Source organism: Oreochromis niloticus, linkage group LG22 (assembly GCF_001858045.2).
Source record: "Oreochromis niloticus isolate F11D_XX linkage group LG22, O_niloticus_UMD_NMBU, whole genome shotgun sequence".
NCBI classification, from domain to species: Eukaryota; Metazoa; Chordata; class Actinopteri; order Cichliformes; family Cichlidae; genus Oreochromis; species Oreochromis niloticus.
This window is the reverse complement of record NC_031985.2, coordinates 38,987,446-39,131,624: the sequence shown is the minus strand read 5'-3', so window position 1 is coordinate 39,131,624 and position 144,179 is coordinate 38,987,446. Positions and strand designations below refer to the sequence as shown.

The window sequence follows — 144,179 nt, the reverse complement described above, 5'->3', positions numbered from 1 at the left end:
ACTCTACTGTGACTATAAGCAGTGTAGCTGATCATTTAATAAGGAAGAGTAAAGTCTGACAGCCTCAAGGGAACATGCATACAGCAGCTGATGTTTTTAGCTTCAGCACAACCAACAAGGAGAAAACTGGAGAACTTACCCGCTTCATTGTCAGAATTACGTATAGGCACTACTTTCAAATCCTATTTTTTCTCCACAAGAAATCCTTATTTTATAACCTACTTATGAGAACTACTCAGTTTGGTAGTCACAATTCATCCATGGGTCAAAACCCGTTCACACAGCTATATTTAGTTACATTTGCACTTAATCTACTGCTAATTTAATTGAACCTGCATGAAGCAGGAAAGTAATTTTCCACTCATGTATCGTGTCTAAGCACGATTCCAGTACATGAAATTATACCTTTGAGCTTCAAACTGATACAGAGTGAAACTAAACCAATTTGGGATTCAGCATCTTGCCTTAGGATACTTTTGCCTGTGGACTGTAGAGTCGGGTCTCAATGTAATGACCTTCCAATTGATAGACAATGCACTTTATCACCTGAGCCACAACAGCTATTGGTATGCCTGTCTGTGTGCAGAGTCTGTCAAGACTGTAGTCTGGTGACTATGTAAGACAGAGTCAGGATAGTCTTTACAGGTCTGCAGTTGGGATCAAAATAAACGTTTGAAGATGGTTGTGGTTGGATCCACAGATGGGGAAGGGCTGGAAATTCAACTTTTAGAATTGTTTTTATAAAATCTCACACAGTATAGTGTTATCTGGTGCATATACAGTTTATATAATTTGTCCACGCTGGAGAAATCATATCTCTCGGCTGGCCTGGGAACCCCTTGGTGTTCAAGCTGGAGGAGGTGGCCGGGGAGGGGGAGGTCAGGGCTTCTCTGTTTAGGCTGCTGCCCCCGCGACCCGGTCCCGGTCCCAGATAAGTGGAATAAGACGGATGGATGGATGAGTTGTGCGGTCCAAGAAGAGCAGTTTTGTGGCGAATGTGCCAACAAAATGACTTCTAGTTACATGAATACTAGAAGTAATCAAGAGTTGGAATACTTTATATTTCCTTTTACATGGTTTGTGTTTACTTCATGTATCATGTGCTATGAAGTTTTGTACTTCAGGAACACTGCGCTCTGATGACTGATTGTGTGCCCGTGTTCATTTTGTTCGTCTGATAAAAACAGAGTAACTCAGGTCCAGTCCCGAAACATTTCTTGATGCACACATCAGAAACTTTTTTATGAAAGAGTGCAAAAATGAACTAATGTCAAACTGCCACAGAAAAATGTATCAATGCAGCCTCACAGAGGTTACAACAGAAACTTGGCCAATAACAAGCACTATACGCTGCTCCAAAAATTTAAGCAACACCTTGAAAACAGTCAGCCTTGGCACCAGATGCCAAGGCTGACAGAGTTGGAACCAAATGCAAGACTTGGAAACAGAAGAGATAAACTAAAAGATGGCTTTATTAAACTAAAACAAAGTACAAGATTATGAGTCAAAAACAAGGAAACCAAATTTTTCTGGCCTCCTCTGGCAACACTGTCCTATATTGGCAATAATTCTAACATGAGCACAAGAGAGAAAGAGAGAGGAAGACACCCCACAATGAGCAAAAACATTAACTTAGTATTTATTCCTGCTTAAAACTGCTTATTATGGATTTAAAAACCTTGTTTGGTTTTCATATGTACTATTTTCAACAATATCAACTTTAATAGCAGGAAATTAACTAGACATAGACAATTAACTAGACAATTCTTTTCCTTCTCTCTTTTTTGCCACATTTTTCAAGTAACCCTTTGTTTGACATCAGCATAATAAAACTGGAGATTCTGTTTTTTAGTGGCCCCTATATGAAAAACATTCTGGACGGGTCACTGAAGACACCCCGAAAAAAAGTGATGCCGCATTTTGCTGAAATATGTTTCGAGCAACTCACAATGGTAGTTTGTATGTTGGGGTATGCTCATAATGAGATAGTCAAGTCTCAGTTTCTTCCATGTTCATGGTTACAGTTTCTTGTGTTCACCCAGTTTAGGTTATAGTTTAGTTTTCACCTTTGCCATTTACGATCGTGGCTCAAAAGTTGGCAGTTCGCCTTGTAATCGGAAGGTTGCTGGTTCGAGCCCCGGCTTGGACAGTCTCGGTCATTGTGTCCCTGGGCAAGACACTTCACCCGTTGCCTACTGGTGGTGGCCAGAGGGCCCAGTGGCACCAGTGTTCGGCAGCCTCCCTCTGTCAGTGTGCCCCAGGGTGGCTGTGGCTACATGTAGCTTGCCAACACCTGTGTGTGAATTTGTGGATGACTGGATGTGTAAAGCGCTTTGGGGTCCTTAGGGACTAGTAAAGCGCTATACAAATACAGGCCATTTACTTTTGTATTTTTGCTCGATCCAGGTGATTTTCTTTCCCTCCCTCTCTTTCTTTCTCCCTTTCCTTTCCCCCAGTCATGTCTGTCCCGTATGTAACAATTGAAAATAAAATAAAATAAACAATAAAAACAAAGATCAATCAAATGGACCAATACGACAAGGCCGGGATGGTCCACTTGGTATAGTAAATCCGTTGGGCATCTTTCTGGCCTTCAGACAATAATTCTGATGGCAAAAGAACCAAACGGCACAGGTGGCCAAAAAAAAAAAAAAGAATCTAAGAAACTCCCACCCAACTCTATTATCCAACTTAGAACATAAGTATACATAATGTTTTTCATGTCTCCCGCTTTGAGGTGTTTCTAATTTTGTAATTTTGAGATTTTTAGGAATGGGTTTTTGCAATTGTACAGTATTTATCAATTATGTGCACTATCCTTGTCAAAAATGGCTCCAAGATTGCGCACATTGTTACTGTAATGCCTTCCAGAGTAGTTATCTGGTTAAACACCATGTTTCTAAGACTTTTAGGGCAGGAGATTAGAGCCTATCCAGTTCTTTTTGTCTTTCAGAGATTCTTGCAGTTTAACTAAGTAGTATGTGTCACCTGGCTTCATAGACAGATAAAGCCTGGAATCATTGACATAGCAAGGAAAATGTATGCTATCCCATCTAATAATACTGTCTTGGAGAACGCTGTATAATATCAGTAGAACTGATCCTAGCATGGAACTCTGTGATTAACCTTAGTGTGTGAAGACGATTCCCCAAAAACATGAACCAACTGGAGTCTATTAGACAAATATAATTCAAACCACTGTAGCACAGTACCTATAATTAAAAAAACTTCACTAATGTTGCTTCAGTACTAAATTCTGAATCCCGACTGAAACTCCTCTGCAGGTGATCAGTTGGATGTTTTATAATTTCTCTTTTAGGAAGTCAGCTGGGTCAGGTGATGGCTTTTTAAGGTTTCATTACTGCCACCTTAAAGGCCCGTGGTATTTAGCCCACTAATAGAAACAGATCGATCACATTTAATATCAAAACATGAATTAATGGCAGGACTTTTTTTGAGTACTCTTCCAGGGATGTGGTTTAATAGAGATGGTGATGATTTAGAGGAAGTTATTGAACTTAACTCAGAAAGATCAACTGGAGACTGAAAGATTGATTACTTTGTAGATGGTACGTCATTACTTTGATGATGGTATCAAATGTCGTCTAAAAAAATGCTTCAATGTTTTCCTCAACAATTTCTTAACCTGCTGGTAGCACTAAGAGACTCAGGAAATAGCACTACCAATAGGATCTATCCTCTGGGAAAAATTACTTCTTGCAACATTTTTATGGCATTCTCCACAACATTTGTCAACCAAACACAGTTCAACCTTCACACTGGACTTAAAGTAAGCACAAGGCTCCCCTGACAGGGTATTTCAAGTTAAATGCACATTACTGTTTGCTCTGTACAAGACAATAGGTTATAAACATTGACTGTGAGGGCTGATTGTGAGTGTTTAAAGATGTGTACCGCTGGCCAGAGGTGCAGAAGAGAGACCCATTAGAAATGAGAATGCAATAAAGTGAGCTCATTTACTCCTAACAACCTAAGTACATTCAGCAATGGGTCCCCTGCTGGAAATCTGGGTCGATAGAGGAGCAGTAATTACACTTCTAAGTGTCTTAATGTGACTGCCTAAATTGTTTACTTTTCTGTCTCCCAAACACTGGCTGATGGATCATTTTCATTTCCAATTTGTGAGGGCATGTGTGTATCTGCTTGTCACCATATGCATGTGTATTAGTGTATTTTCTGTGTCACAATGCAATCTAATCTGTCTAAGACAATTTTCTCATTTAGCCCTACAGCAAAGGCTTTCTTACAAAATTGTTAATGTTTTAATCTGTTTTTAGTTTAGTTTTGTGTATTTTAATGGTGATGCAAAACACAATTAATTTTTCATTTACTACATTTTGTGCTATTGCACTGAGATTAGTCACATAAGCAAATTTCTCTGATTTTCCAAAACCTCATCCACTGTGCTATAAGAAAAGGTTTTAGATATTGTTTTGACAGGTCCATATTTACTTGACTCATGTCTCATGATAGCTGTTATTTTAGCTATCATGACAGCAACATTTCAAACTGTGATAGAACCAATCCTTATTGTGGAAATTGATCTATTACGGTCAACAATTGGTTCTTTAACAGTTTTATAAAGTTATTTTTATAAAATAAAGGGATATAGTGCTATAGTATAGAAATAAACTGTATTCATTCTCTTGGCATTGATCACCTCTGGATGTTATTTAAAAACATTTAAAAGATGTTCAAAAAGAAGGAAGCTATCATTTAAGAAAAAATATCAATAAATGTACTAATTCGTCCATCAAAACCCATAGCACTGTGTTTTCAGCTCTTCCAAGGGGATTCCAAGAAATTCACAGAAAAAAGTGCTGTGTCCAGTATGTTATGTGTCTGCAGTTTTCTTAAAGTTGTGACTAATAAAAAACCCCCAACATATTCCCTCTTTTTCTTATGTCACCGCAACATATTTATTTGCTGTGTGCATACACATGGAAATGTCGATAGACCTAAATTCTTTTTAATGGCCAGTAAATAAATCATTACATTTTATTTTTTTAATAGACACGTTGACTCTCTCTCTTTGTCTCATTCTTTGAGCCAGTTTGTTACAACCAAGATAGTGATAGAAAGAACACTCAAGATTCACTAAATAGTGGTTACAAATCAAATGTTTATGAAAATCTGTTTCATTTGCTGTGGTTTCTTTGGAGTTCCCATGGCACTAGTTTCTTCTTATGTGTACACCTCTTAAGAATTGTCAGGTCTTGTGTGTGGAGGCGTGGAAGAGATGACCCAAACGCTGGACTCACGGTGCAGAAATGATGAGGGTTTATTGGGAGCAGGTGAACGAACAAAGCAGGAACGGTAGGAGTGACTGGCTGACTGAATAACTGAGAACTAACGGGAACAACAACATAACATCAATGACACGACCAAGACCAGGAGAGAACTGAGGACTTAAATATGCTGGCTGAATAATGACTGATAGGTGACAGGTGAGTGAACAGCTGAACATAAAGAACTACTGATAAATGGGAAGAGGGCTGAACATAATGAACACAGACCAAGGTTAACACAATAAAACAGGAAGTGGAACCGGCAGTAGAGAAACGGTGAACGTGAACTGAAAATACTGGGTCAACCACCCAGAAACCCTGACAGTACCCCCCCCCCCCCCCCCCCCCCCCTTCAAAGGCCGGCACCCGACAGCCAAAAGAAAGAAAACCAGAACAGGGCGGGCGGAGGGGCCCAGGACGGAGGGACGGAGTCCAAAACAAAGACAGTTCCGGTGGGCGGCCACGTGGCCAGTGGCTGAGCTGGAACAGATCTGGTGGGCGGCCACGTGGCCAGTGGCTGAGCTGGAACAGTTCCGGTGGGCGGCCGCGAGGAAGACGGCGGCGGCCACTGAGCCGGTCCGGTGGGCGGCCGCGAGGAAGACGGCGGCGGCCACTGAGCCGGTCCGGTGGGCGGCCGCGAGGAAGACGGCGGCGGCCACTGAGAAGGTCCGGTGGGCGGCCGCGAGGAAGACGGCGGCGGCCACTGAGAAGGTCCGGTGGGCGGCCGCGAGGAAGGCGGTGGCCACTGAGAAGGTCCGGTGGGCGGCTGCGAGGAAGACGGCGGCGGTGTCCAGAACGGCATGGCAGCCGCAGGACCAGGCAAGGCTAACGCAGAGGCAGAAGCTGGACTGCGCGAAGCCGAGGCCGGACCAGGCGAAGCAGAAGCCAAGGCCGAGGCTGGACCAGGCGACGGCATGGAAGCCGGCGGTGACGGAGCAACAGCTTCGGAGGCTGGGCCAGTAGGCGCGGAGGCCTCTGGCTGGAGACAGGCTGGGCCAGTAGGCGCGGAGGCCTCTGGCTGGAGACAGGCTGGGCCAGCAGGCGCGGAAGCCTCTGGCTGGAGACAGGCTGGGCCAGCGGGTGCGGAAACCCCTGGCTGAGGAGCGGCCGGGCCAGCGGGTGTGGAAACCCCTGGCTGAGGAGCGGCCGGGCCAGCGGGTGCGGAAACCCTGGCTGAGGAGCGGGAGAGCTCACAGCTGGCTCTGGATGCTGTGGCTTCGGGTCCGGGAACTGAAATGGATGGTGAATGAGTGACTGGACTACAGAAGACTGGACTACAGAAGGTGAGAGAACGGGTGACTGAACTACAGGGTGCTGGATGACAGACTGAACTGACTGGACTGGCTGGAGGACGGGCGACTGGATGACAGGAGACTGAGCTATAGGGGCCTGAGGAACAGGAGGAGACTGAACTACGGGGGCCTGGAGGACAGGAGCAGACTGAACTACGGGGGCCTGGAGGACAGGAGCAGACTGGACTACGGGGGCCTGGAGGACAGGAGCAGACTGGACTACGGGGGCCTGGAGGACAGGAGCAGACTGGACTACAGGTGACTGGACAGGAACAGACTGGGGAGCAGGCGAGTGAACTGACTGAACTGGAAGCTGAACAGCAGGCAAGTGAACTGACTGAAGTGGAGGCTGAACAGCAGGCAAGTGAACTGACTGGAGTGGAGATGCTAAGGGACGAACAGAGGGGGGTGTGGCTGACACCGGAGCTGAGGCAAGTGTGGCTAATGGCTGAGCTACAGACTGAGCTAGTGACGGAGATAAAGCTACAGCCTGGGCTAGTAAAGCTGGTGCCTGAGCAGGAGAAACCTCAGCTAGCCTAACCAGGGATAGCGCAAGGGCGTGAAAGGCTGGATCAGGAGGTGGATGAAGTGGTGGACTGACGGGCGGAGAGGCTAACTCTTCTGAGCCCTTGGGGAGGTCAGGCTGAGTTCTGGCTGCCCTCAGCCTGGGCGCTGGGACAGGCACGGGAGGTGGCTGGACACCAGTCACCCCCACCCGAGAAACAGGAGCGGGTGTGGAGGTAGACTGGGTCGCAGCTGCCCTCCTCCTGGTAGCTGGCACTGGTATGGGTGTAGGCTGGGCCCTAGTCATCTGAGGAGGTGAAACGGCTGAAGAGGAAGGCCGAATCTGGGCCACCGTGCTGGTAGGAAATGGCTGAGTGATGGGTGTGGAAATAGTGACTGGGTGTGTGATGCTGGCGGGTTTATCAGGGATTGTTCTGGTCTTTCTGCCACCACTATTTACAGTCTTTGGGGATGCAGAGCAGAAAAAATCTTCCCAGTCCACAGAATCCTCCAGGAGGGAAACATCCCATGAATCAGAGATGGGTTTATTAATGGTTTTAAGTGGAGGATCAAATGAGGAGGGTGGAAAACAGTCACTGGAGCTCACCAGCGGGAGTTGCTGAAAACAGTCCATTTTAGGGTGGCGTGTGCGCCGCTTTCTCCGTGAAGAGGAAGCGGCCGGGGTAAACAACGAAGCCTCTGGCGCGGTAGCCTCTGTTGAGCCGAGGTGGGAGGCGTAGCCGCTGTGCCATGGCGAGATTCGGCGAATGAGGCGGCGGGTGTGTGAGCGAGGAGCAGAGAGGCGAGAGAAGAAGTGGCCGCAGCGCGGCGTGAAACATCCACTCTCCGCGGCGAATGATCCGGTGCAGGTGAGGCAGCAGGTGGGGGAACACGGCGTCTCTGAGGCCCGCCCAAAGCCAGGCGAGTTCCCTCGAAGATGTGCTCTCGCTCTGCGAAGAGCTGCTGTTTCTCCTTGAGCTTCTCCGTCCAACTGGAGAGCGCTGCCTCCTGCCGCTCAAAAAGGTCCGAGTCCGCTGGGTCAAAAGCGGGTCGTGTCATTCTGTCAGGTCTTGTGTGTGGAGGCGTGGAAGAGATGACCCAAATGCTGGACTCACGGTGCAGAAATGATGAGGGTTTATTGGGAGCAGGTGAACGAACAAAGCAGGAACGGTAGGAGTGACTGGCTGACTGAATAACTGAGAACTAACGGGAACAACAACATAACATCAATGACACGACCAAGACCAGGAGAGAACTGAGGACTTAAATATGCTGGCTGAATAATGACTGATAGGTGACAGGTGAGTGAACAGCTGAACATAAAGAACTACTGATAAATGGGAAGAGGGCTGAACATAATGAACACAGACCAAGGTTAACACAATAAAACAGGAAGTGGAACCGGCAGTAGAGAAACGGTGAACGTGAACTGAAAATACTGGGTCAACCACCCAGAAACCCTAACAAGAATAAATCCTGTAGACTTCAATCATAATTGAGAGCTCATGACACAACTAATTATTAGAATGTAGATTAATCAATATCTCTACAGTAAAATATCATAGTACCCTATTCACTGTTTATTTATACATATATACACACATACATACACGCCTTTGGAACAGCAGTCGTAAGTTTTATTCCCAACCATCTGTATCCAGTCAGGGTCCTAGGCTAGATCACCCCCATGCTAACCGAGCCTACCTCAGACATGAGCGAGAGACATAAATATGTCGGATTAACAAGGTCCACGTCAGGTGTTGAGGAACCAGGACACCCTGATGAGAAGTGGACCCCTGGAACAAGAAGGCATCGGTGGGCAAGCTATGAAAATAGGGCACTCTTGGAATACTACTACGCAAGTAACCCCCGCGGAAAGAGGTTACATGAATAGGATGTGGGACCTATGGAATCTTCAACACCCAACATCCACATTGACGGCGAAACAACTAGTAGCTCAGTGTTCCAACATTCGAAAGAAGGAACTATTCTCACAGCAAGAGATTGATGAGGTACAACACACACGCTACAGCAAGGGGGAGCCAGGACGACAGGTCGGGGAGGGGGTTATCATCACTCCCACCCGAGATTGGGTACCAAGCCCCAAGTGCAATGGAAGAAGGATCGTTGAGTGCGAGAGAAACTGACCTGAAAGATAGGATCGTGGCGAAGCTTGAAACCTGGATCCTCTGTAACCTGTTACCACGACATGAAGTACCCTCAGAAGATCTACTAGATTATGTGAATGTAGATGATGTGAATTCAGCACTATGTGTAACCCAGAGTAAAATCTGTTTTACTAGATTTTAGTAATTTCCTGCACATTTCCTGCAGTTGAACACATCACAAATACATGACTCCAACCACATGACTATGCTCAGCCAATCAGATGGCATGTAAGTCATAGTAAGCCTGTCCCGGCTTCCTCCCGTCAGATGCGTGGAGGCAAGCCAGGTGACAGAGCTGTTGCAGGTTTGTATTGGTAAATACTTGCTTTTCCCATTTTAATGCGTTTTTTTTTTTCTATCAGAAGGCAACATTGCAGACATAGAGGCACCAATCATGGCAGCACAGGAACAAGCTCTGAGTACAAGATCCGTAGAGGCTGGGGTCTATCACACCAGACAAGACCCCAGGTGCAGGCTATGTGAAGATGCTCATGAGACAATCCAGCACATCAGCACATGCAGCAGGGTGCAAGATGTTAGCAGGCAGGGCATACATGGAACGCCATAACCAAGTGGCCGGCATAGTGTACAGGAACATCTGTGCCGAGTATAACCTGGAAGTCCCGAGGTCAAAATGGGAGATGCCCCCAAGGGTGGTGGAGAATGACCGAGCTAAGATCCTGTGGGACTTCCAGATACACACGGACAAAATGGTGGTGGCTAACCAACCGGACATAGTGGTGGTAGACAAACAGAAGCCGTAGTGATAGATGTAGTGAATCCCAATGACAGCAACATCAGGAAGAAGGAACACATGAAGTTCGAGAAACACCAAGGGCTCAGAGAAGAGCTCGAGAAAATGTGGAAGGTGAAGGTAACGGTGGTCCCCGTGGTAATTGGAGCAGTAGGTGCGGTGACTCCCAAGCTAGGCGAGTGGCTCCAGTGGATCCCAGGAACAACATCGGAGATCTCTGTCCAGAAGAGCGCAGTCCTGGGAACAGCTAAAATGCTGCGCAGGACCCTCAAGCTCCCAGGCCTCTGGTAGAGGACCTGAGCTTGAAGGATAGACCACCCGCAGGGGCGAGCAGGGATTTTTTTTATATATATATAAATAAAATGAATAAATTAATAAATGAAATTAATAATTAAATATAGAAAAACATTAAAGTTAGTCCTTTGAAATGGAGCTTGTGAATAGCTAATCGAATAACAATAAATAAAGTGGACATGTGGCATTGCTAACACAATATTCCTGTTTCTACTTTTAAAAATACAGCTTTGCAGAACTGTTTCTGTTGCATCTTAATGTTAATGTATAAATTATCAGAGGTCACGGCCTGGCTGCATGCTAACTTAAGTTAAATTAAGTTAAGCTAACCAAATGTAACTTAAATACTTGTACCTAAAAAATAAAAAGGTAATAACATGCCAAGGCTGTTATTTTTTTATACTATGTTTAAAAAATTACTATTATTCTTTTTTGACATTTTGTTCTTACAAATCTTACAAAATAGAACATTAAAATACTTTTGGTGGCTAAAGTTGTCAAACAACATGTTAAATTTCAAATTGCAGCTTGCTACATTTTATGTATACCGTGGCATTGGAGAATTTAACTAATGACCAGTTTTTGATGTGAATTAAATTTATTCCAACAGTTATCTCAACATCCAAGACCAGGTTTCCTGTTTCAGGCCTTCTCAGTCTGCCGTTGGTAGTATTCCTGCTGACCAGGAATACTCCAGCTCCCCTGGAGATTTTCTAACCCAGAAGTCTAATAATGATTTCATTAACACTGGTTTTAAATTTGCCCTTTTAGACCCACAGACATGCAGACTTTACAGTCAACATTATTTGCCTCATGTATGCATGGTCACAATATCTCCAAACCGTTGTACAGAACCAACAAAACCATAGTTTTGATATCCCTGGTTATTTCACAGCCAAATCAAATTTCTCCTTAATGCGTCACCTCAGCCCTCACCTCCTTAACTCCGCTGTAGTCTTCACAGTCCTGGCTGTAATGAACAGTTTTAGAGGCAGAAGTCTTGCAGACAGGGAAGCTGCCTATCATTCAGGCAGTCTTCTCTGTGGCTTGGGAGGAGATTACTGAGCATTCAGACAGCTTCACACAGTGAGCCACAGCCTGTCTGATCAGTGAAGCACTCTCCTATCTTCCCACCTTATACCCCTGGGGCAATGATTTCACAGGGATTAGCACACAAAGTCGCCTAATCTCTCCCTCCTCTTTCTCTTTCTACTGATAACCATCTCAGATATGAATGCATACACATACTGGCAATCACATTCCTTTATGTACAAACACATTAAATGGAACAAAAACGAGAACGTAATAACCAACAAATTGCAAAAAAGTAACTCCAGAAGACAACTTACCAGCAAATATCTTTAAATAAAACAGATCTCAAAAGTAGAGTCTTAAAAGAATAGTATACACAAATCTGGAAAGTACTTCTAACAGACTCATTAAAATCTGTTGTACATTTGTTTTTGACAGACATTTTAGTACAGCACCAAAAGCACAGGTGTAAATGATATGATGAAAGTTTTCCATGCACCTTCCTTTGTTTTGGGGTCCAGTTATTGTGCATACAAACTACCATAACTTAACATAAAGACATCTCAATGGAAAAGAACCATCATCAATGCTACCGTGGGTTTTTTCTGCAGGGATATGCTGTAGATAACCATGTCATTTGTTTGGTTGGCTTTGGCTCAGTTGACTTTTAAACTGTATCCAACTACTGAGACAGTGAAAACACTGATTACTGCATCTTAGTGAGTACTATAAATTAGTACATTTTGGTTCAAGGGGTGTCTCTCCCATCTCTGTGTTGGGGATTCTTCTGACTAGTACCAAATGGCAGAACACAGACAGCTAATTCAATCAGAAACCCTGAGGGCCACCCAGCATTGCTAACTACATCATGGTTAAGCATCTTGAGCTTGTCAGAATTATAGAAAATGACAAGTGAACTTGACATGAACCAGAGAGTCAGAGTGGAATACTTGTATTGGCATTTCTTAATCTACGAACGGCACAGGGCAGTGCTGGAAAAATCAATAGTTTTCAGTCACTGTTGGTTTTTTTCTATGTGCCTGAATAAAAGAACTCACAAGCATCAAGGTACAGTAAGAAAATAGCATAGGCTCATTCAAGTCATGAGACACAAAGGAAAGATATTCAATGTTGTACAAATAATTTAGTATATTTATTATTTATCCCACATTTTAGGAACCCTTGTAGTTGTTCAGACAAAGAAAGGAAGCTGTGTTTATAAAACTCTTCAGAATCATATGAGTTTTTTTTTTTTTCACATATATTTCATGCCTTGTGATTTGAGACCCCAACACAAAGTCCAAAACAAAAGTCAAAACTAAATCCACTAAACACAGGGGCAGGAATAAACGGGATGATAAGAGATGCTCAGACAAAGAACAAAGACAAGGGCAGTCCTATATATCAAAACACACCTGAGGGCGAATGTGACACAGATGGGGAAAGCAAGGTAGAGGTGAATCCAATCAATGACACAGTAGGAGGAAGTAAAACTGAATACAACAGACAAGAGAGAAACGACTATCTAAGTAAAAGCAGACATCAATAAAATAACTGAAACAAGAATACAATAGAATAGAAGACGGGATAGAATGCTGACAGGTACTAAACAAATATCAGAAAAAAACAAGAAAGAAGTAAACTAATTGCTAGAGAAACAAATGGTAACATTTCTATGACTAATAAAGCAAGAACTTACTACGAATATAGTATAAACTGATCCAAAGGAAAATCTAAAACACAAGACTCCAATAATGGAACAATAATACAACACAGGGGAGGAATAATAACAAATGGAGCTAAATAATAAAAGACTTAAAAGTAACAAGAACCAAACTTAAACAAGAACAATACACAAGAAAAGGCAGTAGAAACTCTACAAAACTCAAAAACCCTCAATCCAGCAAACCACAGCAGAGAAGAGGGGCCTGAAAACTGAAGGCTCTGCCTCCCATTCTACTTTTAAATACTCTAGGAACAACAAGTAGGCCTGCAGTGTGAGAGCGAAGTGCTCTAATAGGGTGATATGGTACTACAAGGTCATTAAGATAAGATGGGGCCTGATTATTTAAGACCTTGTATGTGAGGAGCAGGATTTTGAATTCTGGATTTAACAGGAAGCCAATGAAGGGAAGCCAAAACAGGAGAAATCTGCTCTCTCTTTCTAGTCCCTGTCAGGACTCTTGCTGCAGCATTTTGAATTAGCTGAAGGCTTTTCAGGGAGTTTTTAGGACATCCTGATAATAATGAATTACAGTAGTCCAGCCTGGAAGTAATGAATGCATGAACTAGTTTTTCAGCGTCACTCTGAGACAGGATATTTCTAATTTTAGAGATGTTGCACAAATGGAAGAAAGCAGTCTTACATGTTTGTTTAATATGTGCGTTGAAGGACATGTCCTGGTCAAACATGACTCCAAGGTTCCTCACAGCATTACTGGAGGCCAAGGTAATGCCATCCAGAGTAAGAATCTGCTTAGATACCATATTTATTATATATATATATATGTATGTATATGTGTGTGTATATATATATATATGTAAGCGTATATGTGGAAATATGTGTGTGTACGTATGTACGCATGCATACATATATGTATGTGCGTGTATGTATGCATGGGTGTATCCGTATGTTTGCAGGTGTATGTATAACTTGTACATATCTTTCTTGTGTAAATGTAAATTTGTCTGTATTATTGTGTAAATACTTACGCTATTGTGTACTCCACACACATGGAGAGATGCCAAACTGCCTTTCATTGTTTTTGTAACAATGACAATAAAGAGCTATTCTATTCTATTCTATTTCTAAGATTTTCAGGGCCGAGTACAATAACCTCAGTTTGATCTGAATTAAGAAGCAGAAAGTTAGCGGCCATCCAGGTCTTTATGTCTTTAAAACATTCCTGCAGTTTAACTAATTGGTGTGTGTTACCTGGCTTCATGGATAGATAGAGCTGGGTGTCATCTGCATAGCAGTGAAAATTTATGCTATGTCTTCTAATGATACTGCCTAAGGGAAGCATGTATAATGTAAACAGAATTGGTCCTAGCACTGAACCCTGTGGAACACCATAATTAACCTCAGTGTGTGAAGAGGACTCTCCATTTACATGTACAAATTAGAGTCCATTAGATAGACTATAGAAATGCCTGAACAACCTCATGTTCATTTTTTCAAAAATGATCTCACCTTCTTGAAATGGCATCAGTTACATGTGTTACATCTTCCAAATACACCCTTTTACACAGTTTTAGACATCTAAAAACTGTGACTCAGATGGACTCCTTTAAATACAAGCAAACTTACATCTCATCAGCTGCTATCACACATCTCATTCGCATTTATTGGAGTCCATACATCATAACGAAGGTGCTGAGAGGGGCAGATTACTCCAATAAGTCTTGCACAGCAGGAATCGCCCCAAGGACAATAATTAAAAAGGGCCTTCCTGGTCAATGGACTAGAAGCTTGCCCAAATGGTGCCTGACATCTAATCACCCCCGCTTTAACATTGAAACTTTCCTCTGCTGTGCTCATTTTTTTCTCTCTAGTTTGCTGCTTTCTAAAAATTCTTCTTCTTTACAGTTTTTTTCACCTGTCCTTACTTTTTTTGGCTCACCATGACATTGTGATTTTAGTTGTTTTAAAGTTTCTATGCATTAAATACAGAGTGAAGATAAAAATGTAAAGATTTTTAATAAGATCAGGAAATTAAAATGGCTTAAAACAATAAAACATCTGAATGACAGGATCTTTGCAACAAGGCAGGTGACTGTAGCTTGTGCCAAAAAGCAATGCACATTGTCTGCTAGGGATTTCTCATTCATGAGTATACAAAGAGCACTGGGTCAGAGCTGTCATCTAACTTTATTGATGGGAAGAATACATAACCAAAGGGACTTAATACCTCTGCTATAGAAAATTGCTTGATGGCAAAAACTATTTCTGCACAATTGTCTGAGATTCTTTATAAAAGTTACAATTGTAAAAATCTATCAATATTCTTTCTTTGCATTCATTTCCTTAGCTTCATTTGGTGTAATCTCATTATTATAATCAGTCTATAAGTTTGTCTTGTTACCTCAATGCCAAATATCCAGTGGTTGTTAATCAGTTGTCAGAGCTCTGCAGTTTTGCCACTGTTCTGCAGAACCCAGGAGGATGTAGCTTAGCGGCTTTCAAAGCCTGCACAACAAACAGAAACAGCAAACCCATCTTACTCTATTAATGAACAGTTTCCACACACACCCCCCCCACACACACACCCTGTCTGTCTATGGGTTGCATTTGCTGGTGGAGGCCAGGACCAGCAACCAAGTCGCTTATATGTGATGGCCAAAGTTCTGATAATGCTGTGTGTTAAGCCAAACCACTGCACTAACAACAACAACTGATCCAGTAGTTGCATGTGTCAAGAATTCACACTCTAATGCAGGGGTCATTTTACAACTCATCACTTTGATCTTAAAGGGGTCGGACCAGTGAAACTCCCCTTTCTTTTTCTTTTCTTTCCCCTTTCACACTGACCAGAGGCTAGGCAAGGTCCAACAGAGGCGGGTACACCGTAAAGACAGCGACTCAGTGTGTAGGCCACAGCATGTCAGATAACTGTAGAAACAACAGGGTTCAGAGCATTTGAGCGAATGTGTCATTGTGCCAAGGAGCATTGTATGGTAACATTCACAAACTTTATATTCTCAAACAGATTCTCAGACTCGATAAGTCTGATGATATCATGGGAATAGTGAACAAAACTCTAATTTCAACGACCCATGTTGTTAGTTTTCTTAATTGCTTCTCCAGCTTAGGCTTGCAGTGTGGCTGGAGCTCGTCCTACTTAAAATAGAGGGCGAGGTAGGATAACACCTGAGTTAGGCAACATATCTATTACTGTGAAAACTCAGAGAGCTGAACAACCATTCATACTTACATTCACACCTACCACCACCGGTAAACCATAATATCTGGAATCAGTATGTATGTCTGTGGATAACCTACGCCTGCCACCCAAACTCCACACAAAAAGGCCTCGGCTGATCAGAATAGTCTAGCCCAGAACTCTCTTGCTGTGTGGCAACTGTACACAAATGTGGCACTTTACCCGTGTTACAAAGCAACCCTATCCACATCTTACCTGCAAATTAAAAATAGTTTTCCATCATCTCTGTATGTATTTCAGAGTCAAGCCTCATCTTGTGGTGCATCCCTAGCCCATTTAGCACAGTAAAGCACATTGGCTCTCTGTGAATGACAGTGTACATTCATCCAACTTATCTCTGAGTGCAGACCTGGGCTCTGTGCCTCATGTTTTTGTAGGTTCATACAGACAACTCATGGATACATGCTAAATGGCTTCACACATTAATTTCCCCACCCCTTTCTTGAGTCTAGATGAACTGAAAGGAAACAAAGTGCTTGCTTTTCTGGAAGGATTACGGTAAACATAAGTGTAGTAAAACTCCCTAAAGAAGTGAGTAAAATTTAGCACATGAAAGTCCACAGTGGCCAGTGTTTGACTCCTGAATCTCCAGCCCCACCTCACAATTCCTGCACCCTCCCTTTCTTTGTTCTGATGAAATATATTCCTAGTGATAGATTCAGAGCCCCTCCTCCACTCCCTTAACATCCACCACCCAAAAAGAAGCAAGCCTGAATTCTGCTGGCCTCGTCAAACAATGAGATGCTCTCTAGCTGCTTTGTGCTGTAGTTCTCTACATTCAAATAGATCTCTGAGAACTGCTTTTTCATTGTCTCATCTTCAATGGGTAATAAATAAGCGCTCAGACAGCAAGACGAGCTGCTACAGGCCAAGAATAACAATGCCATTGTTAAATAAGGCCAGCTTTCAATCAAAGTCCATTCAAAGAATAGTTGAGGATCTGTAAGAGTGCATGTTGTGTCATTTAATGAACATGCAAAAAGGAGCCATTTCCTTGATTTATCGACGACCGCCATGAAGACTACGCAGGCAGACAAGGCTATATCTTGTGCATTTGGATATTTATGTCTGACAAAACACCAGAGTCACTGAGAAAGCAGAATTGGGCTGGATTTTTTTGTTTGTGTTTTGGTGTAATTTTCAAAACTAAATCTGGGTTCAGTCTCACTTCTTTCGAGTTATCAAGCAGATTCGCTCGGCCCTGAGATGCAAACATGAAGTATGAAAAACCTTTGGTCTGCCAACAGGAAGTGCAAAGCACACAGGCGATATTCAGTGCAACAAAGCTCACAGGTTGCTTATTACTGTTACTGACTTACTTACTGTTTTATTTATTTATTTGTTTGTTTGTTTGTTTGTTTGTTTTTGGTGGTGGTGGTGTGTGTGTGTGTGTGTGTGTGTGTGTGTGTGTGTGTGTGTGTGTGTGTGTGAGAGAGAGAGTTTCAGTGTTACACAGAAGTGTAACTGAACTACATGATGCCCAACCAGATGCATATAATGAACTGAGGATCAACACTGTGGACAGACAGTAGCCACAAAACCAAGGGCACTACTCTCAACTCGCTGACAAAGAGCTATTAGAGAGGTTGCTTGTAGATGTGAGCAAGGTTCTACTCAGCATCTCCACTTAATGTATCTCTGAAATCAATGAGCTCAGATGTGCCACAAACAACACTCCTGGAAACATTTGGGGAGAAAGATCAAGAATGATTACAGACTTAACTGAGGCTCTAGAAATTGCAAAACAAGGTCTTTCAGCTCTGATTACTAAGCTGAAGAAATACACCAGTGAAGCTGAGCCCAAGAGAATAAACGGCCTGTTCTCCAAAGATCCATCCAGGGTGTTCCCTGAAGCTACAAGGGGACAATAATACGAGGACAGACCCACTCAGAGCTAAGACTCAACAATACTGGAAGAAGTGTCCCATGACCACATGCACAGTCAACATCACAAGCTAGAGAGAAACATGACCTGCCATGATCCATCCTGAAGAAGTTAACAACACTCCATGAATACTTGACAGCACAAAAAACTGGGCTGGAAATAGGTACTCATCTGGACTGGCTAAAACAGTACAGAACAAGCCTGACCATGAAGGATCCCAACAAGAGTATGACACCATTAAATCACTGGCCAATGACCTGCCCCTCAACAAATATAAAGCTCCTCTCAGGTATCATGGCAACAAAGATGAGTAGCGGCATTAATCAAAACATGAATGCAGATGAGACGGGCGTTGGAAATAATACCAGAGGTGTAATAACACTAAAATACCATCTCCTGGTTGACAGAGCAGTATACACAGAGTCAAACACCAACATGAGCACCATCAGGATTGACTTCATGAAATCCCACAACTCAGTGCCCCTAACATGGATGTTGGAGTTATTAAAAACATTCATCTATATCTCAGTGGGACTGTGGAAGACAACACTGGTGGCCAACTTTAAGACTGCTGCACAAGTTACCATAAAGTGCAGCATATACGAAGGTGATGCATTGTCCCCACTGGTGTTCTACACAGGACTCAACCCACTAAGCCAGGTCACTGCAAAGCACAGGTATGAAAGCGTATTCATGAGTGAAATGATCATCTGCCACATCCTGTACATGAATGACATCAAACTGCATGCCAGGAGTGAGCTGGCACTCATTTACCTCACTGGGATCTACATTGAATACATTAAGATGTCAGTCAAACTGGATAAGTGTGGCTTAATGGTTGAAGATAGGGAAAGCATTTTCATTTGTAGGGGCCTTACAAGCAACAGAAAGAGGGAGTATGATCATTAAAGAGTGTGAGAGCCATAATCCAAGAGGAAACATCACGAGATGAGTGTGTTGGGCACCTAAAAACAGATGGTGGTGAGGAACAGGACCTAGCCATGAGTCTACCACACCTGACAGACCCAAGTGGCAGTCGGTGTAAAGGTGTTGTCCTGCACATAGCTGCAGGATGTAAGAAGCTGGAACTGTATACACCGAGAAATGGTGTGGATAGTGTACAGGAAGATCTGTGTTGTATATGGACTACAAGTCCACAAGTCTCAATGGAATTGAGGTTGTTGAGAATGACACGGCTAAGATCCTGTGGGACTTTAGTTTAAGTCAGAGACATAGTAGTGACTGACAAGGGGCAAAAGAGCGCAGCTGTAATAATGTGGGAAACCAAGCAGCCCACAGCCACAGCCTGATAAAACAGAGAAGTACCAGAGTGAAGAAACAGCTACCCACATAGCAAAATTGGTATGGTCCGGATCTGGCCCAGACAATGTGCTTACACATGGGCCACATACCGCGAAGAATGACGGCCCTTTGGTGGCCCAGACCTGGTTTGCCAGAGGTGGCCCACACATGGGCCAGCACAAGGCCAGTTGCAGACACACTGCTGGCCCTGTGCTGGCCCAGAACAGTTTCAGCTCTGGCCCCAGATGTCAGCCTAATGTGTACCTTAATCAAGCCATGTAATAACAACATGTGCCAGAACATAATAGTGCAAAAGTAACATGCCGAAACTCTGTTCAGATTCTTATATAACACTTTTCAATTTCCTAGATTACTGAAGGTGCTCTACACAACATGCCACATTCACACACTCTCTCTAAACTGAGTGCTTCCTAACTACATTCATACACAGTCTTGATAAGCAGACTGGAGGAGCCAGGGATCGAACCACTAAACTTCTGATCAGTAGGTGACCTGCTCTACCGCCTGAGCTACAGTCAGCCAGTGGTAAACATGAGTAAACCCTCACTAGGTTTTGGATAAAGTGTACACTCACAAACCTGTCAAACCTGCATTTGAAACATTGGCTACCATAGCAGTATAGTATTGCAACATGTTGAACACAACAACTGACTAAAAACGTAGTCTATGAATTGGCAATTTAGGGGGCATCCCTTCAAAAGAACCACAGAAAACCAGGTTAAATGTTAATGTAATAAGATATTAACACAGGCGTCAGCACTGGCCTTCAGATAATCCAATCTGTATAACTCTTTTAATTTAGTTAAATACCCGTGTGACTATAAACTTCTTTTGTTGTTATTTCTTCTTTTTGTCTCTCTAATGGATAAACATGGACACACACACACATACATACAACTCAGGTGTTTACTTGGCCACTGGAATTCCCAGAAGGTATATGATTTATGCAGTAGCACTAAATTTCCTTTGTGAATCCTATGGTGGAAGTGGAAGCAGACAGGGCCAACCAGATGGCTGACTCACAACAGTTTGTGTTTGAGTGTGTCCCCTGGGGATGCTGTGACAGCAATCAATTGTGTGGATCTACAAATGACACTCAACAGCAGTGGCCATTACCTTAATGTTTGTTCCTTTTGATTTTTTAAAACAGAAGGAATTCAGACGTGTTCAGACACAAAGTATCAGCATCAGATAGGCCTACATGTAGTCTTTTTTTCTTTGTCGTGAGTCTTTAGTCTCTTTCACAAACTAAAGGAAGCTCAATGAAGAGACACAATTTGTTCTCTTTTTAATGACATTTTTAAAAAAGAAAATATGGACACTTACATATTTCATGAGAAGACTTTGTCCTGCTTCAGTCAGTAAGGTGAGACAATAGAAATATACTGATATACTTTTTGTGTAAAATCTCGCAAAGCCTTTTTTCAATGCTTTTAATGTTGTTGTTTTAATATTGTCTGTAGTTAGGTAGGTATGAGTGTGCAAATTGCTGTGAGTTTTTTAAATACTCTGATATAGTCATAATGGCTGATTTTTCTAACTATACCTTTATGCTATATTTTGGACAAAGGGAAAACAATTCTTCGGATGGGGAAAATGTAAATAGAATTTAATGTATGTAAGTTAGAGTGATTATTTCCGTTATTATATATAATATTTATTTTTATTATTATTTAATAATTGTTTATTAAATGTAGTTATTTAAAAACGGCGTTCTATGATAGCCTGGAATTAGAATTAGGGCTAAGTTTAGGGTGGATAACAACTTACACCTCAGAGGGTAGGTAATACATTGTAGTTTACATTTAATGAATTAAAAAGAAAGGAACATAAAGATATCCTGGTATCCCCTGGTATCCCCTCAGCTTGCTGTCTGTATGTTGGGGTTTCTCCCAGTGGACAAGAGGGTTTATTCCCTCTTGGGTCGGGGAACGGGTCCTGACCGTGGTCTGCGCTTATGCGCCGAGTTGCGGTTCAGAGTACCCAGCCTTCTTGGAGTCATTGGGTGAGGTACTGGATGCTGCGCCGCCTTGGGACTCTGTTGTCCTACTGGGATACGACATTGAGACCTGGAGGGGCGCGATTGGGAGGAACGGCCTCCCAGATCTGAACTCGAGCGGTGTTTTGTTATTGGACTTCTGTGCAAACCACAGTTTGGCCATAGCAAACGCCATGCTCGAACATAAGAGTGTCCATAAGTGAACATGGCGCCAGGACACTCTAGGCCACAGGTCGATGATCCATTTTGTATCACCAGACGTAAGGCCATATGCTCTGGACACTTGGGTAAAGAGAGGGGCTGAGCTGTCAACTGATCACCACCTGGTGGTGAGTTGGATCAGGAGGCGGGAGAGGATGCTGGACAGACCTGGCGCACCTAAACCTACAGTGAGGATGTGCTGGGAACGCCTAGCAGAGGCCCCAGTCCGCAAGATCTTCAACGCACACCCCCAGCAGAGCTTCAACAGCATTCCGAGGGAGACTGAGGACACTGAATCCCAATGGACCATGTTCAGCACCTCCATTGCCGTTGCTTCACTGAGCTGCGGCCACAAGGTGGTTGGTGCCTGTTGTGGTGGTAACCACCAAGCTGTAGACTTGCGACTTCGGAGGCAGCTGAATGGTAGCGACAGGACAAGTGGAACGCGGCAGTGACTGAAGCAACAACTCAGGTGTGGGAGGAGTTCAGAGAGGCCATGGAAAAAGACTTTCGGACTGCCTCAAAGAGGTTCTGGCAAACCGTCAGGTGACTTAGGAGAGGAAAGCGGTGCTCTACCTGCACTATGTATAGTGCGGGTAGAGCACTGCTGACTTCAACTGAGAAAATTGTCAGGTGGAAGGAATACTTCGAGGACCTCCTTAATCCCACTGGCACGTCTTCTGTGGAGGAAGCAGAGTCTGGGGACGGGGATGACCTGCCAATCTCTGGGGGTGAGGTCACTGAGGCAGTTAAACAAGTCCTTGGTTGTAGAGCCCCTCGGGTGAATGAGATCCGCCCTGAGTTCCTGAAGGCTCTGGATGTTGTAGGGCCGTCTTGGTTGGCACGCCTCTACAATGTTGCGTGGAGATCAGGGGCAGTACCCCTGGATTGGCAGACCGGGATGGTGGTTCCCATCTTTAAGAAAGGGGACCGGAGGGTGTGTTCCAACTACAGGGGAATCACACTCCTCAGCCTCCCTGGGAAGGTCTATGCCAGCGTGCTGGAGAGGAGAGTCCGTCCGTTAGTCGAACCTCGGATACAGGAGGAACAATGTGGTTTTTGTCCTGGTTGTGGAACACTGGATCAGCTCTTCATCCTCTCAAGGATACTTGAGGGTGCATGGGAGTTTATCCAACCAGTCTACATGTGTTTTGTGGGCTTGGAGAAGGCATTCAACTGTGTCTCTCGGGGTGTCCTGTGGGGGGTGCTCTGGGAGTATGGGGTGTCTGGCCCATTGCAATAAGTTGGACTCATTCCTGGTGGGTGATGGGCTCTGCTAGGGCTGCCCTTTGTCACAGATTCTGTTCATAATTTTTATGGACAGAATTTCTAGGCGTAGCCAAGTGGTGGAAGGCTTTCACCTGGGTGGTCTCAGAGTCTCATCTCTGTTTTTCGTGGATGATGGGGTTCTGTTGGCTTCATTGGGTGATGACCTCCAGTTCGCCTTGGACTGGTTCGCATCTCCAAATCTGAGGCCATGGTCCTCAGCCGGAAAAGGGTGGAGTGCTCACTTCAGGTCAGGGACGAGTTCTTGCCCCAAGTGGAAGACTTTAAGTATCTCAGGGTCTTGTTCACGAGTGACGGGAGAAGGGAGCAGGAGCTTGCCAGACGGATTGGTGCTGCAGCTGCAATGATGCCGATGCTGTACCTGTCCATCGTGGTGAAGAGAGAGCTGAGCATAAAAGCGAAGCTCTCAATTTACCAGTTGATCTACATACCTACCCTCACCTATGGTCACAAGCTGTGGGTAGTGACCGAAAGATACAAGCTTGCGGATACTTGCGGATAAAAGCAGCGGAAATGGGCTTCCTCCAAAGGGTGGCTGGCCTCTCCCTTAGAGATAGGGTGAGAAGTTCAGCCATCTGAGAGGGGCTCAGAGTAGAGCCACTACTCCTTCACATCAAAAGGAGCCAGTTGAGGTGGTAGAGGCATCTGACAAGGATGCCTCCTGGGCACATCCTGGGTGAAGTATTCCGGGCATGTCCCACCGGGAGGAGGCCCCGGGGCAGACCCAGGACACGCTGGAGAGATTAAATCTCTCGGCTGGCTTTGGAACGCCTTGGTGTTCCCTCGGACAAGCTGGAGGAGGTGGCTGGGGAGAGGGAGGTCTGGGCTTCTTTGCTTAGGCTGCTGCCCCTGCTACCCGGCCCCGGATAAGCAGAAGAACATGGATGGATCAATGGATGGAGGAAAATATATCAAAGAATATGTCAAAAAGTAAAAAAAACAAAAAAAAAACACATCAAACAACCCAAAGAACCAAGAGGCAGGGATGAAGTAACTCAGCGTCTGTTCCCCGGGCCGGCCAGGATGCGAGCTGCAGAGACAGAGAAGCACTGGGACCAGCCGGCTCTCCAGTGGTGGAGACAGAACAACTGTGGGAGCTTGACAGGGGGCTGCTGCTCACTTAGGAGACAGAACTCCCCAGGATGGAGAAGAGGAAGACAGCGGTAGAGTCCAACAAGGAACCATCCAGGAGACAAGTGCCAACCTTTGGTGGCACGGGTAGCCTTGGCAGGAAAAGCAGAACACCTCCGGTGGCTTAGCTAGGGGCTGATATCGCCGAGTGACTCGAGAGGCCCCTGTGGTTCAGGTTCATAGCAAAAATAAATAAATTTTAGCAAGTCGTTTAACTTCATGGACACAGGTATTCATTGCAACTCATCCAATTCAATTCAGCGACCAGTGCGCATAGAAGTCAGTGGCCATGCACACAAAAAAGGCCATTGCTTGCTCTGAACTACTGACTTTTGAGTGTTTGGAGGTGGAGCCCAAAGTAAGAGGGGTCCTGATATAATTCATGACTTTCATGGACAGTTCAGCTTGTGTTAAACTTGGTTACACCATGGTAGCAACTTAGGGGCTGTTTTAAACCACATTTGTTAGAATTTTGGAAAATAAAGTTTTCCGAATGACCTAGCAAAAGTAATAATAATAATCATTATTATTATTCCTTGTGTAGCAGTGGAAATATTGACAACTGTCACTGGATTACTTTAATGATGATGAAACCTTTAAAACCGGAACAGTCAAAGACGAGTTCTGCAGCCTGTGCACTGCTGTTCCATTAATCTGTTGCATAATATTACATACCTTTTATGATTTAAAAAAAATCCTGATAATGAAGAGCATACATAGAGCAGATAAAATCTCAAATAGATAAGGGAGGGGTGGGTGATGCAGTTTGTTTTTGAAGAAAGCATTTGACACATTTAATCAAAATTGTTCTTATCTCAAAACTCTTCAAATTGTCTTTATATCTCTCTGACAGGTCACAGTGCGTTAAGGTAAAGAATGTGTTGTCTGATAGTGTTAGGTATTCTGTGGGTGTTCCTCAAAGTTCTGTGTTAGGCCCCCTGTTTAGCCACTACACCAATGACCTTCCACAAATTTTGTCATGGCATTGATATCCAGATGATACACATCTAAAAACTACAGAGCTTGCAGCAAAGAAATTAACAACTGGAATGGGAAGGATGATGGAGTGGCTTGACCAGTCATGTCTTACTCTTAATATAAGTAAGACGAAAGGTATGATTTTCTCAAAAACCAAACAGTCTTTTAGAGCAGATAGTTTTATGAAGGGTAAGAAGATTGAAATGGCATGGTTCTTGTTTCAAATCTGAGTTTTAACTATCATATAAAGAAAATGATCAAAACTATTAAATATAATTTGATAAATTGCAGGGGCATTAGAGACTGGATCTCAGTCGATACTGCTAAGACCTTCAGGTAAGCAATGATTCTTTCCTATATGTCATATTACATAACATGTCAGGGACAAGCGGGGAAACCACTGGACTCTCTATATAAACAAAGTCTGTGTAATATCACCACTGTAAGATTCTGACGATGCATCATTTAATGGATTTTGAAAATTTTAAATTATTATCTCATTTATGATTGGTGTTTAAGATTTTAAATGGTCTTCCTCCACTGCTTCATGTTATTGTACCTTACCTTTTCCTTGCTCCTTTTGGGCAATCAGCATTCTCCATGAAAGCGTCAACTCAATGGAGTGCCCTGCCTGAAACAATGCTTATGTTGCTGCTATGTTGTAGTTTGTAGTTTAACACAGTAACCTGAACTCTACACCAAAGTGACAAATCACATTAGGACCCCTCTTCCTTTGGACTGTTTCCTCCAAACAGTCAAAAGCCAGTTGATTCGAGTGAGCAGGATTCAGCTGCAAGTGCCGAGAGCTACCCATGAGTACGCAAAACTGTAGCAGCGCAGGCAAAGCAGTCAGTCTCGCGTGCATGATGGCTTTTTTGTGCACATGGCTACTATGTTCTACATGTGTATGTTAAATTTATGGGAAGAATTTAATTGCACAAGTGATAATGAATACCTGCACCCGTGAAATGAAGTTGTTTGCTAGGATTATATTTTTTCTCATGCCTGACTATTGACAGCAAAATAATTCTATACAGACGTCATGGAACCCATGGACTCGGGACTCTCAGGTCTCAGGCGCAGACAGAGAGGAACCCAGGGACACAAAAGCTGGGGCTACTCAACTGACCAGGTGGAGATCTGGAGATGGGGATTGCAGCGGCTCCAGATTGCAATCCCCATCTGCAGCGGCTCCAGTTTGGGGACCCACAGGATTGTTGGAACCCCTTTGATTGCGAAGACCCTCAGCTTCCAGTGGATGGACCCACACATGGTACTTAGCTATACTGACCCTGGGCACAGGGGCAGGGGCAGGCTAGGCACTGGCTACCCTGACTCCGAGAATTAGGTGTAGGGTTAAATTGGACACTATCCACCCTCACGCTGTGAACAGGCTCAGAGGAAACACTAGAGGAAGAGGCAATTTTACTCACAGTTACTGCCAACTCCTGAGGTTGCTGACAGAGGAGCTGTCTCTGGCCAATTAGAGGAGCGCTGACATTCAAGGGTTGAACTTTGCACGTCCTTCTTTCCTCATGTAAGTCTAGACCTGACATAGAGTGAGCAGAACTTGCAGTCAGCCTTTTACTGACGGGCCAGAGAGGTTGACCTATGACAATCTGGGAAAAGGCAGCACTGAGCCTGGAGAGCTGATTGGAAACTGCCTCGAGGATAAGAGGCTGGACAGCAAGGTATACGTCTTTGTCCAAGATCCAATAGGGTGGATGAAAGCTAAGATGATGCATGTCTCAGGCATATTATTCTGCTTCCACCACTGAGGCCCACGCTTCCTCAAAAAGGAAGCAGGTTCCTGATGGCAAAGAGATGGACAGGGAGTCACTGGCAGACAGGGCTTGAGTGCAGAGGAACAGAGGCTGAATATTGACTGGAGAGGGGCTGACAGATTAACGGCAGGAGACAACAGGCAAAGTGAGATGCAGCGATGCAAAATCCAAGGCAGTATCTGTTGGAGGACTGAGGGTGGAAATGACTTTTAGGCAGATTGGAAAAAATCCTACAAGCCTGGGCTTTTCAAAGACTACCCATCTGATCCTCCATCTGCTGTTTGATGCGCTTCAACTGCTCCTCCAAGAAGAAGTCTGAGGAGTCTGTGTGTGGTCGTGTCATTCTGTCATATTTAAGGAACAGCTAGGACCCCAATGCAGGCTCATAGGTAGACTTCAAACCTAAAACAAACTTTTATTCAAGGTGAATAATAATCCAAGAAAGAAAGCAATAATTCTAGGGAAGACGTGTAACTAAGCAATACTAAACAAGGACCACCAAACAGGTGAACAGAAACTATAATAACAGGGACCATAGAAACAGGATGACGTGACAAAGATTATGGGAGACACACGAGGTAATTACGGAGAACAGACATTCCTGGAACACAGATGTATGAGACTGGGGAGAGTAAAACTAAACACAAAACACACGGGGCAAGCATTACCAATAAATCCACTGCTTTATCATTCAGCAACAATGTGGATTTCACAACTCTTTTGTGCCTAGACCTCTCAATCTAAATGTGTCTTAAAGTGTATTAAAAGCACTTTTCAATCCACAGCCAAAAGCTGTTTTAAAAATTGAAGCATATTTTATTAAGTAACAAAATTCTCCATATTATGTCACAGTGATCCATCGATCATAGAATTTTATAAACTAATGATTCTACCAGCCAAGTAATACAAGTTAAGGTAGGTAAGTGTAGCTTATCTATGTAGTATGAAACTTGAGCTATATGGTTCAAGGCAGGAATGACAGGAAGAACCAAACCAGCTGTGTAATCTTATTTCATACTAGCTGGTTACTCGTTTCACATAGAAAACCTTATAGCATGTATAAGTGGCGAATCAGGAGAACTCACCAACAGGCGATGGTGTGCTGCCACTGCTGGATAGGTGCTGAATCTGAAGTCTCTGAGTTAATTGCGGTGGCACCTGAGGCAGGGGGCTGATGACTGATGGGATAAGAAAAGAGTAGATCCCAGGTGTGTAGTGCTTCATCTGGGCCAGTGGGGAACTGCTGCGAGCCGGGGCACGGCTGGCTGTCTTCATCACAGTGATGGTCAAATGACGTGCTGAGCACTGAATGGTCAGAGGTTTGGAGAAAATGGGAGACCATCGTATGAGCTCCTGGTTGCAGTTAATGTATGTGGAGCAGGTGTGGTACCACCTTTGCACTCGGAAGATGCATGGTGGTGGAGTTTAGTGTCATCCAGGTTGACTCAGAGACTAACCCTGTAAGACAGACACATATGAACAAGGTGTGGAGCTGTCCAGTCTGTATTTCTCTGTTAATCATTTCCTGTGTCCTTGGTGAATGACTCCTACAGGTATAAATGAATCAAGATCTTACTGGTGTCATGGTTATCTTGAGGGGTTTTAGTCTTTAATTCTGGTTAGTTTTCTATTCTGGGTTTTTGTTATCCTGAGAATTGGTTTGGTTTGTGTTTACTTCTTTGTTTCAGTTTAGCATAGCTTCCCCAGTGTTCTTTTGTTTCTTGTTAAGTCTTCGTCTCTGTCCCATGTTTGTTACTTCCTGTTTTATTTTGGTACTCCTTTGCCACTTGTACTTTGTTTTGAATTCTATTATCTTCTTGTCTTGTTCCCTAGATTCTATTCACCGGAGTCTCATTTCCCCCAGCTGTGTTTACATCCCCTAATTGCCCTCTTGTATGTATTTAGTGGTGTCTTTCCCTCACTCCTTGTCACAGTGTTTGTTTTCACTTCTTGTGCCTTCCCTGCCTGTATTTCTGCATTTTTTTGGGCTATGTTATTTGGAGTCTTAATTTTTCCATCAGTTTAAAAAAAAGTGAGTTTTCAGTAGTGATGGGCAAAGCGAGGTTTTGTGAAACACTGAAATATTCAAAGCATTTTTGCTGAATTTGTATTGAGACTTTGAACCCCATCTCCACAAAGACACCAGTTAGCTAATTTGGTTATTCCCACATTTTGACAATACTAATCTGAAACAAAGTCAGAGACACGACCTGCATAATTCCAAACAGAGGTATGCATTTTCTTATAAAGGCATAAAGCTTAAACCTTACACCTTTTTTTAGTGGTAATACTACACACTGGATCAGGTGACCCTGAATCCTCCCTTAGTTATGCAGTGTAGGCTGTTGGGGGATTCCCATCATGCATCGAGTATTTCTTGTTCAGTCACCTTTCTCACTCACTATGTGTTAATAGACCTCTCTGCATTGAATCATGCTTCTTATTAATCTCTGTCTCTCTTCCCAGCATGTCTTTATCCTGTCTTCCTTCTCTCACCCCATCCCGCAGCAGATGGCCCCGCCCCTCCCTGAGCCTGGTTCTGCTGGAGGTTTCTTCCTGTTAAAAGGGAGTTTTTCCTTCCCACTGTTGCCAAAGTGCTTGCTCATAGGGGGTCATATGATTGTTGGGTTTTTCTCTGTATGTATTATTGTAGAGTCTACCTTATAATAGCTGTATAAATAAAATTGAATTGAATTGAATTGAATTGAATTGAACTGAATTGAATTGAAAAGTGCAGGATCTACCAAGGAGATGATCTGTCCCCACTGCTGTTCTGCATAGACCTGAACCCCCTCAGAGAGATTATTCACTAGACTTCTAGGCTACGGATACTGACTAAAGAATGGAGCAATTGTCAGCCACCTCCTGTACATGGATGACATCAAGATGTATGCCAGGAGTAAATGAAACATCAATTCACTGATCCACACCACCAGGATATACACCAATGACATTGTAATGTGATTGGTGTATAGGAGAAGTGTAGTCAGATGTTAACAAAAGAGTAGGTAGTCAGACCTGAGGGGATCAAGCTACCGGAAGGCAGCATTGCAGACACTGAGAACAGCTACAAGTACCTGGGACTGCCACAGGCAAATGGGAACCACGAAGAAGCCACTAGGAAAGCTGCAACCACCAAGTACCTGCAGATCAACACCTACACCCATGATCAAGCCGTCAGACTCCAACACTGAGTGACTGGACTGACACACACACACACACACACACACACACACATACCTTCACACACGTCACCACCTCAAGCACTTAAGTCTGTTAAGTCGCCGTCTGTTTTATTTTGGTACTCCTTTGAAGTACCCCTCATGTCTGTTTGAAACTAAAAAAGGTCATTTTAACTTGTGCAGCTAGCTTGAAAACCCAAAAATTACACAACAAATGGAAATCTGTTGAGTATATTGTGTGCTCACAATCAGCTGTCTTAGGGTGTGGTGAGTTCATTGAACGACTTCTGCACACAGAGAAAATGCCTCTCTTGCTTGTCTGCTTCTTTGTCTCTGCAATCAAAGACAGATATTTGTGCACTTTTATAACTGTGGCTATTGTTCTCTTAGTGTACTGTGTGTGTATCATTATAAATATGCATAGCATGTTTTTTCGTTTGTTTGTTTGAAATGGCAAAGTAACCTGACCTGAATGCCTTCCTATCAAAATGTCTGCCTGTCCAGTTCATATGAACTGCCACTGACCCCTGTAGGTTAGGGTGACTATGAAGTCAGTTGATGCTGCAAATTCTGTTTAAAGTAGACAAAAGCTGGAGAATAGAGTTAAAGCTGAACCTTTATGTCTGGTAAATTTTTATCCTTGAAAACATGCAACTTTTTCATTGCCAGTGTCAGAGATTTGTAAATACCAACATAGTATGTAGTGTTTCTCAAACTACAAACACATCGAACTACAAATAGAGGCCAAACCCCACTTGGATATAGAGCAGCTGTGTGTAGAGCAAACTGTTAGAAGTTTGTTTTACATGTGATCCAAATTTTCTATAAAAAGGTGTAAATGCCTATTAAAGAGTGATTGAAATGGAGAGGAATATGCTAGCTCACTCTCGATAGTCAGTTGTGTGAATTGGACAGATAAACATAGGCTTTGGTGATGGTGGAGATGTGGCGGTATCCATAACCATAAGAAATGTTCTTTCATATCTTGCACCATTGGAAAAACTTATTAGGACAAATGAAAACAATAAGAAATTGCTCTTCTTCTTCCCAGTGTTTCGAGGTGACTGACCAGCACTCTGATCCTTAGAGGGTGACTGGGCAGATAATGGTCATGTAGATCTTTGCCTTGAGATGGTCTAAAATCCGACAGTCGCACAGGACACCCGTTACTTGATGCAACTTCGTCCAGGTGGCATTGACCCGTGCCTGCATGTCAGGGAGGATATCCGCATCACTACTGATCATCAATCCCAGGTACTTGAATTCATTGGTCTTCTTTAGGTCTTCTTCATCAATTGATGATGGTGCTGGCTTCCATGTACTCGGTCTTCCTGGTGTTGAGTCTTATGCCGTAATCAGCCAGGCGTGTCTTCTATTGCTGCATATGGTGGCGCAGGTCTCTCCTATATAGGTTTGCTAGGAAGACATTGTCGGCGTAGAGGAGTGACCATGGGTCACTCGGCAATCATAGTGTCCATGCAAAGGATGAACAGGAGGGGCGAAGGGGCAAAACCCTGGTGTACACCCTGATCGTGAGACTCCCTCGGGACATCTGACGGCACTGGTGACATTCATATAGAGTAGCTTGACCCAGTCAACGTAGGCTTTCGGGACTCCATGGGATCGTAGGGCGTGCCATATGAGTCCATATGGCACTCTGTTGAAGGCCTTCTCTAGGTCTACGAATGCCATATGGACCGGTTGGTTCTTCTCTTGGTGCTTCTCTTCAAGCAGCCTCACAGCATGAGTGGCATCAGGGATTCCAAATCCCTTCACGAACCTGCACTGCTTTGGCGTGACAGTGACAATCTGCTGTAGATGAGCGCCTAGGATCTGTACAAATATCTTCATGGTATGGCATAGAAGAGGGCTAAGGCGGTAGTTGGCCCAGTTAATGGCATCGCCATTGGCTTTCCAAATGGGTACCATGATGCTATTGGTCCAGGCTTCTGGCACTTTTCCACCCATGATAATACGATTGTGATACCTTGCTGGCCAAGGAGTTTCCAGGCTCCAGCTGGGATATCTTTGGGGCCAGGTACTTTTCCATTTTTCATCTTCTTCATGGCGTCTTTGACCTCTGCTGTCGTGATTGGCAGGACTGGGCCATGAATGGGGGTGACGCTGTGGATTGGCAGGTGGGGGAAAAAATTAAAATAAGATTGCCAAAAATATTGCACCTACATACTACACTTTTTGGAGAAACAAAAAAGTCACAAAATACCATCACTGTATATGGAAGAATCTGCAGCACATGTAAATTATGTCACCGCTGGTGCTGTTCAGATGGGAGCACCTCATTAGCTGTATCTGTATGTGTGTAAATATTATTTTATTTTCAGCACTTTTTATTTTCAACACTTTTCTAAGCTTACTGCAGTAAGCTTAGAAAAGTGCTGTACAAATACAATTCCAAATGTCATTCTTATATTTAAGGAAAAAGGAATAAAGGACTTAGGACTTAAGGAATAAGTGACTTAGTAAAGTGTTGAACTACCTCGTGCCACTGCTGCTTTAGTCCACCTTGGAAGTGATTGAAGTCAAAAGATACATACATTCGTCTTTCAGATGATGATGGTGGAGAGCACTGTCAGAAACATCTATCCAAAATTTACCATAGCTGTTCACTTGAGTTAACATTTCATGATTGTGAAGGCCATATGACTGACATCACATTTAAAACTTCAGTAGGGTCATTTCATCTCTAATCAACATGGACCTGTCATGATTCTGGGTCACTTTGAGTTTTTGTGATTTCTTTGTGTTGTAATGTTTTAGTTTCCTATTATTTAGTAATGAATTTAATTCATCTATGTTTTGTTATAATTCTGTTTCCATGTCAATGTGTCACTCTCTGTTTCACTATCCAAGGATGTCATGTCCATATCCTTTTCCCCTTTTTCGTTCTACTCATACATTCATGTCTCCCCTATCAGTCTTGCACATCATGTGTGTTCTCTCTTGCTGACTCTTTCTTTCTCGCTCTGCACCCAAACATGTCATTGTTTTCATCACCCATTTCTACTTTCACGTTCCCATATCTGTTTTTCCCCCAGTCCCAGTGTCAACTCCGTGTGCCTTAGTCTTTGTGTTTCCTGTTTTATTTTGATAGTCTTGCGTCCTGGGTTCAGAGTGTTCAGTTTTGCGTCCTCCTGTGTCGTTGTGTTTATTCGTACCAGCTGTGTTACCTCGTCACCCTCTTGTGTATTTATGGTGTGAGTTGTCATTCGTTCTTGGTTGGGCCATCTGTTAACCTTCCCTGTACCTCCCTATCTCAGCACATCCAGGTATTAGTTTATTTAGTTCTTCCCAGTTTATGGTAAATGGACTGATTTTTATATAGCACTTTTCTACTCTTAGTAGTACTTTCTACTAGTACTCAAAGCGCTCTATACAACATGCCACATTCACACCCATTCTCACAAGCACTTTCTCTATATTTAGTGCTTTCTAACTACATTCAGACACATTCATACTCCGATGGATGCATCGGAGAGCAATTTGGGGTTAGTATCTTGCCCAAAGATACTTGGCATGCAGACTGGAGGAGCCAGGGATCGAACCACCAACCTTCCGATCAGTAGGTGACCTGCTCTACCTCCTGAGCTACAGCCACCCACAGTACGACCTACAGTTTAGGGTTTACACTAGTTCTCTTCTAGTTGTTTCCCTCGTTTGGTTTATGTTTGTGATCAGCCATAATAAAGGCTCGCTTTTGTCAAGTTCAGTCCTGCCTTCGTTGTCAGCATTTGGGTCCTCACTTAAGAACCATGCGACATGCCGCCAGTGAACGTGACAGGACCTTCTGCTGGGTTCCAAGTGGTTCCAACATTGAACATGTAGAATGAGCACTGTGAAATTTTAGCATTATGTATCAAATGTTTTTCAAGATAGGTCTTGTTTTTCACAAATTATTTTAATTTTATTTTTTTCTTGATTTGTCATTTCAGAGATATTAATACATAGTATTGGCTATTTAAATTATATAAAACAAATCCAGCATTCCTCCTAGGTCCCATATTTGAGCACACACTAATTGCAAAAGACAACTATTGACAATTTCTAAATGATATCCCAATACTGCAAAATAAATCATTGATTTCTTTTAAACATGAAATTCTTACAAATGAATAAAATGGTATTTTCATTCAAATTGTGTACTAGTCTGTGCAAGTTGTACAACAAAAATATAAGTAGACTATTCTACCCAAATAGAACACAATTATGGACCTTTCAGATTTTATGGTAATTAAAACTGAGAAAGTAACTTTGTTTAAAAAAAAACCCTCAAAATCTCAAATCATCAAATTTTTAGAATGTTTTCATGTAAACATCTTTGATTTCCATTATAATTTTATGCTCAAAACTGTCTTTTGCACTCACATATGGGACTTTACAAGACAGCTTGAAGTTGTTGGGTTTTTTTTTTTAAATTTTAAATAACCAGTGCTCAGACATTTTTAATGTATCTGAAATAAATGGCCTTCAAAGGGTCAAAATTATATATACTGACAAGAATGTGACATATTAACCTAATAATGAATATATATTAATACATATTATTACATATTAAACTACCACCAAAAGCTTTTGGTACTAGGTCCAATAGCATTAAAAGCAGATATAACAGAAGTAGTGTGGAGCCATTCTTCGAGTTTGGGCGTTGGCTTTAATACTCTTATTAAGGGATCATGTCTAATATATGTGGCACAGATATTCCAATACACTATCCCAGCTACTTGGCTGTGTCTTCAGTGCATTTTACCCCAACTTGCATCTTACATCCTACTCGATTGTGCAACTCTTCTCAACTGTGATAGACTCCTGCCTCTATTTATCTGGTGCTTAGGATGTGTTCTTGTGCTGCTATGACTCTTTAGGCCAGCATTTTCTAGCAACTGGTAGGATTTCTTGTTGTTAACCACTTCCTCTAAAGTTTCTTACAGTTCCTCTTCCTGTTTAATCCGGTTTTATTTATATAGCACCAAATCACAACAGCTGTTGCCTCAGTGTAGTTAAACAGTAAGGTAAACACCCTACAATAACAGAAAAAATCCGGAACAAGCAAATGACACTCTATCAGCAAGTGCTTGGTGACAGTGGTGAGAAAAAATTCCCTTTTAACAGGAAGAAACCTCTAGCAGAACCAGGCTCAGAGATGTGCAGTCATCTGCCGCTACTGGTTGGGGGTTATGGGAGGAAGACAGGATAAAAGACACACTGTGGGAGAGAGCCAGAGATTAGTAAAACTGTATTATCTGGTGGCAGCATGATGGCACGGTGGTTAGCACTGAAGGTCCTGAGTTTAATTCCACCATCAGGTCAAGGTTTTTCTGTGTGGAGTTTGCATGTTCTCCCCGTGTTGTGTGGGTTCTTCCCGGGTACTTCGGCTTCCTCCCACAGTCCAAAGACTGTTGGAGTAAATGTGTGTGTGAATGGTTGTCTTTGTCTATGTGCTAGCCATGCGACAGACTGGCAACCTGTCCATGGTGGACCCTGCCTCTCACCCTAAGACAGCTGGGATAGGCTTCAGCACCCCCTGTGACCCTGACAAGGATAAGCGGTAGCGAATGGATGGATGTGTTATCTGGTGTATAAAGACATAGTAAGTGAGAAAGGTGATTAAAGAAGAAACACTCAGTCTTAGCCTATTGCAGCATAACTAAGAATGGCTTTAGAGTCATAGTTGATGGATCCAGCCCTAACTATATGCTTTATTAAAAAGGAAAGTTTTAAGTCTAATCTTTAAAGTAGAGAGCGTGTCTGTCCTCTGTTTCCACAGAAGACAGGCTGAGAAGCTGAAAGCTCTGTCTCCCATTCTACTTTAAATACCCTGGGAACCACAAGTAAACCAGCAGTCTGATAGTAAAGTGGTTCACTGGGGTGATACAGTACTATGTGGTCTTTAAGATGAGATGCGACCTGATTATTCAAGATCTTGTATGTGGAGACAATGGATTTAAATTTGATTGTGGATTTAACAGAGAACCAGTAAGAACCCAATGTAAGAGAAATCTGCTCTCTCTCTTTCTAGTCCCTGTCAGTATTGTTGCAGCAACAATTTGGATCAAGGGCTTTTGAGGTCCAGCCTAGAAGTAATAAATGCATGAACTATTTTTTCACTCTGAGACAGAATATTTCTAATTTTAGAGATGTTGTGCGAATGGAAGAAAGCAGTCCTACATCTGAAGGACAAGGTCAAAAATGGCTCCATGATTTCACAGTATTATTAAAGGTCATCTAGAGTAAGGATCTGGTTACCACTGAAGTGTATTACCTTGCATTTATATGGCATGCTTTAATCTCTGTAATAAAATATTGTGGTACGTAGTATCGAACACTGCACTGAGGTGTAGCAGGACAAGCACAGAGATTAGTCAGTTAGAGGCCATAAGAAAATCAGTTGTAACTTTCACTAACACTGTTATGAGTTCTGCAACCTGACCGAAACTCTTCAGAGCACAACTACTCTTTCTAGAATTTCAGCTAGAAAATGAAGGTTGGAGATTGGTCTATAATTATCTAAGATAGCTCAAGTGATATCTTTTTAAGTAACGGTTTAATTACTGCCAGCTTGAAGGCCTGTGGTATGCAGCTATTAATAGAACTACACTGATCATATTTAAGATTGGAGCCTTAATTAATGATAGAACTTGTCTGAGCAGGCTTGAAGAAATGGGCTCTAATACACATTGATGATTTGAAGGAAATTATTATATCTCTGATGTGGTTATGAGTATTATTATTTTCTTATTGTTAAATTTTTATTCAAAGAAATTCATGAAGGCGACTGTTTTGATTTAGCACTAAGTAAATGAAATTGAACTAAATGAAGTTATTACTAGATCAGGTTAAAGGAATGCTCTAACAGAGCTCTGACTCCTGGCTCGTGCCAACCATTCAGCCACACTTAACTAGTTTGAATGTCGATGATTTCCATGTCCTCGTGATACTTCCTGTTGAGGTGGATCATCGAGTCGATGTCTTGCTCACTCATACAGGTTGATGTCATCCAGTAGCTAACATTCACTTAGCTCATGAATCTCTTATCTGTATCCACTGGTTGCAATGATCTGGCTTGAAGTGTTGAGGCCGCTGCAGAACACCAGCAGGCACAAAGCATCACCTTTATATTTTCTGCACTTGATAGTGACTTGTGCCATTGCCTGCAAGTTGGCCTCCTTTGTTGCCTTCCACAGACCCATTTAGTTGCTGCCATTACTGTCTTTAGCCAGGAGCCTTGAATCATGTCTGTTCCTGACACTGTCCACCTCTCCATTCCACAGTCTGGATGTCTGGTCAGCAGAGGTGTGGACTCGAGTCACATGACTTGGACTCGAGTCAGACTCGAGTCATTAATTTTATGACTTTAGACTTGACTTGAAAAAAGGTTGTAAGACTTGTGACTTGACTTGGACTTTTACACCAGTGACTTGGGACTTGAATTGGACTTGAACCTGTTTACTTGAAAAGACTTGATATTTTACCCAAATCTAAAATTTAACATACATATTATATAAAAAGTGCGGACCATTAATTCACTTTATTCATTCATTCATTCTTACCACACTCCGTATGTATGTGAGCGTGGGCTGTAGCACAGCCAATCAAATTAACCAGATTTGAAAAAAACAAGAACAAAAACGCTCGAGCCAAAACTGCTTCCAAGAGTAATTTCTTTCGGGTACATAAACTACGAAGTAGTCAACAAAAAACGAAATGCAATATGCAAAACATGCAAGAAGAGAATCACAGACGGAGATGGAACAACTTCCAACTTTGTCCGACATTTGAAGTTGCATAAAGAACGGTAGGTGGTGCTTTTTTTTTTTGCTACGATGAGACAGCTGACTTAGCTAACTTCATCTTATTAGCAAATGTTCTTCGGGCTACGTTGATGATACTGTTTGGCTTTAACAGGTATGATATGTTTGTCATGCTATTTTAAATCCGGTCCTGCAAGCGCATCCAAGAATAACATGCAACTTGTTAGCTCAGAATTGTCGGTGAATGGTGAGCAGGGTCCGTTTCAGAAAGTGGGTTCTGTAGCTGTACTCAGTCTCTCTCCGTCTCCTCCCCATCATTAACCCCGTAGATTTAACCCAGTTTAGACTGACAAATATTTATTTTACCATCACATCACAATTCAAAATCACTGTGTTTAATTTGCAATTAGTGTATGGTCGTGTTTAACTTTTGCATGTCTGAGCCAGGGAAAAAAATTTTTTTTGGTTAGAAAATCTGGCCCACCTTAGTGTGTAATTGAGTAGTCCTGCTATACATGGCCTTTTTCTTCTGTCATTTATGTCAATACATCAAATAAAATACTTTGATCTTATATTATTAGCTGTTGTTTATTTGCAAAGGTTATTCTCAACAGGGATGCTAGACAAAAACGGCGTTTTCTACAGACAGCCTAGCATACGCTCTCCACTTGCGAGTGAAAAAAGAAAAAGAAAAAACACCCCTTCCCTATTGGTGTTAGAGTTTACCATGTCAGCCAATCAAAAAAATGATAAGGCAACATGTGACATTAGGTCGTTTAGGGAGAAGGGGAAGTTTTTAGGAGTGACACCTGCGACGGAAAGCGGGCGAGCGAAAGAAAGAGAGAGAGAGTTTTCATATGTGAGACATTAGTGACGTTTAGCGTGTTTGGAGGCTATAGTTAGTTTGTTGTGTAGTTATTGTTTTGTATTGTGTGTCGGTTAGACTGCTGAATTTCATATTTGATCTAAAAAAGCTGTCACAGGCAGATTCCAGTGTAAACGCTGTCTCCACATAGAAAACTGGACTGTTGCACCTCCAGTTGTCAGACCTGCAGGGTTTAGGCCTGTGCTGTTCTCCTCTGTCTTATACTGAACACAAACTACATTTTTTGGACTGGCACAAATAATTTGTGTGCCTTCTTATTTGATGCAGCACACCTGATTGTTCTGTAAATAGATTTAAATGGTTATATAAAAAACGCCTGAGGCCTTGGCTGCATTTTTAGATAAATAGTACCATATAACTTTGTTGTTTGCAAAACTTGTGCACAATTTTTAGAAATGTACAATTTCTATTTGCATTTCAAGTTATGAAAATGATTCGTTAAACATGTAAAAAAATATAACTTTTTTCTACTCGGATTCTGAATTTTTTGTCTGAATTTAGATCAACTGTGCTAATATAGTATACCAAAATGGAAAAAATAACTCAAATTTCAGATATTTGAGGTTGTGCTGTAAATAATGATACCAAACAAGGCAAGAAAAACATATTTTAAAAGTGAAATATAGAAGTAAAATCAAAAGTAGTCAAGAACGGCCAATTATACCCGGGACCCCAGAGGGTTAAAAAAAAGACTTGAAAGGACTTGAAATTCAAAGTTTCGGACTTGGGACTTGACTTGAAAGTTGTCTGTCTTGACTTGCGACTTGACTCTGACTTGCTTGACTTTACTTGAGACTTGACTTGTGACTTGAGGATAAAGACTTGGGACTTACTTGAGACTTGCAAAACAATGACTTGGTCCCACCTCTGCTGGTCAGACCCTAACCCTTCATGGTGTTAACTGTTTTCTGTGGGGGGGTTTCCTGTGGTCTGCTCTTATGTCCACCAGTTACTTTGTATTGTCATGGAACTCCTTTCTACAAGATGGTTTTCATGTACGATACATGTATTTCATGTATTGTTTAATGTCTATTTTTTTTCCTGTGCACCCTGTATGGATATTTGGAGAACAGGCCATTTATTATCCTGACATCTTCTTCTCTGGTGTATCTCTTCAGCCTAGTAACCAGCGCTGTGACCATTTGTTTTTAAATGATGATTTCATTTTTTTTTTTGATGAAGAGAAAAAAGCTATTAAACTATGCGTGGCCCTGGATAAAAGAGTAATGCTCCCAAACCTAACAACTATTTGCAAAACACTTGGCAGTACGAACTTTAATCAAACGTTTTGAGTGTCGAGTTTTTTGTTAATTTGTTAAGTGATTCTGTTCATTGTTTCCTTTTTCTTAAAATGTATTAGAACTCTTTGTTTTGCTTATTATTGCTTATCAAGAGATCTCCATTTTTGTTTTTATAGTCGTACAATTTAGGAGTGTCTGTGTAACTCTGTCTGTTTGTCAGTATTTAGTTTGTGGATGTACTGAGTTGTTATTCTTCTGTTCTTAGCTTGTTTACTCTCTTTAGGGAATTCCCTTTGTGTATCCATCCTGTTTCTCCTTCTGTACCACCTTTTTCTCTATGTCCGCCTGTTTTCTCCCCGTGTGAACTTAATCATATTCCCCAGTTCTGTTCTGTCACACTTCCTCATTTTCTCATTTTTTCCAAGTGTACAACTCACCTGTTAGAATCCCAGTTTAGCTAAATTGCCAGTTTAGAATCACTAGTTAGCCTAACCCCACAAACTGGGATTTTAGATTGATCAACATTCAAAGCATTGTTTTCAGAATCAGAATACTTTATTGTATCCCTGTTGGTTACAGTGCTCCAGTACAAACAGTAACAAAAACAAGAAGTAAGAAATAGCACAATATGTACATATATATAAGTCACTTACTAATAAATACCTGAATAAGAAAGAAGAGCATGTGCAAAAAAGGTGTAGCTATAGCAGTATACAGTGTGTTAGGTGGATGAGTTGTACAGGGAGATGGCCACAGGCAGGAATGATTTCCTGTGTGGTTCAGTGGTGCTTTTTGGTAATCTCAGTCTCTCACTGAACGTGCTCCTGTGGCGAGCCAGCATGTCATGGAGTGGGTGGGAGGAATTACCCAACACTGTCTTTATCCTGGATAACATTCGCCTCTCCATCACCACCCTAAGAGAGTCCAGCTCCATCCCCACAACATTGCTGGCCTTGCGAATTGATTGATTGATTGATTGATTGATTGATTGATTGATTGATTGATTGATTGATTGATTGGTAATTTATTTCAAACATGTAAACAATATACAGGTACATTTAGAAAAGAAAATAAGAGAGAGAAGAAAAATACTATACAAAAAAATCAATACATTTCAATATAGCTACCGTCCTGATTAATTTACATGTTGAAAGGGAGTGGGAAGAAGTAAACACTTATTTAATCCCACCCCTTTGCCATAAATTATCAGTTCATATTTAGTCAGCTTCCTTACTGATATAAGTTGTAATAAAAGTAGTGAACAGATTTCTGATATACTTTAATACTATAATATCACATCATGAATTTTTTATATATTTTTTTTAAATAGAGACATTCACTTAATTTCAATATTTTCCTTTTCTTTATAGTTCGAGAAGATCATATTTTTATAACTCTTTTTGAACAGTTTTATGTTTGGACATTGCTTTAATTCCATATTCAGACTGTTCCACAGTTTCACTCCATGAACAGACACACAAAAGCTTTTTCTTGTAGTTCGTACCTTCCCTGTTTTGAAGTTACAAAAACCCCTTAAATTATAGCTTCCTTCTTTCAAAAAAACATACTCTGAATATTCAACATATTACCTTGCAGTTCTTTACTTTTTGCTTTGAATAGAATTTGTGAATTTGTGCTGTTTGGAATTTCACTAAATCATCAATTTTCAATATTTCAGACTGCAAAAATAGTGAGTTTGTATGTTCCCTGTAATCTGCATTGTGGATGATACGAATTGCTTCTTTTTTGAAGAGTAAAAAAGTTATTGCCCCAGACCTCTGCACAATAGCTTAAGTATGGTGAAACCAGTGAACAGTATAGGATATGAAGTGATGTTCTGTCGAATACCTGCTTTGCCTTGTTTAGTATTGCAATGCTTCGTGATACTTTGGAATGAATATATCTTACGTGAGCTCTCCAGTTAAGTTTTTCATCTATTATTACCCCCAGAAATTTATTTTCACTGACTCTTTCAATATCAACACCATTTATTTGAATCTTTGCATTTGTATTTAAAGTACTATTTCAAAATAACATAAGTTTAGATTTATTCAAATTTAATGATAATTTGTTTTTATCAAGCCAGAAATTCACTTTACTTATTTCATTTGTCATATCCTCCAATAAATTCTGCAGATCATCACCAGAGCAAAAAATGTTTGTATCGTCAGCAAAGAGAACCATTTTTAATACTTTGGACACTTTACAGATGTCGTTAATGTACAAGCTGAAGAATTTTGGACCCAAAACTGACCCTTGGGGTACACCACAAGCAATGTCCATACATAAGGAGCAACCACCATTTAATTTCACAAACTGCTTCCTGTCACTTAAATAACTCCGGACCCAATCTAAAGCTACCCCTCTGACACCATAACGTTCCAGTTTTCTTATTAATATATCGTGATCTATAGTGTCAAATGCCTTTGTCAAGTCTATGAATAACCCAGCCACATATTGCTTTTTGTCTATGGAATTTGTGATGTATTCTATTGAATCCAATAGTGCCAATGATGTTGATCTGCTTGATCTGAATCCGTACTGACTCTCGGTGAGTAGTTTATGTTTATCTATAAATTTTTCCAGTCGGTTTTTAAACAGTTTTTCAAGAATTTTTGAGAATTGAGGTAGTAAAGAGACAGGCCTGTAGTTTGTGAAATGGTGTTTGTTGCCAGATTTGTATAGAGGTATAACTTTTGCTATTTTCATTCTGTCTGGAAATCAACCATTTTGAAATAATAAATTACAGATGTATGTAAACGGTTTTATAACAGCCTCAATGACTCTTTTAACCACTATCATGTCAATATCATTACAATCCAAAGATTTCTGATTTTTACATTTTTTGACAATTTCAAAAACTTCATTTTCATCAACGGCTGTGAGAAACATAGAATATGGATTTCTGTCTATCAGTGTATCTGGTTTTTCCTGTGCTTTCCCAGGATCAGTGATTGTTCTTGCTAAATTTGGTCCAGCAGTTACAAAGAATTCATTGAGACTATTTGCCACAACATCCATATTGTATTCTTCATGGTCATTACAAATGAAATAGTTGGGATAGTTCTTTTGTCCAGTCACACATTTTATAACACTGTTTAGTATTTCCCATAATCTTTTAATATTATTTCTATTTATATCTAATTGCTTCATATAGTATTCCTTTTTACTAAATCTAAGTATATTAGTTAACCTATTTTTATATCTGTTGTATCTGATTTCAACATCTTTAGTTCTCATTCTTAAGAACTCTCTGTATAGAGCATTTTTCTTTATACATGCATTTTGCAGACCTTTTGTTATCCATGGACAGTCCATTGAGTTTGTTTCCTACTATATTGCTCTACTGGACAGTTGGTATTGTACAGTAATGTAAATATTCTAAGGAATTCATTATACGCACTATTAACGTCACGTTCCTGATATACTTCACCCCAGTTCTCTTTCAGTAAATCTTTTTTAAATGCATTCATTTTTTCTTCTGTTCTTACTCGCCTGTACTCTTTTTTACTGTCCATTTTATTGATCTTGTAATTCCTATCATAGATTGTAAAAATTGGAAAATGGTCACTTATGTCGTTAATCAGGAGTCCACTTACAGTCTTATTTTCAATGTCATTTGTAAAAATGTTGTCTATGAGAGTTGCACAATGTGATGTGATCCTGGTAGGTCTAGTAATTTTAGGGAATAGGTTCATACTGTACATTGTGTTTATAAATTCCTCAGTGGTTATATGTTTATTTGTGTTTAGCAAATCAATATTGAAGTCTCCACAAATGAAAACTTTTTTGTGAGCTATTTCAATAAATGTTTCTTCTATCCAGTCTTTAAATGTCTCAATACTACTACCTGGAGCTCTGTATATACAGCTAATGATTACATTTTTACTTTTTTCTTTACAAATTTCAACTGTAATACATTCCAGTACATTATCAATCACCATCGTCATCTTTTCCACCACATTAAACTTCAAGGATTTGTCCACATACAAGGCCACTCCTCCTCCTCCTTTGTTTCGCCTAGTTATAAATGTGAATTCATAACCCTCCAGTTCAAAGTCTGTTCCTTTTTAGAATAGAATAGAATAGAATAGAATAGAATAGAATAGCCTTTATTGTCATTGTACAGGGTACAATGAAATTGGAGTGCCACTCCCTTGGTGCAAAAATACAATAATAAATATAAATGTAAAATATAAAAGGTACAATAAAACAAACACTAGTAAGTACGATATATACAGGATAGCAGCATTAATACAATGACAGTATGGATAGCAGCATAATAAATGACGGTGACAGTATCGTGTAGCTAAGCAGTTTCAATTGTTTTTGTGCTTATTTACTACGGTGATAGCTCTGGGAAAGAAGCTATCCCTGAATCTGTTTGTCCTGGTTTTATGTGACCTGTACCGTCGGCCTGACGGTAATAGTTCAAACAGTTGATTACTGGGGTGAGAGTAGTCCTTGATGATATTGCCAGCTCTGCTGAGGTACCGAGAGTTTGCAATGACCTCCAGGCTGGGCAGAGAGCAGCCAGTGATCTTCTGGGCTGTGTTGATGACCCTCTGCAGTGCTTTCCTGTCTGCAGCTGAGCACCCTGCATACCATGTTGTTATGCCGTACGTTAGGATGCTCTCTATGGTGGCTCTGTAGGATGTCACCAGCAGCCTCTCCTCCAGGTTGTTCCTCCTGAGCACTCTCAGAAAGTGGAGACGCTGCTGGGCCTTTTTTACCACCGCCGTGGTATTTGCAGTCCAGGAGAGATCATCAGAGATCTGCACGCCCAGAAACCTCATGGAGTGTACCCTCTCCACACAGCTCCCGTGAATGTACAGTGGGGCCAGGTCTGCTCTGCCCTTCCTGAAGTCCAAGATAAGTTCGTTAGTTTTCGTGGTGTTCAGTTGGAGGTTATTAACTGAACACCACTCAGTCAGTCTGTTGACCTCATCTCTGTAGTCCGACTCATCCCCCCTTGAGATGAGTCCAACCACTGTGGTGTCATCCGCAAACTTTATGATGGTGTTTGAGAGATGGGTAGGGGAGCAGTCGGATGTGTAGAGCGTAAACAGGAGGGGACTCAGAACACATCCTTGTGGAGACCCGGTGCTGAGTGTGATGGTGCTGGACAGGTGGGGGCCGAGTCTGACAGACTGTGGTCTGTTTGTCAGGAAGTCTTTGATCCAGAGGCAGATGGGGATGGAGAGTCCCAGGTGAGACAGTTTCTGGACCAGGATCTCCGGGATGATATGATTGAATGCTGAGCTGAAGTCCAGAAAGAGCATTCTCACATAGCTTCCTCGGTGCTCCAGGTGACTCAGCGCAGTGTGGAGCGCTATGGCGATAGCGTCCTCAGTGGATCGATTTGTCCTGTAGGCAAATTGGTGGGGGTCCAAAGTGGGAGGCAGACTGGCCCTGATCCATATTGATCCAAGTTTCTGATAAGGCAATGACACTAAATGGATGTGAAAACTGGTTAAGATATTCTTTAATATGATTAAAATTAGCACAGAGACTTCTACAGTTAAAGTGGATAATTGATAATTGATTCTCAGTTTTAATCCTCTGATTGTAGTCTTTATTTGTATAGTAGCAGCAATTGTTATTGTTAGATGAGAAGAAGTTGTTGTCTGGATCTATTTCATATTCCAAGTCCTGTGTATTGTGATCCATATAGTTAAATGTTTTCAGTTCCAATTGATCATATTCTGCAACTGTCTGACTGATGCAGCTGTTTCTTCCAGATGTATCTGAGTTCTTCCTTCCAGTGTGTGTCATAAGTGAGTGTGTGGTTGTCTGTTACCTTGTTTGTCGTCCAGATCGTGTTGCTCAATGATATTTTTCGAGATCCGCCATGTTTTTAATGGTCAGAACTCTGGCTTCCTCTGGTGATCCGTTTAGTTTAATGAATATTTTACAGTTCGTCGTCCAAGTGCTTTGAATTTTTCCCAGCTTCTTAAGGTGTCGCGCTTTTTTGGCTATTTCAGCGTTGTGTTTGGTTAGATGTTCATTGATAAAGACATTAGATCCTTTTAATTTTCTTCCTTGTTTCAGCAGCGTAATCTTGTGCTTTCAATTTACAAAACTTAATATAATAGCCGGTATGTTGCCGTTCCTCCTGGGAAGAGGGTGGCATGCTTCGACAGAGTTACAGTCCAGGTCAATCCCTTTGGACCGCAGGAAAGCAGCCACCTGTTGTTCCGTGTAGCTGATGTCAAGCTCTCCAGGTTCCTCATTGTTGTCAGTGGTCACTGCCTGAGCGTATGACCGGGGTTTAATATGGAGCCCAGTGATGATGACGTCGTTTATCCTGGAGTATTGTTCCAGGTCGGCGACCTTACTTTCCAGGTATGCAATCTTTTTATCTTTTTCGGCATTTTGGATGCGGAGGAGCTTTACCTCCTCCACAATTTCAATGATATTTTTCTGCTGCAACCTGATAGTGGAAATTTCCTCCATTATGAAGTCAAGAGACTTTTTAATGTCCTCGACTTCCTCAGCTGTCGGTGTCCTCTTCGGCCCCATTTTATCTGGTTACCCTGGTAGCAGGTTCGGTCAGCTGATTCCTCAGTCAGCTGTTAGCTTTGTCAGCTGTTAGCCTGGTAACGTGTTGGCTAGCCTGCAATTACCTCGTTAACTCCGTTAGTCCAGTCCAATATCCTGTATCAAAGTTGTAATCAAGACAGGGCTGTACCAAAAGTTCCAACAATTTGAGTAGCCTTTGCTCCAGAAATTAATGGCCAAGTTTCAAAAATCCATAGGACACGATCAAAACACAACTTGCAAACAAATGGCAAACAGGAAGTGACGAGTCGGCAAACAGTTTATTGAGTCTGTTAGCATCAGCAACCCTCAACCTGCTGCCCCAGCATCCAACAGTGTAGAGGATTGCACTGGCCACAACAGACTCGTATTGTCCAGCAGATGTTGGAGGACCTCAGCCGCCTCAGAAAATGGAGTCGGCTTTGGCCTTTCCTGTAAAGTGCTGTGGTGTTTTTAGCCCAGTCCAGTTTATTGTCGATGTATACTCCGAGGTATTTATAGTCCTCCACAATGTCAACACTGACCCCCTGGATTGAAACAAGGGTCAAGTGTTTCCTGGTCTTTCTGAAGTCCACTATCAACTCCTTGGTCTTTGCCACGTTGAGCTGCAGATGATTCTGCTCACACCACGTGACAAAGGAGTCGACCACAGCCCCGTACTCTGTCTCATCATCCCTGCTGATGCATCCAACCACTGCAGAGTCATCAGAAAACTTCTGAAGATGGCAGGTCTCTGTGCAGTGGCTGAAGTCTGTGGTGTAGAGGGTGAAGAGGAAGGGGGAGAGGACAGTCCCCTGTGGTGCCCCTGTGTTGCTGATCACCTTGTCAGACACACACTGTGGGAGACGCAAATATTGTGGTCTTCCTGTCAGGTAATCAACAATCCAGGACACCAGAGAAGCATCCACCTGCATCGCTGTTAGCTTATCACCCAGGAGGGTCGGCCTGATGGTGTTGAAAGCACTGGAAAAGTCAAAGAACATGACCCTCACAGTGCTCGCCGGCTGGTCCAGGTGGGTGTAGACACGATCGAGCAGATAGATGATGGCATCCTCTGTTCCGAGACGAGGCTGATAAGCAAACTGAAGAGGATCCTGATGTGGTCTGACTATGGGTCGCAGCTGGTCCAGGATGAGCCTTTCCAGGGTCTTCATGATGTGGGAAGTCAGTGCCACGGGCCTGTAATCCTGGGGGCCACTGGGACGTGGCGTCTTTGGTACAGGAACGAGGCATGTTGTCTTCCACAGCACTGGTACCCTCTGCAGACTCAGACTCAGCATAAACAGTTTATGGAAGACTCCACACAGCTGGGGGGCACAGGCCTTGAGGACGCGGGCACTCACTCCGTCTGGTCCAGCAGACTTGCCTGAGTGGAGTCTCCCACTCCACACCTCTCTCATGCTGTTCTGCTGGAGTTTCCACTCTAGCTTCCTACTGTAATTGTCCTTCGCCTCAATCATCTTGTCCTTCAGTAACACCTGGACCTTTCTCACCTCCTCTTTATTGCCCCCTCTGAAAGCTCTCTTCTTGTCGTTGAGGAGAGCTTTGATGTCCTTAGTCACCCACGGCTTGTTATTTGGGAAACAATGAACAGGTCTGAGCTGGAACAATGGAGTCGGTGCAGAAAGTTATGTAGTCCGTGATAGGGCTTTGGAGCGTGATGTCACGGGAGGGGTCATGGCCAGGATTTTTGGTCAAGGCGCCATATTAGCAGGCCAAACAAATGCTTGCTGTGTGGCCGGTTGTAATGTTAGATCACGCTACCGGCAAGGGAATAAGATTGAAAATGGTCTCTCTTTTCATTCTTGACCTGGAAGCATCATGAGGGAGCTCATGTATTGGATGGTACCAAAAGAAGGCGTCTAGCCTGGATATCAGCTGTGAGACAGCTGATATCCAGTTCTCTACCATCCCCAGATATCTGTTGGTGTGCTCCAGACATTTTCATTCAGCTAAGTTCTAAATAAGTTCATATTACTCTTTATAGCCTGTTAGTTTTATTTACAATGAGCTCTGAGGTCATAGCAAATTAGAACAAACATCCTAATGAGTGATTTTGTAGATATACATTCTATTTATAGAGTTGCTAATTATTTGGCATTATTGCAGGCAAACCAGCCTATGAAATGAATGAAACACATCGTGACTGGGTTCCAACGCTACACATGGGGCACTACGAAATCCCTGCTTCAAACCACATGCTACATACCACCATGCCGATCAGATTACTTATTCCATGTGAGGGTGAAGAAGTGACGTTTCTGGAAAAGATGGTGAAGGTTTGCTGCATTTTGGTGAACAGGTGCCCCAGTGTGGTAATAAAACCAGGGAAAAATGCTCTTGTTAAATACTCTTAAAAGTCTTGTGCTGTTTATGTAGTGATAAGTTTTCAAAAGAGACAGTAAATTACAGAATGCGAATAGTGGGTGATATTATTTAAATGCGGTCGTGACTTTATGTAAACATTTTGTCATTTGTAAACTATACATGGCATTGATTGTCACGGCTCATTCCACTCGCCGTGTGGAGAAAATAAAGGATCCAAGCGCAGGCACTCGTGGAGGTGCAAAGGAGGTTTATTGTAAAAAAAACACAAGGTGAAAATGGCCAACGGAACTTGAAGATAATCTGAACTGGGAGAGACTAAACTACTAACATGAACACAAACATGAGGGTGGATGAGTGTTGCACACTTGGACAAATGACACTTCCAGGCGTGCATGAGTTCAGAATCGTTCTTTTTACTTGCTCATTTGCAACTGCAAATACAACACACAAACACTTCAGTTAGCGTAGCTGCACTCTGCAGGCTATCTGTGCAGTAAAACACACAGGACCCCAAAGCTGCCCGATTCAGTGCCTGCGTGAGCACCACCCATGGGAATCATCATTGATCAGAATATCGTAGCTGGATTGCCAGTGAGCACCGTATGTGTCAGAAATAGTAATAAAGAACTGAATGCATAACATAACAATGATAAGAATGCATGAAATTATGGAGGGGGGGGGGGCAATATCTATTCCAATACTTTCATCTGTGTCCACCCACTACATGAGTCCCACACTCTCCCCTTGTGAAGAGTAGAAATATTTTACTGCTATTATTTGCTTTATAATCATCATTACCATTTCATTATTAATAGTGATGTTGCATTCAGATGCATTCAGATGTTCAAATATATTGGTATTATATTAGTCTTTATTACAGGTCCAGTAAGAACCACTTTAAACTGTTGAGTTGAATCTATAATTTTAAAGGCTTTTGAATGTTTTTATATTTTTACACTGAAGTCTTCAGCGGGTGAGAGACGGAGCTGCAGGGACAGGAAATATACTCTGTGCCAAAATAAGACAGGAAGTTACATGTTTTTGAAGTTGCAGGCTTGCAGAAGTGAAACTGAAAGCCGAGTCTGAGTGCAAGTATTTTGAGCAGGTTATTTTATTAGGCATTTATCTTTGATTAAGCTTTGATTAAGCTTTAAGTAGTTGTATTAGATTGAAACATTTGTTTATACATTTTACATATAAGTCAAGATCGGCACACACAGGATGGCCTTAGCCTGGTTGCTTAAGCTGAGGTCAATTAAGGTGCAGCGTGAGGACCACACATGTACAGACATACACACATACACACACATAGTTTCAGTTGTGTATGTGCTGGCCTTCTGTCTGGTGGAAAGGTTACAAGGTTTAGCTGATGAAGTGAAGGGTGAAATAAAGGACAGCACACACACACCCACACACACACAGTATTAGACTAATTTATATAGGTAAGAGTTTAATTATGTTTTGCTTGCAACTGCAAAGTTGTGCCTGCATGAGTGACAGTTTGTGCAGAACGTGGGCCTGATGTTCCAGAAGATAAGCCTGGGCAGGATGGTGACAGGAAGCACCTGGGTTCGAGCCGAAGACAATGTTCTTTTTTAAACTATGTTAAAAGTTGTCAACAGAACAGTTATGGTTTTGGATTGACGTATGCTGTATTGAGTCTGCCTGGCAACAGGCAGACTGCCAACCCTATAAAGCCTTTGTTCTGACTATTGTAAGACAGTTCAACACTGAAATCTGCACAAGTGTTGGACTCCACATGTGTGCATTAAAATCTTCGTCTAATTGCACCAGGCCGGATCAGTGGTTATTATTTTGGATTCCTCCTCAATATCTGAACCTTAACACCCTCCAAAAATGAATGTCGTCCCGACATTAGAGATTTTCCAGAATACACGTCTTCAACAGAAGGTTACAGCAGTAGCTTCACTGGGAGTAAGCCTCTAAAGATACTTTCTGTCCGGTAACAGTCTTTGGCATGACATACATCTCCCCCTTTATGTCATGTACCAGCAACAGACACTACTGGCCAGGCAATGTCTGTAAAGTCTCTCCGCCACTCAGGCGTGCTCTGTATCAGACTGAAGGTGTAGACCTAACACTCTACCATGTAACCTTATACACAGACACACATTTACTGCTGTATATCTCACATACAAGCCAGTATCTCTCTATGTGTAGCTAGTCTGGTTCTGGTACTCCCTGTTTAACTCACGTGAACTATTAAACTAATATATGCAGTTGTTGCTCTGTCAAATTTGCTCTTTTTAACATTTGCTACTGTGAACACTTCCCTTTCTGTTTAAACTGTCACCACAGTAAACTCAACATGTGACAATGAACTTAGTTTTTTTCTTAGCTGTGGACATCATTTGTGTCTGTTTATGACTGATGGCTGACCTAAGGTGTCATACGTGAGTGTCTTGGGTGGATTTCTGCATCGAAAAGGATACTTTCTTGTGGGAACTGGCTGTGAGTTGGGCTCTCCCTCGTCTTCTTCATCAGATGACGACACCTGTTCTTGACTTCTTCCGTTCTCCTCCCCAGACAGCTCACTTCGCCCTGCCTCCTCCTCCTCTGCACTTGACTCCAGTCCACCTTTCTCACCCTCGTCTAGGCACTCGCTGCTGACACCACCACTTGACAGTTCTCCGTTAGCTTCTTCTGGCTGGAACTCCTCTGCCTCTGCCCTCAGCTGACTTCTGATCTGGGTGGGTGATTCTGCAGATTGTGTGGTGATAATTCCCCAGTCACCCTCATCCTCTGAACTGCTGTCGTGGTCACTCTCCTGCCGCTTTTCTTGGGTCTTTCCTTTCCTTTGTTGTTTGGCATCCTCCTTCCCATTCTTGTTTTTCTCCAGCTTCTCCTCCTGAACGGGGAGAAAGTCACAGGGCAGTAGGAGGTTCCTGTGCAGAACTCTCACTTTCCCTGGTCCTCTCTCTGGCTGTACGGCATAGACAGGGCTATCTTTGTGCTTTCTTTCTAACACAACATGTACTCGCTCCTCCCAGTAAGACCTTAGCTTTCCGGGCCCACCCTGGTCTCTGAAGTTCCGTACCAGCACTCGACATCCCGGTTGCAGTTCAACTCCATGAGCCTTCCGATCGTACTGCCTTTTCGCTCTGTTCCTCTCTTTCTGAGCTGTTTCTGATGCCAATCTGTATGCCTCTTGCATCCTACTTCTCCACTTACGGACATAATCACTGTGAGAAGTACTCTGGTCACCTGGAACCAGGCCAAACATGATGTCCACTGGTAGGCGGGGGTTTCGGCCATAGAGAAGATAATATGGGGCATATCCTGTTGCTTCACTGCATGTGCAGTTATACGCATGCACCACTTTGCTCAAGGAGTTTTTCCAGTCTGCCTTGGCTTCCTCTGCCAGGCTCCTCAACATGGAAAGGAGTGTCCGATTAAATCTCTCCACCTGACCGTTCCCCGCTGCATGCTAAGGTGTCGTGCGTGACCCCTGGATACCACAGTACCTTTCCATCGTGGCAAACAGCTGGTTCTCGAACTCCTTTCCCTGATCATGATGTAACTGGGCAGGGAATCCAAATTTGAGCACAAAATCTCCAAAGATCTTTTCTGCTGCTGTTCTTGCTGATTTGTTGGTGCATGCGTATGCCTGTGCAAACCGGGTGAAATGATCCATCACGACTAGAATGTACTCATATCCTCCTTTACAACTCTCCAGATGTAGGAAGTCTATTGAGACCATCTCAAAAGGGTATGTGGTGACAATGTTGACCAACGGTGCTCTAGTTGGTTTGCCTGGACGTTTCCGTTTCAAGCAACTGCACACCTTGGTCACATAATGTTCCACATGTCTTTGCATATGTGGCCAATAGAATCGATCACGGACCAAGGCGAGTGTCCGCTCCACTCCGAGATGTCCCATCTCCTCATGGAGCTCCTTGTACACCAGCTGATGGAATTTTGTGGGTAACACTAGCTGAGCTCGAGCAGCGGATTTCCTGTACAGGATGTCGTCTTTGTCAAGGTACAGCTTACTCTTTTCCCTGCTTAGAACTGAAGTGTCTTCACCCCTGTCTCTTCCTCTCCAAGGAGGCCATTGTCCTGTCATAACATATTCTCGCACCCTGCCAATGACTGGATCATCCTCCTGTGCTTTCTTTAGTGTCTCTTTGGAGATCTGTGTCACTGGGGCCATTACTCGTTCATGCTCTACATCAGCACATGCTGTGGTTATGGTAGCCGGACACATCCATGGCTCATGTTCACGGGCTTTCAGCTGGAGCGCCTGTGTAGCAGGTGTGATTACCTCTGGTTTCATTTCCTGTGAGCATGTGCGCATGTACTCCTCCATGTCAGTGCGCCCCAGGGTGGCTGTGGCTACAACGTAGCTTGCCATCACCAGTGTATGAATGTGTGGGTGAATGGGTGAATGACTGGATATGTAAAGCGCTTTGGGGTCCTTAGGGACCATAAAAGCGCTATATAAATACAGGCCATTTACCATTTACCATTCCATGTCTAGTGGCATCCGCGATAACCCATCAGCATCGCCATTAGCCCTTCCTGGCCGATACTTGATTGAGAAGTTAAAATCGGCTAGCTCAGCAACCCACCGGTGTGTTGTAGCATTTAGCTTCGCTGTAGTCAGGACATAGGTCAACGGATTGTTATCCGTATACACTGTGAAAGAAGGTGCGTAATACAGATACTCCCGGAATCTCTCACAGATTGCCCACTTCATTGCTAGAAACTCTAGCTTTCCAGAGTGGAGGTGGTAGTTAGTTTCTGGAGCTGTTAGAGTTCTCGACCCATACCCAATGACAACCAGTTTGCCCTGCTGTCTCTGATACGGGACTGCACCAAGCCCTTCTTGAGAGGCATCGCAGTGCAGCACAAATGGTCTTTCGAAGTCAGGGTATGCCAGGAGTGGTGGACTCAGCAGGTGTTCTATAAGCTGGCATAGCACTGCCTGGTGTTGTTCCGTTCATGTGATTGGCTGGCTTGAGTGGAGTTGGTCTGATTTTTTCCGTTGTCCTTTGTGCCTGATTACCGTTGATCTTCTGTCAGTAATCACTTGAATCTTTCCGATCGATAGCAGCTGGTATAGTGGCTCGGCAGTGCGTGAGAAGTTTGGAATGTAGGGGCGGTAGTATGACAGGAAACCTAGCATTTTCCTTAGGTCTCCCACAGTCTCAGGTTTGCGGTTTTTTAGTGCTTGCACTGGTGCCAATTCAGCAGGGTCCATGCAGTAGCCATCTTTGGATACAATCTTTCCCAGGAATTTCACCTTGCCCTTAAACAATTCACACTTTTTGGGGGTCAGCTTCACCCCGTGCGCTTGATAGCGGCGCAGGACCTCCCTCAGATCACGCAGGTGGTCCTCAAATGATCTGCTCTGGACCAAATTGTCATCCAGATATGGCTGAGATAGTTCATCCCTCAAGCCTGCAAAGCACTCTTCCATACTGCGCTGGAACTCTGCTGGAGCCGAGGACAAACCAAAGGGAATCCTTACCCATTCATATAAGCCCCAAGGTGTGATAAAGGCTGTGAGGGGTCTGCTACTTTCCTCCAGGAAACCCTGGTGGTACGCCTTGCCCTGGTCCAACACTGAGAACCATGCACTCCCAGTCAGGCTGTTTAACATGTCTTGAACACGAGGGATGGGGTGACGGTCAGGAATGGATTTCCAGTTCAACTCACGGTAATCCACGCAGAGACGCAGACTTCCATCCTTCTTGCGCACGCAGACGATGGGTGATGAGTAGGGGGATCGGGATTTCTGAATCCATCCTCTGTTCAACAGGTCCTCCAAATACTCCTTCACCTCCTTGTGGAGTGGCTTGGGGACTGAGATGTATGTGCGTCTTACTGGGGTTGTGTCATTCAATCTGATCTTTAACTTCAGGGAGGGGATGCATCCCACATCGCTCTCATCTTTTGAAAATGCAGCACACTCTTCACGCAGGACTTTTCTCACCTACTCCTGCTGATCTGGGGTCAGGTGATCAACCGACACAGGTGGGTCCCATAAATCTTGGCTGCAACTGCCCACCTCTTCATACTCCCCTTTGTGCTGTTCTGGGGCGCTGACGGTGCTCCCTGTGTTTTCACTAGCACACGTCAACTTGCCCATGTTTTCAGCACTTACTGTAGTCACTTGCTTCACTTGCTGTAGTCGTCCCAACACTGCATGAGGGAGGAGGGTGATGTCATGGCTGTCGCCATTCGTGACCGGAATAACCACCCTGGACCGGGTTCCCCTCTGCAGGCCAATGACAGTTTCATTCAGGTTAGCCCCCTCTGGTAGTTTTGAAATGTCCTCTGGTTCGAAAAGAACCTCCTGTTTCAGGGGGAGGGGACCTGTCCTCACACTGCACTTAACCTCCCTGCTTTGTCCAGCTGGAATCACAATCTTTTGTCTCCCAACTTTCACCACACCCTCCTCATCATTTTTGTGGCAGTGCTGCATGATGTTAATTAGCACTTCTGCTTTCTTACAATCAATTGAGAAGGCTTCCTTTACTACAGCAGGTGTAACGTCTGGATGCTGCTCCATTCCATCCTTTACAAAATGCTCAATCACATTATAGCCAATGATAGGTGGCTCTGCTACTCCTGGCTCTTTTGAGACAAGCATGGGGACAACTAACTCTGGCTGTGGATCTCTAGTTGACCCCAGTCTAAATTTTAGCTCAACCCAACCTGTGAAGGGTATGGGTGTTTGGTTCGCTGCTTTGCCCACCAGAGCCTCATCCTCACCTAGGAGTTCACTTGTGCTTCTCAGTTGGATATGTGGAAAGCAGGACTTCCTCCAGTTCTCATTAATGATAGTCACCTGTGAACCTGTATCCCACAATGCTTGTGTTTCTACCCCTTCAAAGAAACAATCCACCATACACTTCTTCCCGATCAGGGCTCTCAGCTTAGCCTGACAGCGTAGTGAGAGATGACTGGCATACGTGGCACCCACAGTCTCTTTAGCCTTGGCACTCTGCTCTAATTCTGCTTCCAGCTGTCTTATTCGATTCCAAAGCAGTTCATGCAACTTATCATCTGCTTCAGCATGGATGGGAATTAATGATTTGGGAGGGGCGATGGTCTGGATTGCCGCTTGAGTGCCCTCCGATCTTTCTGCTGCCCCCCTTCGCCCTCTACAGCCTCTGGAGAGGTGTCCTGGCTGGCCACACTTGAAGCAGTGTTCACACCCATCATTGGTTCCCTGCTCCTGGCATGCCTTACATCCCCTCCTCCCACTGGTTCTTAGTGGGCGAGTGGGGCCTTGAGGGGTGGTGATGCTCCTCCTTAATTCAGCCATCTCCTCTCTCAGCAGCCTGACCGTTTCATGCAGCTCTGACTCTCGGGAAGCAGCTACAACAGGTGTTCTGCGGCTCTTGGGTTTCACCACTTCAGCTGATTGCTCTTGAGTCCCCAACCTAGTTTCGGCTACACCCAGACCCAATTGACTGGCTGGCCTTTCCGTCTGGAGTTCATTTACTTTTGCAGATTTGCTGCCTGTAGTTTTCTTTTGCTTCAGTTGCCTTTCTGATTCAACACTAGCTGCTTCATTCATCTTATCAATGAGGGTTTCATCTGTCACCTGAGGGTCATCCAGATAGGGCTTGAGCTGAAACTTGATAGGGTCACTCAGTAGCCCAGTACTAACTGACCTCAAGAATTTCTTCTGGATGAGCTCAGGGCTGTATTGTTCATCGGACCCTGTGTCTTCCGATGCGAGCAGCAGCCTCTCTTTTAACTCAATTGCTCTGAAAAGGAAGTTTTGGGGAGACTCACGACTGTCTTGTGTGACGTTCACTAGTCTGTGATACAAATCTGTGGTGCTGTCTTCTTTAAAATGCCCCTTTAATATGGCCTTCAATTGCGGGAGGGTGAGGTCACGTTTTATCTCAAGCATGTCTCTAAGACTCAAACCTGGGCTGACAGACTTCACCACAGCCTCTATAACCTCCACTTCACTGTGTCCTTTGTTCAGACCTCTGTCAATCTGATGCATCAGGTTGGTGTATGAGAGTCTGTCCTTTTGGCCCTTCTCCCCAATTTGACCACAGATCTTGAATTCCCTCCTTATCGTCACTTCCGAAAGGCGGTTGGCTGCGACAGGAAACACATTTTGTGGGGTGGTTGGCTGACTTGGTGGTGTCCTCTCCACCCTTTCACTCAGCCTCCTAATTTCTTCCTGCAGCGCTTCGCTGTTTCTCTGGAGCTGTGCGTATCTCTCTGCTAAATTAACTTCTTCCCTTGTTTCCTGAGTTCCCTGTGGCGAGCTTGTTGTATTTCCTCCACTTTCTGTGTTTCTGGTGCTCCCTATCGCTGGGTCGACACTTTCTAACATTTTCTTTAGATAGTAGAGTGCAACATCCTGCTCTTCATCATTAATAACCTTGTCCATAGATTCTGTAATTAATTCTATTAACGCTCGTCTTGTTGTGACATTTCCACTAGGGATTTTAGCTTCAGCACACACCCCTTTGAGTTGGTCGAGTTGTAGGTTCCAGAGTGTTTGGGACACAGTCTCTGCCAGCTCCTCGAGGTCCATCGTGGTTGCTGTAGCCACGCCCCTTCCTTATTTTCATCACGCTGGACACAACGTTAATAATCCCAGCGGTGCCTCCAATATTTGTTGCACACTTGGACAAATGACACTTCCAGGCGTGCATGAGTTCAGAATCGTTCTTTTTACTTGCTCATTTGCAACTGCAAATACAACACACAAACACTTCAGTTAGCGTAGCTGCACTCTGCAGGCTATCTGTGCAGTAAAACACACAGGACCCCAAAGCTGCCCGATTCAGTGCCTGCGCGAGCACCACCCATGGGAATCATCATTGATCAGAATATCGTAGCTGGATTGCCAGTGAGCACCGTATGTGTCAGAAATAGTAATAAAGAACTGAATGCATAACATAACAATGATAAGAATGCATGAAATTATGGAGGGGGGGGGGCAATATCTATTCCAATACTTTCATCTGTGTCCACCCACTACATGAGTCCCACATGAGCCAAGGCATAAGACGGTAGATAGCAGGGAGAACACACGGAATGAAACACGGTAGAATCACAGACGGACCAGCGACTACAACACAAGAAGACATGACTTAAATACACACAGAAGAACACAGGGAGATTACACACAGGTGGGGAACACAGCTGGAAATAATAAGGGCTAACGAGACAGGGAGAGAAGTAAAACTGAACACGCTGACATCACACATAAACATGAACCTTCAAAGTAAAACAGGAAACAAGACACACTTCACTAAGACAAGGACTAGACAGAGAGAGACAGACTAGACACTGAACTAAACCTACACTAAACATGAGACACAACCCTAAGAACTAATCCCTCACCAGAATAACTAAAACATAGATTTATCATAATAATCAAAGCACCAGAGAAACCAAAAACAATCCATAATGCAAATATAAACCAAAATATAAGAACTCAAAAGCTGACTCAGAACCGTGACATTGATTCTACATTGTTACTGATTTGATGTTCTACTAAGTGGTTTTAATAAAAAATAGGCAAACATTTGTTCCTTTATTCAACTTTTGAACAGTGGTACTTAGTAAGTACATATTCAGTAAATGCAAATTATTTACATGGCAATGCACTTCAGGCACAAATGTAGACCCTCTAAATACAACATTATGGGTTATTCAGAACAGAACTATGCTTGGAGAAATATTTTCCCATCAGTTGAGACAACTCCTCCACAGTAGCAGGTGGGATTTTTCTTTGGGGACGGCTTCTTTTACCTGTCACTATGGATGGTCTGTTTATGTTTTGATTGAGAGACTTTTTTGGGCAGCTGAAGAGGAGAAGTCTATCTTATGGCCAACCTCTGACTGTATCTTGGTCATATTACCCAGCAGAACCCAGTATGCAGGTTCATCTGTAACAGTCCTTGTGCCACGGATCAACACAGTTGCTTCTACTTTAAACAGAAGAGCAGCGACATGGCTGCAGGTCTCTGCGACTGCGGCCATACAGGTGCAGTGGGCGGCTTCAACCTTCCCTGTGATGCTCACAGTGACCCATGGCTGCAATGCTGGTTCATTCAGTCTTTGAGAGTGCAGTACCTGAAACACACACAGACAAAGTTAATTTAAACACAAGGACTTTAATGAGCCAAGGCCGACATAAATGTGTTTTATCTACATTCAAATCCATTCATCATAAATGTAACAAATAAAGTGTTTAGAAAGTTAGCACATACATGTAATCTTTTATCTTTTTATGTATCCATCTATAGAATGCTGCCTGTTATATTCTAAATCTGCCTGATTTTTGGGGGGGGGTTTTAGAAACCAGCCAGCAAAAAATAAACCTAAAGTATGTAATGCAAGGATGCAGTCAGATGGAGAAAGCATAAAGTTCGACTTTAAGTGACAATTCTGGACACCTAATAAGATAAGGAGATTCTGCAGGTCATTAATCAATGTATAAAACTAAAACAGAATGTATTTTTAGTGACACAGGACACAAACAAGGAAGCAAGATGTATAATTAGGATCATTTATAATAAATATGAATTAATTAGTGCAATTTCTTTAACCATAGAGAATAACTAAATCATTGAGGACAATGTCACATCAATGCACTGAACTCACTATGTTATCCCTCTAACAGCCTCCACGTGTTCTCACTGTAATTTCCCCCTCATGAATGAATTAATGCTGCACTAATCTGAATGTTCGGGGGGAAATCAAACGCATTTTACTGGCAGTACTCAAGCTGACTTACCTTTGTTTGAATGACGGCGTATTCACGACGTGGAGTCTTAAAAATAGTCAAATCTTGTACCCAGTCCTTGGTGAATTGGATGTGCGCCTCGAGAGACTTGCAAAATTGCAAAATTGGTTCGCCATGTATGCGCTGACTCCACAGACAAGGTACGAGAATATATCAGGCTGAGTCAATAGCGGTTGGTCTTCGGGGTTTCTACTCCACTGCCGTATTTCATATGGGGCCACATTTCCAATGCAGGGTATTTTTTGCAAGTACCGTCTCTTTGCATCCGGACGCAATCTGTCTCTGTACCGTCCTTTTTCTTTTGAGCTGCTTTTAAGTGTGGTTCGTAGCAATCTTCCTTCCAACACAGTGTGTTTGTTTTGATTCATGGCCTGCCAATATGGTGCCGCGCTCCCACAATGCATTGCGGCGTTACGTCAACTCCAAAGTCATATACATTCAGTAAGCCCATTGATGTCCTCGGCGTGAGGCTCACAGAGTGTCTCCCGGTCAGTCACCTCAAAACAGCCCTGTAGTTCTGCTAAGGCCTCCTCTGACCACCTCCTAATGCTCCTCGTGGTCACAGGTTCCCTCCTCACAATTGGCACATAGCGTGGGGTGAGGTGAATCAGGTTGTGATCTGACCTTCCAAGTGTGGGGAGGGAGGAGGAGCTATATGCATCCTTGACATTAGCATACAGTAGGTCTAAGATTCTCTCCCCCCTGGTGGGACAGGCCACATATTGTTTGAATGTTGGTAGTGTATTGTCCAGTGTGACATGGTTAAAGTCACCCGAGATCACCATGACGGCACTCGGGTGCTGAGTCTGTAACCGAGCTATGGCAGAGTGGATAGTGTCACATGCAGCTGTGGGGTTAGCAGAGGGAGGAACATAAACAGCCACCAAGATGACATGAGAGAATTCCCTGGGTAAATAATACGGCCTGAGTCCAACAGCACACAGTTCAATGTCCGGGCAGCAAATCCTTTCTTTAATTGTTATGTGGGCAGGGTTACACCACCGGTTGTTAACAAAAACAGCAAGCCCACCTCCTTTCCGCTTACCGCTAGTGATGCTGTCCCTGTCAGCTCGAACAGTGTGGAAGCCTTCCATGGAAGCATTGTCATCGGGAATATTCTGGTGCATCCATGATTCGGTGAAACACATCAAGCTACACTCACGGTATTCCCTCTGACTCCGTACCAGCACTGACAGCTCATCAATTTTATTTGATAACAAGCGCACATTTCCCATTACGATAGACGGCAGACACGGTTTGTGCCTCCTCCTCACTTCGAGCCTCAGTTGTCTCGTCGTCTCCTTCCTTCTCCTCTTCTGTCTTCCACCCCTGCATCCCCAATGTGTTTTCCTCCAGATTTCAGCCGGTACATCTGTGGGTCTGACGGATACACCGGCCGGCATCAGGGCGATCAGGTGATCTCTAGAATAAACAGTCCGTGCAGTATGTAGGAGTTGTGCCACAGTCCCGTTCCTCTATAAAAGTAACAGTTCCGCAGCCACCAGCGGAACAAAATCTCTCTCAATCCACATGATTGTGCGAAAGATAATAAACAGATGAAATTACAAGTAAGGGAAAAAAAAGAATAAGTAAAAGCTAAACTACAACTTCCTGCATTGTATTCCATTTTTATTAAAATTTTACATAGCATCCAAACAGTTTGGGAATTGGGTTCTACTTATCCTGTGTCGACATGGCATTTCCTTGCAGCTCTTAATAGGAAAACATACCATAGGTAAACATTGTGGTGAATATTTTCCTAAGGACTATATAAAGTGTTTGGGGGTTGTTTTCAGAAAAGGTAAGCTGGGTCATCTGTTCTTTGGGGTTTTATCAGTTTTTCTTGTATCAATTAGTTTCTATTATTAGTATTATTTACCCAATTATCCAAATAACATTCACTCATCAATATGTCAAAGTCTTGCTGATGCTTTTGAGAAGTTGTCAAGATACCTGGTTTTTCATTTAGACTCAAAAGCTAAATATTGTGTGTCAAACCAGGACATGGGGCAGGGTAAATTGGATTACACATGTTCACAGACAGTCTCCTGTACTTCGAGGGAAGGATTCTTTTGGGAATATTGCCGATGTTACTTTACACAGGTTGGTGTTATTCACACAGCAGTCACTGGCTACTGCAGAGGCATCCTGCAACTTCTTAACAGTCTCCTTCAAGACAACTTTCTTCCTTCATTGTGGGAAGAAAGAAGGGGTAAAACACTGCAAGAATAATTCATGAGGTTTAATTTTAGAAGTATAACTCATACTGCTGTATGCTGTGGATAGAAACCACAGAGCCACCAAGCACAAGTTGAATAAAAATAGCATTAAAAACAGCAAGATGGTGCATAGAGAATTGACAGTTTAATAGAACCGCTCTCATGCACCCTGCAGTAAGGAGTGCTCATTCTTTTGTTTGTTTTGTTGTAATTCAGCTTCAGCTCGGTTGAAACCTAACAGTGTTAGTCTAGAAATATAAGGATAATAATAAGAATTTATTTCATTTTGATTATGCAGAAAATGCATGAAGATATGCACAAATCTGAATATTTAATTTAGTATATTCACAAAAACCTGAGCTTCTAGTTTATTGCACATAGCACTGCATCCTTTTAAGTGTTGTGTCCTTGTTGGTGAGGTGCACACCCTGCAGTACAGGTCATTTTAGTTTAAGTGAGATTAGTTTTATTTTTAATTAATAGTTTTACATGTTTTATCGTCTCAATTTGAATGTAAATTTACAAAATGTACTTACTTGTAATGTCTCCTACAGGGACAGCTCCATCCATGAACTTCCTCTGTGGTCTTCCTCACTCCTGCCTGGCAGCTCCATATTCAACATCCTGTGTCATCAGAAAAGAGGCAAATACTTGTTCACAGCACTGCAACTCTACATTTTTGTTTCTTTATCTGACAACCACAAAATGTAAAGGGCAGAAATCTTGATCACCTTACATAGCTGAGAGAAAATCAGTTGAGGCACGTACTGCAATGGTTTGTACACTCCAGCTGTGGCCAAGTGTTTGCTCAAAGGGGGTTGTTTGATTGTTGAGGTTTTCTCCGTATTTACCATCAATATAGTTCATTCTGTATGTAATTACTAATAGGTTATATTCTATTGAATTTGTTTTTCTTTCTTTGCCTCTGACACATTCATTCACCCACCAAAATCACTGAATGTAGGTGTTCCAATCACTTCCATGGCCACAGGAATCATAATTCAAGCACACAGGCATGCAGACTGCTTCTATAAACATTTGCTGTCTCAGTGAATTCCAGTGTGGTACAGTGATAGGATGCCACCTGTGAATATGCCTTGCTACTAAATACTTCACAGTTAACTGTCAGTGGTATCAAAAGACAGTGGTGATTGGGAACAAAACCAATTCAGCCACAAAGTGTTAGGCCATGTGAAATCACAGAGCAGGGTCAGCTGGTGCGTAGGGCACAGAGTTTGCCAACTTTTTACAGACAGGATCACTACAGACCTCCAAACGTTATGTGGCCTTTAGATTAGCTCAAGAACAGTGCATAGAAGGCCACCACTGGACTCTAGAGCAGTGAAGATGTGTTCTCTGGAGTGATGTATCACACTTCACTGACAATCCAATGAACAAGTCTGGGTGTGGCAGCTGCTTGGACAGCAGTACTTGTCTGACTTACACTGTGCCAAGTGTAAAGTTTGATGGAGGGGGGGTTATGGTGCGCGGCTGGTTTTTGGGGGGCTTGGCCTCTTAGTTCCAGTGAAAGGAGCTCTTAATGCTTCAGCATACCAAGACATTATGGACAATTTCATGCTCCCAACTTTTTAGGAACAGTTTGGAGATGTCCCCTACCTTTTCCAACATGACTGCACACCAGAACACAAAGCAAGCTCCCAGATAGAGAATAAAATCATGGATGAGGGAGTTTAGTGTAGATGAACGTGACTGGCCTGCACAAACTCCTGACCTCAAGCCAATAGCACAAAAATCTGATAAACACACAGCTAAACCTGGTGGAAATATTTTTTACAATGTCATGTATATCAATGGAGTGCTGACATGTCTCAGAGACAGTTCAATAGTCTTGAATGGCAATACAAGCACTGTCAAACTCATCCATCTTAATCTTGAAGAGCATCAAAATGCAACCTTCTTCATGCACACTGAAATAGTTTACGTGTGAGTGTATACACACACACACGCCTGCAGAAAATGTCAGTACTAGTGGGACTGCATGTTTTGAGTTTCTGCAGTTTTGGGGGTTTTCCTCATTTTTTTTATTATCTTTGTAGTTTAGGTTCATTCTGGGTTAAGGTGTAATTTGTGTTTCAGCCCGATCATCTTCTGGTTTATGTATTACTTTCCTCTGAGTTTTCTAGTTCATGGTTTCTTGTTTGATTATGTCATCATTTTGTCTCTGGCCTTGTCCTCAGTGTCTCCTGTGCATGTCAGGCTTGTCTCAGGTTCATATGTCTTAGTCCCGGTTTGTTGCTTTTTTATTTTGATTGTCCGTCATTTCATGTTTGTCGTGTTCAGTTTTGCTTCCGTGTCTCGTTAGTTTGTATTCACCTGTGTACTCTCCCCATCTCATGTGTGTATTGAAGTCCTTTCATTTTCTTCTGCTCATTGTCGCATCCTCACGTCCTCATACTTGCATGTGCTCCTGTAGATTTGGTTTTCCCAGATTTTGTGACCTGTATTATTTTGTGCTTAGTTTAAGTTATTTTCATCAGTAAAGCTGTCTTTTAGTTTACTTGGACATGGAGCAGAAGACCACAGCTGTAATAAATGTGGCAGTGCCGGTATACCACAACATCAGAAAGGAGTACTTTGGGCTGAAGGAAAAACTGAAACACATGTGGATGTAAAGTCTAAAGTGGTGCCAGTGGTAATAGGTACTAGGAACTGTGACCTCAGACATCAGTTTTATTTAACTTTCCTGCTTTGGCTGAAAAATTGAAGCTATATTCAAAGACACAGTAACTGTTAAGCTTCAGCTTAAAAGAACAGGGATTCATTCGAACCCCTAAAAGAGAGAGGGGGGGGGAAAGCAAGAGGACAGTGCCCCTAACAAACCACATAAACTAATCTCATAAACAAAATTTTTTTCATAGATATGTGGTCCTCACAGGACAACCACCACAAACATGTGATTTATAGAATATGATGCTGAATATTAAACAGAAATTGTGTTTAAAATGGGAACAACATTTTACATTTTTGCTTCCCAAGACTACCTTTCAGATACCAATTTTCAGGTATCTGAAAATTGTAATTAAGTTCAATTTAAGTGTCATTTTTTTCTGACTACTTTTTACTGTCACTCCGTACATTTTTAAACAAATATCTGTACTTTCTACTCCTTACATTTTTAAAACAGGCTCACTGCATTTTGGTTTGACACATTTTGGGAGAGTTAATATTTCATCACTGCCAGCCTTCAAACATGAAACCGATTTGAGCGTAAACAGTAACACATGAAAGGTTTGTGTAATAATCACCAGTGGGTGTCACATGAAAAGAGATGACATGTACCAAAGTCAGGGGTTAAAAGTGGGTTTGTTGTTTTTGCCACAGCACTGGAACTACTGCGGGTGTCTGTAAGTGGCGGTTACGGTACTTCAGGATCCAACTGGTGGTACTGAAGAGAAGCGAGCATAAAGGAAGTGACTTTTTTTAAGTGGCAGCTAATTTTAAATGGAACAAAAACTGTTTGTGTGCAGTTTGTCACACAGTGTGTTGCAGCTAAAGGTTCGGCTGCTGTAGTTCACAGGGAGAGAAGAAAGAGAGCTAACTTCACTCAGAGATGGAGAAAGATAAGAAAGACAGGAGAGGAAGAAGAGAGATTAGATTTGCTGCACAGTGGCTGTGGTTTCACGGACAGTTAGGTCACATCCAGTGTCGCAGAGATTCATATGAATTTTAGCTGATGATGCTGAGATCCATTGACTGAATTCTACATTCATACCAACTTTATACCATCTAGAAAACAGACGGCATAAACAGTGTACTGTCAGTGTAGAGGGTGGAAATGAGCCAGGACAGCTCAGGAAACATCTGCTCACATCTGGATGAATTCATGTGTGTACATCTGATCAGCTGATCACAGCCTGTACACTAAGAAAATCTACTCGATAGAAATTATTGTGAGTTTGATTCTTTCCCACGCTGAGCCATTACAACCATTTTTAGGTTTCCCCACCTGCTGAATCCACTTTAACTGTTCACATATTCAAGTTTAGAGGCAAAGTGATATGTAAAATCATATATATGTATGTATATATATATATATATATATATATGTATGTATGTATGATTTTCCTTTTTTTCATCAGATTCAAGCTGAGTATAATTAAAATGAAAAAAAGTCAAACTAAAGTTTGTATTCCCATCTACTGATATTCATCTATTATTATATTAACATAGCACCAGATTCTGTTAGCTTTGCACAAAAAACAAAGATCCTCCAAACATCGTCTACTTTTTACTCTCTTAATAACAGTACATTTCAGAGCCTGAATATTTTTACTGTTGAAACAGTACTTCAACTTTTACTGGAGTATTTTTAACAGTAGTATTTGTACTTGTACTTAAGTACAGAATTTCTGCACTTTTGCCAACTCTGGTCAGAGACATATAACTAAAGCCATACTGAGTCGGACGTAGCACAGATTAATAATTTCTGGATGGAGTGGTGAGGAACCACGGCATCCTGATAACAGGTTACTGAAACAAGGAATACATGGCCAAGCAGTGATAATATGGAATTGATGCAGTGATCCGGAGGCTACAGCACATTGGGAATAACGGTGAACAGTATAGATATGATGAGCAAACCCTGGAAGAAGGGAGGAGTGCTATTGTACTTAATAATGCCCAAGCCCTGCAATTCTGCATCACCATGCATCTGCTGAGCTGATAATGAAGACTGTGGTCAAACTCATCCAGACCAGCTAAGACGGGACAGAACAACCTCATGTATGCCACAAGGGTACGACACCAGTAAACTACCAGCCGATTACCCTGCCTCTCTACAACATGTAGGGTCCTTTAGGGCATCACAGCAACCAACACAAGAATCCACACAAGGACAGGTCAGAAAGGCTTTGGAAATGACACCCAAAGGGTCAAAGCACCAGGTCCTGGATGATAGAACAGGACACCAGCACTCTAAGACCAGACAGACCAACCTTAGCACCACCTGGATTGACTACAAGAAAGCCGATGACTCACACATGGATACTGGAGTGCTTGGCACTGTACAAGACTAACAGTATGCTGATAACATTAATCAGGAACCCTGTGGGACTCTGGAAGACAACAATGGAGACAACTGGAAGACAATCGCAGAAGTCACTATCAGCTGCTGATTATACCAAGGCAATGCACTGTGCCCACTGGTGTCCTGCATAGCCTCAATCCCCTAAGCCAGCGGTCCCCAACCTTTTTTGTGCCACGGACCGGTTTATGCCCGACAATATTTTCACGAACCGGCCTTTAAGGTGTCGCGGATAAATACAACAAAATAAAACCAGTACTGGTACCAAAGAAAAGAAGATTTATTCATAACACATGGGAAAAGACCCAGGAAAACCGAGTTAACAATAAAAACGATAACAGAATAACGCTGAAAACCGATAAAAACCCTGAAAACCATACATTTCACACCTGAGCCTCAACTCTCGCGGCCCGGTACCAAACGACTCACGGGCCGGTACCAGTCCGAGGCCCGGGGGTTGGGGACCGCTGCCCTAAGCCAGCTCATAAAAACAGCTATGAATGTAGCTTCAGGAGCAGAGTGATCATGAGCCATCTCCTGTAGATGGATGGGGTCAAGCTGTATATCAGGAGTGAGCGAGACACGCTCTCACTGATCTAACTCCACAGGATCTACAAAACGAGCTATAGATCGTGCTATAGATGTCGTCTAAACTGGATGAGTGTGGCTGAATGGTTGCAAAAAGAAGGAAGGTGATGTTGTCTGAAGGAAGCAAGCAACGATTTGTAACTTTCCACAAGTACTTATTTAATTTCAAATATCAAAAATAAAAGCGCCAGCTTTAGCACACATTACGGGAGAGCACACTAGTCCGCGTACCGCGTTTGGAGGTGGGAACATCATGGTGTTTTGCTGTTTTTACGGCACTGGCATGCTTCATATACTTGAAGGAAGGATGAATGGAAGAATATACAGCGACAATCTTGATAAAAATCTGCTGCTATCCACCAGTATGATGCTAGAATGGCCCAGTCAATCATCTGACCTGACTCCAACTGAAAATCTATGGAAAGAGCTAAAGATCAGAGTTCATAGAAGGGCCCCACAGAACCTTCAGGGTTTGAAGACTGTTTGTGTGGAAGAATGAGCAATGCATGCAACTAGTTTCTCCACTTGAAGTTTTCATCACCAACAAAGGCTTTTAAATGAAGTATTAAATACATTTATTGTCTGTTCAATACTTCAATAGTGTTCAATACTCAGCTGTAAGACAGCCTGTTTCAGTTGTTTTCAATAAATTGCAGGCTCAAAAAAATATTTTGTCTCACTCCCATTTCTTCTTGTTTCATGCTGAAGCTCTACTTAGAACCTTGTTAAGATCCAACCATGCAAAATATGATTTTGTTGACATTTTTTAAGCGGTCTTAAACCTTTGATCAGGACTGTATGCTGGTGAAAATAAAGCTGAAGTGGCACAGGATGAACTCAACAGTGCAATGGATCATCATTCTCAATTTTGTCCAAGCAGTGAGCACATGCAGTTCTGCAGCTTGAACCCAGTTATTCATAATCCATGCTGTCTTTCAGTTAGCGGGACGAGCGGTTGGCGTATTGTGATATGGAAATAAGAGGAGCTGATCAAAGCTCCCCTTCCTTGGATGAGCTTCTCGTTTGTCTCTCCAAGGACTTCCAGCCTGCCAGCCAGTACAGCTCCTAATACAGATGTCTCAGTGCTCATGGCCAACCACCCATCATCATTAAAATTTCATACTGACACACAGACAGATTCCTGCAAGCTCTACAGACTCCACTGTATCCACCTGTGTGACTCCTTCTCACCTGCCCTGCTGTAACTGGCTTAATGGACTTGTGTGAGGAGAGATCCAAGTGTGTTCAATGTTTTCAATGTCATCATTAAAGATCAGCAAGTTATATTACAGTCATTTCCTCTAGGTCTTCAACCATCCATATTTTCTATATATTTTGCCAGGAAAATGGGAAATAAGTATAGCGTTTTTTAGAAAAGTAGTTTTTTATCCAAACAAGCTTGAAAGTCACCTTTATTATTCAACTAATCATGAACTCTCTAAGGCAAACGTTTTTGTAATTTATTCTAGTAGTCTTCAGGAATAGTTCTCCAGGCTTTTCAAAGGACAATCCAAAGCTTTTCTGATCCATCGAGTTTGATGCATTTTGTTCTGTTCTCTGTCAAATTGTTTCAATGACCTTGAGGTGTGCGGTATGGTGAGGCCCATCCATGACTGATTGTTCCATTGTGTGGATATACTTTTATCATCTTGTTGGTCCAAAAATATAATTTTAAGCATGGCGTTTTTATATATTTAACTAAAGAAATGCAAACAAATTATCGGTTCTACAAGAGGCTTTTGCTAAGAAAGTGCATATGGACATAATCTATACAATGTATTCTTTGCCACCTTTTCTGTTATGTGGAGACACGATAGCTGAACCAGTTAGATGCCATTGTTTGAGTGATTTATAGGTCAGTGTCAAGTGGCTTAACAAGCAAACAAAAAAGGTTTCTCTGAAAATGGTCAGACACAAGGAAAGGATTGAAAATGAATGGAAGTGCAGCCAATATTCAAAGAACACCTTTGAAAGGCCTTTAGAGAACCCGTGAAGCTATTACTCAACATAACAAAACAAAAACAAGGACATCTGGATCCTTATAAGCGAAACACTGAGGAAAACCTTTGCAGGAGACCAGATGATTTTCTTTCCAAACTCCTTAGAGTACGAAGACCTGGATGACTGAGAACCTACACGGACATGTTCCTGTATCTCCTGTACTTCCCAACTTCTTTCAGCAGTACTTTACTGCACTTCCTCGTTTCACCTCAATACACACACACACACACACACACACACACACACACACACACACACACAAACTAGGGCAAAGGTCAATCATTCCATTACACAGGTTATTTTTCCTCATTCATTATACTTATTAGATTTATGCATAATTAACTATTAGCAGAATCACACATAGATATATTCTATTATAGCACTCTATTACTTGAACCATAAAAGGGCTGGATATGAAGTCTTTTATTCCACTTCTGAGTGGAATCGGGGGATCTCGTTCTCCTTGACAATAAGATAAGGTCTTCTTTATTTTATTGATTTAGAATGTTTGTAAATTCTTTATAAACATGCTACACACTTTAGCTTTAAATAATCTGTCAAATAATGAAAGTCATAGTTGTTTATTAGTAACATAGTAGCAGCTTAAAAGTCAGTAATAAATATAAGAGGATCGGCATTTTCAGATGCTGCTGATCATTTATCAACTTTAACACTTCCTCAGCCTTGATGCTTTCACCCCCCACCCACCCCACCCCCCTTCAAAAACCCAAATCAAAACAAAAAAGATACTCCTGCCTTGATTAACAGTTAATGGAGAAGTTAAGACGCATGGCAACTCACTGCTCCAGGCAGTGATACCAGGACGAAAATGCATCAAGACATTTATTCCATCTTCTTCCCTATTGTTATTCAGTCATAGCAGGAATGAGCAGGTGGTGCCTTCTGTCCTTTTGTCATTCAGCTGCAGTGCCAGGATCGAGGGGAAAACGAATGATGCAATAGTGTCAAAGCTAAATTGGTGACATCTGCTAAAATGATACGCCCTGTCAAAGCAACAACTGGAAACAACAGATTTTTCCTGTTTTTCAGAACAAAGTTGACAGAAATGATGGAATACAGGAAGAGCAAGGTTAAACAGAAAAGAAAGCCCCGTTTCATTTTTTTCCCTTCTCATGCTTTATACATTACATCGTATATTTGATGTTGCTCTGCTCAGGAGACACTTAAGAAATTAACACAATATTTAAAAAGACAGTTTTGTCAGGTGTAAAGCGGGAAGGCTGACACATTTGAATGTTGTAGCTGGCTTCATAGATCACAAATCAGTGTCAGGATGTCGGTGTACTGTGTGCACACATATGACAGTCTGTGCTGGTCCTCTTCTGACTGGATGAGCTGTTTTGGTGTTTTGGGTGGCTTCGACATGCAACTGCTGATTGGTCCCCACTGTCGACTGACCATTTCAACAGCCTACAAATCCTTAGTGTTAACCATGTGTGTTTCTTCTAGCCTAGGTTTTGTACATTGTGTTTTCTAAATAGCTTTGTCAATTTGTAAATCTCGCTGAAACAGAAGGGGTGAACTGCTAATTTTTTTCTGTACAGTTTTCTCTGGTTTATTAAGAGAGGGAGTTCGGGTTAGCACTTGTGTTTTGTTTGGTTTTGTTTCAGGGTTTAGACAGCATGTGGTTGGAATAGATTGCGTTAGTTCAGCCTAGAGTTTATGCTTTTAGTTTTTGGTGTTACTGGAGCAGCACCAAACCTCACCTTGAGTTCTGAATTTGCGACTGGTCTTCTTGTTTTGGGGACAGCGAGGAGCCTCTTTTTAACCCTCATTTTGTGCTCCCATACCCCTAGACCGCAGTATAACAGCTAGCCTAAGCTTACATATACAGTGGCTTGCAAAAGTATTCGGCCCCCTTGAACTTTCCCACATTTTGTCACATTACAGCCACAAACATGAATCAATGTTATTGGAATTCCAGGTGAAAGACCAATACGAAGTGGTGTACACGTGAGAAGTGGAACGAAAATCATACATGATTCCAAACATTTTTTTACAAATAAATAACTGCAAAGTGGGGTGTGCGTAATTATTCAGCCCCCTGAGTCAATACTTTGTAGAACCACCTTTTGCTGCAGTTACAGCTGCCAGTCTTTTAGGGTATGTCTCTACCAGCTTTGCACATCTACAGACTGAAATCCTTGCCCATTCTTCTTTGCAGAACAGCTCCAGCTCAGTCAGATTAGATGGACAGCGTTTGTGAACAGCAGTTTTCAGATCTTGCCACAGATTCTGGATTGGATTTAGATCTGGACTTTGACTGGGCCATTCTAACACATGGATATGTTTTGTTTTAAACCGTTCCATTGTTGCCCTGGCTTTATGTTTAGGGTCGTTGTCCTGCTGGAAGGTGAACCTCCGCCCCAGTCTCAAGTCTTTTGCAGACTCCAAGAGGTTTTCTTCCAAGATTGCCCTGTATTTGGCTCCATCCATCTTCCCATCAACTCTGACCAGCTTCCCTGTCCCTGCTGAAGAGAAGCACCCCCAGAGCATGATGCTGCCACCACCATGTTTGACAGTGGGGATGGTGTGTTCAGAGTGATGTGCAGTGTTAGTTTCCCGCCACACATAGCCTTTTGCATTTTGGTCTCATCTGACCAGAGCACCTTCTTCCACATGTTTGCTGTGTCCCCCACATGGCTTGTGGCAAACTGCAAACGGGACTTCTTATGGTTTTCTGTTAACAATGGCTTTCTTCTTGCCACTCTTCCATAAAGGCCAACTTTGTGCAGTGCACGACTAATAGTTGTCCTATGGACAGATTCCCCCACCTGAGCTGTAGATCTCTGCAGCTCGTCCAGAGTCACCATGGGCCTCTTGGCTGCATTTCTGATCAGCGCTCTCCTTGTTCGGCCTGTGAGTTTAGGTGGACGGCCTTGTCTTGGTAGGTTTACAGTTGTGCCATACTCCTTCCATTTCTGAATGATGGCTTGAACAGTGCTCCGTGGGATGTTCAAGGCTTGGGAAATCTTTTTGTAGCCTAAGCCTGCTTTAAATTTCTCAATAACTTTATCCCTGACCTGTCTGGTGTGTTCTTTGGACTTCATGGTGTTGTTGCTCCCAATATTCTCTTAGACAACCTCTGAGGCCGTCACAGAGCAGCTGTATTTGTACTGACATTAGATTACACACAGGTGCACTCTATTTAGTCATTAGCACTCATCAGGCCATGTCTATGGGCACCTGACTGCACTCAGACCAAAGGGGGCTGAATAATTACGCACACCCCACTTTGCAGTTATTTATTTGTAAAAAATGTTTGGAATCATGTATGATTTTCGTTCCACTTCTCACGTGTACACCACTTTGTATTGGTCTTTCACCTGGAATTCCAATAACATTGATTCATGTTTGTGGCTGTAATGTGACAAAATGTGGAAAAGTTCAAGGGGGCCGAATACTTTTGCAAGCCACTGTATCCCACAAGATTGTATATCTCTCTTCTGTTTGCTATTTATTCCTGTTAAATAGCACTACTGGCACCTACAAAGGGCTATTCTATTCTGTTCATTTAAAATTCATTGTCATAAGGCAAAGAACCAAAATGAGAAAAGTTTTCCAAATATCACTCCCTTTCAACATGTAAATTAATCAGAACGGCAGCTATATTGAAATGTATTGATTTTTTCTCTCTCTCTTATTTTCTTTTCTAAATGTACCTGTATATTGTTTACATGTTTGAAATAAATTACCAATCAATCAATCAATCAATTTATGGACCTAACTCAATATCCCGCCCACTAACAGGCATCATGATGAAGAGATAATTAATGTTATTCACTCCACCTGTCAGTGTTCAAAATGCCTCACTGGTGTATATAATGGAACCTAACATTAGCTGTTAAACAATTGCTGATAATACTGTAAACCAGTGGGAAACTGTGAGAAGTTACATAATTAAGGTTCCAATCAGAGTATAGTGTCAGAGAAATACTACTTCCTACTACTTTCCTAATAAAGATAATAATGCATGGTTAGGCACTGAGAATGTTGTGCTGATAAACACTGCAAAGTACTCGACTGAAATCAAAGGAAGATCCAGCTCTTGATAACAAGATAATCAGCCTCCAATCCCTCTCCTCTTTGATTGCAACCCCAGGGCCTTGAGTCGGTCCAGGAGCACTCATTAAAAGCCTAACAGAGAGTCCAGAATGATCCTCGCATGATGATGATGAAACGTTTCCACTGAAAACGTCCAGATGAACAGAATCAACCTTTTTGGGTGTGGCTGATTTACCCATGAAACAATAAGAAAAACGTAGCCTCTATTTATAAAACTTCTATTAACACACTAGCAAACAAACAGTTTGATCATCTGTATATGTGTAGCGAGTAGTTTGACTGCTCGTAAGTACCATTATTAGTTTGTCTTTAACAATCCAACATGTTGCACGTCTATTTCATCCCATGTCTACTTGAAATGTGAATACCCAAAGTATATAATGACTGTGAAACTGTATTATTCTTCAGCACTATTGGAAAGCAATACAGTCCTGATAGATGTTTGAGTCTCTTCACAGAATTATCATTATTTTTATGGTCAAATTAGAACAAATATAATTAAACTGGCCTGCAAACAGTGGCCTGCTATATAAAACAGCTTTAACTGTTACAGTATTTGTAAATGGGCTATTGTAACTAGCTGTTCCATGTATAGTGGAAGTCTACACGCTTTCATTGACAGCCGTGGAGTTTCTTCAGGTCTATCAATGGCTGACGTCTCTGTTTCCAAGCTCCCTTTAGTGCAGCAGCTGCAGAGCTTAGATCCCACTAGAATATTATGAAACTGACCTAATTTTCAAGGCTTGCTGCAGGCAGTGAAATTGTGCCTTTTGTAGTTTTCATTTCAGCCTAAATAATTGATTCAACCCTCCTTCGCCTGTAATCTTTCATTTAGAATACCAGCCAGTGACAGACTCATGGTTTGTGCCATTATAAATTAAAATGGATAAATGTGTAATAACTGTTGTTTCAATCAAATTTTAAACTCATGTGACATGATTTAAATTTCCTGGAAAAAACATTTATAAGCCACATCTTAGTCATATTTATGCAGCTGCACTCATTTCTAGAAATGTGGGGGTTTAAAGTTTAAACTTTAAATGCAACAAAGATAATAAAGACTACTAACCTTTAGCCAAATGTGTCACTGGATATCTGACACATATTTGGTTCACTGTAAATTATGTACAACAAGAAGCATGCCTGCCCAAAAAGGGGCCTCCTGGCTCTCTTCCCCATATGGTTGATATACACAACACCTAGAGACTTCTCCAAAGTTTGTTTAATAACTCCAGTCAAGTGCTCATCCAGTGACCAGGGTCTGATGAAAGATTCAGAGTAAGATTGTGGAAACTACTATTGCTGCTGATGCTTCTACTGTGTATGCTCGTCTGATATGGACACGCTTTCTCTAAATACAGCTCATGCTTCAGCTGTCTGCAGCAAGAAACCCACAGACACAGCTAACAGGTGGATGTGAGTGTTCTGCTGACAGTCCCTCAGCTTTCCTTCCATCTCATTGAAACAACTTATCAGTGGAGAGAGGCCGGAGTGCCTCAAATGGATTTGACCAGTTGGAATGTAAACAACCATTTTAATATTACTTGAGAAGTCTCCTAGATGATGCTGATCTTAATGCAGACTGTCCAAGTATCAGAAAATAAGAATACATAGATTTAATATTATTCTTGATATAAATAAATGTTAAGGCTGAAACCAAGAGTGAAATAGCTGGTCCAATGTTTCCTTTGCTTTAACTGTATTTTCTCTCACATTTTGCTTTATTGTTCGTGACTCCTTTTACGCTGTGCCATGTCTAAATTTGCTGGTTGAAAGAGCTCTCTGTTTTTGCCATGTTGCTTTTTTCATGCTAAACTCTAAGAACCCAGAACGTGACACCTGAAACACAAAGGGAGAAGAGCTGATAACCTGACAAGAGACAAAGGGGAACTGTCACAATATAAACACAGCAGGGTGATTAGGGAAAGTAGAGATACATGGGAACACAGCTGGAACGAATACACATAACAAGATGGGGGAAGTGAACTGAACACACTGAACACGGGACAAGACTGTCAAAATAACACAGGAAGCACACTGAGACGTAAACTAAAACACAAGGCTTGACACTGAGAAACACATGGGAACAAGAAAAAGGGGGAGACATGGGAACAGTTAAGGGATATGAGACACGGAGAGAGAGAGACAAAGATGGAAACAAGAGATGCTGAGGGAAACTAAACCACCTCAACATTAACCTGAATCAATAAAGATAAACAATATCATCAGAAACATATAGACATAAGAAAACATAAGACATAAGGAGCAGGGATAGCTCACTAGGTAGAGTGGTTCGCCCCATAATCGGAAGGTCGGGGGTTCGACTCCACTGAACGGCTACCCTGAGTTACCCCTGAGCAAGGTACCGTCCCTACACACTGCTCCCCGGGCACTGCATTGGTGGCTGCCCACTGCTTCACTGGGTGAATGGGTTAAATGCAGAGGACTAATTTCCCTACGGGGACAAACACATACACATTAAAAAACTAAACGAGGAAACATAACTAATTATTCAAGGTCAAAACAACAAGTCCCAAAACACAAACACCGGCTCACAGAAACATATAGACATATCTTACTGCAGGACAGTAAGACAAACAAGCTAATGACAGTAAGGAATCAAGAGGAGTAGCGTACATGTGTTGTGTGTTTCACAGAGACACCACTAAGGGAAAACACTACAAATCCCATTATTACCATCAATGCAATAGTTCAGGCAAAGAGGGATAAATGCAACACATTCAGCAGTGCAAAAACAGTCATACAATTAAAATCCTAAAGGTAAAAAAGTGTTTAAATTAAAAGTACACATTGTATCTCATTTCAGAATCCTAAATTATAATTATTGCTTCAACACAAGCAGGAGCTAATCTTGTATAAAAACAATCATTTGTATGTTGAAAATAGTTATAAAGTGTCATTATTGCTGCATCTCTGATGTGTTTTATAGTTTCTGCATAAGCTCTTTCATTTTCTTCTCTTTTTAATGTTCTGAGTTTTGTGAGTTTTCACGTGGCATCCTGGTTGTTGTCCCCTTTTCCTCCCTCCACTAACCAAAGAAGTCTGTGGCATGATCCACTCTTCAGCAGTGTTCTCTTGTAGTCGTGTGGAGGCTGTGTACAGGCAGGAGTGGTGGTAAGGAGGATCCAAAGTGCGACTCACAGAGATGGAAGGTAAACTCAAACTTAGATTTATTGTAAACCAAAAACTAAGCTGAAAACTACAAAGCCAAACAGGCTGACAGGCAGAACACACAGCATAGCAGACAGTAGATCACGACACAGACAGATGAAAACATAGGGCTTAAATACACAGAGGGGGCAATCAGAGAATGAGAGAAAGGAGGGAAACACAGCTGGGACAAATCAGGGATGACGAGACAAAGGAAGCAAAACCAGACGCATTAACATGAGACACGGACTTTCAAAGTAAAACAGGAAACATAACACAGAGCTGCAGACTTGACACGGGGATACAGCAGACAGAGGAGACAGCAACTATGGAACACAGAACAGAAATCAGAAGGCACAACTCTGACAAAGAAACCAAAAGACTAGAAATGATAAATAAAGGCAAAAATCAAAGTACAATAATAATGGAAACTCAAAACTCTGGGTCAACGACCCAGGCACCCTAACACTTGTTTATGTTTACAATGTCTACAATCTTGAGTAATTGCTATAATACAATTTCCATACAAAGATTCATATATTTTTGTAGATTTCACTTTTATTTCACTGTGCAAGAACATTTCTTTTGGCACATTTGGCACACATCTTGAGCCAACACAGCTAAAATTTGAGCCCATCAGTCTCAGGAATAAGATGCATTCATTTACTAAAGATACCAACTTACTGCTGGAGATTGGCTTCATGGTCATCAAGTTTAAATACAATGCTGTGCTTTAACAGGAATAATCAAAGAATTAAAAGTTTATTCTGAATTTGAATACTAAAGTCAAATACAGCAATGATTTGGGTGGGAGAGAAATGTAACCATCCATACCCATACTAGGGTATGGATCAACTGGATTAGACCCAGAGATTCAAGATTTAGTTCTTTTTGCTCTGGATTTTGTAGCAGTTAGACCATCTTGAAGGAAAGATTATTGTAACTGTGGTTTAAGTTATGTTCTTTGATTAGTTTTTCGTGGTTTTGTTGTATTTATAGTTCCTAGTTTTTAGTTTTCTGACAGATTGGGTGTATTTCTTTTGTCATGAGTTGGATCACTCACTCACTGAGGGAGTCAATACGAGCGGCGAAGTCCTTTATTATATTCACAGCAAACATGGATGTTAAAATCACCAACTATTAAAACACAGTTATATCCTAAGACTCCCCAGCAAGTTGGCAAAATCAAGATTAAAATCCTTAACACATTTTGGTGGTTGATGATTTTGGTGAAGTTTAGTTCCAAAAGCTGCACTTTGAATCTAGTTTAGAGGACAGGTGACAGTTGCCAACAACAAAATACTGAAGCTACCCGCCACCTTTACCAGTGATCCAGGAGAGCTAATAAATGAACAACCGCAGGGAAAGTGTTCCAAGAAAGACAGAGTGAAGACTTCCTGGCTTATTTGTCCAGTTAAACTTTTGCAGTTTAACTAGACAAAGACTCAGAAGTGTTTGGTGTTCAAAAACGAGTAAATCAGAGCCATCAGAGCAACACAAAGAAGAAAAATAAGAACAAACAGCAGACAGAGGAACTTAGAGAGACGGCTCGCCGTGCACACTGTCGCTGTCTTCAATAGAAAAGCAGGCAGCTGGACAGACCACTGACCTATGTCATTTAGAAGTTAAAGTGTCATTCTTAAGTTAATTGCTTTATTATTGCAAACAGATGGCAAATAACTGCCAACCTGATCGCACTCATTCACAGACTGAGAGAACACTGATTCCATCGTCTTCACAGGTCTGTGAGTGGTCACAGAGCTCCTCCCGGCCTTCAGCGCAAACTATTCAGAAGCAACAAGACTTCAAATTCAGGAATATTGGCTGTGCCCTAATCACCAACCAGTTTCCCCAAACAGGTTTACTGTTGCAGTGCAGATTGTTTTTTTCTAAGTAGACATTCCCAGTAAAGCCCAAAACATGGGTGAGTTATGCCCAGATGTAGCATTACTAAAGATTGATTTCATACATTTATTATAAAGATGAAAGCGAGAAACATTTGAATAATGAAAAACACATCTGGTAAAGTTCAGAATATTTTACTTTTCCACATATGGGGCAATTCACATATAAAACTTGTTCAAAACAGACTTAAAAATTTAAAAAAAAATAACAAATAAATACAGCAACATATAACAACTGGGCTGACCATTGCTGCCAAGTAAAGTACAACATCATAAACACACACAGTAAGTTCACAGTTTACATATCAATGTCTGGTTACCCAGTGTTTGTGTTCTTAGTTTAAGTTATACTCTTTGAATTATAGTTTTCTGTTTGTATTATATTTATAGTTCCTGGTTTCTAGCTTTCTGTGTTCTTGGTGAAGGTTTAATTCTGGCTGTTCCAGAACTCTCCATGTTTTGGATTTTAGCCAGTCTTACATGGATTTACTCTGGGTCATTGTCATCTTCAGTTTTCATTTTCTTAGAAATTGTCTCACGTGTTTCTCAAGCATCCTCTGATTTAAGGTAGAATATTTTCTGAACCACAGAATAACTGATTTCAAATGATTTTAAGACCTTTTTAAACTCTTATCAGGCTCATAAGCTGCTACAGCTGTCTGAAGCTATTTGATCTCACCGCTGTGTTCACCGTCAGGAGTAGGACAAACTAAATGTCTGAGGTTTAAGGCAATCCTCCCCCAAAATGCGTGACAATGAGTAACAATGTTCTAATGTTTTGCACCTGATGTGAAACGCCTCTGTGTGAATTTAGGTATTTTAAGTGGGAATGTCCTAATTTACGGTTTACCAGAAAAAACACGTTTTAAAGAATTACATTTTACGGAAAAGTCTTTTCTTCACTTTTGATTTATTTATGTACTGGAGTCCCCTAATATTGTGACATTTATATTAAATATCTATATGTCCAAATATGCTAAACTACATGTTTTCATAGGTTGTGCTAATTTTGTCACATGACTGTACGTGGTTAAGAGCCATGCTTACAGTTAAAGCTTTGTGCATGTCATCAAACAAGCACCTTTGGAATCATGGGGCCTTAAAAAAGCAGTGAGCATCAGTCAGTGTTCAATTTGAAAAAAAAAAAAACACCTGTTAAGCACAATTACAGACGACAGAGGCTCCAATGAGCGAATGGTGAGACACACAATGAACAGCTCTTCATTTCATGAGGGAGGGAGAGTGATGGTAGCCATAATGCCAGACACATTTTTCACCACAGTTCCATTTTCAGAGTAACCGTGCCATTAATAATACATTAGCTTTTTATGAAATGAGAACAACAGCACCAGGGCAGCTAAATTTCCCCACGATGCATGTTGATACACATAATGTACAACTCAGTCCATTTATAAAATCGTGGCCTAATCTACACTTCTGATGACTGAAGTCATCAATGGAGTTGCTGATGACATTAGTGTGAGAGTCGAGGTGTCAACCAGTCCAAGCATTAGCAGTGTGATGTAGGTGAGGAAGACATCCTCTCAACAGACCTTACTGGGTTGCAAATCTAATCCAATGTAACTTTACTTAGAGAGCACTTTAAAAACAACATAGTTGAAAGACAGCAATAAAATACAAAAACATATATTTAAGTATCAATGAAACATGAAAAGACTAAACATAATAACTGAAAATGATATTTACAATAAATAATAATAAAAAACCAAAAAGATTAAAGAGTGATTAAAACCGACAAGACACTAACTCTGGTACCAGTCTTGAAATGCAGAGGAGAAAAGGTGCATTTTTAAATGTGATTTGAAAACTTCAAATGTTGGGGCCGGCCTAGTTTGGAGGAGCAACTCCTTCCACAGTTAGGGGGTCACAACAGCAAAAGCTCGGGCCAGCAGTGTTTCAGTTTTGACATGAGAACAACAAGGAGTGAGTGGTCAGTTAATCTGACAGACCTCTTGGGTCTATATGTGCAGAAGGTCTGCCAGGTCATTTAAAACTTTAACAGCAAACAATTAAAACTTCAAATGACTTCTGAAATGGACAGTGTAAAGAGGCAAGATCAGTGAAATACGCTCATATTTATGTGTCCCTGTCAGCAGATGAGCAGCAGCATTCTGGACCATTTATAAGTGTGACTGTGAGGCCTTATCAGTAACAACATAAAGTCCCTTGCAGCACTCAAGACAAGTGGTCACAAATGCTTGGAACTGTCTCTCTCCAAGTCACTAAAAGAAACAAACGAAACAGCTAAAAAAGCTTTGGCAGTTTGTATTTATTTGTTTCTCCATTTTTGTCTTTAAGTATTCACCCCAAAGTTGATGAAAACTGATCTGACAAAAAATGCAAGAGAACCAAGTGAGGAGGTGGGACACCTGGACCAATAGAGAGAAGAGATAGCTCTTTATTGTCATTGCAGTCATACTTAGTACAACGAAATTGGAAACTGTCCCACGTCAGCACTACGCACAACACAACACAACACATTAACTTAACTTATTAAATAAAAAGAAATAAAAAAAATGAGTGTATGTTTTTATTGCACAATATTATCATTATTATTGTAATTAGACCCCCAAAAAGTCCAGGGAGGTAGCCAATCAGGTCAGCTGTTAGCATTGATTAGGGCTATTGCCCTGTTGTAAAAGCTGTCCTAGGCCTACATATAATAACCTCGGTTTTATTACCATTACAATGTAACAAATTTAAAGCCAGTCACTCTGATGTCTTTCAGGGATTCTAACACAGGCCTGAGAGGGCCAGGGTCACTGTGCATAAACCTTACTGTCATTCACATAAAAATGAAATGAGACATTGTGTTTTTTAAATAACTGATCCCAATGGGAAGGAAATAAATACTAAGAAGAAGTGGCCCAAGGATGGAACCTTGAATCACTCCACTTAGGAGGGAGGATGATGAACAAAAATGACCAAGAGAGACAGAAAACCCTTTGTCAGTCATGTACCAATTGAACATGGCAGTGCCTGTAATGCCAGCTTGGTTGAAATATCTTTTAAACTTTCAAAAGTGCAGACTGTGCTGTGGAAAGCTTTAAAACCTAACTGAAACACCTCAAACATGCTGTGAGTGTTTAAAAACAAAGACAGCACTACTAGTCTAAGACTGAAGAGCCAACAAAGGCATTATAGACAGGCAGGTACCGCTGCCTGTCTACAAGTTCCAGGTAGCTTGCCTGAGGTCAGGTTGATGTTTGTGAGCTTTTGAATATAAGGTCCAATAGTGACCCAGACTTGTTTATAACTGAGCAGAGAGGAGGGCCAGGTTAGAGTAACAATTTTCCCCAAAGATAGAGGCACAAGTTCAAACCCATGGTTCAAAACTGCAGAAGGAATGGTAATAATAGAAAGGTCTTAAGAAGGTCTAATAGCTAAAATCTTGTCGATAATGACTTTTTTTTAAATCCACATCCACACAGCAGCTTGTATACAGATATATTTGGTAAATGGACTGATTCTTATATAGCGCTTTTCTGCTCTCCCGGAGTACTCAAAGCGCTCTACACAACATGCCACATTCACCCAATCTCACAAGCACTTTATCTATACTCAGTGCTATCTAAGTACATTCGCACACATTCATACTCCGAAGGATGCATCGGAGAACTTGGGGTTAGTATCTTGCCCAAGGATACTTGGCATGCAGACTGGAGGAGCCAAGGATCGAACCACTAACCTTCCGATCAGTAGGTGACCTGCTCTACCTCCTGAGCTACAGCCACCCCTAAATTTGATTTAGATTTGGGAGAGTTTAGTTTCAAATAATAAATGAGACATGGGTTTAATTTACACACAGAATTGCAATGCAATTATTTCCAGACTACTACCAGAAATGATTAGTCCCCTGGTCAACCATGTGTCCTTTTTGTTTTCAGTTGTTTGTTTTACTCTCACACATATCTCCTGGGTAATCCTAGCCTGTTCTCTGGCAAATCTCTCCAGCTCGTCCAGATTTGATGGTCTTCTCACGTAGACCTTTGTCTTCAGTTTGTCCCAAAGATTTTCAGCAGGATTCAAATCAGGGCTTTGTGCAAGCCAGTCAGGAATGTTAACTTTGGCCTTCAGGAGGTAGCTCTTCACCAGGAGTTCTTTGGGTCACTGACATGTTTGAAGACAAAGCGATGACCCAGACCCAGTTTTGCAGCTGACTGCTTGAGGTTTTATTCCAGAATCTTCACAGATTCTTCTTTCTTCATGATTCTTTACACCTTGATGAGAATCCCAGCTCAGGAAACACTGAGGCATCCCCACAGCATAATACGTACACTATTGTGTTTCAGTGTGGGGACAGTATGCCTCTCCCTTCTTTCACCAAACATAAGCAGCATCGCTCCAAAGACCTCAAATGACACACTTCCAGTATTTATAATCTTTCTCCAGGTTGTCCTTAGAATACTTCAGTCTAGCTTAAATGTGTATCTTCTGCATCAGTGGAGTTTGCCCTTTATTGTGCAGAGTTGTAGTGATTGTCTTCTTTGAAACTACAAATCCCAACTTGACTAAGTCATTCACTTGACAATTGTTTTTTTTCTAGAATAATTCTGTTATTGTGTGCAAATAGAATTTATGCTTTCTCAAGAAAACTAGTATATTTAGAAATTCTCTGTTGGAAAATATTTTGTTCTGTTAAAAAAGCGCTTTGGAAAGAAGTTTAAACAGAAACAGCTATATGTTCACAAATTGTCATGTTAAAAATAGGTCAACAATATCAAAAACCAAATTGTGTGTCCATGTTCTTCTGTGGGACCAGTGATAGACTGCATAACACTAAAAGTATCGAGTAGATTTGAAAAGCCCCCTACCAGCGTCACACAGATTCAGCTTTTAAAATTCATGAGCTGAACTTGAGATGTGAAGAAATACTTTAACATTAATGTCTGATTTGCTTTAACAAAGACAAGACTAGTAGGAAATGCTGGGTTGAGCACAGCTGTTCACAAGACCTACTTCAATCTTCATTAAATGAACTCCACTGCTGCAAAGGCAGGGTGAGTGAAATCGGGAAAGTTGGATCTTCTCAGCTGACCCTGGTGTCAGTGGGTTCCAAGGAGCGCCAGGAAACATAAATGCCAGTGAAATGATGCAAATTTGGCTGCAGTGCCTTGGGAAACGGTTCTTTTACTCCTAGATAACACAGCAAGGCATGTTTTCAGCACTTACCCTGTCGCTTTAAGCTTTCTCCTAACAAACTAGAAACTTCATCAAAAAGCACATTTTAAGCTAATGTTAAAAGTAGAAAGGGTGACTGTCTCCCAAATTCAAAGTGGGAGCTGATTCTACAAGAGAGGGGCCTGAAAACTGAAGGCTCTACTTTTAAAACAATACGGCGACGATACTGTGAGATCCTTAAGATAAACTATGTTGCCAAAAGTATCCACCAAATCACTTTCATGAGCACACATCTACAAAATCAAGCATGCAGACTCCTTCAACAAACATTTATGAAAGAATGGGACGCTCTCACTGCATTCCTGCATGATACCATGACAGGATGCCACCTGTGCATCGAGCTGAGTTGTGAAATTTTCTCACAACTAAATATTCCACAGCCCTGTACTTTTTCTGTCCTGTTGCAAATAAAAGGAGAAAAACTGTCACATCGTGATTTCCATTATTTTCACAAGAAAAATCCAACATATTAAGAGTGAAGAGCAAAAGTAGCAGCTATTAGCTAACTACTGTTGTTTGCTTAGTACACCGGTTTGTACAAATTAACAAACTGTGGTATTTGAACCTTGGTAAAAGGAAACTTTTTTTTACAAAAAATATCAAAACATAGCAGTCATACTGCTTCAAGGTATTTCCCAATGTTTATGCCTTTTGTCACTTGCATTTCAAGTCTCAACCATCTGTAGGACAATTAAGCGGCATGACCAAAGTGAATTTTTTCTCAGAGCGTTGTGAGATTTGACAATCACACAGCTGCATCAACCCTTTGGTCTGGATTTTATTCTTTTTAAACCATTTTTTCCTCGATGTGTCAAGTGACAAAATGTTCCCAGGCACAGATGCTCATTAATACAAAAAATGAATATCTAAGGACACCTCAGAGGGATCGCAGAAAAGAAATCCTAGTTGTGGAACAGCAGAATATTTATGTGAACTTTGCTTTACCTCATATTGAACTTCATTTCACTCATTCACTCTTATATTCTGTTTCATATTTCTAATACAAGCAGCCATTCATTTCTTTGTAAGACCAGAATTACATTCTTTCATTTTTTTCAGCTAAGCACAACGTTCTGATTTACATATTGGCATGGTGGGTTTTTATTTAGCCATAAATAGTGCAGAGCTTTATCTCTGTAACACACATTTACACAATTTGTTCTCACTTTTTCCTCCATCTCCCAGGAATCTCTGTTTCCCTGTATCTCTTTCTTTGTTTCTATGTACACATGTTTATTGAACTTCAGTAGAGCTGAAATGTCTGACATTGCATCCGTGTTTTGAAAAAAGAGAAGTTGGTTTCTCTCACCTGCCAAAAAATGTTTTATAGCATCGTAAAATATTTGTGATGTGTGGTTTAGTCTATGGATTTTCTAGGTTATACTCATTTAGCTTAACAAATGCCTAAAACAGTTAATCGAATAACAAACAGATCGAAACAGAAAGCAATACTTAACACAGAAATGCAGTATTTTTGATCATACTGCCCACTGCTCTTTAATGTTAAGGACTGCACAAATTTGCACATAGTCACACTAAACTATATCAAGATTTATGTTTGACACAGCTGCTCCAGTTGAACATTTATCCACAATAATGGACGTGTATTTCAGCAGATATATGTTCAACCTCCAAAGACCTGTTAACAAATTTTAAGCTCTCTTTCTACGTGACTTACATCCATATTCCCCGGAACATAATAATAATAATAATAATAATAAATAATATTAATACATTTTAGTTATAGGCATCTGTCAAAATACAAGCAAATAAATAACAAAATCACAGTATGAATAAAATCACATCATAAAATTAAAATCAAACAGAATAGGCAAGCTTTACAAAATGTGTTTTAAGGCTGGCTTTAAAGAAGAGGGTCAGTGTTGTGAATGTCACTGTACTGTGAAGTGGCCACAAACCAGATTGTAATTGCTCAAATTGTCATGGTCCGGGTGAGCATCTAGTGTTTTTCCACCATTTTCCTATTTTCTCCGGTATCTGCCCAGTAGGCGGAGCCTCGATACTGCTCAGAAAATACTGCACAGAACAAGGAAAGAACAAAATATTGCACTGGGAATGGCAACAACGTAGTTAATAGCAGCGACAGTGTGATTGTATGGGAGACGTCTGCTCACACTCTTAGTTTGCATTAAAACCCTAACCTAACCCTAACCCTTTCTTGCTCTTGCTCTTGCTCTTGACGAAGGCGGTCGCACTTTTCTCCTCTCCTCCTCTCCCTTAGCTTCCCTGCTTAGCCTCTTGTGTCCTTGTCTAGTCTCGTGTTTTTTGTATTACTTTTCCCTGGAACACTCTCTCACAGTCTGTTCTCTAAAACCTAAAAGAGAATTATGGATTTGATCAACTGGTCTCTGAATGCAATTGACACCCCTTTCTCAACGAGAAGTTTGGGCTTGGGTGAGCCTGAGTGCTGAAGATATCTACCTGTTCGGAACCATGATAACAGGGTTCTTGCTGATCGGAGCTGGCTTGGCCCTGACTTACCGGAGAACTAAGGAAGCGGAACCGGCTGTTTAAACCCCCACAAGGCTGCCCGCTGGGATTGAAACGATGGGAAGAGGCGTGAGTTTCTCAAAATGGGCTCATTGAGTGCAGCACGGATAAGATCTTAGAAAGGCTTACGGCTGCCGTGAATACTCAGAATAAGATCTCTGAGTGCAGACTGGATTACATCTCGGAAGGGCTCGCTCGGCATCAGAGATGGGCAGTAACGCGCTACTTGTAACGCATTACTGTAATCTGATTACTTTTTTCAAGTAACGAGTAATGTAAGGAATTACTATTGCAAAAACGGTAATTAGATTACCGTTACTTTCACGTAGGAACGCTGCGTTACTGCGTTACTGAAACCGTGATTTTTTGCAAGAACGTCTCATGACAGTGACGTAAGCAAGTGCGACGTTCGTGACAACAGCTGTGTGCAGATCATAATATATCGAGTGCGGGAAAGAGTGTAGCATGCAGCGTTTAAAGCGTGGAAGTACTGACCTTATTTTGAGTTTGATTCCATAAAAAGTGACAAAAACATTAGCGTCCGTTGTGCGTGGGAAGAAAACTTCTTTTTACAGCGAAACAACCCCTAAACTTCCAAGCAAGCACCGAGTGTACTACGACGTAATGTGAAACTCACAGAGAAACTCGCGGATTCGGATCTTCCACTGACCGCTGCGGCACACCTGCACCAGGGTAAACCTCCGCCTACCCCACTCCTGCTTTACAGGTGAAAATAGAGCAACAGGACCGCTAGTCTTTGATTTTATTTATTTTCTGCTGTGTTTTACTTGCATCTATTTGAAAGAGTGAGTGTAAACACAAAAAATTATTTTATTTTATGTGCTGGAATGTGCAGAAAATAGGTTTAAATGTCAGAGAATGTTGCATATAATTTAATTTTTGCTTGATGCATAAAGTTAAAAGATTAAAACTAATAAAACAAGTTTTAAAAAGAGACGTTTCCATTTGATTACATTTTGTATGATGAATTATGCAGAAAAAGTAGAATTGGGCTGAAAGATCTATCGCTTTATCACCTATTCAGGTTGTAAATCGTGTTTTTAAAAAGTAACTAAGTAACTAAGTAATTAATTACTTTTGAAAATAAGTAATCAGTAAAGTAACGGGATTACTTTCGGGGGGAAGTAATCAGTAATTAGTAACTGATTACTTTTTTCAAGTAACTTGACCAACACTGCTCGGCATAACATCACTGAGCGTAAATTGGATGACATCTCGGGGAGGCACACTGTCGTGAGTTCTCAGAATCGGCTCTTTGGGCACAAGAATGACAACATCACAGAGCGCAAGTATGGCGAAGCTCGCGGCTCTCCAACGGGAGATTGAGAGACCAGTGTTGGACTGTAGAACTGCTTGGAAATTCATATGAGCTGTTCGCACTAAAGTAAAAAGCACCATCACTCATGCGGAGACCCCTTCAGCACCAGCTGCGGTCTCAAGGCTGGAGCTGAACAACAACACCCTGATAACGACTGTGTTTTGACTGTTCTTCCCATTCTATTCAAGGCCACCTGGGTTGGCTGGAAGACTGTTTACTTAGCCTGGCAGGGCGAAGGACACTGTCTCAGCTGAACTCTGGACACACACACACACACACAGAGACATATATACACATGCAGACATACACTCATCCCCCCTCCAAACGCCTTCGACGCTTATTCCCTTCCGATGCTGACAGTGGATCATGGAGACCAGCGCATAAGCTGCAGGCCCGGATGTACTGTCTAAATCGGCTGTCTCTCACCCTTTACCCACCCCTGTTGCTTGTCATGTGTTTCTTTGGTGTATTAAGAGTTTTTTCATGTGCTATGTGCAGAGGTGTTTTTTTTCTGTTCTCAAACTGATCTCCCTGTTGGAGCTCAGTCTGGGGGGAGTTATTTTTTTTTTCCTTATCTTTCCTCATGCGGTGCATTTTCCATTGTTATACCTCTCTGACCTGTCTTCCCCATGTGATGTTTTTGTGTAATGTATGTATGGTCGGAGGGTAAGATGGCGCCGCCATTGCATGCAATAGGTCGGCAGCCTTATGAAATTTCCCCTTGTGGGACTAATAAAGGTATATCTTATCATATCAAGTTCTGATATGATCTCGAGCTGGCAATTAAGTCCAGGGAGGGGAGTGGACAGCCGATCACCTTCTCTGCAGTTCTGATGACCCCCTGGAGTCTCTTCTTATTGGCTGTTGTGCAACCAGTGTACCACACGGAGATGGCGTGCACCAGCACGCTCTCGATTGTTGCTCGATAGAAGGACACTAGTAGGTCAGTCTGCAGCCTGTTCCATCTGAGAACCCTCAAAAAATGGAGGCGGTGCTGGGCTTTATTCACTAAGGCTGATGTGTTTGTTGTACAAGATTGGATACGTGGACACTTGGGTACCGAGGAACTTGAAGGTGGACACCCTTCCGACATAGTCACCTTTTATGGAGAGGAGAGGGGATCAGTTCTTGTTTTGTAGAAGTCCATGACCACTTCCTTTGTTTTCTTGGTGTTTAGGGTGAGGTTATTGTAGTCACACCATTCTGTCAGACGCTGGACCTCATCTCTGTAGGCGGTGTCATCATCGTTGGTGATGATGTCGTCTGCAAAGTTGATGATGATGTTGCAGGGTGCGTGGGGGTGCAGTCACTGGTGTCGATTATGTATAGGAGTGTACTCCGCACACATCCCTGTGATGAGCCAGTGCTGAGTGACAGGGTGGATGATCTCCGGTTGCCAACCTTGACTGATTGTGTTCGGTCAGTAAGAAAGTTTCTGATCCATACACATGTAGGGTCCAAGTTTACCAGATGGGATGATGATATTAAAAGCTGAGCTAAAATCAACGAAGAGCATCCTTACTGAAGTCCCAGGATTCTCCAGGTGATGCAGAGCGGAGTGGAAACTGCATCCTCAGTGGACCTGTTTGCCTTATAGGCAAACTGGTGGGGGTCGAAGCTGGGTGGGAGGCAGTCCTTTATGTGCTTTAAGACCAGCTTCTCAAAGCACTTTACAACCACTGAAGTCATGGGTCTGTAGTGACTGAGGCCACTGATGGTGGTGGACTTGGGGACTGGGACTATCGTTCCTGACTTCAGGCAGTGAGGGACATTGGCATGTGTCAGGGAGAGGTTGAATAGTCTGGTGAACACAGGAGTCAGCTGGTCGGTGGAGGCTTTGAGCACTCTACCAGGTATTCCGCCAGGGCCAGCAGCTTTCCTCTGATTTACTGCTCTGAACACATAGCGAACCTGGTGTTCTTGGAGGCTAAATGTGTGGGGGCTGTGCTCAGAGGAGGCTGTGGGCAGGGTGGTGTGCATAGTAGAGGTGTCTGCACTTCTATCGAAGCGAACAAAGTGGTTAGGTTACTCTGCTAATGAGATGTCCATGTTACCTGTATTTGTCCCGTTGCCTTTGTAATTGGAAATTTGTTTCAAGCCCTCCCATACCTTTCTGGAGTTGCTATCTGAGAGGTGATCTGATAGCTTATTTGAAAAGCCAATTTTGTTGCTCTGATGCCTTTTTCTGCTCTTGCTCTGCTGTACATATCCTGGTCCCCAGATTTGTATGCAGAGTTACATCTCTAACAATGCCTGAACCTTGCTTGTCATCCAGGATTTACGGTTGGGGTAGACCCGGACCCACTTTTCCGTGGTGACATTGTCCATGCAATGCGTGATGTAACCCAGCACTGCAACTGTGTGAGTGTCTAGGTCATCATGTTCAAAGAAACTCCGCTCTGTAAGGGCAAAACAGTCCTGCAGCTGAGCCAGAGCTTCCTCAGAAAAGGTGTTAATTATTAGTTGGTGTGTGTAAATGCACAAACCTCCTACTCTGCTTTTCCCCACTGTAGTCTTTTTGTCGCTGCGGTGCATTGTGCGGCCTGCAAGCTGCATCGAGGTGTCAGGAATTTCCTTGTAGCCATGTCTCTGTGACACAATAGTCGCGGACGAGTGGCTGTGCAGCGAGAAGTAGGTTCAGTTTGTCTGTTTTGTTGACGACCGACTGTGCGTTGGTCAGGAAGATGCTGGGGAGCGGTGGTTTAAAAGGCTGCTTCTTTAGCCTGGCTAGCAGGCCTGACCGGCATTTGTTTGCATTCCTTCCGCCGCCTGCGTTGCTTGGCAGAGCCGATAACAATCCACGGAGCACCTGATGTTCTCGCTATCTCTGGAGGGATGTTGTTGATCTGGCTGTTATATATCCGACATTAACGGGAATCTGGCTGTTATATCCGATGTTGCATAATTCCAGAAAATTGTAGGTAAATTTGGCTTTGCAATAAGAAAAACAAAAGGAAAAGAAAGGAAAAGCACCTAAGTGGAGAAAAGAAATGCACGCTGGTTTCCATGGCAAGACTCACTGCTTCCACTCTGCAGTTTGCTTCTCCCAACCAATCATTTCACCGCTCTCACCTAGCTGTCCTCCTGCCTGAAACAGTCCCTGTTCGGGCGCCACTCTGTAACGTGGTCTGGCAAGGAAAGAGCAGCTAGCAGGTCCAGCGGGTGTGTGGTGTGGAGGTTAGCCGGACAACTTGAAGGCCAATCAGTTAAATAGAACAAAAGACCTTTATTTGGCATTAACAGAACAAGACCATACAAGCCAGATCTCCACTGCTATACCCTATTTGTACATACATGTGCTGGGGTTAGGTAGTCGCCGGCGCCAGGCAATTACAGTGGTACGATCTCTCTAAACAGATGCACAGAGAGCAGCATCTTCAGCTGTAATGGCTGCCGCTGCACTCACACTAGGAGACTCTCCAACTACTACAATAACTGGACAACGGTGCTATACCATAATAAGGGTTGTTAGACACCTCTGCATCGCTCACCATTCAGGATGCTCATCTGGCAATAACCCCACCAGAGTCTCACGCTCTCCACCTGCAAAGTAAGCCACTAACTCAGTAATCTTCACCTCACCAGTCCCAGCTTCCCTGTCTCAGTTCATAACCTCACTCTCCCTTTGTTTACAGTATTATACTGTCAGAGACTCCTCGCCGAGTCTTCCCTTCATGTCATGTCTTACCTTTGTGTTTGATAATAAAGTTTGTGACAGACCTTATTTCTGTGTTGTTTGAATCTGCATTTGGGTCCACTCCCACGTACTAGCCTCCGGGGCCCCTTGACAGTACGAACTGGCCAAACAAAAGATGGACCCAGCAGATCCAATATGGGCTGCAATCTCCAAGCTAGGGGCGGTTCTCAGCAATCATGAACAGACTGCGCCTTGAGGCGACTGTTGTTGTGATTTGGTGCTATATAAATAAAATTCAATTGAATTGAATTGACTATACGATTCCTAGGCGAACAATGTCAATCCATCAGCGAGAATCAGGAAAAAATTCTCACCACGGTACAAAGAACTCTGATTTTGATCCCAGTCAGTCACCCACTTTGTCCACACCAGCTCCGTTCCCTGCTCCCGAGGGAGCAGGGAACGGAGTTCAGAGTCAATTTGTCTGAAAACAAATTGACTCTGAATTTGTCTGAAAACAAATTGACACAGTAGTAGTTGATGTAGTTGTTTGCTGGCCAAACAACTACATCTGCCACTAGTTCGACTCACTTTCTTACCCCTGGTTAAGAAACAATCCCCACATTGACTGGTCTGGTCACAAGGTTACTAGTTGGAGTCTTTGTCTTTTCTGTCTCATAAACTGCCTTTCCTTAGCTCTTTCCCCAGGATCATTGCAGTCATCCCCAGCCACTCCGTCACCGCTGGATCTTTCCGCTGTCCCTGGTGAGTATCTTTACCTCCAGGAGACTTTCAGTAAACATAAAGCATTGTCTCTTCTACCCCATGGGCCTATGATTGCACCATTAACCTCCTTCCTGGAGCCCTGCTGCCTTCCAGCCGGCTTTACAACCTGTCCAGGCCAGAGAGAGAGGCCATGGAAAAATATATTTGGGAGTCTTTAAGCAGCCAGCATTATCCATCCGTCCTCCTCCCCAGTAGGTTCTGGGTTTTTCATGGTCACGAACAAGGATAAGACTGTCCGTCCATTTATCGACTACAGAGGCTTATATTAGATCACAGTCAAAAATAAATATCCTTTGCCATTAATCAATTCCACTATTGAACCCAATCATAGTGCCACTGTCTTCACTAAGCTAGATCTATGCAATGCTTAACATCTAGAAAAGGGATGAAGACCACATTCAACATCCCCCCTAGGTCACTTCGAATACTTGGCCATGTCTTTTGGTCTCACTAATGCTCCTGCAGTTTTCCAATCATTAGTTAACGATGTGTTGAAGGATTTCCTCAGTGTTTTTGTGTTTGTCTATCTAGACGACATCCTGATATTCTCTAAGTCCCTGGAGAAACATCGAGTCCACGTCTGCTGCATACTGCAGTGCCTCCTGGAGAACCTGTTATATGTCAATACAGAGAAATGTGAGTTTCATTCCCCTTCAGTCACTTTCCTTGGTTACACGCCAGCAGGAGGGCAGGTGAAGGCCAACGAGTCCTCAGCTTTGGTACCTTCTACCATTGCTTCATCCTGAATAACCGCAGGTAGCAGCACCACTTACTCACCTCAGCTCCACCAAAATACCTTCACCCCAACACACAGAAACCATTTATTCATTCAGGAGTGGAGGCAACATTCAGGGCCCCAAACCAAGCCTTGTGCCTTTTTCTCGCATCGCCTCACTTCTGCGGAGCAAAATTATTATCCCAAGTCAAGCTGGTACACTCCAGTCCGTTGTTACATATTCTCTGCCAGTTAGTCAGCTACCTCACGTTGGTAACAGGCCTCAGTGTTTAATGTTTCATATCAACGCTTTGTACTTACCTCGATTTCTGCATTCATTTAGTAAACTCGTCAAACCATAATTTAACTCCATGGCAAGACTCACTGATTCCACTCTGCAGTTTGCTTCTCTGAACTAATCATTGCACCGCTCTCACCTACGTGTCCTCCTGCCACTGTCTCCTCTGTACCACAGGAAAAAGCAAGGTCAGAACCTCTTACTTTCACTCACTATTCATGACGCTCTCTGGCAATGCCCCCACCGGGATTACGCTCTCCACCTGCAAAGTAAGCCACAAACTCGGTAATCTTCACCTCACCAGTCCCAGCCTCCCTGGCTCAGTTCATAACCTCCCTCTCACTTTGTTTACAGTATCGTCAGAGAGTATTCCCTTCGTGTCATTGCTTACCTTTGTGTTTGACAATAAAGCTTGCGAAAGACCTTATCACTTTTCCGTTTGAATCTGCATTTGAGTCCACTCCCACGTACTGGCCTCCTGGCCCCCGTGACACAAATAGATCATTGTTAGTAAGGTAAGACGAGATCTGAACAGCCAGAGATTAGGAAAGAATAATTAATGTCAGTAAAGTGAGGATTTAGCCACCTGAGTAGGAAGTGGGTCGAGGCGACAGGTAGAAGGTTTAGAGTTCCTAATAAATCCAGATATTTCCTCAAAAGTCAGGAGAGTGAAACTAGAGACGAAAGAGGAAGGGGGGTCATACAGTGTGCTATATGTGGAATTATCTAGAGCCAATTGCTGATATATATATTACTAATCTTGGTATTGAAAAAGGCCATAGAAATATTGCACTGGTAAGTGCAGTAAAACTGAGATGGAAAATTGTCAGGTGGCCAAAGAAGAAGAGAAAAGACTCCTAATATTCCCTTCACTGGACTTGATTAATGTTCATTAATTCTCCCACTGAAAACATCCAGATCAACAGAATCAACTTTTGGGGATTTATTTCTAAAGGTGCTATTGACATTGATGCATGACATGAAATTCTCACCAGATGTTGGTAACACCACCTCCAATCCACACATGCAAAGAAATGCAACCATACATGCCTATAAATTATGTATATTATTGAGAAATGATACCATTAATATTTATTTAATACTTCATATAAAATCATTTCTTGGTGATGACTCCCTCAAGGTGCCTCCTGTAAAGAGAAACTAGTTGCACTGGATTTAGGTCAGGCGATTGGCTGGGCCATTCAAACAGTTTTATTTTCTTCCTCTCAAACCAACTCAGAGTTTTCTTGGTTGTATGGTTTGGGATCATCGCCTTGCTTAAACGTCCATCCTCATTTCATCCTCATCATACTGGCAGATAACAGCTAATTTGATTCAAGAATTTCTCAGTACATTTTTACGTGTCTCAGTACATGTACAGTACAGTCTACAGTCTACAGTATATGTAGACATGCTGTTGAACAGAAGTTAAATCCGGTTCTAACTGCAAAAAATAAAATTATACAGTCTATGTTGTGACATATTTGTATCGTCATGTGAATCTTTGGAAAACATTTATTTAAATGTGAAATACAGTATACCTGGCTTGCCAGTGTGCTCGCTGATCTCTTCAAACCTGCTCTAAATGTGTTGAATCAAAGTGTATAGAGCAAAGCATGCTGGGTAAAGAGCCCCAAGCAAATACCAGCTATGACAAATGTAGCTTTGATGGATACAAATTGAATTATTTAAACTCTGAGGCTTTGGGATGGATGGGGAAACATCATTGGTTTGCTTTCTCATGTCCATCCTTCATGCTATGGAACAATGACAATAGCAGAGGCAAAACAGAGGTCATCATATATCATCTACTGCATCACACACTTAATCAATACTTTTGTTTGCTTGCTGGTGTATGTGTGTGAGTATGGGAGAAAGCAGTGGGGATACACGTGGGAAAGGGAGTTCTATTTCAGTCCTGACGTGACCAATTTACCACACTAAATTTGTTCAAGTCAGTGTGAGCAATGGCAATCTAAGAGACAACAGCAAAAGTCAAAAGAGCTTATTCACAAGTAGATACTGCCATACACAGTGAAACACACATACACTTTACTGAGGTGTAGCTTTAAAAATACATTATACCATTAAATACACAGAATATGTCAGAATGTTAGTCAATGTGTTTGTTGGACTTTCAGATACTAGATAATCCAGCCGTTGTGTAGCTACTCATTTGGCAAATGAGGCTGTCAGTCTGCCTCCCATCACCCCCAACCAGCTGCAGCAGCTGTCTCCCTCTCCCTGAGCCTGGTTCTGCTGAGGGTTTCTTCCTGTTGATGGGGACTTTTTCCTTCCTAATATTGACAAGTGCTAGCTCAAAGGAGGTCATTTGTATTATTGTAAGGTCTTTACCTTATGATATAAAGCATCTTGAGGAGGCTGATATTGTGATTTGGTACTATATAAATAGAATTGAATGGAATTGTCCAATAGGTCACGAACGTGTTTAGCTTGCAAATTAGTTACAGTTGTTTTTTGTCTGTTTTTGTGAGATACTCGGTCAGTAAAGTCACTATAGTTTGTTGTTTTTTAGAGTCTATCCAAAGAGGCAGTGTATATCCTGGATGCCAAATCCATGTCTTTGGACTGTGGGAGGAAGCTGGAGCAATGGGCGAGAACCAACGCAAACATGGGGAGAACATTCAAACTGCACACAGAAAGGCCATGGCCAGATGGGGGATTCATATCCAGGACCTTCTTGCCAAAAGGCAATAGTGCTAACCTTTGTGCTACCATGCTACCCTGCGCTAAATTTTACTTCACTGTAAATGAGAAAAAATCATGAAGTTCTTTGTTATTTTTTGACATATTTATGTTCACATTAGTAAAGAATGAGCAAATCATTCTAGTTTGTTTTGAGATGATACAATTTAAAGTTTTCTACATCTGTTTTCTATGTTTTCATCATCAATATCATTCTTTGTGGGAGGAAAACTTTAACAGGAAACTTTAACAGGAAATGTTAACAGGAAGAAACCTCCAGCAGAACCAGGCTCAGGGAAAGACGGCGATCTGCTGTAACCGTATGGAGGTTCTCCAGAAGATTATAGATATCCATATTAAACATACGACCATTTCCAAGCAGCTTCATGTTTCTGTGACCACGACTGCCAATATTATTAAAAACTATAAGGTTCATGGGACTGTTGCCAACCTCCCAGGATGTGGTTACCAACCCCAGGTTAATCAAATGATACTGCAAATGTTAAAAAAAACAACCAAGGAAACCATCGGAAAGAATTCAGTGCTAAACTCCAGTATCAAGGTACGTCACTTTTTGATCATATGACCATCCATCGCATTTTGAACAGTAATGGGCTTCATGAAGAAGACCCAGGAGAGCTCAGCTATTAACAGAAAAGTACAAAAAAGTCCAACTGGAATGAACCCAATGCATGTTGGCATGTTCCAAAGTTTCTGGGAGAATGTCCAGAGTTTTCCAGCCACTTACATCAGCTGTAGGTTTGCAAAAGGAAAAATTAAGCTTTAAAAGAAAAAAACACCATACCTACTCTGAAACATGGAGGGGCTAGGGACTGCTTTGCTGCATCTGGCACGGGAACCTTGAATCTGTTAACAGTACAATGAAGTCTCAAGACTATTAAGGCATCTTGGAGCAAAACATACTCCTCAGTGTCAGAAAGCTCGGCCTCAACAAGGTAATTACCTAAAGCACGCAGCCAAACACAGTCAACAATGGCTGAGAAACATGGCCGTCCGCGAGTCCAGATCTTAATCCTGTTGAAAATCTATGGAAATATCTGAAAATTGGAATGTGGAAATGTGGAAATTCCACTTGTTAGTACTGACTGCTGCAAAACATCGTACGACAAAATATTAAAGGGCATCACATTTTTTACATATATTATATAAAATATTCAACCAAATCAGTAATCAGGAGCAAAGTCAGAGTTTATTGTGAAATAAAAAATGACGCATGTTAATTAAAATGATTTAAGAGATGATTTTTTGTTTGTTTGCTTTTATTGTATAAGGGTACCAACAAATTTATACGTGTGTATCTGTGAAATACTATTTAGATCGGTATGTTTGTATTTATATTTTGTTTCTTTTTAATAAATTAGGTGGTCAGTTTGCTTACATAAGTAGTATGTCACAGAGATTGCTTCACTATACCTGTTTATTAATCTGTTCCCCAGGACACAAAATAAATCCTGCTGGATAAAAATTAAAATGTAAACCTCGCCTCTGAAGCCAGAACCTCCTCTCTGCAGTGCACATCACTGAGCCTTTGGTGTACAAGTAGCATACTGTTCTCCAGGGTGAAATATAAAAGTGGCCATTAGTATTCTGTTAGCTGCCCAGTCAGCAATATTATTTGTTCTGTTTTGTTTTTTTTTCTTTCCTTCTTGCTTTGTTGGATGTCTCTGTGGTGTCCGCCTCAATAGGTGGAAATCAATCTATTATTTAGAAAAAACCCATATCCCAGTATCATTTGCTCGATGGCTTAGGCACTATAGAGTCCAAAAGCTTTAGTATGGATTGTGCCTCTGAGAAGTCAGTGCTGTCTTTGTGAGATCAAAGCAACTGAGAATAAAATGATCTGTGTGGTGTTTAAGACAGCTCTGAGGGCCTGCAGACGTGAGTGGACTGCCTGGACTAGGTCAGAACCCTCAGAAGAGGTGATGGATTCCATCAGGCCCAAGGTGAGATGGATAAAATGTCAAGAACAGAACCCTGCTGAAGTGTACATCCAAGAAAAAGTATTGCACTTATGTGGCATTGTAAGGTAATGTCTGTGTTACAGTCTACAGTTTTTGCATGCTCTGGCACAATTTTTAATTTTGCACTTTTTTTTTATGTTCAGCATCGATGTACAGCTCATACATTCAGTAAACGTGTAAGCAAAACATCGAAAGATGAAGAGAATTGGACAGCACTTACAGATTTCATAATTTTATGGGGACACTGTGATGGTTTGGAGAAAGTGATTACTAAAGTTAACTTAGAGAGATCAATCGGTGAGAAAAATGTTTAAATAAATATGAATAGTATTAGAAGTATTGGTACGTAATGATACATCTGAGTATTTTGTTTCTCTGTAAGTTTTTAATACTTATGAATGAATTCATATGTTAATGAATGAATTAATGAATTCATTACTAGTTAAGGTTAATGAAAACTTGGCTCAACAGAGCTCTGACTCAGAGAAACTTGGATTTGTTCGTTTTTTCTTCAAACAGTGATGAATAGTAAGATGGCCTAGCTTCAGTGGCGCTCAGTGAAGCTAGGCCATAGCTTACAAAGGATATGCTAATCATCACTGAGCATATCCATTTGACAACCACTTGTAGTGGCTGAGCCAGCCTGAAAAGCATGGAAAGCTTGGCTAGCACACTATGGTCAGCAGTCCGTCCCCCGGATGTGGTAAATGGACTGGTTCTTACATAGCGCTTTTCTACTCTATCTGAACACTCAAAGCGCTTTACACAACTAATTCATTCACCCAATCACACACAAGCACTTATTCTAAACTGTTTAGTGCTTACTGTCTAACATTCATACACATTCACACTCCGATGGATGCATCGGAGAGCAACATGGGGTTAGTATCTTGCCCAAGGATATTTGGCATGCAGACTGGTGGAGCCTGGGATCGAATCACCAACCTTCTGGTTAGTAGCTGACCTGCTCTACCACCTGAGCTACAGCCACCACTATATCCTAGCAGAGCAATGTTGCTGTCGATGTTGTAGCTCTGTCTGGATCCACAGTGGACAATACTTTGGACATGAACACCAAGCGCATCAGTGAAGCTGGTGTAGGAAAGCCAGATTGAATAATTCTAAGGGAGTGTACCGCATAGTAGATAAGACAGACACGAGTATGGAAAGCTGAATAAATAGAGCAGGTAGAGCCAGGGCAAACAGGACCTGAATCCACATGATGTTGTTGTGTCAGAAAACAACCTGCAGCTGATGCTGACAGATGACAGCAAGTATGGCCCAGAACACACCAGTCAATCAGGTAGGGCAAAAGAACACAACAGGCAGCCAAAGCAAGCTTGTCTGACTATATTATGCTATATCTCCAAAAGTTGAATCTGTTCATCTGGACGTAGCGTTTTGTGGGAGAAACGTTTCGTCACTCATCCAAGTGACTTCTTCAGTCTCAGCTGACTGCAGGTTTCCCCAAACCTTATAAACAGTACATTTGCATAATGACTTTACATCTGTCACCATCTTACAACGCTGTGATTGCAGCCATTCCCCAACTCTCTGTGAATGGGACTCGTGGACATTGATCAGTGTTCTTTGATCAGTGGGTTTTGGTCAGTGATTGTTGATCAATGGTCATGGGAATTTGCATAATTATGATTAAGGAACTGACCTCACAGCCCATTGTTCCTCAGTGGGCTGGTTTCAGTCATTATGCAAATGTCCTGTTTATAAGGTTTGGGGAAACCTGCAGTCAGCTGAGACTGAAGAAGTCACTTGGATGAGTGACGAAACGTTTCTCCCACCAAACGCTACGTCCAGATGAACAGATTCAACTTTTGGAGATTTACTTTCCTGGATGATTGAGAATGCATCAAGACATATTATGCTATACTACACCTTTATCCACTAAACTGAGAAAAGATCAAGTCTTCCTAAGATCAGTCAATATCAAGAGAGCGGCAGCAGTAGCCAAATGTGCCAGCTTCAAATCCGCAGTCGTGTTGAGGGAGAAGAGGCAAGCATACGAAGGAAGTGAAGAGGTATTCCTACTAGGATGTTAATTCCTTCACTTCCATTGCATCGCTTCACTCATCATGTTGAAAGACAGCACACACTCTGAGCCATATGAGCACTTTTGTTAATGAAGTGACACTGAAAGAAGACCAAGTTCTCCAAGGAATATTTAGTTACCAAGTCTCAAATTACTGTTGAACTCTTGCCATGTGGAACTATTCTTTGCAAATGTACTTAAAACCAAGACTTGACACTCTGTTTAATGCACACTCTTTTTTTTGTTTTGTTATTTAATCGACTCACAGAGCCTTAAAAATATGGCTGGGGCTTCTTAAGTGAGGCTTGCTGGTTTGAATTCAACATCCACAACAGATAATAGTAACAAGTAAAAATTTAGTTGTGAACACTTTAAAGATGAAAATGTGTTTAAACCAATAGATCGCTTCAATGACTTAGTAAATATGTGTTCAAATGTGTAATTTGGGCAGAAATAGAAAAAAGAAAAATGTATTATTTGACTTTATACACAAATTACAACACTGCAGGAGAGGCTGGATCCTTAGATGTGAGGTCAGTTAGTGATGAAGTCAGTGATATAAAATATGCTGTGAAAGAGCATCCACCAGTCCCATGTAACTCTAATGTATTCATATCTATTATTTTTAAGGTTGTCAAAAACCATTTTAAATGGACTAATTTGTTATATTCTTATATTTAGTGTTCAAAAATTATTTAGCATGCATTATTTTCCAGCTAGCATTTATTAATGTTTTATACATGTTTATTACATCTTTAGTGTTTACTTTTAAATATTTATTAATTATTGTTTTTGAGGCAGGCAGTTTAGCATTTTGCATAATTGTTTCCAGTTCATCATCAGAATTATTTAACACTGTTTTTTAATCACTCATTAACTTGGTATTAAAAAGAAATCAGGGCAGTTTTGCATTTTGCTGCCCTGATTCCTTTTCAGGTAATCATCACACTTCTTGAAGTATGCTTTAACAGGTTATTAATTTTGCATTAAATATAAACGGGCAGTTTAGCATTTTGCACCCTTGATTCTGGCTTCTTTCACAGGAACTACCACAGATATTTCTACGTAATCATCATGCATCTTGAAGTTTGCTTTAATTGGTTATTAACATGGTACTAAATAGAAACATCCGAATTAATCTCCCTATTAGTGATCACACATTCCTCTACTAATATGCATAATAATTATTAAACTTAAGACATCAGATAAGATGCTAATGTCAGAGCTGAAACTAGCAACCTCTGAGTTAAAGGACAAGTTAAAAATTCCCATTTATTTGATTAGCAACATGACTGGATATTCACTCGGTATTAAGAAGCTCCCTTTGAGAGAAAATACAGAATGGGAAAAACGATGTTAGTGCACAGGGGGTCATCTGATTGTTGGGGTTTCATTCTGATAATGTAGGGTCTTTAGACTACAATGAAAAGCACTTTGCTGTGAATTGGTGCTATATAAATAAAGATTAATTGAATGATAAAATGATAAACATCCTAAATATTTTGGTAATCATCTAAGTTTGTAAAGTCTTATGGAGGAGATTATGTTTTCGAACTATTTCTTGGCAAACCGTCACAGAGATGTACAGCTTCATGGATCCTTGTTTTCAAGGTGAGGTTGCCAAATTTGACGGGAATGTGGTGCAAGGAGGGTATGCATTACTCAAATAGGCACTCATTCAGGATTCCACCCCCTGGTTTTGACCATGCTAACAAAACCAGACTGCTTCCACTGGCCGTGTTGCTTGGTTTGTTCACAAAGTTCAAATTTTGTGAGGGTACGTTGCAGGTACAACAAACTCTGACGTCTTCTTTTTACAATACGTGAAGCAGTGTCAGATGAACTGGAATTGCTACTGAGGGAGAGCATTATTGAATGCACAGATGTCTCTCCCTGGACTTCTCCTATTTTAGTCACAACAAGAAAAGACAGCAGTCCAAGACTGTGTTGATTTAAGTGAACCTAATAAAGCTTTTGTTGCCCACAGCCACCCCTTGACCCACAGGGATGAGCTTTTGAGTGAGCTCAGGGCTGCTTCTGTGTTTTCCACTATAGATCTGTCCCCTGCGTACCACAACTTGTACTGCATGAGGACAGTCATGACCTTACTGCTTTTATTACAAACAGACAACTTTTCCACTACTGCCGTGTTCCTAACAGTTTGGCCTCTGCTTCATCGGCATTCCAAAAAATTATTGAAACTGTGCTTAAAGTTCTACCCAGTGTGCATAATTATTTAGATGATGTAACTATTGCAGGATCTTCTCTGCAGGACACGATGAATGCCTGCGTGCTGTTCTCCAGCATCTTACAAACGCAGGTCTGACACTCAACATGTAAAAATGTTCATTTAGACAGTCCAGCCTCAGATTTCTAGATCTCCAAGGATGACACTCTTCCTGACACAGATCATAGCGCAGCCATCCGTGATGCCCCACCACCGGTGTTGGGGAGTAACGGAATACATGTACCAGTGTTACGTATCTAAAATACAAAATATGAGTAACTGTATTCCGTTACAGTTACCATTTAAATAGGTAATAATCAGAATACAGTTACTTTGTTGAAATAAATGGAATACACGGCAGTCATTTCCTGTTTCATGTGTTAGGCTATCCTTTCTTAATCGCTTCTCCAATTTTGGTGATTGAATCCAATTAGGCGCAGGTTTAGCTCAGTTGTATGAGCATGCAATTACATGGCTAATTGGCTGAGTGTGACCGGCAGCCCTTTTTTTTAAGAAATGTTTAAAAAAATTTTAAAAAATTTACTCATTTTCTATCTGGGATTAATACAGTTTATCTGATTCTGATTCTGATTACCGGAAACCCAAACAAAACACACAATAACAGGCTCTAAATTACATGTCATGTTAATGTTGGTGGCGTCAGTTACACAATGGACTCAGAGCCAGCACAACGGAGCCAGCAGTGCACGGGCAGGAATGCATTTGTTACTTGGAAATTCTGACACCACTTCATAAAAAGAATGGGACGGCGAAACTTCAGCACCTTCAGTGTACTATTGCTGTGTGAATTTTATTACTATAAATGAAGGCTACTCGCCACCGAGCTAACATTGTTAGCTGGGGTTAGTTCATAAATTGCAGACTGTTAGGCCGTTTCTAAATACTCAAGTACACGAGTCCGTACTCGCATTCTCGCTAGCCCGGACTTTGTAAGTTCACACGGGAGTCCAGACTTCCCAAGAAGGGTTGTTCTACAATTGGAACGGCAGTGTATTTGATGACATCACAGCTCCATCCCCTCCTAATTTAACTGTGATTAATATTTACAATGAAAATTAGACATGACATGAAAAAAATACACATGATGTAGTAGATTTCTTTAAGAAAAAAAATATAATTTAAAAAAGTATCTTAAGCACTTTGGCAAAATTCGTTTTTACTTATCATCTGTTTCATAATGTCTAATAAGCTCACTACATGACAGAAACACAAGCTTCATCTCTCTTAATAAACATAGTACACATGTATGCCTGAATAAAAACAAACAAGTGAGATGTTAGAACGCTTTTATTTTTATTGTAGTAATTACTCAAAACTTATAATAGACAGCTGGGGTTTGGAAGAGAATTGAACAAATATTTAAAATATAATCTGATCATTTTTGGAGCAGCCTTCAGGATCTGCACGTATTAACATGCTGTTTTTAGGGTTAGGTTATTTTGTTATACAGTAAATTCAACTGTGAAAGTTATAAAATACCCATTTACTTTGTTGGTTTTGAGCACTTAAATAACCACTTAACTTGAAGTGATGACAGTTAAGGTTATGGTTATGACGTCATATACATCAGGTAACTAAGGTTAATGTTCATCGATGTGATTTAAGGCAGCGGTCCCCAACCTTTTTTGTGCCACAGACCGGTTTATGCCCGACAATATTTTCACGGACCGGCCTTTAAGGTGTCGCGGGTAAATACAACAAAATAAAACCAGTACCGGTACCGAAAAAAAGAAGATTTATTCATAACACACGTGAAAAGACCCAGGAAAACCGAGTTAACGATAAAAACGATAACAAAATAACGCTGAAAACCGATAAAAACCCTGAAAACCATACATTTCACACCTGAGCCTCGACTCTTGCGGCCCGGTACCAAACGACTTATGGACCGGTACCGGTCCGAGGCCGGGGGTTGGGGACCGTTGTTTTAATGGATACATGCAGTTTTTCAAGTAAGGGGGGATGTTGTGTTCACCACTAGGTGGCCTTTTAGGATGAGGCTGAGCTCTGAGGGACCGGAGAGTAAGAGCAAATGTGTGGGAAAATGCATCCCTTATGCTGCTGTACTGGAACTAATCAAGTGGCTATTAAAGCTGTTAAGAGGAATTCTTGTCTAAATGCTGTTTCTACTTCATGCTGACTTCCAAACTTAACACTATGGATAACTAAAAGAAATAAAGAATTTCCCATCTATTTAGTTCTCCTGTAATTGGACTGTTCTGCCAACTATGTGACAGGATGCTGAAACTTTGAAGCCCTAAGTAACTGCAGCATGGTCCAAATCACTACGACCCAGCAGAAATACAGAGCAAAGTCGATAAGTAGGGCCGTAAGAGGACAGGGTGAGTTCAGAGCCATGTCCTTATTCTGAACAGGCATCATCTCTGCTAACTGCCCTAAAATAACCACTGGAATGTCATACATGTGAGGCATCAATCACTACGAGTGGCAGCAACATGCAAGGGTCATTCTGATTTGGTTTCAGAACAGACAACAGAAAATCACAATAAAAACAGGAACAAGTTAAAAAGACAGTAGTGCATCTGTCTATTAAGCAGTAAGCAATAAAAAAAATGAAGATGGTATTGCACGTGTGTCGAACATCAATTAAATGCTTGTTGAAACTCGTCTTTCTAGGGCATGATTTTCAGGAACAAAGTAAATGGCTCTCGCCCCGCAAGAGAGTATGAAGACGATTTTTACAACACACACCCCTCCACCCCCAAAACTAGCCCTCTTATCACTGTCAAAGGGGAGACTGGGGGTGGCTACATGCCAGGGACAGTTCCCTTGCCAGACACAGTGGATGGGTACAAACGCTTGGCACAGTGTGGAAACAGATTTGCCAACAGCTACTCTGGCAACCATCGACTCTGAAGGTTCAGTGAGAGGTGAATCATCTATCACCAGAAGCAAACATAGAAATGCAATGACATACCATACAATACACACTGCCACGAGCTGCAGCTGCAAATATCATCAGCCGGAAACCGCAAACCAAAAAAATGGCAATTATATTAAGAACTAGCCAATGACAAGTCACCTATGTGTTTCTGTCCACAGACTGCTAAGTGGATACAAATATGTAAATATGAAACGCTTTGTTTTGTTTTAAATTAATGTCATTACATGCAACAAATCAGAAGGCCCATGTAAAATCTCCTTACTTTTACTAAATGAGTGAATCACCAACATTACCAGTACGACAGCTGCAGCACTTAGTATTAGTGAACACTTAGTTCACTAATACAGCAGTATTGAAGCTAATTTCTAATTTCACAAAAAAACTATTTTGTCTCAGTTTCAGAGATCCCTTTTATAAAGCCAGTTACTAATTTATGATATGTAATATAATCATATTTGACATGTCAACTTTACATAGTGAAATATTAACACTGAAATTAAAATCAGTTAGCATGATAATCATGGTTTTTGCATAAAGCACAGATCGCTGAAGTGGTTTAAACCTCCATCCGTTTTTTGGAGTCATGACACCTCCCTCAGGAGTGTTTCTGTGATCTTTCTGCTTCAAATGTTATCTGCCAGTGTGTCATCTTCACTTACACAAACTGTAAGTGCAGCGCATCTTACAGTTTACAGTTCACTAACAAACTAAAACAGACTACAGAGATGACATGCAGTCCTGTTGTTATAGCGTGGAATAAGCAGGACACTATGTCAGTATCAGATTATCGGGGTTAAAGAAATAACTAATTTGTTATTAATGATTAATAATTAAAACAAAGTAAACTAAAAGATGCATACATGCAGAGCTAAAATTAGACAAATGTTTTATTGTTTCAGCCTCACAAGAGAATAACTTTCAAAGATTGGAAAACCAGCTAAGACAATGAAAAATCAAATATGATAGAAATTGATGTCAAAGGATGATTTGAACCTCATTCAAGAAATGCAACAGTTCCTTAGCCCACAGTCCACCTCCACTCAAGTATCATCAAAGTACCAGTTCATACCAGTTCAACCAGATTATTATATTATTATATTTAGTATAAACTGAGAGAAGCCAACCAGACAAGCGGCTATTTCGGTGCTCTATTTACTGCATGTATATGTGGTACTACTACTGCACGTCTGCACATACTTTATATAATTTATTCTGTATTCTGTATATGCTGTTTATTTATTTATTGTGCAATGACAATAAAGAGTTAAAATACAATAAGGGCAATTTTATTCTTATATCAGTCAAAATTATTTAAACTATGTACAGAGAGAAATACAGATTACAGACTTAAAAATCAGATGCAAACTACATCTACTTTAAATCACCACATACATTTTATTACTTTTAATCAGTGTCTGAATCATTTTTGTGAGCATGTAGGAGCTTGGTGCTTTCACAAAAGAGCTGAACACTAAACATCTAAATTCACAGCTTAGCCAGGCTTTTCTGCAGATGACTGGAATTCAATCTTTCAACGCAATATTAAACTGAAAGATAACAGTCGCCTGAAGGTACAACATTAACACCTCAGACATTTAAGCATCTTCTAATATAACAAAAATAATGCTTGATTACAACCCCTAAGACACTGATAAGATCTTAAAAGGTAGTACTGTTTTTTAGTAAATCAGATTTACTAGGGGATGCATCAAACTTATAAATACTCCTCCCACCTCTCAGCAGGGAAAAGAAAACAACAGTGTGAGCCTAAGTCTGTTAACTTGACTTTACTTGTGTAGTTCATTATAGCTACAACTTTCTGTATATTAAAATCCAGCTATGTTCTGCTATTTAATAATATGTGTGGTTGCCTTAATTACCTTCAGAAAAGCCTCAAACAGGAATAAATTCCAGTAAGACGAACGGTGATGCAGAGGCAGCAGGAAGTTCAATGAAGGTGAGAAGAGAGGGAAGCAGCAGTCCTCACCAGAGGAACTACAGCACTGTAGCAATTATGTCAAATATAAATTCACATTTTTAGAAAGTTTGACAGATTTGCTGTGGAAGGAGAACCTCCACAGCTGAGCTGCAAAACTAACATCAACTTTGCAAAAGTCTGATAAAGTTTAACTTTGCAACACTGAACATGAGCTTTTTGACTAAATGAGTGACAGCAATAACTGTAAGGAACACATTCTCAATTAGAATGTTTTGCCTTTATCATTAATTACAGAGTGTTCACACAAAACAAATAAGTACTGCATAAGAAGTAATTCAAGTGACAGGTTTTTAGGACACCTATGTTTGAGATACAGATTAGAAAGAGACAATAAGGGCGGAGCAAAAAGGTGGGAGACAAAGTGGGAACAAATTAGGTGTCATGGTTGGATGGTCGCCACCAGCCGACCTACCTATGTGTGTTTTTCCATGTGTTGTTTTCCTGCATTTTCTCCCTCTCCGTCTCCCGGGGTTTTGTTTACGGAAGTCGCCTCCAAATGCGACCCGGAAGTACCTCCGGCTGTAGTACAGCGGCGCACAGCCGATGCGGCGCACAGCCGTTTCTAATTATCCGCCATCTTGTGAGGGCTATTTAACCACGGAGCTGGGTGACAGTCGGTGTGGGAATATTCTCCAAGCCTGGTAGTAGCACTGAGAGTCGTGTTATATGAGGACTGTGAAGAAGTGAACTAACCTTAGCTATACTTATTTCCTTAGGATAAAGGACGGAGAGGAAATCACTGGGGAAGGAAATCACGAGCACAGATTCACCTTGAAGGAGGACACGGGCGCACAATCACGCACAGCTTGGGACACGGGGAGAAACACACGAAGGACAACTCGCACATTGAACTGTTGTTTGAATCGTTTCTCACTGTAAATAAACACACTGCCTATTCTTTCCACAAGCTCTGCTTTTGGGTCCCTCATTCTACTCACCGTGACAAGAGGAAGAAAGTAGAACTAAATATAAAGTACCAGAGACAAGAGACTATCAAAATAAAACAAAAAAATAACAGAAGAAATATCAGAGCGCTTCCTAGTCCAAACAAAACAGAAAACAGTCTGGGGATTGACCCGGCAAAGGGGCAAGACAGGGAAGGTGAAGCAGTTTAGGAGGTCGGCCCAGCCACTGGGCTAGGTTCAGAGGCAGAGGCTGGTAACAGGGAGGAAGAGATGTTGGGGACCAGCCAGGAGGCCCACAACAGAACCAGAACCATCAGGAGGCTGACGGCAGCAGAGTTGACAGGATACCTCAGGAGGTTCAACTGTAGGCTGGTATCAGGGGGGTGCCATGTTCCTGGGTCTGTCACCCAATGTTTTGTGTTTCATTTATATTCTTTGAGTTATTCATGGTTCAGTTTCCTAGCCAAATCATTTGTATTTCTTATTCTTAGTTATTTTATTAGTCTTTGGGTTCTTGTTACTGTGCCTCTCCTGTGTTCTACATTTCATGTCTAGTCACTCTTGTCTTTGTGTTCATTCTGTGTTTCCTTTCTGTCTCCCCTGTCACTTTTGTTTTCATGTCTGTTTCTTCTCGGTCCCAGTGTCAATTCTCTGTTTTAGTGTGTCTCATGTTTCCTGTTTTATTTTGATAGTCCCTTGTCTTGTGTTCAGTGTATTCGGTTTTGCTTCCTCCCTGTCTCATTGAATCTGATTAGTCCCAGCTGTGTTCTCCCCCTGTTTCCCATCCCCTCATTATCCTCTGTGTATTTAGTCCTCATTCTTCCATTGTCTCTTATTGCTGTGTGTTTCTCCCATTGACTGTAGAAAACATGGACGACGCGACTCCGCCTCCTCCCATTGTGCAAAAATGAAGCCAAATATCCCGCTTGTGGAGGCTGCCATCTTGCAAATTTGGAGCCAGAGTCTGTGCAGTAGTGACTTGAGGTGGAGCGACTGTGTAACGCTCCCGCCCACACACCCGCTGGACATGACCGCAAACACGCCCCCTTACACTTTTTACGTAGCCCGGCTGCTCCAGTTTATTTGCTGGTTTACCGCGACTGACGACTCTTTAATTAAGGTAAATACAACCATGTCACTGTTATAAAAAAGACACACATCTTATCATCTTATAGTTCTAAAATCACTCTGTTGTTAATTCGTTAGCTAGATTAGCCGCTAGCATACGCACTGTGTTGGAGGCTTGTTGCTAGCTAGTTAGCGATGCTACACACCTGTTACTCTAATAGTCTGTGTTGTTGAAGGATTCAGCACTTCTTATGTTTGTTATCCATTTTTAGACAGCGATGAGATCATCTGCACACTCTACAGAAGCCCAGAGTTACTGTTAATATCAAACATATAATGCTGTCCTTTGAGATTTTAACATAAGACTGTGAGTGTAATGGATCTAAAACGGTTTAAATCTTCAGAGCCCTCTACAGCCTGGTAACATGGAGACTTTAAAAACGGCAGCAGAACGTTTCAGTAGTGTAGTCTAATTTGTTCTTTTCATTTAATAATAGAGTCCATATTATATCAACAGCTACATTCACCCTGGAGAGAAACTAGTGAGGGAGACCATCAGGACCAAGCTGGGTTTCCTGGGTCCAGAGGTTTGGAGAAACTTCTTCCTTTTCTTTCATCACTGCTGTCCTGTGCCAGAAGTTCTGTTGACCCACTGAGAGAGGCTTCATTTAAGAAACACCAGGAAGACTGAAGCTCATCGCATTAATCAAGCAGGACTCATGATCTTCACCAGCAGCTCCCTCACAGGGAAATCTTCAGCACTCCTCCGTAGGCCCGATCCAGGAGATGGATAAACCCAGCATTTCATGAACACTGTGATGGAGACCTTTGGTTTGTGTAATGTTATAAATACTCGGATACTCCCCAGAGGCTCCAGACTTTTACATAAAGATATTATATTCAGTCCTGTAGAAAGTTATATATTTAAAAATATATGATCCTCTCTGGTTACTCTGGTATGAATAACTCTGAATCACTTTATGGTAAATAACACTATCTGCAGAAAACTGTGAAAGAATTCCAGATGACAAGTTTGTAGTTCAACATACAAGTGACGACCTTTGACCTTCATCAGGTTTTATTTAATTGTGCCAGAGAAAATCTCATATGCTCTTCATGCAGCTGAGTACATCAAGTGTTTAAAACGGAAGCTGTGCAGGTCTGAGATCAGCAGCTTTGTGAAACACCAAACTGAGGTCCTGTTAATGCTGATATATAGTGACACAGTTACATGAGTGATTAATCCTTTTGTTTTTTGTCTTTAACTTTATCAATAAAGCTGCAGCTTTCACTACAGCACGTGTGGTACTTTAACCTTTGCACTGTTTTCATCAGTTCATTTTGCAGTTAACATGTGAACATGTTGGATGATCTGTCTGCTGTCACTGGGTGGTGCTGAGGTCTGAATCTGAGGGCAGCTCCTGTAATCACAAAGAGAACAGAACCATCAAACTCAGATATAAATTTTATCCCTCAAAATTGAAATAAAGCTGATTCTTCTGTCCTCATACACTCAGGATCTGAAGTTCTTCTCTTACATTTTTTCAGTATTACAGTACACTACAGTACTTTAATCCATAGTTCCTGATTAATGAGGAGTTACTGAAGTACAAGCTTTTAAAAAAGATGTTACTGTCTTTACAGATGTGGCAAGAGACTGAAAACATGCTGTTGTTTGCACATATTTAATAATCAGCTCTGCACAGGAGCTGCAGCTGTCATGGTCCTGGGCCACGTTGGCCCAGTATTCTTAGTTTTCATGTGTTTTGTACTTTGTTCTTTCATTATGCCGTGGTTCCTAGGTTCTGCCAAGATGTTCCTTATTTGATTACCCCCTGTGTGCCCCTCTGTGTATCTGTGAGCCCTCGGCCGTTTATCAATATGCGTACTTGTGCGTACTTGCGTTCTCGTGTACTCGTGATACGTCATCAGTCGGAGACCAAGTACTGTTCCAATTCGAAGTACGCATCAAGCCGAGAACGCGAAAAAGTCCCGGATGTGTTCTCGCTCCGCCCGTTTTATTAAGCATGCATCGGTGTAGACTTGGGACAGCTAAATATCCCAGAATGCATTTCGTCCAAAACTCAACAGCGGACTCCCGGCACATCGTCCCCCCCGCTCGCGGTCTTCTCACTACTAAAGAAAAGAAACCCCAGCAGCTGTCTATAGTATTGAGTGTCCACTAAAATAGAAATAAAAGCGTTCTAACATCTCACCTGCTTGTTTTTATTAAGGTATGTACACGTATGTACATGTACACTATTTTTATTAATAGAGGTTTCACTACTGAGGTTAAAAATGATATATAAGTCACTTAGATCACTTCTAAATGTTAATGTTTGGTTTATTTCAGTGTTTTATTTGTTCCTGAGTAAACCGGTTTGGCTGTGATTAAAGTTACGCTTCATAACATGTTACTCACAGTTAAATTAAGAGGGGACGGCAGTAAAAACTCCGGACCTGTGACATCATCACGTACGCTGGTGTTCCAATTGTACAAATCGCGAGTCCGTGCTCGCGTTCTCGGCGAGTCCGTACTCCCGTGCGTTCTCGGCCAGTATGTACTCGCCGAGAACGCGAGTACGTACTCGCGTACTTGAGAATTGATAAACGGCCCTCGTTTCCCCTCCTTGTGTTTCATTCAATGTCTTCCCCAGCCCGTTATGTCTGTCCTCTCTCTCTCCGCCTGTCTGAACCTCTGTGCACTTCCTGTTTTACTTTGACAGTCCCTCGTCAGTATGCGTCATGTTGTGTTCACTCCTGCCCTGTCTCGTTATGATTATCAGTGTCACCTGTGTTCCCCGTGTGCGCCCACTCCCCTTGTTAACCCTCTGTGTATTTAGGTCCGCGTCTCCCTCAGTCCTGTGTCGCGTTCTCCCTCATTCATGGCCGTGTGTTTCTCCGAGTACCAGTGTATTGTTTCCCAGTTTAGTTTCATGTCAGTTTGCTTCGCCGTTTTCCTGTCCAGCAATAAAGCTGTGTTTTGAGTTTATTCCTGCCTCCGCGAGCTTGCGTTTGGGTCCACTTCCTGCCTGCCACACAGCCGAATCATGACAGCAGCAGGGTGCAGCCTGTTGTTTTTACAGTATAACACTTGTAATAAAAGTACAGTAACAGTAATTAGTGACTGAGTAGCCCGGGGCGTTTCTCTTGATTTCACCTGCACAGATTAGCTAAACGAACCCTGACAGCCGAGTACTCATTTTAGCTAGCTAGGTCTCAGGACCTAACGACAGTAGTTACGGATTAGCTTACAAACACGATTAACTTACCGAAAAAGTGCAGCGGGGCCTCGGGTCCTTCTGTCGGGTTGTCCAGTTTATTGAAGAGCACCTCAGGCTGTCAGGTTAAAACAGTCGGTCGTGTTTTCGTAGCGTAAACACTGGCCCTCCTCTCAGAGCCTACGCTCTATCTGCTATTCCCAAACAGAGATACGCAAGTTTCTCCGTGACTGAAGCTGCCAGTCAAAGCTGCTATGATGACGTTTCACCCCAATTTAACATCGCCGCTGTAGGAATTAGAATCAAACTTATGGGAAAGGAGACCCCTTGGACATCAATCAGCATGATGAGAACTATTGATAACAAAAGAATCTTTGGAAAAAAATTATCTAAGGAGAATAAATTTATTTTAGTCTGACCCCAGTCCCATCCGCTAACATGGAGGAGGCGGGGTTTATGACCTATACTGCAGCCAGACACCAGGGGGCGATAGAGACGTTTTGGCTTCATTTTTGGGGAGCTGTCGCGTCGTCCATGTTTTCTACAGTCAATGGTTTCTCCATGTTCCAGTCTTAGTTTCTCAGTTTTTCTATGTTTAGTTCCTTGTTTCTAGTTTTTGGTTTAGTTTTTTTCTTGAATCAAATCTTTGAGTTTTTTAACAGCAATAAAGCTGCCTTCTTTTGTTAAGAGTCTTGCATTTGGTTCCTACCCCTGCCTGCCACACAGCACTACCTGATATGGGGATGTGGCATGGCTGGGGTTTGGAAATGACAGCAAAGACCCTCGGGTTGCTGCATATCAGTTTGTTACCCGTTGAAGTTCAGGGTCTGGGTGTTGGGCCAGTGTCTGGCATTCACTCAGCTAACATCACTCTGGGTTCTTGGCTAGCTTAGCATTAGCAGGTGATTGCAAAGAGCCGATGTTGTGTTAGCAGCATAATACAGTTGTTTCTGTCCTGGATGCAGTTTGAACTTTACCATCTCCCTCATCCTTTTGTGGAATAACAATAAAAACTAGAAAGCGAAAATTTCGGAAGAAATTTTAAGTGTGCCTATGCCGCTGCTAATCAGTGTAGTTTGCCATTCATACGGCTACAGAGAGCAAAACTCAGCAGAGCAGCCATTCTCCACCATAAACTATGGTAAAAACAAACACTGCTCATGCCTCACAGATGACAGCTTACAGTTTTGTGTAAAGATGAAGTTACTTCGTACAGCCCCGATTTGCAGACGCTGTGCACAGAGGTTCATGAGCAGAAGTCCCACTGTACCACGGCAGACCCGACAATGTTTGCATGAACACGCTTTGAAGCATTACGTTATGGACCACTTTTCACACATGGTTGGTTTACCCACACAGCCAGCTGTAGCTTTTCAGCTCACAGCCCGACACACACCCAAAAAACAGCCGAGAGAGCACAGACTACGCCCGAGAGGCGTGATTGCAGGTGCCGCTCAGGTGGGTCCACCTCCCCTGCAGCGGCACTGCAGTCCACGCCCCACCACACACATCAAACACGTAAAATAAATATTTATGCACGTTTGCATTCACTTTTTATTTTTACACAGTGTTCTGAATAATGAATGGTCTACAGCCAATCTTGTGTATTATTATACAAACTGTGGTTGTAAGATTCAGATAACTATTTAATAAAAGCTAAATATTTGAGAGAATAAGTAAGAAAAGTATTTCTTTGTGCCCCCCTTTCCCTGTTAATGCCCTACCTGGCCCCCTGGCAAAAGCTTTGCTAGATCTGCCCCTGCACAGTTACCAGCTGTCAGCTACACAGAAAAGGAGCTTGGTGTTTATTTGTCTCTCAGAAACAGTTCATTACTTCCGTTCAATTCATTCATGTCACCTAAAGGGTAAACCTGTTTCTCCATCACCAGTTCAGCTCTGATGATTCAGTAAGGACATCTGGTTTGGACCAGCCGTTTTTACAGCTGTGGCCCCAGCAAACATCAGCTGATACTAGAAATTAAAATCAAGTGAATTCTAACAACAGCTGATCAAGCTTAAACGTGCTGCTGTTGTTTAGCGCGATAAACAAACAAGAGAGAAAAGCCGATCATTGATCAGTTTCATGATTGAAGTTGCAACAGGCGAGAGAATGACAGGGGAAGAGGCAGCTGTGCAGCATAACGACAGAATAAATCCAGCTTTGTGTCTTTTTCCATTCTACCTGAAGTCCGGGACAAACTGTGTTCCTTTTCAGCTCAATACGAAACGCGTAAAATTTTCTCTGAATGCGGGACAATTCCGTTTGTACAGAACGGTTAGCAACTCTATGAACTAACCCTTATGAATAAAATAAAGTTCAACATCAGTAACTTAGCGCACACAGCTGTATAGAAACTCCGTCGTGCTAGCTAGCACGCAGTAGGAGTTATTGTAACTGATTGTAAAAAGTCAGCACAACGAAAATAAACTACACCTAAACTCGGTTTATATCTGACCCAGATAGAGTGCAGTTCATAACCTCTTACCTGAAATTCAGTTCACCTCATGCTCCGACCGGTGTTCCAGATCAACTGGCGTTGGTCGAACAGATGTGTGGCAGTCTTGCGTTTCAGGAGCTGCTACCGACAAACCAGCAAAAAAAACGCCAAATGTGTCATCTGTGACACTTGTGAGGTTATCTTGAACACAAAATGTTTAAAAATGTGGCGAGTTTACCTGGTGATATCCTCATGCGAGACGCGATCGCGAAAACAGCAAACAGTTGACACCACGCCGATGTTGTTCACAGGACAGGAAGAGTAAACGATCGGGAGACTCTTGTCGTTATCGTTCCCCTCGCACGTTTTATTTCTCCGGTTTCAGCGTTTTTGCTTCACATCTAAAGCGTGCAGTTTACTTTGTGTGCACTAACATGGACTCGAATCAACCAGCGCCACCTCTGGCCAAGTGCCACAGCCTACAGCCAGATCAACTTGTGACACACATCTGCACCACATTTGAATTCGTTTCATGCACAACACATTTGTACCTTTCAATTGTGTGTTTGTTCGTCATGCAAATAAACCTTTGAAAAGAATGAAATGATATCATGTATGTATTATCAGCCTACATTTGTACAAAATTCCAAATTATATACACAAAGTCATAAGAATCACCACCCTTGTTCATCATGATATCAATACTTTTGCCCATAAGAAAAATGTCGTGAACAAATATATGACACTAATATTTCACCAGTGTTGTAACATCACATGTCGTTAGCATAGTCTGCGTGTGTCTTTTCTCTGCAAACGAACATTTTAGAGTTGGTTGTTATATACAGTCTGTATAAGTGTGGTCAATCTAATAAAGATCCGTAAGGAGATGGCAGTTACGCTGAATGTACAGCAGTTACATAGTGATCAGTAATAAACAGTCTCCAAAACTTGCATTTAATCCTCAATTTGGAACCCATCTACTGACTACCACATAGCAGCTGGACCAGTCTCCAATGCAGGTCAGTCCACTGCTGCCACCTGTGACCAAGTGCCATAGCCTACTACTAGATTAACTTGTGACACACATCTGCACCTGCTGCTATGATCACATTGAGTAAAGGCTGAGTGGCTGCACTTACACCTGGTACACCCAAATCTACCCACAAATATGTTGAAAGATGCAATGCCAGCAATGTGGATTGTTAACACTAAAAACAAGTAAGCAAAGACAACAGGGATCAATTTTTTCTGTTTATTTAGCACCCACTACATTTGTAGTCGCCTTCTGCACAGGGGAAGTCCACACACACTGTGTGGTACCACTTTCCGCAGAAGGTGCATTCAAGCCGCAAGATTGAATGAGATTGTCAGAGTCATTGTCTGACTGTTTATTACTAATCACCTGCTGTAAATTCACAGTAACTGCCATCTCCTTACAAATGTTCATTAGATTGACCACACTTATACAGACTGTATATAACTACCAACTCTCCAGCCATGTTGATGGATTGCCTATATTGGCTGGAAATATTCATTTCCAGAGAAAAGACACAGACAGAAGATGCTTACAGGATGTGATGTGACAACACCAATGAACTATTGATGTGTCATATTTGTCCAAGGCGTATTTCATTGTTATGGAAAAAGAGAATATTAAAATCATGATGACCAATTGGAGTGGTAATTTGGCATTTTGTACAAATGTAGGCTGATAATACATATATGATATCATTTCATTCTTTTCAAAGGTTTATTTGCATGACGAACAAACACACAATTGAAAGGTACAAATGTGTTGTGCATGAAACGAATTCACACGTGGTGCAGATGTGTGTCACAAGTTGATCTGGCTGTAGGCTGTGGCACTTGGCCAGAGGTGGCGCTGGTTGATTCGAGTCCATGTTAGTGCACACAAAGTAAACTGCACGCTTTAGTTGTGAAGCAAAAACGCTGAAACCGGAGAAATAAAACGTGCGAGGGGAACGATAACAACGACAAGAGTCCCCCGATCGTTTACTCTTGCTGTCCTGTGAACAACATCAGCGTGGTATTAATTGTTTGCTGTTTTCGCGATCGCGTCGCGCATGAGGATATCACCAGGTAAACTCGCCACATTTTTAAACATTTTGTTGTTCAACAGCATCAAGACTGACGGAGTGTGTTTGAGATAACCTCACAAGTGTCACAGATGACACATTTGGCGGGTTTTTTTGCTGGTTTGTCGGTAGCAGCACCTGAAACGCAAGACTGCCACACATCTGTTCGACCAACGGCAGTTGATCTAAACGCCAGTTGATCTGGAACACCGGCAGCCGCCTTGGGTCTGCTTCTCCTGCCTTCGGTTTCCCTGATCAACGGCTGCCTCTGTTTGAGCTCCGTGTTAGCCACCACCGGTCCATCGGCGGCTGCCTCGCCGCCTCATATCTCTCTTTTTCCCGCATGCCCTCTGTTTGAGCTCCGCGTTAGCCACCACTAAACAACTCAGTTATTTTTCCACATCGACCAGCATCTGGACAATCCACCACCTTTCACTGTTTATACCGTTACTAAAATGAATCATCGGCCCATATAAACGAAAAATAAGTCCAGCTGAGAGACCGACTCGGTGCGAGAGACTGGGGGGTGAAACGAGTGTGACCCGCCTCACTGTAACGCATGCCCGGTCGCTTTCCAGCCAAGCGGCGCTAGCTAGCTAGCTAGCCGCGCTAGCTGCCATGAGGCAGCAACATCATCGTCAGAGCACTGTTGCTAATATGGGATGTCTTGATAAAACGAGCAGATATTTGAAGTTTGAGGTGTGCGGCAGAGGTGTGGCATGAATTGTGGGATATGGAGTTTTCCACCATGTCATGGGCCAAAATTTGCACTAAAATATTAATATTTTAAAAAGTATAAAAGTCATAAACACCAAAAGTCATAGCACACCATTCCAGATCCAGCCGCACAAAATGATATAACATATGTTAAGCTTGTCGGCGGAAAAAGGAGAATACTAAGCAGCATAAATCTGACGAATAGTAATAAGTGTGCCTCTTGGCATAGGCACACTTAATAAATCTGAGGAATAGTAATAAGTGTGCCTCTTGGCATAGGCACACTTAATAAGCAGCATAAATCTGAGGAATAGTAATAAGTGTGCCTCTTCGCATAGGCACACTTAATAAATCTGAGGAATAGTAATAAGTGTGCCTCTTGGCATAGGTACACTTAATAATATTTATATCCACGCCCTAGACTCTGCCACTATTTTCCTCCTTCGATACATGAACTGAAATCAGTTGACTTCAGCGCAAGTGGAACCGATAAGCAGGATCAATAGGCAAGCAGACTAATAATTCTAAGGATTTGAACTGGGAACCAGTAGTTCGATTCCCATACCTCGTTAAGGCAAAGCACTGGTCAGTCACTAGTCAGCAAGTCCCAGAAAACTAGGCAAACAACTGCGCCAGTGTAAAGCAGCAGAGCTCCACCTCTCATGAAGAAGATGAGCAGCATCTCCATTCCCCAGTAGTGCGGCTCATACCCTGGGGTAAGCCAGGACTTTTATTTGAGAGTCCTTTCTAAAACATTGAGAGCCAACTGCTGCCACACATCCAAATCCATGCTTGTTGGGTCCAATCTGATTACATTCATTTGTCGTATGTTGATGTATGTGTGAACCCAAATGCAGGACTAAAAATAGAATTTACTTCAAAAACAAATTTGCTGCGTGTGACTCTTCTGATCCTCTACAACTCGGACAATAAATAGTCACCAGATAATGAGGGGAGAGGAAACAGCTAGGAGACATAGTGGGAACAAAGCAGGGATAACAAGACAAGAAAAGTAAAAGCACAAGAGAAGACTGGTTAGATAAATTAAAAGCCGACCTGTGGAAGTGGTCTATCCTCCTCCTTTCTATGACTGATCGTATCAACGTTATAAAAATGGTTGTGCTGTCATGTTTTAGATCTCTCTCAGAACGTGTGCATTTATCTACCAGTGTCTTTTCTTAAGAAACTGGATTCTCTTATTCTTTCCTTTGTGTGGAGGAATAAACCTCGTATCTCCAAAGCTAAAGACTGAATCCTCATTAGTTACGGATTCTTCCCTCCCAGTGCTGCTGTTTTTGGAAAACTGCCTTCCTATGCCGCCTTCGGTGATAACTTCATTCTTAGAAACTGATGATTTTGAACCATCTACATTTCCCTTTTCACTCTTCTATGACCAACAGCCATCAGCCAGCGCTGATGGATAGTTTTCCTTGATTGAAAAAGAAGGGGATTGTGCTGTTTCAGTCAGAATCAGGAAGACAAAACCCGACAAAATTTTTGGTACTGTCTCCCTCTTATGTGATAAATGTGGAGTCACAGAAGGGTCACTCTCACAACTGTTCTGGTGTGGCCCTAGACAATTTCTGGAGGGCAATTTTTTAAGTTTTCTAAACAGTTTGTTAGGGGCATCCAACTAGACTGGAACCTGGCCATCACTAGCTGCTCTGATAGGACTTGGCCACTTCCATCTCACCAAAGGAAACTCCACAGGGAAGGCATGATTGCTGTAAAGAGAATAATCTTACTAGAATGAAAATCCTATCATCACCTCCCTGTTTTAAAAGGTTGCTCAATGAAATACTACTTCTCACTAGACTTGAGCAGATTCATTGCTGTAAAGGCAAGTCTCCCACCAGTTTTCAGGCTATCTGGAAACCATTCCTGGACCATTCCTGGAATTGCTTCATGCTGCTATATGCTTGATGTCCACTTCTCATTATGTTTTTAATCCTGTGACTTTGTATAACATCTCTTCACCCATTGTTTTTGTTTCATTGCATTTTTTGTTTGTTTCTCTTTTGTATAAAATGTTCTTAAAGTTCAATTAAAAAACTGACCCAAAACCATGACACCCATAGTATGCCAGCAAACCATCATCACCAGCCAGAAAACTTGACACAAGGCAGGATGGATCCATTCATTCAGGTTGTTTATGCCAAACTCTAATCCTACAATCCAAATATCACAGAAGAAATCAAGATTCATCAGACCAGGCAACGTTTTCAGTCGTCTATTGTCCAATTTTGTTGAACATTGCAAACTGTGGCTTTAATTTCCTGTTCTTGGCTAACTGGACTTTATTAATTATATATTTGCATTAAAAATCCTTTGAATGGGTCTACCAAATGAAGTACCTGCTGAGCATATATATAAAGCACACTGTCTGCTGCTGTGTGTTCCATGTAAGAAAGAACAACTTGAGACAATGTCCTAGCCCGATTCCCCCATCAGTTTCCAGAGATCATGCATGAAAAGAGAAGAACAGTTCGATTACCAGCTAATAATCATTATCCTTCATAATGTTTAGGCTAAATAGTGCACATTATAGACTGTACGGCTTCAGTCACACAAAACAACATGGCCTAAAATGAGAAACCCCACTAATCGAGAGGTTAAAAAGGTGTCAAACAACCACTGTTATTATTTAAGAGCTTTTGGCTTAGGAAGCAGGGAGTGACAAAGAATACAAGTGGATTATCAAAGCAGCAAGCCTACAACAGACATGATAGAGTATTAGGTAACCAAGAGGATTATTCAAATAAGAATCAAGTTATTAGCATTGCAAATTAGAGCAGTATTTAAACCACAGCAACATGCCCTTCAAATATCTCCTGCTGCAGAGAAGTCCCAGCTCTCCTCAGTGTTATAAAAGTTATAAGGCAGGAAGAGATAGCACTTCCATGCTAAACTTTACCGCTACAGTGAATTATCATTGGATCATCCATTTCTCATAGAAACTCGAGACTGTCATAATCTTTTCATTTTTATAATGGAATTGTGTCGTGTGCCACAAATTTATTAAACCACCACTGAATGTAATGTAATGTATTGGTGATTATCAAAATCATTTTAATTCACCAGCATGCATAAGCTCTTTAATCAAAATCACATTTTTAATCCAAAATGATTATTATTAACCACATTAATATTTTTTTATTATGATGCTAAGTTGCAGTTTGTTAGTTGCATTCCTGAATAGAAAAATTAGTTTTAGTAGTTAAACATTATACTTGATTATTTCTGACTTCTCAGAGAGGTCTAGGTCAAGTTTATTTATATAGCACAGAGATGACCTAAGTGCTGAACATTAAAATTAAACAGTCACAAGTAACATTACACTAAAAATCCAGAAAATTTTAACACAATACTTAACATTAAAATAAAACAAATAAAACCAATTAATAAAATCAAAATGGACAATACAATGCAATCAACTAAGGCCCATAGCCTCAAATTTGAGACTAGTGTAATTTAATACCTGATAAGTTTGGGTTGCTGAATTTCACTGAGATTCCACAATTTCTGGGTGCCAGTTTCTTCTGATGTGTAGACCTCTTAAGAATAAACCCTGTTGACTTCAGTCATAATTGAAAGCTCATGACACAAATAATTATTAGAATGTAGATAATGAAAAAAAAAAAGTAAAATATGATAGCACCCTATTCACAGTTTGGTATGATGTCTGAATTATTTATAATGCCTCAGAAATCATATATATATAAAAACACCCAGCATGCCCCTGCGGGCGGTTTATCCTTCAAGCTCGGGTCCTCTACCAGAGGCCTGGGAGCTTGAGGGTCCTGCGCAGTATCTTAGCTGTTCCCAGGACTGCGCTCTTCTGGACAGAGATCTCCAATGTAGTTCCCGGGATCCACTGGAGCCACTCGCCTAGCTTGGGAGTCACCGCACCTAGTGCTCCGATTACCACGGGGACCACGGTTACCTTCACCCTCCACATCCTCTCGAGCTCTTCTCTGAGCCCTTGGTATTTCTCCAGCTTCTCGTTTTCCCTCGTGTTCCTTCTTTCTGATGTTGCTGTCATTCAGGACCGCTACATCAATCACTACGGCCATCTTCTTCTGTTTGTCTACCACCACTATGTCTGGTTGGTTAGCCACCACCATTTTGTCCGTCTGTATCTGGAAGTCTCACAGGATCTTAGCTCGGTCATTCTTCACCACCCTTGGGGGCATCTCCCATTTTGACCTCGGAACTTCCAGGCCATATTCGGCACAGATGTTTCTGTATACTATGCCGGCCACTTGGTTATGGCGTTCCATGTATGCCTTGCCTGCTAGCATCTTGCACCCTGCTGTTATGTGCTGGATTGTCTCAGGGGCATCTTTACACAGCCTGCACCTGGGGTCTTGCCTGGTGTGATAGACCCCAGCCTCTATGGATCTTGTACTCAGAGCTTGTTCCTGTGCTGCCATGATTAGTGCCTCCGTGCTGTCTTTCAGTCCAGCTTTGTCCAGCCACTGGTAGGATTTCTGGATATCAGCCACCTCCTCTATCTGCCGGTGGTACATACCGTGCAGGGGCCTGTCCTTCCATGATGGTTCCTCGTCTCCCTCCTCTTTCTTGGGTTTTTGCTGCCTGAGGTATTCACTGAGCACTCGGTCAGTTGGGGCCATCTTCCCAATGTATTCTTGGATGCTCGTTGTCTCATCCTGGACTGTGGTGCTGACACTCACCAGTCCCAGGCCCCCTTCCTTCCGCTTAGCATACAGCCTCAGGGTGCTGGACTTGGGGTGAAACCCTCCATGCATGGTAAGGAGCTTTCTTGTCTTGATGTCAGTGGCTTCTATCTCCTCCTTTGGCCAACTTATTACCCCAGCAGGGTACCTGATCATGGGCAGGGCGTAGGTGTTGATAGCCCGGATCTTGTTCTTACCGTTCAGCTGACTCCTCAGGGCTTGCCTGACCCTCTGCCGGTACTTGGTGGTTGCAGCTTTCCTAGCGGCCTCTTCATGGATCCCATTCGCCTGCGGGATCCCCAGGTATTTGTAACTGTCCTCTATGTCTGCAATGTTGCCTTCTGGTAGCTCGATCCCCTCAGTTCTGACTACCTTCCCTCTCTTTGTTATCATCCGACTACACTTCTCCAGCCCGAACGACATCCCGATGTCATTGCTGTATATCCTGGTCACTGATCAGTGAATCGATGTCTCGTTCACTCTTGGCATACAGCTTGATGTCATCCATGTACAGGAGGTGGCTGACAACTGCTCCATTCTGTAGTCGGTATCCGTAGCCAGTCTTGTCAATGATCGCACTGAGAGGGTTAAGGCCTATGCAGAACAGCAGTGGGGACAGAGCATCTCTTTGGTAGATCCTGCACTTGATGGTGACTTGTGCTATGGGCTTGGAGTTGGCCTCTAGTGTTGTCAGGGTCCTGTTGATCTTGTACAATTCTAGGTATTCCAGGACCCAGGTGTGGGGCATTGAGTCATAGGCCTTCTTGTAATCACTCCAGGCAGTGCACAGATTGGTCAGTCTGGTCTTGCAGTCTCGGCTGACTGCTCGGTCTACCAGTAGCTGGTGTTTTGCGCCTCTGGTATTCTTGCCCATCCCTTTCTGTACCCCGCTCATGTATTGACCATGTGCCTGTTCATCTTAGCTGCTATGATGCCTGACAGGAGCTTCCACGTGGTGCTTAGTCAGGTTATTGGTCGGTAGTTGGAGGGGACCGGTCCCTTCTGGGGGTCCTTGAGGATCAGGACTGTCCGGCCTTCGGTTAGCCATTCTGGGTGTCTCTCGTCAACTAGCAGCTGGTTCATTTGTGCTGCCAGGCGCTCGTAGAGTGCAGTCAGCTTCTTCAGCCAGTAGGCGTGAACCATATCAGGGCCTGGTGCTGTCCAACTCTTCATACTGGAGACCCTTTCTTGGATATCTGCCACTGTGATGGTTACTGGACCCTGTTCAGGGAGGTCGCTGTGGTCTGCCCTCAGATCCACTAGCCACTGAGCATTGCCGTTATGGGTTGCGTCCTTCTCCCATATGCTCTTCCAGTATTGTTCTGTCTCCAGCCTTAGTGGTGCTGTTCTCATACTGTTCCCCTGCCACTGAGAGTACACCTTGGCTGGTTCAGTGGAGAACAGCTGGTTTATTCTCCTGCCTTCTATCTCTCTGGTGTACCTCTTCAAGCAGCTGGCCAAGGCTGTGAGTCGTTGCTTGGTAGTTTCCAAGGCCTCAGATATGGACAGCTTCCTGTACTTCTTAGGCACCTTATTCATCGTGCCTTTCTGCAACTCCGATAGTTAAATGGTAAATTGTAAATGGCCTGCATTTGTATAGTGCTTTACTTAGTCCCTAAGGACCCCAAAGCGCTTCACACTACATTCAGTCATTCACCCATTCACACACACATTCACACACTGGTGATGGCAAGCTACATTGTAACCACAGCTGCCCTGAGGCGCACTGACAGAGGTGAGGCTGCCGGACACTGGCGCCACCGGGCCCTCGACCACCACCAGTAGGCAAACATTGGGTTAGTATCTTCCCCAAGGATATTTGGCATGCAGCCTGGAGCAGCCTGGGAAGCAGCCTGGGAACCACCAACCTTCTGGTTAGTGGCTGACCTGCTCTGCCACCTGAGCTACAGCCACCCTAGTGTAGAGTTAGTTGGCTGACCTTCCTCCGTGCTACCTTGATCTTAGCCTCCTTCTCCATGGAGGGTACTGCCCCTTGTGGCCGTTGAAGTTGTAGCCAAGCATCTCACTGATCACTGCTGCCGTATTGTAGATCAGCTTGTTCGTGGCTGTAGGTATCGTCCGTGGTGCTGTATTAACATCATCTAGCAGACCTTCTGAAGGTACTTCATGTAATCTTGGTAACCAGCTACGGGGGGTCCAGGTTTCAAGCTTGGCCATGATCCTATCTTTCAGGTCAGTTCCTCTCGCACTCAACGATCCTTCTCCTATCGCACTTGGGGCTTGGTACCCAATCTCGGGTGGGGGTGATGATATCTCCCCCCTGACCTGGTGTCCTGGCTCCCCCTTGCCGTAGCATTTATGTTGTACCTCGTCAATGTCTAGCTGTGAGAGCAGTCCCTTCTCTCGAATGTTGGAACACTGAGCTACTAGTTATTTCGCCGTCATTGTGGATGTTGGGTATCGAAGAATCCATAGGTCCCTCATCCTATTCATGTAACCCCTTCCGCCAGGGTTACTTGCGTAGTAGCATTCCAACAACGACCTGTTTTCGTCTCTTGCCCACCGATGCCTTCTTGTTCCAGTAGCCCACTTCTCATCAGGGTGCCCTGGTTCCTCAACACCTGACGCAGACCTTGTTGAGCCGCTTGAGGAGGTACACCAGAGAGATAGAAGGCAGGAGAATAAACCAGCTGTTCTCCACCGAACCAGCCAAGGTGTACTCTCAGTGGCAGGGGAACAATATGAGAAGAGCACCACCAAGGCTGGAGACAGAACAATACTGGAAGAGCATATGGGAGAAGGACGCAACCCATAACGGCAATGCTCAGTGGCTAGTGGATCTGAGGGCAGACCACAGCGACCTCCCTGAACAGGGTCCAGTAACCATCACAGTGGCAGATATCCAAGAAAGGGTCTCCAGTATGAAGAGTTGGACAGCACCAGGCCCTGATATGGTTCACGCCTACTGGCTGAAGAAGCTGACTGCACTCTACGAGCGCCTGGCAGCACAAATGAACCAGCTGCTAGTTGACGAGAGACACCCAGAATGGCTAACCGAAGGCCGGACAGTCCTGATCCTCAAGGACCCCCAGAAGGGACCGGTCCCCTCCAACTACCGACCAATAACCTGCCTCAGCACCACGTGGAAGCTCCTGTCAGGCATCATAGCAGCTAAGATGAACAGGCACATGATCAATACATGAGCGGGGCAAGGAAAGGGATGGGCAAGAATACCAGAGGCGCAAAACACCAACTACTGGTAGACTGAGCAGTCAGCCGAGACTGCAAGACCAGACTGACCAATCTGTGCACTGCCTGGAGTGATTACAAGAAGGCCTATGACTCAATGCCCCACACCTGGATCCTGGAATGCCTAGAATTGTACAAGATCAACAGGACCCTGAGAGCCTTCATCAGGAACTCAATGGGGATGTGGCGTACAACACTAGAGGCCAACTCCAAGCTCATAGCACAAGTCACCATCAAGTGCGGGATCTACCAAGGAGATGCTCTGTCCCCACTGCTGTTCTGCATAGGCCTTAACCCTCTCAGTGAGATTATTGACAAGACTGGCTACGGATACCGACTACAGAATGGAGCAGTTGTCAGCCACCTCCTGTACATGGATGACATCAAGCTATATGCCAAGAGTGAATGAGACATCGATTCACTGATCCACACCACCAGGATATACAGCAATGACATCGGAATGTCGTTCTGACTGGAGGAGTGTAGTCGGATGATAACAAAGAGAGGGAAGGTAGTCAGAACTGAGGGGATCGAACTACCAGAAGGCAACATTGCAGACATAGAGGACAGCTACAAGTACCTGGGGATCCCACAGGCAAATGGGAACCCTGAAGAGGTCGCTAGAAAAGCTGCAACCACCAAGTACCTGCAGATGGTCAGGCAAGTCCTGAGAAGTCACCTGAACGATAAGAACAAGATCCGGGCTATCAACACCTACGCCCTGCCCGTGATCAGGTACCCTGCTGGGGTAATAAGTTGGCCAAAGGAGGAGATAGAAGCCACTGACATCAAGACAAGGAAGCTCCTTACCATGCATGGAGGGTTTCACCCCAAGTCCAGCACCCTGAGGCTGTACGCTAAGCGGAAGGAAGGAGGCCGGGGACTGGTGAGTGTCAGCACCACGGTCCAGGATGAGACAACAAACATCCACGAATACATCAGTAAGATGGCCCCAACCCACCGCGTGCTTAGTCGATACCTCAGGCAGCAGAAACCCAAGAATGAGGAGGAAGAGGAGGCACCATCATGGAAGGACAAGCCCCTGCATGGTATGTACCATCGGCAGATAGCGGAGGTGGCTGATATCCAGAAATCCTACCACTGTCTGGACAAAACTGGACTGAAAGGCAGCACGGAGGCACTAATCATGGCAGCACAGGAACAAGCTCTGAGTACAAGATCCATAGAGGCTGGGGTCTATCACACCAGGCATAACCAAGTGGTCGGCATAGTATACAGAAACATCTGTGCCGAATACGGCCTGGAAGACCTGAGGTCAAAATGGGAGACGCCCCCTAGGGTGGTGGAGAATGACCGAGCTAAGATCCTGTGGGACTTCCAGATACAGACTAGAGATGGCACGATACCACTTTTTTATGTCCGATACCGATATCATAAATTTGGATATCTGCTGATACCGATATGAATCCAATATAGTGTCAGTGTTGGGAAGGTTACTTTTAAAATGTATTCCATTACAGAATACTGAATACATGCCCCAAAATGTATTCTGTAACGTATTCCGTTACGTTACTCAATGAGAGTAACATATTCTGAATACTTTGGATTACTTAATATATTATCATGCTGTTTACAACTACGTGAATGTACTATTGCTGTGATTTATTACTGATACTGAAGGTCCGCGGCTCCGAACCGTAGTAAAGGGACCTCTGGCTAATACGGTGGGTTCCGTGTCGGGCTGGTAGCCGAAAACTAGCTTTACTTTGTTGTCTGGGTCAACTTTGCTTGCCAGAGACAGAGAGAGGCGTTGAAAGGCTGCTCCAACGGAACTTATTTTTTCCGGAGGAAAACACGAACACAGTGTACAGTCGAGTCTTAATAGCTTACTTACAGCTGGGCTCGTCAGGCACTCTTCTTGGCTGCAGTGGTTATTATTATATTTACATGCTTCCAGCTCCCGTTTTTGCTCCGTGACAGCTCGGACTTTTCCTTTCTCTCCCTCCCTCGCTCACAGACATATAACGTGTATGGCAGTCCATTCTCGCTGCAGCACGGACTACACTGCCCATGAGGCTACATTCTTTAGGGCCATGCCTGTAGCATTCTGCCTTTTAGCTTAGCACAACAACAACAACAAAAAAGCGCTCTCTCACCCAGGAAACACGCAGAGAGAGAGCGCGTCACCCAGTAACCATGGCAACCGTAACGCTGCCACCTGGAACAACAGAACACAGCTGTCAAACAAACCCAAACAGTCCTGACCCGCGACAATATGAAACAGGGAAGTACCGCCGTGTAATCCATTTATTTCACCAAAGTAACTGTATTCTGAATACCACCTTTTTAAACGGTAACTGTAACGGAATACAGTTACTCATATTTTGTATTCTAAATACGTAACGGCGGTACATATATTCCGTTACTCCCCAACACTGTTCTGCCCGGTGGTGTAGGGTCCTAATTACTCCAAGTTTGTGTTCCAGAGGGTGATGGGAGTCAAAATCAAGACACAAGTAGTGGAATCCTTCACTGCGCACATTAACGCTGTGGATAAAAACATCAAGTTCACCAGGGAAGACACAAAGGATAACTGTTTGCCTTTCCTGGACTGCGCCGTGCACATTGAAGAAAACGGCAACCTCAACATCGAAGTTTACCGGAAGCCCACACACACGGACCAGTACCTCCTCTTTGACTCCCACCACCCTCTGGAACACAAACTAATTAGGACCCTACACCACCGGGCAGAACATGTTCCCTCTAAGCCTGAGGGAAAAAAGAAGGAACACACACACGTAAAGGAAGCACTCAAAACATGCGGTTATCCTAACTGGGCGTTCATAAAGTCAGCAAAGAAGCACAGAAAAGAAGATCAGACACCAGCGAGGGAGGATAAGAAAGACAGACGCAACAACGTTGTCATCCCCTATGTAGCCGGTGTATCAGAGAAACTCAGGAGAGTTTTCTCCAAGCACGACATCCCAGTGTACTTCAGACCCAGCAACACACTCAGACAGAAACTGGTTCACCCGAAAGACAAAACTCCAAAACACAGACTTAACAACGTGGTGTATGCTGTACAGTGCAGCGAGGAATGCCCGGACCTCTACATTGGAGAGACCAAACAGCCACTTCACAAGCGCATGGCACAACATAGAAGAGCCACCTCCACAGGACAAGACTCAGCAGTCCATCTGCATCTTAAGGATAAAGGACACTCTTTCGAGGATGCCAATGTTCACATTTTGGACAGAGAGACAGATGGTTTGAAAGAGGAGTGAAAGAGGCCATCTATGTCCACTGTGAGCGACCATCTTTGAACAGAGGCGGTGGTTTACGACACCAACTGTCTGCCATCTATAATCCAGTTTTGAGTTCCCTCCCCAGATGCCTTAACGCCCACTCACATCCTGGGCCATCTGACCTCAGGAATTCACATGACAAGGTGGGGCCAGGTTTCACAATGGGCTCACCCGAAACCCTGGCTGATTAGGTCCCACACCCGCTTTCACACCTTGGCTCATGTGATTAGAGGATCACCAGGGGGTCCTTTGTCCCTCTTTGGGGGGATACTCCCACTGGGTTTAAATCTGGGACTCTCGGCCATTTGACCTTACAACTGAAGAAGCTTCTCGGATGAGAGGTGAAACGTCTTCAAGCAACTTAAAGAAGTCCAGACGCTTTTCTTTGCAAACTCCTTTGACTATAGCTTACTAGGGTATATTAGACTTTATAGTTACTATATACAGTAATGGACTTCTATATATTTTACATAAGATTAAAACTTTGGGTGTACGATTCAGATAATTATTTATTAAAAGCGAGACATTTTAAATGAGAATAAGAAAGAAAAGTATGTCTCTGTGCCCCCTTTTCCCTGTTCATGCCCTATCGGCCCCCCTGGCTAAACTTTGCTAGATCCGCCCCTGCACAGTTACCAGCCGTCAGCTACTTAGAAAAGGATCCTGGTCTAGAAAGTAATATTAAATACATTCTAACAACAGCTTATCAAGCTTAAATGTGCTGCTGTTGTTCTGCCGCTGGTTTCCTCTTTCTGGTGCAAAGTGGGCCAAAAACAAAGAAGAGAGACGGACTCGCGACAGAAAAGCCGATCAGCTGATCATTGATCAGTTTCATGATTGAAGTAGCAGCAGGAGAGGGAGGGAGAGAGAGAGAGGCAGTCGCTCCATATATCGGTTGTTAAGCTAAACGTGGGAACGCTTTACAAACATTCAGAGATGAACTTACACACTTGCTTTACTTCTCTCTGGGATAACTTCCTCGGAGATGAAATGCCGGTTTGCTAGCGAGGCTACAAATACACACAGCCGCTCTATCAGGTGAGCACACTGCTCCGACATGCTACGGTTATGAGCCGAGTTACGCCGTGTCGCAAGTTTTGTGAGGTGCTTTTTTGATATTTAATGGATCTGATTACATTTTTTATTTCTCTCCGATATCAGATCCAGTAATTTACGTCAGTATCTGACCGATACCGATACGTAATATCGGATTGGTCCATCTCTAATACAGACGGACAAAATGGTGGTGGCTAACCAACCGGACATAGTGGTGGTAGACAAACAGAAGAAGACGGCCATAGTGATAAATGTAGCGATTCCCAATGACAGTAACATCAGAAAGAAGGAACACAAGAAGCTCAGGAAATACCAAGGGCTCAAAGAAGAGCTCGAGAGGATGTGGAGGGTGAAGGTAACAGTAGTCCCAGTGGTAATTGGAGCACTAGGTGCGGTGACTCCCAAGCTAGGCGAGTGGCTCCAGTGGATCCCGGGAACAACATCGGAGATCTCTGTCCAGAAGAGCACAGTCCTAGGAACAGCTAAGATACTGCGCAGGACCCTCAAGCTCCCAGACCTCTGGTAGAGCACCTGAGCTTGAAGGATTGACCGCCCACAGGGGTGAGAGGGGGATTTTTTTTTATGTGGCCATGTATATGTATGAATCTATAAAAATGTATGTGTACAAGATCCTGTCTGTTAAGTCTGGGAGATCATTTCTACAGTTGAATTACTTATATGCAGTTGTGAGTTAGTAATAACTTAATAGCATTTAAGAATAGTATTAACTTAGTAATAGTAAATTAATACTATTCTTAAATAAATAACTGATGTGCACATGCTTTACTCCACATAATCAATTTGTGCCATGCAGGTTGTTGCTGTAGAGACTTTTTCGAATTTAAACAGTCTACCATCCAGTTACACAGCAGCTTGTCGAATAGTATAAATAGCTGGTACAATAGTACACTTCCCCATATAGACATCATTATTATTATGTATTATACAAGTGAGGTGAACACCTCAACAGTTAAGAAACCAGTCAAAACAATGGAATGATGCAGAAAGTCGTCTTTTTTTCTTGATTCCTGTTTCAACATCCCATCTGCATTCACAGTCATCAGTGACAGCTTCTTATCTAGCTAATGAAGCGTAACAAACACACTGATGCAATTTTTACATAAGGTTCACAGTAGCAAATCAGTATGCCAGTTAAGTTCAGTCTTCCACTGAACAAGATATCTTTCATTCATTATTGATGTTGTGTGAGAGGCTCTTTCCCGGAAGGCACCCGAGGATTCCCATAGCCAGACACGGCATCAAAGGCTTCCATATAATCTTGTCTTCTTTTTCTCTGACCTATCCGCATCCCGACTCTCTACATTACATGGATTGTAATTACTGCTTTCCCTTGCCATGCATGTTTAATTATGTCATAACTTATAATCTAACAGTGAGAGCGATATTTGTGATATCCTTATTAAGAATGATTTTTACATTTAAAGGTAAATATTTTGCATAAAAACAGTCTTACTAGGACTGGGCGATATGACCCACAATTCATATCTCGATATTTTTTAGCTGGATGGCGATATAAGATATATATCTCAATATTTTTTTAAAGCCATAAAGTAAGAACAAAAAGAGAGTTCTTAGTCAAAGCTGTGTCCCAGATGTCACACAGGCACTTTTATTAACATACAGCATAGATGTACATGAGAAAAATACTCAGAAATATATTATCAGCATTTATTAAATAATGATGCTCTATAAATAAAAGAAAACTATGTTGTTTTTGTGCATAACAAAAAGCTCACAATTGTGCAGTCAAAATGTAAACTAACAGACGCTGAGCATAATAACAAAGACAGATTTCACAGCTGCTCTGTTCCCAACTTCTACTGCGTGACTGACAGCCTGGTGTTTGAAATCCGCTTCGTAACCATGTCTCTGAACAGGAGCCATTTATGGTCCTTATACACACACAGTACAGTAATATTACCTTGAAGCGCAGTACGTATCACTCCGCGAGGCTCCTCGGTAGCCGTAATGCACCCAAAAATCCATCAAGCGGTGCAGCTCCGTAGCTTAGCAAAGTCGGACTAAAACATTTTTTGACAGATTGCTGAGCGCTGTGTATCACAAAAAATCGGTTGGCGGTCATCAAGCACAACCAGAATTCATATATAAGGCATACTGTCGATTTTTGAGAAAATGAAAGGATTTTAGGCGCTGCATGGCGTCAACGGGTTAGCGCGGTTAGCCCATTAACGCGTTGATGCTGTCCAGCCCGACCCATAGGGCAATCTGCGGTAACTCGTTAACGGAGATTTGCCGCGTTAATGCAGTTATGGCGTTAACGTCATTTTAACGAGATTAACGCTACCAGCAGTAAACTAGTAATCTCCAAATGTTTTCTTTTGTCTGACCAGCTCCTCTTTGATAGCTGCCGTGTCCATCTTGTCGCTGCCTGCAGGTGAAGCGATGGGGGAGGGGGAGTTGTGTTCAGTGAAGGAGAGGCGAGGCAGAGTAACGTTCCATAGAGACAAAAGTGGACGAAAGAGAGGCAAACTTGCAGCTCCACAAGTATAATTATAACGTAACATAGACTATATTGATATAAACGATAGATTATAGATAGATCGATAGATCACATCTTATATCTCATATAAAAATATATCGATATATTTAAAAACTTGATATATCGCCCAGTCCTAAGTCTTACTATACTGTACATTAGCACATTATGCATCTAAAATAGTTATGTGGACTGATGCTGTGTTGACATCACTTATGTAGGGAATTATGTATGTGTTGTGTCTCATTTTCACATTTTTTAAACATATGGGTGTTAAAATCAGAGAATACCACAATCTCTGTGTGTGTTTATTTGTAATGGTTAACTTAGAGCCTAAAGCTAAGCTGAAATTTAATAATTTCTCTGTGTCCATAAACAAATACTTAAACTTAAATGTGTTTAAAAGGAAGACTTGGCACAGCCAATCACTGGAAGTGCTTTGTTTCTAGAAGGATTGATGTCATCATTTTAATAGAGCTTCTCCCGAGCTCGTTATTGCAAAGTAAAAAGAAAACACATTCTTTCATGTTTTCTTTTCTCCCGTGTTTTAGGGTGTTAAAAGTCCAGCCTTTTAACATTTATGTTGTCAAATGTTACCGTATTTTTCGGACCATAAACTGCACCAGATTATAAGGCGCATTAAGCGAAACAAAACAGTCAGATAAGTCCAACTTTATTCAACTCATTCTTCTTGCTTCCTCCACTTCTGTACCATTGATTCATTAATGCTGTATTCTATCACAGCTGCTCTATTCCCATGTTGTTGCAGTATATTAATGACTAACCTGGTATTGTGGATGGATTATCTCAGCTGTTCTCCTGACTGAAGTTTGGTCCGTTTGCAGCATCCTGCCATGAGATTGCATTTGTCCCTAACCATCAGGAACCCTCACGTTAACTTTTTTTTTTTTTTAAAGTTAGCGTTCATCCTCCAGCTTCACTGTGTTTCTTATGCTAACAAAGCTGTGTCGCTAGCAGTCACGTAGCACGTCATTATATACCAGCTAGCCCAACTTCAGTAACCCTACAAACGTCACTGCTGTTTAGTTTCCTGTCTTCATTTATGTTGGAAGTGATAGCAGAGCTGTACGTTTGAATTTTTCAGAAATCTCTCAGTCAGAACATGCTATATCATGTTTAGGTGGAAACAAGCAAGCTAACTTCCTGCTAACTTCTAACTCTGTTAAATTTAATGAATCCTGTTTTCATGGATGCCTGGATGTTAAACTTAATTGTTACACCTGGTAAAGCAGCAATGCTGATCGTTTTATTAAAGATGAAAGAATTTAGACAGTTTTTAACTCTCAGTGATGCTGCAGTGTTCGTTTGACTTTGGGACCTGAAGCGGACGGAGTTTTGGACCCAGATTACTCCTCGAGGCTCCTGACTACGGTAGCTGTAATGCTCCAAAAATCCATCAAGTGGTGCGGCTTCGTAGCTTAGCAAAGTCGTACTAAAACATTTTTGGCAGATTTTTGAGCGCTGTGTACCACATAAAATCGTTTCGAGGTCAGTAAGCACAACCAGAATTCATACATAAGGCATGTAACTAACAGTGAAGTATTCCAATGTTTTTCCTTGTGTTTATATTTGTAAGTTTCCTTTAACCGTGAAACTTTGTTTTGTAATTGGCGGTAGCGGACGTAATGTGCAGCATGGACTGAGTTTGTGGTGACACAAGAGCAGTGAAGCATGGCGCTCTGTGAGTTCTGCTGCATTGTCCTACTGCCTTTAAACTGGACTTAAGTTTTAAAGAACATATAAGGAACGGACTTTCTCCCGTTTGGCTACAGCAGGCAATGAGGTGTGTTCAGGGTGCCTCTGTTAATTTGAGTTTCAATGAAAGTGCAGTGAAAGTGCCATAAAAAGGCATTTATGTGTCTATACCTTTGTTTGGGTTTACTGTGATAAGAGTGTTATTGTAAACATGTTGCTGATTGTAATTGTTTTGTTTGGGTAGTTCTCACGATGATGATGATGATGACGACGCTGAGTGATCTTGTCGTCAACCATTGAATAAATCATCTGTAAACAAGAACTTGTCCGCGTGGTGGCTGACGGGAGCTACAAGGCATACCGGATAATCAGGCACACTGTCAATTTTTGAGAAAACTAAAGGATTTTAAGTGCGACTTATAGTGCGGAAAATACGGTATATAAATGAAGCTTTTGCGTAAGTTCAGTAAGGAAAATCTGTAATCACTGCTGCTTTCTTAGGTGTTCAGCTGCTCGTCTGTTCGTTACACCATTACCACTTTCCCACGATGTCCAACACAATATTGATATCATTACTCTAGTCCAGTCACCTTCTTGCCCACCTTATTTCAGCCAGTCAGCGTCCACTCAGATTAGTTTACAAATGTTTCGTCTTTCTCCCCTTCAGTCTTTCCCTTAGAGCTCCATCCAAGCCTTATCGTCACCACCACCATCAAGACCTCAATAAAACATGTTAAATTCTTCCAAACTGAGATCTTCTTATTAAATGAATCTATGATTTTTTTTTAATATCTTTGTTTTAGGACACTTTGTTGGTTTGGGGTCACAGTGTAATTTGGTTTCCTCTGTGTGCCATATTTGTTTTCTCAAGTCTTCTTAGTTTTGTTATCTAGATTTTAGTTTCCTTATATTCCATCTCTTGTTTCTGTTAAAATGCCTCCCCTGTGTTTCTCATGCATTCTAAGTCAGTCTTGTCTCCGTGTTTGTTTACCTTTCTGTCTTTGTGTCGAGCCTTAGACCTCTAAATTTCATCATAGAATCCCTTAAGATAAAAATTGTAGTAATAGCAGTGTCTGACATTGTCTTTTACAGTAATGTTAATATTTTCCTATATTGTCTATTGAAGACCGTATAGCATAGCTGGACTGGCCATTGGGCATACTGGGCATTTGCCCAGTGGGTCGATGATTTTTTTTTTTTTTTTTTGGTAACAGTATAAACAATGAAAGGCGGTGGACTGGCCAGATGCTGGCCGATGTGTAAAATGAAAAAATAACTCAGTTGTTTGGTGGTGGCTATGGCGGAGCTTCCACAGAGGCCAGCAGGTGGATGAGGGAAGGGTAGGCAGGAGGAGGAGAGACCCGAGGCGGTCGCCGGTCCGAGTGTCAGGTGAACTGAACTTCAGGTAAGAAGTTATGACCTGCAGTCTATCTGGGTCAGATATAAACCAAGTTTAGGTGGAGTTTATTTTCCTTGTGCTGACTTTTTACAGTCAGTTACAATAACTCGTACTGCGTACTAGCTAGCATGACGGAGTTTCTATACAGCTGGGTGGGTGCTATGATGTTACTGATAGTGAACTTTATTTTATTCATAAGGTTAGTTAGTAGAGTTGCCAACCGTCCCGTAAAAAACGGAATCATCCCGTATTCAGAGAAAATATTACGCATTTCGTATTGAGCTGAAAAGGAACACAGTTTGTCCCGGACTTCAGCTAGAATGAAAAAAAGACACAAAGCTGAGTTTTTCTGTTATTACGCTGCAGCTGCCTCTTCTTCTCTCATTCTCTCCCCTCCCTCTCCTGTTGCTACTTCAATCATGAAACTGATCAATGATCAGCTGATCGGCTTTTCTCTCTTGTTTGTTAACTCCCACTTTGCACCAGAAAGAGGAAACCAGCGGATGTCGTGCTAAACAACAGCAGCACCTTTAAGCTTGATCAGCTGTTGTTAGAATTTATTTAATATTAATTTCTAGTATCAGCTGATGTTTGCTGGAGCCACAGCTGTAAAGCTGCTGGTCATGATGTCGGTTTGGATATGTGGTGAGAGGGAAACATGAAGATGAAACCAGGAGATGTCCTTACTGAATCATCAGAGCTGAACAGGTGATGGAGAAACAGGTTTACCTTTTAGGTGACACGAATGAGTTGAAGGGAAGTTATGAACTGTTTCTGAGAGACAAATAACACCAGCATCCTTTTCTACGTAGCTGACAGCTGGTAACTGTGCAGGGGGGGGGTCTAGGAAAGTTTTGCCAGGGGGCCAGGTAGGGCATTAACAGGGAAAGGGGGGCACAAGGAAATACTTTTCTTACTTATTCTCATTTAAATTGTCTCGCTGTTATTAAATAATTATCTGAATCTTACAACCAAAATTTTTATCTGATGTAAAATGTATAGAAATCATACATATACCAACACCAGTGTACATCACTGTCACAACAGCATTTGTTTTCATTCAAAGGCTTTATGGCTTTTCCTATAATACCTGGTGGGCCGGTCTCTAGTCAAAATGCCCGGGCCGATTTTTTGTCCCAGTTCAGCCCTGCCGTATAGGTTAGAATGAAAAACGAGTTAACTGTCCAGTGTTGCGTTGCTGCGGTTAAAAGGAGATAAAGAGTTAATTTCATGATAAAACACATTTTCCCCGAAACATAGCAAAAGTGCAAATTGTTATGTGTCTGCTTTTTATCTGTTCTCTAGATCACTATAGATTTTTAGCTTATTGTAGCTTTAAGACTGACTAGTCTGCTTCTATATCATTTGTTGACAGCCAGGGAGGTGATGGCTACTTTATTATTTTAATTTGTTAAACATTTTAATTGGGGGTTTTCAGAATAGCTCCAGATCCAGCTGAAAGTAATTTAAAAGGATACCTCACCTTACTCAACAGCACTGTGTCTGCTGTGGAAACCTTCAACAGTCAACCAGGATCTGATGTGTTCAACCAATATAGACACAATAACCAAAAAGGCCCAGCAGAGCATATACTTCCTGTGTCAAAGCAGGAAGTTCAACCTGCCTCAGGAGCTGTTGATCCACTTCTACTCTGCAATAATCCAGTCTGTTTTCTGCTTATCCATCACTGTATGGTTTGGACCGGCTACCAAACAGGCTGGCGATGCCCGATGGTGGAGCTCATCGGGCACCGCCAGCCTGTTTGGTAGCTGGAGCTGATTGCCTTTATCAGCAACCTCCGTATTTAATTGTGTGGCTGAGCTTCAGTCGACGCTGGGTCGTTGAGTTTACTCATCAGTATAGCCGTGGATCGTTTGTGAAAACTTTGTGTGTGTTTGGATTGCCATATGAACTAATGTGTGTTTCTTCACTCGGAGTTTGTCACGGGAGCGGAGCCACTGTACAGACTGGAAGTTGCTGTTACACAATGCACACCACGGACACGAGCCCTGTGCGGGATTTGGGAGAAAACGCCACGGGAGCCACAGTGCTGGGATTTGCACATCGTTGTTCACTGTTTGCCACTGTAACGTCCTGCGTTTGGGTCCGCTCATTGCCTCAGACCTGACATAAACCGAGTACAATTATATTCCTGGTTATATTTATTCTTTACTTTTTATTTTACAAAGCTAGCAAAGCTGCTTACGTCAACCCTGATATTGTCTTACAGGTAAAAGAATGATTCCAAGTCACTTCCTCACAGCAAGGATAACAGCTAATTAACATAAGTTTGATATTGATCAGGTATCAGCAGAAACTGGTACTGGATCAGAGCAGAAAAAACTGAACTGGTTCATCTCCAGCATAATCCTTCAGTGTAAACATGCTGTAACACACCTGTCACCAGCCCATGTTAACCCAGACGATAGAAACAAGTACATTTCTACAAATCTCTCTTTTTTAAAAAACAAAAACACACAAATGCAAATTTAGTAGGTAAAACTGTAAATGTTGAATAACAGAGAATTCTATACTGTAAGAAATTATGACCAACTGGCAAACAAATACCATGACCGCATGTCATGGTATTTGTTTGTGTGTTTGGAGTTTATTTTTTCTAGAGCAGGACTCCAGGATTGCACACCATTTCAGTCTTAATTTGACATCATTGCCTTTAAACACCAAACTGATGTGAGCCTAAACAGAGGGAACCTTAACAAAGTAAAGACATTCACAGCTTATCTCATACAAAGAGCTGAAAGAGGCTAAAACAAAAAGAAAATGATGCAACATTTATAGAGCTGTACTGAGGCTGGAGGGAACCAAAACAGCCTGTTTGGTGCAGATATGAAACGTAATCCTGTGTACCCAGTGTCTGAGTAAGTCTGTACTTAGATGTTTCTGTTTTGGTGAACTTTGTTAGGATATTCTGTTTTAAAAGTAAAGTTTGGTAGGCCATCTCTGCCATTTTCTTCCTGTTTTGTGGCCAGCCAGCAAGTTTAGACATTGTAGTTTTGTGTTTTTAGATAAGAATTGTTTTTATTTTTTAGACAGGATGGGGAATATTTGTTTTGGCCTTGGAGACCCTGAAGTCTACAGCTTCCTTTCTGTTTAAGTCAAGTGTGAAACACTGAACTTGTGAAAACAAAAAAACGATCTGGCGGCATTGTGGTTAACACTGTTGCCTCACAGCAAGATGGTCCTGAGTTTGATTCCACCACCTTGCCGGGGGTCTTTCGGTGTGGAGTTTGCATGTTCTCCCCATATCTCTGTGGGTTTTTCCAGCTTCCTCCCACAGTCCAAAGATATGCGGTGGGGATATGTTAATTAATAACACTAAATTGGCCATAGGTGGCCATGGTTGCGACAGACTGGCGACCTGTCCACAGTGTACCCTGCCTATTGCCCTATAACAGCTTGGATAGGCTCCACCCCCCCCCCACCCCGGTGACCCTGACAGGGATAAACAGAAGAGAAGTTTTAAGTAGTGGATTGCTATATTTATTTGATACATTTTGTGTATAACGTAAATATAGACTGTGCCTCCTAGACTTCCATACTAAGGGTTGTGTGTCACAATAGTATGTCTGCTAGCTAAAGGCATAGCTGGAATATTTTCCAGCAAGAGAAAAGATTGTGAGATAACTTCATTCAGAGACTGAAGATAAGGACGGAAGAAGAGTGGTTATATTGAAAGATAGGACTGCTCAGTGCCATCTGATAAACTGAATATTTAAAGCTTCATTTAATGTCCTTTTTTCAATCACATACTGGATTTGTATATGATGTGAAGGCATGTTTTGCATTTATGAAACATCCCAGAAAAATTAGATATACAAAGTTTCTGTTATTCAAATGTTGCATGAAAATACGTGGGAGTTTAGTGCAGGATAAACAAGTTAGCGTGACTTCCTTTGATGACTTCACAGTAAAAGTCTATGATGCACTGGTACACAGTGGCTGTGGTGTTTATGGTCAGTTTGGTTGCATCGTAACAGATTCATTTGAATTTAAGTGGATAGCACTGATTTTAACCGTTATAGTAATTATATACCATCTAGTATAAAGACAATATAGGATGAAAATCAGCCAAGATAGCTTAGCTGGGAAACATCTGTTTACATCTGGTTTAAGTCATTGTGTAAATCCATAAGAAGCAGTAAACCTCAGAGCAGCAGCAGAGGTCGGATGATCAAAGCCTGTACACAAAGAAAACCTGCTGGATCGCTCGATAGAAATTATTGCAAGTTGTGATTATGTTTGGCACGCAGACATACTACAGCCAATTTCAGGGTTCCCCTACCTGCCAAGACCCACTTTTTTGTTAAATTAATATAGCAAAAAGAATGACTTTTTAATTTCTTACTTTTTTCCTTTTATTTGAATAAAAAAGTTGAATCAGCAGTTTTACTTTTATCAGAGTATTACTTAACGCAAGTATCATTACTTGTAATTATTAAGAGCAGAATTTTGCAACCTCTGAATTCTTCAGTTTAACTACTCAACTAACCAAGAACCTCTCATGTCATAAGGCTGAATGCATTTCACTGAAGACACCTGAGTTTAGTGTTACAAGAATTCAACAGAACTAAGAAAGAGAAGCGAGGCGAAGCAGCAGCTGCTTCTCTGAAACTCAGCCGGCACTTCTGTGGAGTGGAGCAAGTCACACTTCAGAATGTCACATAGCACCCTAACAGACCGCCTCCGATCCCTGAGAGCATTTTGCCATCTGCTGACTGTTACTGGTAATCACATGACCAATCACATTTTATATGCAGCTTTTACATCATTTCCTTAGGGATCATTAAAGTATTCTGATTCATATATAGTTAAGGCACACGGTGCATAACAATATGACTCGTGTCATCCATGAAGAAAAAGTCACATTTGAAAAATCCATGATCCATGTGATGGAGTTATAGAAGGAAAAGTTCAATGAGGAATAGGAGATGCACATTTGAGTCAAATTAAAATGTATGGAATAATTAAAGATCTTTCATTTTGGCACAGGGCTCAACATAAAGGCGCTGAAGAAACATTGCTGATGGAATTAAGCACATTATTAATGCAGGCTTACTCCAGGCTATTGCGCCGCTGATGTTATCCTTTGATATCTTCCAAAGTCATTAATATTGCATCGTGTAGCTGAAGTCTTAATCACCAGCTTCACTGCTGTACTGTATAAAGGAGTTGTTTTTTTTTTCTGGTGGTAATAAGTCGGAGGCACTATCAAACCAACCATCATTTAAAGCTAAAACTGCCATTGACTTTGAAATTCCCACTGACAGCATGCCATTCTGTCATGGCTCCCCACCCCCTCGATGGCATTTCACAGAGGACAATGCTGCTGTGCGCATACAAGTGGGTTAATTAAAAGATTCATAAGTCAGTCTGAGAACATTGACATACTGGAGAGCGATTTCAGCATTAGAAAACATCAAAGGGTTTAAACTCCAGGCATGAAAAGCATGGGAAATGAGCTTTCACATTGAGAAGCGCCTCCAAACCCTGCAGGAGGAGAGGAGCCTCTCTTTGACTCTCAGGTACCGAGAGCTTACAACTATGTCCTCATACCCCCACCTGCTCCCATGAGGAGGGGATGGGGGATGAGAGCAGACACACTCAGTGTTAAGAAATGAAGTTATGATATTGTTGTGACTGTTTTCAAGACAAATGTATGAATAAATACATTTATCCAGGGCTTTCTTTTTTCTTTTTGTTGAAATCAGAATTAAATTCTTGGCTTGAAAGCACTCTGAATGAATGAATGGGCATGCTGGGTGGGAGTGATGCTGCACATCACATCATGAGGTGATGCAAACCTGCACTTCCCCTGATGGACCGTTTCACAGTCAGGAGTGGGCTGCAACAGGTAAATGCCATCATGGTCATCCCCATGAACATCAACATCATCATTACTGTACAAACCATCTCCACCAGTGCACCGCTGTTGACCACCAGACCACCTCAAATATTACATTATTTTTAAAAATTTTAAATCTAAAATTTCAGGGATGCCGCGACGCACAATGTGACCAAGTGTCCGGATCCATCACTTCCCGGCGGCGCCAAAACAAACCGGTCAGGTGCCCGGTCACAAGAAATCACGGTCCCTCTGTGACCCACTTAACAGAATAATTAACAGCAGCATATTGCTCAGAACTTTTCAATAGCTCTTCGCACCAATGTTTAGAATTTCTCATAGAGAAACTTACCCCCGTCGCGCAGCTGCTCTCGGTGTGTTTAGTACAAATGGGCATCCTATTTTTTAATTTTCTTTTTTCCCCCGCCCTCAGCCACGGCACCTTTGCCTGAACGCAGCCGAGCAGGGAAGAGTGGAGGAAGTGAAGTCCTTCTGCCAAAGGCTGCTGCACCCGACCTGATGGCGCGCAGCTGCGCCGCACTGCCGCAACATGGCAGCACCGGGTCTAACCCCGCGTGACGGAGTGACTGACACCGTTCACCACATGACGAGAGCCTTTAGGTGGTGCTTTAACCCAAAGAGTTCATCTTCAACTTTAACATCTGAAGGTCACGTTTATTTAGAAATTCTGAATTTAAGAAATCATTATGTACGAAAAAAAGGCGGCTGCTGTTAGTCTGGGCTGTCATGCTGGGTTGTAGAGTGGTTACCGTAGATTCTTTATAGCACCTAGTATGTACCACTTGTTTGTATAAATGAGGACTTATAAAATTCCACACAGGCATTCAGCACTAACGTTTTTCTGTTACTGGTGTTCTGAGTCCTTCAGCTAAAATTACAAATAAATAAAAGGGAAACCTTTTCCCCTTCTTAATTTTCTCCCAAACCTTATGCGAGTGGAACTACGCTAGCTACAGGTTGGCAGATCGATCGATAGTATTGATACTGGTATCAGTATCAGATTGATACTAACACAGTTGGATTGATACTTTGTTTTTATCCTCAAAAGCCAGTATGTATCCAACTGTTCATCGATCTATCCATTCTCTTCCGCAATTCAGGGTCACATGGGGCCAGAGGAGTCCATCGGAGCTTAGGGCGAGGGGCAGGGTACAGCCTGGACAGGTCATCAGTCTCTGGCAGGGTTAGCAGACAGAGACATTAACATTCACACCTAAGTGCAATTTAGAATCACCAGTTAACCTCACCCCACTGAACTGTGTTAAATACATTTTATTATCTATATTTATATATATATTTATAGCACACTTAAACAACAGAAGCTGACCCAAAGTATCTAAAGACAGGCACATTTACATTCCAGGTCTCTAAAAACACAAAGTATGACTATATAAGAAGATGGTGTTAACTAATTATTTTGGGTAGTTAAATTTACAACACTGTTATGGTTTTGTTCATTAAAATATGTTCGGAATTTGGCCAGTTCACGATGATTCAGCTCATAAATCACAGCACACTGCTCTCCCCTACATAAGCTCCCTTTTTACGTTAAAAGTATCCATATTGGTATCAGTGTCAGCAATACTGCTCTTAATTTACTTTTTATTGGATCGATACTAAAGTTTGCAGTATCGCACGGCACGAACACTAACTAGAGATTCTGCATATAGCAGAGGTGGTCCGCGATACAATTATATCCGTTCCATTTGAACATGTCATATATGAACTGATAAGGGTTACATATATGTAGGGATGGGTTCTGACATAAACGGTAGTAACCAGACCGAAAAGCAGCGCACATTTCGGTGCTTTATTTTTCCTGAGCCAATTCTAGCCAATCATTTTACCTTTGCAAGCGTAGTAGGCGGGGCCAGGTACGTACGTTCTTTTAGAGCAGAGCTACAGATTAAAAATGCCCAAGGCGAAGCGGTCAAAAGTCTGGCTGTACTTCACAGCAAAAGATGCAAACTCAGCAGCCTGCAACAAGTGCTTTAAGCTGATACTGTGATACTGTCAAAGGAGGTAACACCTCAAATCTGATGGAACACCTGGCGACGCATAACGTTTTCTTTTAAAGCCGAGAAATGCGCCGTGTTTGACACCGTGCACATCTACTGCGGGTGTGGTGCCTGTTATCGGACCCGGAGTTAGCAACATCCCCCAAAAACCCGAAGAGTAGAGTCCTGGCCCCTAGCCCTGCCAGCGTAGCAGAATGATGAGGATGATGATGGCAGCAGCAGCCGTTCTCCTCTGCGTGAGTAGCTTCATGTTGTTCGTGTGTAATTTACGTTGAGTACTAACCACATTATTACATTAATGCATGTAAGGTGAACTAGCAAACACCGTGGTAGTTACATGCAGCTGTCTTCTTGTTTGATGGCAGATGCTCCCTTCACCCTGGCCAAAAAGGCTAAAATGACCTGCTGATCGGTCACAGCAGCCAGCATCAGTTCGGCGGCCTCTACACCCCTTTCTCATATGATGTTGAGTTAAAGCTGAGCACAATGATGTGTATAAGAAAACTGGAAAAGGTCTAAATGTAACGAGAGACATGAAAATGGAAATTCTAGACAGGCTGGCACAAGAGATATTTTCATAAAAGGCTACCCTGACAGACATGAAATAGAAACATCCCTGCCTTAGGGAGCCTACAGCATATGATCACTGGACAACAAGCATGAAATACAAGCTGGGAAACTACCAATCAAAGCTGCACCAAGCTGGCTATAATGAGGTCCATGTAAAACAGAAAAAGGCTGAGGGATGAAGATGCAGATCCTGAAATAAATGATGATGAAGCATTGAAAGGCCAAAGATGCATCTTGATTGGCGCAATGAAAGAAGGAGGAAAAGACATGCATTTCATCAGATAAAAGATGGATCTCATGTTCCCCCTCAGGAGGAAGGAGATTGTCGAGATGGAGACTGCGGTCTCTGAAATCCAGGAGACATGGCCTGTCCCCTGAAGAACAGGCGAGACAGATTTTTACATTTCATACTCATCATTTCATTAA

The 144,179-nt window shown here is 42.2% G+C and overlaps 1 protein-coding gene, 1 long non-coding RNA gene and 1 pseudogene across 3 annotated transcripts; 1 reads left to right on the top strand and 2 right to left on the bottom strand.

Moving 5' to 3' along the window:
- Positions 1-30,790: 30,790 nt before the first annotated feature.
- LOC109196339 (uncharacterized) lies at positions 30,791-32,249 on the bottom strand (annotated as a pseudogene).
- A 24,408-nt stretch (positions 32,250-56,657) lies between these two features.
- On the bottom strand, positions 56,658-141,864 carry LOC112843545 (uncharacterized). Of its 2 annotated transcripts, XR_003215966.1 has the most exons (3): positions 141,497-141,864; positions 62,342-62,429; positions 56,658-58,913 (listed from the first exon to the last, which is right to left on the bottom strand). XR_003215966.1 is itself a non-coding variant. In XM_025902411.1 (2 exons), the coding sequence occupies exon 1, from the start codon at positions 60,987-60,989 to the stop codon at positions 60,015-60,017; it is 975 nt and encodes a 324-aa protein (XP_025758196.1). In that variant the 5' UTR covers positions 60,990-61,048; the 3' UTR covers positions 58,893-58,913; positions 59,578-60,014. The 2 variants fall into 2 exon arrangements, 1 of the variants encoding a protein (XP_025758196.1); XM_025902411.1 differs by lacking the exons at positions 62,342-62,429; positions 141,497-141,864 and adding an exon at positions 59,578-61,048 and having other exon boundaries at positions 58,893-58,913.
- Positions 90,082-95,965, top strand: LOC102078350 (uncharacterized). The gene is made up of 5 exons (XR_267169.4): positions 90,082-91,201; positions 91,985-92,053; positions 92,606-92,830; positions 93,265-93,356; positions 95,624-95,965. It is a non-coding gene; the product is annotated as an uncharacterized LOC102078350 (long non-coding RNA).
- Positions 141,865-144,179: the final 2,315 nt, after the last annotated feature.

Excerpts from the sequence above, each read along its gene's own strand:
- LOC112843545 (XM_025902411.1), bottom strand. The coding sequence starts at position 60,989 with ATGCCGGCCGGTGTATCCGTCAGACCCACAGATGTACCGGCTGAAATC.